Source organism: Corvus moneduloides, chromosome 1, assembly GCF_009650955.1.
Source record: "Corvus moneduloides isolate bCorMon1 chromosome 1, bCorMon1.pri, whole genome shotgun sequence".
In the NCBI taxonomy this organism is placed as follows: Eukaryota; Metazoa; Chordata; class Aves; order Passeriformes; family Corvidae; genus Corvus; species Corvus moneduloides.
Genome location: NC_045476.1, coordinates 15511256 through 15633151, shown reverse-complemented (window position 1 = coordinate 15633151; position 121896 = coordinate 15511256). Strand labels below are relative to the sequence as shown.

The window sequence follows — 121896 nt, the reverse complement described above, 5'->3', positions numbered from 1 at the left end:
CAATTAAAGAACCCATCGCCATAAAAATACTGAAATCTTGCAACAGAGATGTGACTGATGATAAAAATAATCACCAGCCTCTCTTGTCAGGGTTCAGCTCAAGGTTAAGACACCTACACTTTGTCACACAGCTGTGAGGTTGGTTTCCACAGCCCCACCGCTCTCTGAGGAGATCTGGTCAAATCCAGATCTGGGTTCCAATAAGTTGCCCACAAAAGTATCCCATGTTATTAGATGTGCCAGAGGGTAACTGAGATATTCATGTGGGTCTTTCAGACATGACAGAAAATTACAGGAGACCCAAGCTCATTTGGAATGCAGGTAGAAACTGGATGGGAGCCTCCAGGACCACGTGGAGCCCATGTCTGAGTAACTGAATTGAGGCCCACAAGTTACACAGAGAGAACGGATTCTGTTTCCAGGACCTACTGACTACATTTCTAACCCTCTATTGACTACAATAAGAGTTCATACAGTGTCTTACCTTAAAAAGACCCCTATACTGAGATACCTACCTGCATTTACATGAGCTGAACCTCAACCTTCACCTTGGCACTGAACCGTGCCATAAATCAAATCCCTCCTGATGGGAGAGAATTTTCTAAAAGTCCTTTCAAGGAGTTTCAAAGATAAACCGAGACTTTTCCTTGAGTTTCAGTGCTGCCAAATAGTTGTTTATTAAGTCTTATCAGAGGAACAGAGCCACTAGTGTGACCCAGGTACAGCATAGAGCACAGAAAGCAGGAGTGAAATCTAATTATCAAGACTTACATGGCCTTTTAAAGATAATTTAACCAATAGTTACTAAAAACGTATATTATTTTCACTTTCCTACCAATTATTCAGTAACACGGGCAGGAACTGCGGAATGCTCTATCCAATCATTCCAAACTACTTTTACTGCAGAACATGGAGTAGTAGAAGAAGGAGAAGAAGGTTTAGAGAACAACAACAATCCTCCATTTTGATATTTTTTACTCTTACCTATTTACTACAAAGAGAAGTCCAAAACCTCTAAATTTTCACCCTGTGACAATCTTACATAGCAGTCTATCACCTAATTCACACCACTGTATTTTCTAGTTCCTGTCTGATCGTTGGTAATTTTTTCCAAGGTTGGAGGTTAAAAGAGTGTTGTTCAGGGGGGTAAGAACCCTTAAAAACAGGCAGAGAAATATTCTCGGCACTCTGGGTTCCTACAACCTAAACATAGCATTTGGAGGAAAGGGGGTGGATGGAGGGAAAAAAAAGAAAGTATGAAAATGTTGAGAAATATTTAAGCCACAATAACAGCTAGAGAAGTATTACTATAGTGGTTGTTACCTTTCAACAAATGTGATATTGGTTTTATTCGACAAAAGAAACACAGAAATTTAAGTGAGGAGAACAGTATTGCTGCTGGCCTGGAATATCATATGATGCCAAACATTTTCACAGTAAAATTATTTAGAAAGAGAGTACAAAAGACAAAAATCACACTGGTTATACCATTCATAGATTTCAAAAAGACATCTTGCAAGCTATCACTGCAACACTCCAAAGTGTTCTAAAATGCCAAAAGAAAAATTGACACTAGAGTCTAACTTTCATAAATACAGTCAATATGGATGGCCACATGGTCATACACTGCGCTCTTTGAATTCTTGTGTATGTTGTTGCTAAAGACTTAGTTGAGAGAAGTGCATAAAAGAAGTGTTGTATTTCCAGAGGAATATGGTAGGAAATGTAAATACACAGCTGGAGCAATGCTTCTATAGAAACAAAAAGATTGTCCAGTGTTGACAGAGACAGATGATCTCGTAGTATCAGAAAAACACAGTTGTGTCAGAATCTGGCACTTCAGCCATTACTTCAAGACATTTAGAGGTAGGCACATTTTATTTTAGGAGATATTGCATAAAAAGTTTGTTCTGCTCAGTGTTAGTGACCACTGATGGGAAACAAAAACTGGCAGGTGTTTCTTAAAAGCAATTCTCTTACTTTTCTCAAAGACAGAATATAACCTAAAACAACTTAACTGAAATTACCTATATAACACCTTATATTTAAAACCCTCCAAAATTTAGTTGGGATGAAACCGACAGACCATCTATAAAAGTTGCTCTATGAACATTATTTACTTCCACAGACTGTTCCACAGACTGGCTTTTGGGCCTTACAGAAAATTCTATCCAGAATAATTTTCCATTAACTTCTTTTAACACATGCAGAAATATACAATTAAAAAAAAAAATTATTGTCTATTCTATTTTCCCAGAAGGAATTATGTTTAAAAGCATTATATAAATTCATGGGTTAAACCCTAATTCAGAAAAACACTCTTGTTCAGGAAAACATACATGCACATGCTTACTTTAAGTATCTTAAAAAATCTCACTGAAATCAATAGGAGTTTGGCATGCACTTAAATAGTCCTTACCACCCTACATGCTTCTGATCCACTTCTATTCAAGAAAGCAATCAAGCACAAGTTTCTGAATCAGGATCTAAAGGTATTCTGTGAAAACCATTTCTATTCCAAGCTCTACTAATAAATTAGGTTTTTTGTGATTTTGCTTTTTTTTCATTAAGAATGTGTAATGTGAATGTGCTTTGCTTCATTTTAAGCTGCAAAGGCCCATTTTATGTACTGCTTGTTAAATCAGATTCTAATGATTCTTTCCCTCATGCAAATCTTTCCTCTCATTCATGGATTGTATTTAAATTCTGCTCAGCTTGTATTCATGATGCCTTGTCAGTGATTTGCATTGCTCTGATGCGTTTGCCCTGGTTGCACCCCTCACTCACTTTGGCTTGAGAACATAGAAGCCATAAATAACTCTTTAGCTGCTAAAAACAACACACACAATTCTTGTACACTAATGAGCTCGAGGATGGCAGCAATGAAGCTCCGTGTGGGTCTCCGTGGTTTCCTGATCTGGCTATTCCTAATGGCCTGCTCTGCATCCTGGAAAACTGAGATTTTAAAACTTGTTATAGCAAAATATTGCTTCCGTAGAGTTTTGCAGAAAAGTAACTTCAGTTTAAAACCCACAATGATAAATGTGCTTTCTGCCCCACAGGTTTTGAGAGAGAAAGAGGTGCAGCTTCCTGCAGATTGGCTGCAGCTCTGGATGGCAGCGATGTACTGAACACACAGTGCCCAAAGCTGCACGGTCTGCACGGGAAATATTTCCCCTGCCTTTCCTAAGTCAGATTTAATTCTGTTCCCTCCCTACATCTGGACAGAAAGGCAAAGCAAGTAGTTTGTTTCATAAGCCAGATGGCTACATTTTCTGATTTACATTGAAAGAGACCATTTAGATTTCAACCACTGAGAAATTATGAAGGTATCATGTCTCAAACACATTTTGAATCAAGTCTGTTCACAGCATGAAAACTGTTCTTTCTAATTTCAGAAGATGTGAAAATGGGGCATTCTAATAGTAAATTTATTTTTGGAAAAAAAAATCAAGTAGAAAAAAATAATTCAATACTAGCACTTCTTTGTGAAGAATGTCACATGGTATTATCCATGACAGAAGTTTGGAGGAAAGAAAATCTAAGTAATGTATTTAAAGCATACCTGAAAGCATCTAACAAGTCACATATAAGGCAAAAGTGATGGGATGAGAGCCACTTTTTAATGTAACATATTAAAAAAGTCAGATAGTGTCCAAAAGAAATAGCCTAGCTTTCTCCTTTATAATATATTAGGCATCCACAGGAATGTGACCACATTCTTCTGACTAAATTTCTATCTTCTTGGAAAGCTGGGTTTTAAAAACGAACACCTTAGTTCTGTATTCGACTCTGCTTGTTGCAGCGATGGTGACCCCTGCCCAGAGGGTGACAGCAGTGGCCTGTGCAGGGTCAGCGCAGGGAGCGGGGGCTGGCATCGCCCCTCCCTGGCCCCGCCACGCTCCGCGGAGAGGAGAAGCTGCGGAAAGGGTGGCAAGCGGGAACTCCGCGACAGCAGGAGCTGGGGGCCGTGGAAGGGGCTGGCGCTGGAATTCCCGGTGTCCCCAGCGGAGGGCACTGCGGGATGGCGAGCGCTGAGGCCGCCGGCCCCTCCCGCATCCCGCTCCCGCCGCGCCTCCGCTGTGCCCGCACAGCCGCTCCCGCCGCAGCCCCTCCGCCTGCCGGGTTCCTTGCCCGGTGCAACTCCAGAATTGCTGTAAACCTTCTTTTCCATACCCGTCCGCCTTAGGGAATGGGAGGAATGCGTAGTTTTCCTCCAGTCTCGTGCAAGCCGATTTCGCCTCAGCCCTGCAGCATCCACGGCCCGATCTGGCTCGGGCAGCCTGACGCGGCAGATTTGGTGTGTGCCTGGCAAACTCCGGGCATGGGGCTGTGGCCTTTGGGGACTGCTGCGGGGACACTGGTGGGGACGGCACAGGTGTGAAAAAGTGCTCATAAAATGGAGCTGTACTGCGAACACAGAGCAGAGTCAGGAAATCCAGGTTCTTCCCCTAGACTTGCCTTTAGGTTTCATTAACCTGGGTATTATTACTGCAATTTCTGCCTGACAAGAAGAAATTTGACTATTAATTCACAAGTGAATGTAAGTGGTTTGAGATCACAGATAAGAGTGAAGAAGTGTTATCTCAGCCTTCAAAAAGCTTGGTTCAGCATTTGACCTTAGGTACTAGTTTCTGAGGTGATTTGACTTTCCTTAGTCACCTCAGATTATTGCTCCACATTTTAATACCAGACACTAGTTATTTCCATACCACCATAGCATTTATGATGTGTGATCCTTTCTGCTGAACCAGTGAAATTCATATACCTGATCACAGTAACGATGGGCAGTTATAAAAGCTTAAATAAACAGAGCTGTCTGAAGATTTCTAATTTTCTCTTAAGGGCTGCCTAGAACTCATCACAACCACATGCTGGGAGCCTGCCCTGTTTAATGTTTCTTCTTTGGACTGGCATCCTCAGATCTCTTTATTCTTCTTAGTCTCATCCTATTGTTTTCAGGGTGACTTTTGCTGCCCAGACTCTTTAATTCTAGGGAGATATGTGCTATCTTTTCCATACCATCCAGATATGGTATGCAGGACAAAAAGAGAGGGCACATGGCCAGGATGGGTGACGGAGAGAGATTTGCTCCTCACTCACTTCCCTGCTGGGCCAGAAGCTGCATTGACCATGGTGTGTGGGAGTGGAATTGTGTGCCTGGAGAAACACAGGCCATGTGGCTCTGGAATGGGGTGCAGGAGCAGGGCATGCTACAGGCAGGTTGGAACAGGCACTTTGGAGACTGGCTGTGATTCCACAAGCTGGTTTGACTGGTCCACACTGAGCTTTCCTCCAGCATGATCTTGACTGCAGGTGAGTTTTCACTCCAGGAGCATCTTTTGTCATTTTTCAGTGTACATTATTGCTAATTTTGCCTTACATTAGATGGCCTGTCTATCCCATGTCTTTATTGGTTAAGAAGGTTACCTTCCTATGCAGGCATGTAGTGCTTGTGACATAAGTGTGTTGAGCACAGTCACTGGGATCAAGAAGTGGTCTTGTATTGAATTTTCATATTTCAAAATAGACCTGGGATTCTCCCAAGCTCTTTCTCAGCTAATGATTCCTTTTTAAATTTGGGCATTCTGTCTTGTCTCCCAGTACTTGTCTCCCAGTTTCCTCTTGTGAAAAACTGTTACTGATTTCTTCTACAAGCCACCTTCAGGTGTCTAGAGATGTGTCCTCCTGAGGGAACCTGGAAAAAGCCCAGGCTCTGAAGCTGGGGTGAAGAATGCTGTGGGTAGTGTGTGCACGGAGGCACCCCGCCTCCAGCTTTCCCACCTGGGACAGCTTTTAGGACATTTGAAGAACTGTTTAATGGGTGAACACTCCAATACTTTAAATATTGTGTAAGAAAGGAGAAAAGACTCTTTGTGTGCCAGTCTTACCCTTCATAGCCCTCCCAGAGAGCCTGGCCACATTAATATTATTACAATATATGAGAATTTCCTAATTCCTCCCTTTCTTGAAGCACCTTCCCAACCAAAATGACTGATTATCAAAGCTTCAGGGAAGCTTCTCCTGCACAGGGAAAACTTTGGAGTACACTTCCATCTAGCTCCCAGGGACTGAGAAGCAGGGCCCAGGGAATGTGTTGTGTCCCTCCTGAGGCTCTGCAGCACACCTGCCCTGCTCTGCCTCTGTTTATGAGGCCCACCAGAAGCTAGGCCAGCTCTCTGGGAGGCTGCACGGTTTTTCAGTTATTGCAGCAGGAGAAGAAAGATCTGTAAGATTTCCTTTCTGAAGCAGGACCATGTAAAGCAAGGAGGGGTCCTGGGGGAAAAAAAAAAAAAAAAAAAAGAGCGCTCTAAATGTATCTTGCTTATTAGAGAAGAAAAAAAACCCAAACCATGGTTCTGCTAACTTGGTCACTTGCCTGAACAGAGCAGTTTGGCCTTTCTATGGGAGGCTCTCAGTTGCCATTATCCAGCTCCCCAAATGCTGTTATTGGTCACATCAGTGGCAGCAAAGCTTTCCCTTATCTCTCTGGAGCCAGTGTGTGTGGGTGCTGTCCCTGCCCGTGGATGAGCCTATGCCAGCAGGGATGCTGAGGGCAGTCCTGCTCTGGAGTAAAGGGCTTGGCCCATGAGTTTCCTTTGGCTATTGTCAGTAGCTCTCTGGCAAATTTATGGAGAAGGCAGTTTGTCATCAGATCATGAAAATTAACAAGTCATTTCCATTTCCACCTCACCAATACTTTTTGGATCTTCACAGCAAATTTAACCTTAAAGTGTGTTAAACGGCATCCTAATAATGTGAAGTTCGTTGTAGCTGTGGATATTTATTTCTTGTATATCTAAATGCCTTGGTGTTTCTAAATGTTTTTACCTATCTACAAATTTTATGCTGATTGACAAAAATCTGCACTTCTGTGTTAGCTTCTTTAGCTCCATTTTCCCAGGTTTGTGTTTCTAGTGATTTTAGTTTTGCCTCATTATCTGTTTAACCTTTGCATTATTACTCAGTCACTTCCAAAGCAGGCATCTTGTTTACCTGGCTAGGTCTGAGACTCCTTTTCTGAGTAAGTTCACCCGTAGCATCTCTTGGCTCATTCCAGATGAGGTTAAGCCATAGAGCTACTTGTTTCTTTTACTAGAAATGCTTTTATCTCAACACGAGCAACCTGTACCAGCAGCCTGCGAGAGACCTATCTAAACAAATTCTCAAAGAAGAGTTGTGACTGTACCTCCTCTGTCTTCCTTGCTAGACCCCACTGGAGGGGAAGGCACTCAGATTTTTATCTGCAGAACTGATTGTGCTACGGGGGGTTTCCCCAGCAGGAAGACCTGACAGCAGGGGAAAGTGTCACATTGATTTAAATGTTTCAACAACCTTGAAAAAAATATTTCCAGCAATATAGGAAAATAGTATGGCCTTTTCAACTTACAGTTATGCCAATATTCTGATGCTGGTCAGTTGGTGCATAAATAGGTACCATGCATAAACCCCAGTGGAATTTCCTTTGCATTTAAGAAATTAAAATTATTTTTCCCATCAAGGAGTTAGGAGCATTTTAAATTACTCCTCTTCATGCTCCTGGTAACTTTGTAGAAGTGGAGTCTATTAAGTTAGGATATCTTTGAAAGGGACACCGATAATCAAGTCAGTGCTCAATGAAACAAGGTTTTTCCCACAAATCATGACTGATATCTGTGTCATTAGTAGGGTAGCTGCCCATCTCTTATCATGATTGGCAGGTTAATAAGGGACCTGGGGCTATCTTTTCACTGCTAGCACACAACCTAACCAATTGCTTTTAAATGATTGCTAATTTGACAGAATATAAGCAGAAGATGTAAAAATATCTGGAGTAATGTCTAATGCAGTTTTTGCTCCTGGTGTTCTGAGTGCTCTCATTTTAGAAAACAGATTAGAATGTAGTTAATGGATTTTAAAATTTTTTTGGACACTCAGTTTTTAAAGAAAATCTTGTAGTTGTTCTTTGGTTCAATTAGGACCAAAAGAGAAGGGAGTTTTGTAATGCAATTGTCCTGTAAAGGAAAATGTTTTAAATTGGGGAGATTATGTGAGCAGACCACCTGTAGGGCATTCATAGCTCTTTTCTATAATGCTCCAAGCCATGCCTTGCTGCCTGCAGTCTGGCTAACAATGCAGGGAAAAGCTGTTTAAAAGGCTGTTCTCCCTTTTCCCTCTGGTGTTCACTAACTGTTACAAGTCTTCCTCTTAAAATAAAAAAAAAAAAGTCCCATGTCCCTTTAATTGAAGAACTTTAAGGCTCCATGGTGGCCAATTGGTCTGCAACAAGAGGAACCAGGCAGCAGGGAAAGAAACTTCAGACTATACATCACGTTTGGTGAAGAGAAAAGATCAAAGTTTTCCCAAACTCAAAAGAAACCAAGTTCCCTACAGATTAACCCTATTCATTTAGCTCCTCTTAAAGGAATGATGTTCTGAGCCACTGGGCAGACAGGTAAAAAGTTCAACAATTGCCAAAGCATTCTTCTGTTAATTCAACAGCCTTCTGCTCAAATAAATTAGCTTACTCCTGACAGAAGAACAATACCTTTTCTCTCGAAAAAGGACCATATTTGATATACAAAAGTTAAGATGTTAGTTTAATCTGTTAAGAAGAGATTGATCTAACAAATCTCAACTCACTGTTCCACCATAGTACATGGTCTTTGAATTTAAAACATTAACCTTTTACACTTCAGTATGCATCCCAGGAAAGGCAGGTGCTTACAGAGGTGTAGACAACAGATATGAGAGGCGGGTGTGCACATTCCTAAAATAACACCCGTTTTAAAAGGATACTTAACATGCCATGGGAGATGACTCTTTTGTAAAGGCTCAGTTTAAAGACACTGTCATCTTTCAAAAAAAGAAAGAAGTATGGTAAGGCACCTTCCAGTTTTGGCAAACACTTTTTCAGAACTTGTTGAATGACTTATTTTCTTGGGTCTACATAGCTCACTTCTTTAACAGGTAATGACTGGAGGATGAATGTAGTTCATAGTTTATGGAACTACCTAAAGATACAGCAGCTGGAATAACCAGGGCAGGAGTAGGGGAAAAGCTTGAAAAAGTCATTTATCAAAAGTCATTTTATTGACAAAATAGAATACTCATATTTGCTCTTACAGGGGTAGTCTCTAAACTTTTATACAAAAAAATTTACAGACTGTATAGCTTTGGATATATACATATTTTACACATCTGTACAAGGTAACAAATAATTATATAAATACATCCTTTAATGTAGGAAACCCGTATTTAGCTGGGGTGTATAATTAAGACATGTTTTGATTCGGTCTATATTGTAAGGCATTTGCCTGGTCATCAACATCCCAAAAACCTGCACTCCCTGGCAGACTCCCACCTCAGGATGGGGGGGAGGAAGACCCTCCCTCCCATGAGTAAAGAGCTGCTGTTAGTCCAGAGTGACTCAGAAGCTGCTGTGCCTTGCCCTCTGCAAGACATGGGTGAGCCTCTATCCTCCTCTGCCAGCAAAATAATAAGCTGGCTCCTTGAAGTACATGCTCCCTGCATATGAATGGAGGGGAAGGAGGAGGGGGCTGGAGCCTGGGGCCTCTGCCAGCTGCATTGTTCTATACAAGCTGTGGCTAATAAGGACCATTAGGGGTTCATTAATGGCACCAAACAGTGAGGGGGCATTTTAGGCAGGCCAGTGTCCCTCATTCCATAACCTTTGGCCTCTTTCCCCCTCCTCACACTTGAGACAGGGGCATCTGCTTGGGATAGGAGACAGAGCTGGCGGTGCCTGATCTCCACGTCAGGCCAGTGCTGACATCACTGTAGAGGGAGCCACCACCTCCGGCCCCAAGTCCTCCTGCTGCAGTGATTGCTGCCTGTCCACCTGCTGCTGCCCCTGTGGTCCCAGCCACAGCAGCACCTTTGCTGGCCCAGCAGCAGCGAGTGCAGAGGGCCCTCCAGGACTCGAGGGTCTTGCCAGACCAGACCCAGACACCAGAGGTGATGCCCACTACCAGGCACATGAAGTACTTGAGCATGAAGACAGCATAGTCAGGGCGGCGAGCCTGGTCAGGCTGCTGGTCACGCAGGCAGGGGCAATTGTGCGTGGCCTCCCAGCGTGGCCGGTTGTGCTGCTCGTAGAAGAGGCAGGCAACCACGCTGGCAGCTGGCACAGTGTAGAGCACAGTGAAGAGTCCCAGGCGTATCATCAGCTTCTCCAGTTTGTGGGTCTTGGTGGGGCCACCCTGCTGCTTGATGACACTGCGGATACGGAAGAGCGAGACGAAGCCAGCGAGCAGGAACATGGAGCCGATGGCCAAATAGATGAGCAGCGGTGCCAGCACGAAGCCCCGTAAGTTCTCCAGGCTCTGGTTGCCTACGTAGCAGATGCCAGCCACGGGGTCCCCATCCACAGAACTGAGTGCCAGCACAGCAATGGACTTGACACTGGGGAGCAGCCAGGCGGCCAGGTGGAAATACTGTGCGTAGCCGGCGATGGCCTCGTTGCCCCACTTCATGCCGGCGGCCAGGAACCAGGTGAGGGAGAGGATGACCCACCAGATGGAGCTGGCCATGCCGAAGAAGTAGACGAGGAGGAAGACCACGGTGCACAGCGCCGGGCCGGTGCTCTCGTACCGCACGTGCTCGGCCACCGCCAGCTCCGGCTGCAGCTCGGCCGCGCCGCCCGCCGCGCCGCGCCCCCCCGCCGCCGCCGCCCCCGCCGCCGCGCCGCCGCCGGCCCCCGCCGCCCCGGCCCCCGCGCCGCCCGCGCCCGCCCCGCCGCTGCACGCCACCTTCTCGTGCCCCGCCACCAGCCGCACCAGGTAGCCGAGGGACACGAAGAGGTAGCAGGCGGCAAGGAAGATGATGGGGCGCTCGGGGTACTTGAAGCGCTCCATGTCGATGAGGAAGGTGGAGACGGTGGCGAAGGTGGAGAGGAAGCAGAGCACGGACCAGAGCCCGATCCAGAAGGCGGTGAAGGCGCGCTCGTCGGGGCTGAAGTAGGGGTTGTGGCAGGGCAGGGCGCAGTTGGCGATCTGCCCCGTCTTGACGCGGTTGTAGAGCGGGTGCCGCTCGCTGGACACCGACACCATGGGCGCCCGGCACTGGCAGCCCGGCTCGCAGGGCTGCGGCGGCCGCGGCTTGCGCGGGGCCTCGGCCGGCGGGGCGGCGGGGGGCGCCTTGGCGGGGGTGCCGGGCTTGGAGCCGCGGAGCGGGGGCTTAGCGGGCGGCGGCGCGGCCGTAGTGAGGTCCGTGCGGTTGTAGTCCATGCAGAGCGTGTCCGGGCTGCCCTGCTCGGGGAGGCGGTCGCAGCGCATCCTGTCGGGCCAGGCGAAGCCGTACTGGCGCATGAGCGGGGCGCAGCCGGCCTTGGCCCGCTCGCAGACGCTGCGGCAGGGCGGCAGCGGCTTCTTGTAGTCCTCCAGGCAGATGGGGGTGTACATGCTGCAGAGGAAGAAGCGCAGGTCGCTGGAGCACTGGATCTCCACCAGCGGCCAGAACTGGTGCACCTCCAGCCCGGCCTCGTCCTGCGTGTCGTGGTTGAACTGGTTGGGCATGTAGGTGTAGTTGTAGCCGATGCCCTTGCAGAGGGGCACGGTGATCTCCTGGCACGACAGCTCCTTTGCCGAGGAGGAGGACGCGGCGGCGGCGGCCGAGGCGGCGGCGCAGCCAGCGCGCTGCAGCAGGGACAGGGCGGCGAGCAGCGAGGTGATTTCCAACAGGTAACTCCACTCCATGCTCGGCGGCGCGCGGGCGGTGGCCCCGGCTCCTCTCCCGTCCCGCTCAGCAGCCGCGGGGAGCGCGGCGCCACAGCACCCCCCCGCCCCGGCTACCCCCGGGGGGGCGGAGGGCGGCCCCTCCGTGCCGGTCGCAGGTGAGAGGTCTCGCAGCCCCCGCCGCACTCCGTCGTCCGCGGGCACCCGGTGAGGGGGAGCCACCGGAGGATGGGGGTCCGCTCACGGGAGGCCCCTCAGCCGCCGTCGCATCGCTCCTCGCGGGGCCGGTTTCGCAGGGGGGGGCGCCGCTCCTCTCGCCGCTGCTCCAGCGCCGGCCGGGCACGGGGCGGCGGCGGCAGAGAAGTTTCGCCGTCAGCCCCCGGGCGGCGCGGTGAAGAAGGCTGAGGCGTCCCGGGGACCAGGCGGTGCCGGGCTCCCACCGCCCCGAGCGGGCGGGCAGCGGCGGGGCCGGAGCTGGGGCGGCCGGAACGGCTCCTTCTGCCGCCCGTCCGAGCGCACGGCTCCGCGGGTGACCGCCAGCCGGCCGGTCCTCGCCCTGCGCTGGGTCCCTCTCTGGCTGCCCGGGCACCCCGGCCGCGATCGCGCCACCTGAGCCGCGGGTCGAGCGCGGCAGCGCCTCCGCCAACTTCTCGCTCTCCGGCCCCGGCAGCGGCGCTCCGGCCGCCGCGCTCTCATGAATATTTATAGCGGCCGCCGCCAGGCCCCGCCCCCGCCGCCTCGTCCGCCTATCAGCCGCACCCGGGCGGGAGGCGGGGGACGGGCCCCGGGGCTCCTTAAGGTGGAGCCGGCGCTGGACTGTGGTGGGTGTTGCTGGGTCGCAGTGGCTGCGGGGACGTGGCGGTGTTTTTTCGGTCCCTGCCCGTGCGGAGACGCGCGGTTCTGCACCGCGGTGCGCGGGCTGCGGCAGTCAGGCACCGGCCCGGGCTGCGCAGGGGACCTTTGTCCCCTTGCAAGGGCTCCTAGCCGAGTCACAGTCAACCGCAGCAGCAGTTTAAGTAGCGCTGGGGAGTCCCTCGGGAGGGGTTTTCTATCACCTCGTTGATGCCCGCGGGATTCGCCACCCGTGCCGGTGTGCGCGCTGCCCCATCCCCGCCGTCCTGCCCCTTGCACGTGTTGGTGACGGGGATGGGAGCGCGGTGAAGCCAGGGGTCCCGGCAGCACCGCAGCCGACACCCGGCCCCGCCGCCCTGGGCTGCCCGCGCCCCCGGCCCCGGCGCGGAGCTCCGAAAAACGCGCGGTGCAAACGCAGCGCTGGATGCTCTGCCCGGGGCCGCGGCGTGTGACGGGTGACACGGGCATCCCCGAGGCGCGGACAGCTGCGGGTCACGGCGCTCGCCGGGGAGCGCTCAGGCGGTGCCGTGTGTGCACGCCGGCCGGCACCCCGAGCTGCCGGTGGGACACTCGGCCCGCAGGTGGACACTCGGCTCCCAGCCGGGCAAGGACACGGGCGCAGCTCCGCGGCCAGCGCTAGGCGCGCCGGCCACTGACCCGCAGCCCAAGAGGAGCGCCGGGAGGCCGGTTCTGTCACGGCCGCGGCTGCCGAGCGCCCGCGCCAGCCCGGCGCCGCGGCGGGGACTCGCCGAGGAGCCGCCTGCAGCCGCCCAGAGCGGCGTGTCCCGCCCGGGCCGGCAGAGGAGCCATCTGCGGCTCGATGCCCGCTCGGCCGCCGCCGCCCCACGTCGCGGGACCCCCCGCCCTCCGCTCCCGGGGGCCGCGGGACGGCCCCGAGGGGAGTCCCCGCTTTTCCCCCACCCGCCGCGGGGAAGGGGCGGGCGGGTGTTTTGGCGGCCCCGCCGTAGCCAGACCACCTTAAGGGGAGCGGCGGCGGCGGCGGGCGCGGGCTGCGAGCGCGGCGGGGCCGTCCCGGGGGGTTGTCGCGCTCCCGGGACGGGGAGTTTGTTTGTTAATTGAGGCGCTGCTGCGCCTGGCGCTCGCGCGGCGCTCCCGCTGCGGCCCTAATGACTGGAACCGCGGGAACGCGGCGGGGCCCGTCTGCCGGCGGCGGGAATCGTGTGATTCGCGGGGAGTCACACCGGGAGAAGCGGGGCTGGGGGGGGGGGGGGGAGCGAGCCCGCCCCGGGGGGCGGTGCGGGGCGCCTGGAGGAAATGGAACGCGTGAGGCCAAACAAGGAACAATCCCCGGGTTGTTGGCTGAGCCAACAGGCTCTTGTCGCCGGCCCCGTCGCCGTGTGAGCGGACGCGCGGATTACCCCGTTAGGAGGAAATGGGCGATGATGGGGCGATAAACTCGCCCGCTGTGTAATCACAGTTGATTTGCAATTGACCGAGCGCCGCTCCCGACCCCGGCGCCCGCCCCAGGTCACACGGGACTGGGAAGCTCTCGGAGGCCGTGGCTCCTCCGCGTGCTCGGGCTGTGGAACCGCTCCTGTTATTGCACGCGCAGTGCTGTTTCTGATCAAAATCAGAACTTTTCCAAAAGTAGCAGGTGGTTATTTTAGCCCTAATTTAGTTAACACCATTGTGGAAAGTGTTACGAGATCGAACAATGCCCGGTGAGGAAAACGTCTGGCAGAGGACTCAGTGACTGGCAGAGGTTTAAAAAGTCTCCAGTCCTGGATGCGACGCTCCATTTTAAGAAGCGACTCTTTAGCTGGTGGCTGCTTGAAGCGCACCTTATTTAAAAATCTCTACAGAATGTAAAACTGAGTGAGTCTAGTCAGGAGAGCCGGGCGAGTCTGTAAATTACTACTCTGTCAGGATTTCTCTTGCGTATTACAAAGTACCTTTTTATGCTGAAGTTAAACTCTACACTACGGAGACAGCAGATGTGAGGTGATGGCTTCCAAAAGCAACACAGATGCTGTAAAATTTCCATTGCTATATTTCAGCGAGGAAGCTCAGGAGACATGCTGAATGCTGCAGTTTAGAATTACACTATAACTCTCCTAGAAATAAGAGAATACCAAGTTTCTCAACAGTACATTTGGCTTCATTTTTGCTGTCATTCATATGCTCTTGTTTTCTTACAGTGAGAAAAAGAGATGCAGCACAAAGATACTGTGTGTCTTGAAGCTGTTGAGTAATGACAGAATTGGTAATATGGAACTTTATGGCAATTTAGTAATGACTGCATATCCAAATTCCCTAGTAAGACCATGATAATTTTTAAAATTGTCTTTCAGGTATATAAAACAGCACAGCTGTGAGGAGGCTGCTTTCCTTTATGTGACTGAAAAGAAGCCTGGTTAGCTCAAGACTGTGGAATCAGAGCCCATTGTGTGTTCCTCATACTTGCAGACTTCCCTGAAGTCCCTAGAAGTCCTGTGATGAAGGAATCAAGGGTCAAGTCTTTAAAACGGTTTGTGTGTTTATTCCAGAAAATTCAGCAGCTGCTTTTTCTAAAAAGCTGAACTTTGCTATAGCAATGCAGAATACCTTTTTTCCCAGGGATTTCACAGCAAATGTCCAGTCATCAAATCATGCAAAAATATAAAGCTGGCAAGAATGTTGCAGATATTGTAACTTTTTACAGAGTTTTAGATTTGACTTGTCAAATCTAGTCACTTTGTGACTAGTCTTTGTCACTTCAGGTCTTTGTTGCCACAGATACTCACACCTCTTTTATTCAAACAATTAGGTTTGTCACTGGCCCCTCTAACATAAGCTTAATTTTTGTGTGCATCTGAGGCTTTGCTTTGGGGATTATATGGATCACACCAAACCAGGTAATGGTAACTACAGGGCATTTTAGGTCAAAATAAGCAAATTTGCACCTTTTTTTTTTTTAAACTGGAAATAAAAATACCACATGAAATTTTGCATTTAACATGCTATTTTGCTTATGTAAAAATAGAGATGTTTAGTTTATTAGATTGAAAAAAAATTGCTTTTTAATTCCCACTAAATGTTCTCCAGTAAATTCTAGTGTGACATTGTCTGCATTGGATAGGTCACTGAATGGTGCTTTTATAAAAATGCTTGAAAAGAAGAACTTGGTCCATGGAAATTGTTCAAATAATCTTGTTAGAATGAAGCCTTGACTGAAGGCAGTAATTTCATGGATTAAACCCAGAAGGGCTGGCTAGGCTGATCTCCTTCCTATCACAGGCCACAGAGCTTTATGCAGAGACTGTCTACGCAAATGCTGGTTAGCTGCAAGACATAGGGGATTTTGCATGGACAATACCTTGAACAACACCATGAAACTAGAAACTGTGGAACTTTTTGAGGACAGGATAAATAGGAGCAGAAAGAAAGAGTATTTTTACAGGCCATTTAGTAAACAGAGTGAGGTAGAGTTGTTGTTATCTTACTATGTTCAGCTTTCCCCTAAAATGTTCCAATTAAAAGTAGGGGAAACTGTTTATTTTTTCCAGTCTATCCTTTTCTCTCACTTGCTAAATGTGATCCAGAACTGAGCAACATGATGGACATCCAAATATGGGAAGGAACTAACAGATTTGTACTTCTGCAAGTCTGAAAAGCAGATCCAGTGCTGTGAAACCTGGAGAGAAATAGGGATATGAGAATACAGTGTGTATATCTGTCTTACAGTTTGATATTTTTCCTTTTACAAATATAAATAAATAAATGGTATTCATACATCTTCTGAGTCAGCCTGTACTTTATTGTGATTCATGAGAACTTTTTGTAAGCAAGAACAATGTTCTGCTTACATTTTTTCAGGCATGTCAGATTTGATCAGGGATGGGCACAGCACCATGATACTACTGTTGTTCAGTGAGATACGAGAGAGACTTTAGGCAACAGGAAAATAGGCTGAATACAATGTGCTGCAATAGCTATTCCTGGAGTGCAGTGAGCAGGTGACAGAGGAGGGGGAGAAACTTCTGGAAGAGTACTTTGCTGCCTCTTTGCCATAAAGGATGATGTCAAAGTGATTGATCAATGCTGTGGTCTGAGGATTGCTCCAATGGTGAAGCTGCAGGTTGTGGCCCTGTGTTGGGGTCCCCCCCCTGCCATGGAGCCCTGGGAGAGGGGCCCTGAGGGCACAGACACGGGGCTTCCCTGTCCCTGCTCAGCCTCGTTCCCATGGGTTGGTTTGTGTTCCCTGCGCGGGCAGAAGGACCCTTGGTCCCGTGACTGGAACAGTTCCTGGGCACAGCCCCGGCCATGCGGCTGGAGAAAATAAACATCTCTCTGAAACAGCTATCAAGAATCTGTCTGTCCATATATATTTCCTTTCCACGGGACTCCTGGTTTGATATATGCATGTTGCAGGATCCCCACTGCAACAGCCCTGAACGTGACTGGAGGATTTTCTGCTGGACATAGGAGCAGACCATGATTAAATTTCTTCCTGAGGCAGCTTTGAGTGCATGGGCTTCACTAGAGAAGGAGTATGAGCAGCAGAATGAGTGTAAGAAGTCAGTGGGAACAGCAGTTTAGCATGAGGGCAATATAAGATGAGCTCCTATTGAAGGGCTTTAGCCCTGTTCTCCCACACTGTGCAGTTGGTGATTGGGCTGCAAAGTATTGGCTCTCTCAACTGTATATTGCTTCATTTCTCATTAGTGAAACAAAGCAGCAGGAAGGAATGCAAGAAAATACAATTATAAAGGAAAATAAGTGTTCTTGAGGGCTTTTTCCTTAATATTATTTTTTTTCTTTTCCCACCATTATTTAGCAGGCTGCATTTATAGTCCACCTGTGCTAGACTGTAATACCTCATGGTGTGATGTTTCACACATGATAAATCATGTGAATTTTGAAGACAAATTGTGCTGAATTAAACAGTCTCTTGATCCACTGTCACTGTATTTGGAGAATAACACAAATTTCATGTAGTTAAATTGCTAACCATAATGTATGTAAGGTATGTATGAACATAGTGAATAGTGTTGTCTTCCTCTGATTACCCAGGTAACCATGAATTTACTTTTGGGCCACTGCTAGAACATTAGTATGTAAATGCACTCCTGAATCTCAAGAAGGTTATGTAGATTCAGGTTGGCAAGGAGAGGTTTGGTCTCAGGGGGTTAATGAGAGTATAAACATGCACCACCCTCTCTCAAAATAAAAGCATGTCCAGGCCTCTGGCACACCAGTGACTCCCGCAGTCATGTTTGTGATTCTCTCTTCATGCTCCATCAAAATGTAATTAATGCTCATATATGCTCAAATGGCACGTTCACCATCACTACTCCCAGCATGGCTTGGGAAGTCCATTTGGTCAGTCTTCAGTTATGGAGACCTCAGTTTTAACAACTTGGCTATAAACCCCTGCAAAGCTTCTGGTAAATATCCCCTTCTGTTGCATTGCCACCTGCCTTACCTGTCTGGGATGTGGCCATCTGGGATGGGCAGCTTCTAAATTACAACTCCCACCTGGCCTTAAGATGATATGACATGCGGGTATCTGGACTTTAACGTCCTATCTATTGGGGGAATGAAGGGAGCTCTATCTATTAACTTGACCTCCTGAACTTTGTTACTTAATCCATGTTTGGGTGATAGCAGACAGGTGAACAGCACATTTAACTCTCACCAGCTCTGAGTATTGATACTGACGGGGTGGAAGAAAGAGCCGCAACAGAGCAGGTGGGGAGTGCAGGGTTCTCTCTCATGTAGGGTAAGTCAGAGTTGGGATGGCTCAGTTGCCACACTCAAGGAGCTGTGGGACTCCTGGCAAGAAGTCCAGCCCAGCCTGTGTGCAGCTCCGTGCCAGCTGATCCAGCCTGGTGGAAAAAGGTTGATGCAGAGACAAGATTAAGCAGTGTAGTCCACTTTAAGAACTTCTGCATAAGCTACCTGGATACGTTATCTTGCATGTATGCCCTCTCACATGCTGTAAGTTAAATGAGAAACTAACGAGGTGATATGCTTATGAGTAAGAAGTGAACTGAAGAAAAAATGACACTTTTGAAAGGTATGGATAAGGCTAAAACCCAGATATGAGAAAGCAAAACTTTGTATAACTGATTATAAGAGAAATGTGTAATTAAATCCTTGAACAATATGAAGTTAGTCATAAATTCTGATGCTACTATTTGCACCTTGGAGGTCAGTAATACTGTAATTTAAGGGAATAATATTTTGCATGTGTTTGAAGTAAATGTTTTTCAAGTTTCACTGGTTCCAATCCCAACTTTTTATGGATGCCCAGTAGTAATTTTTAAAATATTGAATGATAAAAATCACACTGAAAAATTCTTACTGAAATTACTTATTGCCCAGGAGATAAAATGGAAATAACAGATGTATCTTTCATCACTCACTTTGAATATTTATTCTTTGTATTTAATTTATTCTAAACAATTTTTTTATCACTAGAGTTAGACCCTGACTAATCCTTCACTGTACCAATTTTTCTGGGACAACAGCAGTTAGTTATTCCAAATATGAGTAAGGACAGCAGGCTTGGGCTTGTACTAATTTTGATTAATAAATTTGCCTTGAGAATGACAAATTGTGTTAGCACTTTTCACTTTATAACATTAGACAGTCAAAGACTGTGCGGGGAATCAAAATCAGGCAGTGTTTGGACGCTTATAGGGAGCTCTCAGGTGCCTGGTCTCAGCAGAGTCTGCTAAAAACCTTTCTCTACTTTTATTTTAGTAAAAGAATGGTGTGACTGAAAAGCAAGGTGTTGAAAGGAATTTCACTGTAATAGCAAAATGTCCTTCCTTTAGTTTTACTCACTGAGTTCTTAAGTAAGGTTATTCCTTTGCCAGTTCCTTTGAATTTTCTTGGTTCTTAGTTGGCATAATGATGGCAGGAGTAGTCCTTTGTGTGTGTGGTGAGGAGAAAGAAAGAAGTACCCCACTGGCATGAGATTTTCTGCAGCTGTCTTTTGTAAGTTCACAACAGTGTTACAAAAGGTGCAGTCTTGATTGATTTCTTGTCTTTTATTTATTTTCTTTATACATTTATTTTGCCATTGGGGTCAGGGGGATGCAATTGTACATCAGGAAACAGCCACAAGGGGAGAGAAACACTAGAAATTTAGTTTTAACATTTTTTCTGATAGTATTAGTCGAGTGTTTCTCTGTCTTGGTCTGGTCAGGGCCTGGTTTTGGATGAAAAGCTTTCAGTTCTTTCAGGGGATTGTGGGGTTCCAGGAAAAGGGATGATAATAATCTTGTTGGGATACCTGTTACATTTTATTATATTAGTCTTATGGGATTTATTCCTTCTGGTTTACTTTACTGAAATAGAGCACCCTGAAAGGGAATAATATATATAAAATATATATATAAAAAATAAGTGGATTATCTTATTTCCTTGCCACTTTGCTAATTTTGCTATACATATTCTTGTATTACAGATTTCTTACTTTGTTTGAATCTTATCTTCATCCTTTGCTTTTGTAAGGTAGACTGGTTGGTCTTTTGTGAGGGCTCATACATTAAATTATCACATCCATTGAACTCTGTTTGTTTTTGTTTGGGTTTAGCTCCTTGGCTTTTGAACAGTCCTGCTAACAGAACCGTGATAGAAAATTTGAAACATTTTACTGCTGTTTTAAAGTTTTTCTGATTTGTGGGTGGATGGGTTCAGATGATGGGTTTGAATCTGCAGGTCAATGAGTAAGGAGGACCTTTCTTGACCCATGGAATTTTCTGCATGAATTTTTGATAAAAAATACAAAGTTTTTTTGGTTTTTTGGCCTTAATTTTCCAGGAAACACCACATACTTTGACAGAATTCAGACGACTAGAAGACTTTGTCTGAACACTAAAACTTCTCTGTTTGAAAAATGTTACCGTAGTCCTCTGACATTACAACCTGGATGCCTGCTGGCCCTGCTCTGCAAGGCTGAGGCTGCCTACCACCTTTGACACTATGCCATGATCTTTCCTCTTTGAAGGGAGTACTGGAAGTGGGGAATCCCTCAAAGTGATCTATGGTTTGAATTCTCATTTAAATGATAAGTCTAGTTGATAGAGATCTGCCACATAAAGCAGGTAAGCTAGAGATACAGTGAAATGCTACACTAGCATTTCTTAATAACACACTGTGTTTTCAATCAAAATATTTTTGTTGATAGGTTTGGCTTTTTGGTAAGAAAAGTATACTTGCAGAAGCACATATTTAGACATGCCAAAAACCCCCAAACAATCCAACCAGAAAGTGTTTAGCTGAAAGCCTCATTTCCCATCAAAAATAGATGTAGTGGAAAATTTTCAAGCAGCCCTATATTTAACCTCCTTGGACCAGAATTTGGTTCTTGGACTGAGGGAGGCTTACAGAGTTTTTTGGCTGCTTTTGTTAGGGTGTCTGTTTTTTCACTCATGACATCTGCCTGCTTTTCAAGCTATATTCAACCTTGTTATAATTCTTGCTATTGCAGCATTTCACTGTGTTCAGAATGCTAATTCCCAATGGACTCAACTTGCTGGGGTATGTGCAAACTCAGTTTCTTTCAAGGGGGGGGGGCATCAATCTTGCTTTTTTTTTTTTAAATTTTGGCTGTGTTTTAATAAGAAAATGTGAGTGCTGAGCACTGGCTGCGCATAAAACAGTATCACTACAATACAGTTCCTAGTTCTTTACCCAGAGTAGCCTTGCTTTGTCATGTTATGGATGCAAAAATATATGTAAGTTTAAGGGGTAATTGGATAAGTGTTTGAAAGAGAAGGTCCATTGGGCTAGATAAATAGATAAATCACATCAGTCTCAGGAATTCTTGAGTGGAATATAGTTGAAGGGCTAGGGAGTTATTCTAGGAAAATACTGTATTTGATTTCTTTGCTCATGCTCTCTTTTCTTGACTCTGACTTGTGGCTGCTTTTGGAAGCAGGGTACTGAGCTAAATGGACCTTTGATCTGAATTGTCATAGCCATCCTTGGATGAGAAGAAGTACACTGATGAATGAGTAATTGTGGGCTTTGGCCATCTGGAATTCAGCAAAATCTATCAGAAATAAAATTCTTCAAGAAAAGGGCAAGCCAATCACAAAATATATGAGAATAGGGATAGAGAAATTTGTCTGAATAGATTGTGATTCTGGAGTCCCAAGCTTTCTGCTGATTTTTTTTTTAAGTAGGTTTTGCATCTTCCATTTCTCCTTTGTTGCTTTTTGTAGAAGTAAGAATTTGCAACAACTATGTCTTAAATACAACTGTGAACCTTTTTGTGTGTTCTTCCAAAGTCGGTGGGTAGAACATTAGTGTGAGACTCTTGCAGAGTTCACTGGACCTTGTATTATGACAAGAAGAGAAAGCAAAGCAAGTATTAAAAATCAGGGAGGAAAATTATTAGTATGAGCTACATTAGTTTTAGTATGTTATGTTCTGTCATTGGTTCAGTGTCAGAATGCCTCTTGTAGCCAGAAGCTACTACCAACTGGCAACACGTGGCATTTCTTAAGCAAAAGTTGATTGTTATTCTTTATTGCTTGTTTTGTATCATAACAGCTTTACAGAAATATCTTTCCAGATATTCTTAACTTTGTTTTCATGGTAGTTTAATTTAGTTCATGACTGGTAAGCAATACTATGCTGTTTTAGTCTTCACAGGCATTAATGATCAAATCTGTAAATGAGCATATGCTTAGTAAGACAACAAGGTTTTTTTTCTTCTATATTTTTAATAAACTCTTCAGAATTTTTATGATTTCCTGAAAATAGATATATTTAGTTTTACTCCTGTGTACTTAAATTTACCTAGATGTTATATTGACCAGAATAGGTGGGGTCTCTTTTATTTTTTTTCCTGACGTCACAGACGCTTTTTTATTCAGATCTCTGTCAGCACAATTTTATTATAGTACATTGTTAGTACGAGAAGTTGCCTTTTATTATTTTATAGCCATTTAAAATAAGTATTTGTGAGAAAATATAATAGCCATACAACATTTGAAATAAAGAAATAGTTTGAGTATTCTTGAGAAATAGATTCATCAACACAAAGTGTGGCAGGAAGGACAACAGAGAAAGGAAAGCACAATATTGAAGCATATAAGAGTGAGCTCATATGGTACCAGCTGCTCATGTGTGGAATCTAAATACTTGCTGAAGCATAGTGCTCCACAGTCAATTAGCATTACTTCAAATAATCATTGTACAAGGAAGAAATTTTAGTACATTAGAGTTCATGAGTTGGAAAAAGTAGAAAAAAAAATGTTCGTGTTTTCCCAGAAATGCAGTAAAAATATGTAAATTCTATTAAAATTAACTTAGAAATTCTGTGACGTGAAAGAAGATATTGTAATCCTGTCTTTAAAGTGTGTCAAGAATTGCAGAATAGTGCAACCTCACTCACATCATTTGTATGCCTTAATCAGAATTTTTGTGATAATGTCAAGAGCTGAGAAGCAAATAGAGTTGCCAAATCTGTCCACTCTTGAAACTGGAAGAATTGAGGGGAGTAATTGGGTGCAAAATAAACATGTGTTCACAAGTAATTGGACTGACACTATTAAATTTCTTTCATTTCGGTACTAGGTAGTGATTACTTTAACTTCAAGAAAAAGAGAAGATTACGTCCTGTAAACTTTCTCATGCAAAATAGTCTGTCCTCCTGTCAGTGATGCTGGTTACTTTAAAATGTCAGTTTGCTTGAGAAAAGGTTTGTCAAATCAGGTTGTTAAATGGGAAAGGGGATTAGGAAACAAAAAATCTGATTTGTAGTGGCAGTTAACTTTTGGGGGTGTGGGACGGAAAATGGACAATGAATATCACCATCTTTTAAGTGTTTAGTACTATTAAAACTGTTTTCCTTATGGATAGTCCTTTATTGGTAGAAAATTTATGAAACAGACAGTGAAGGCAAATGTGATGGTAAAATACATATGAAGAATCGAATGTCGAAACTCAAGAGTTAAGGTATACATCTACGGGTTTAGTAAATTATGAGGATAAACTGAAAAAGTGTTTCTGCGCTTAAAAAGCCTAATTGTCATTGTATATATCAGTCTCTTGTCTGTACTGTGGACATGTTTGTGCTCTCTAACTGGCATTTTTGTAACAAACAGTATTTTTATAAGAGTCACTAATTTGGTTTGGCATATAAGAAAGAGTGTTGGCTTTATGGGTATTGTTAGTTTTATGCGTAGTAAATCTGAGTAATAATTTTCACTTTCAAATAAGCTGCTTCATTCTGTATGTAAAACAAAATAGCTTCAAAATGCTTGGTTTTGTAATTAACAAATGTCTAGTTGATAAAAAATATCCTCTCTAGTATGATGCATGGAGATTAGGCTAGACTCTGTTACAGAATAATGTGATTATAATGATTTCCTTAAGAGAGCACAAAAGCAGCATCTAAGTTTCAACTGACGTTTATTGACACACAGCATCCGTTGGGAGCCCCATCAAACTTTCTATTCTTTTCTGTTTACCACCTCCTGCTTTTATTTACAGTCAGCATATCTGTTAATTAGCCTCTGGTAGAGCCAGTTCTTCTAAGAAGATCTCTTGTCTTCCTGGTGATGGCCCCATGAGGTGACCATGTACACACAGTCTGTGAGTGAATTAATCTTTAACTCATTAATTTCAGTGCCTGATTCTGCAATGTTTAACTGCTGGCTTGGTTTCCTGCTCAGCAATTTGTATTTGGAGAATTGTGATCCTTGACTTCTGCTGACCTCAATGTCATGAACACATCCCAGTGAGCTATCAGCTTCTCATGGGTAACCTGACTGGGAGTCTTATTTTCCTGTAGTTTTTTGGTTTCCTATGATTGGACCAGAATGCAGATAAGACATTTATGGCTTCCTCTGTGTCACTGAGGTTATTTACCTAGTTTTCATTGCACATTTGCAGAATAAAATTACTCCTCCACTTCCTCAGCTATGTCTGTCACACAACATCTGAATGCAGCATTTTGCAAAAAAAATCCGAAGTAATGTTCAGTAAATGAAGTAATGTAATCTCCAGAGGGTACTCTGGAGGATACCACACTGTTTTACAGAGTCTCAGTTAGACCTTGTGATGATATGAAGCTGTTTATAGCCACAGCCTGAGTGCTAGAGGTGCTTGTTGTAGTGCACTTCTCTCACAGCATGGCTTATTTATTAGAAAAGAAAAACGTTGTAGCTGTATTTGAAGGAAAAATTCAGGACCAGGATTCAGAGATCTCCCGCCCAGGCCTACAGTGTGTGCTAGAAGCGCTTTGGGAGGTGTGAGCTGATCTGTGCATCTTACAGGGGTGTTAGAAATCTTGTTTCAGTGTTAATTGTTGTTTGTTTCACCTGAAACCTAAAAAAAGAATGACTGGGCCACTTATTTGCATGGTCAGCTGTAGATAATGCCTTAAGTGATGGCCAAGTTCCTCACTTCTGCCTTCTCCGTCCTCCAGCTGAGGAGCAGCCAAACTCTAAAGACTTAAGCATAGGTTACAGGTGCCCCTGAAATCCTGCCCAGAGCAAGTGCAAGTATTAAAGTAATAAAGTACATGCTGTGGTAATGTGAACATTTTTTCATAATTTAACGGGAGCTTTACTGATAAAAATTCACTGTTTCAGTTTAAAAAAAAAATTAAAAAACCCCAACAAAACAAACCCAAACCACCCAACCAACAGCATAATCCCTGGAATACATCCAGCTTTTGTACTGGAAAAGTACCTCAAAGGAGTATGATCTTCTTTCTCTCTTTAGTGGGAAAGTATTTTTGCTTATCTAAAAGGTTTTATGCTGGCAGAACTGCATTCCATTGTCTACTTTTTGTGGCTAGGCAGATCCAGGCAAAGTAACTTAGTTTTAAAGGAACTAGAAACCTAAATTCCTTTAAATCAAATGTCCAGGATGCTGTGAAAAAAAGACATAAAAATTAAAAATAGAAGGTGAGTGTTTGCTACTGATGGTTCATGGCTTTGGAGGGCTCATGGTGGTGAGGTGTTGTGACAAAAAAATCAACGAAAAAGTATCAATTAAAGTTTCCATTACCTCCTTTAATTGTAAGAAGTCAGTGCTGACTGATCTGTTAATGTTTCATGGGGAAACTTGGCACTGAGGGGCAAGGGTGGGTGATATTGCTTCAAAACATATTAACTGCTTTTACTTCGTTTGTGGTTGAAGGACAGAGAAATAAGAGATGCTGGAAATGTTTTCTAAAATTAGGTGACCCTTCGTTGGTGTTTTATAGGTACTGTTTAAGCCGTCTTTGCTAAGGAGAAGCTCCTTTACTATTAATATGCTGTCATCTTTCAAATCTCATCAAGGCAGCACCAGGATTTTTTTGCGCAGATTTCCTTTGACGTACAGCCTCAATAAATATGGAAATTACAACTTAAATCTCATATTTTTTCTTGCAAAGCAGTGCAGTGCCCAAATTAATTGAATTTCAACTTTATTTTTTCTTAATGTTGAAAGACATATATGCAAATTTTATTAACAATATGCGTGGTTAAATTTAGCTGTAAATTCCAGTCAGGGATTTTTGCTTTGTTTATTGTCCAAGTCAATATGTCTGTGGAGAAAACCACCCGCTATGCAGGAATACATAGTCAGCTACTTGGAAAAGTAGAAAGTTGAATTATGAGAGTTTATTCTGGAAAAAGGTAAAGTAAGCACTGGTTTTTGGGTTGGGGTTTTTTTATTATGACTTCAGCTAACAGAAATTCAACATACACGGATTGTTTTGACACTAACTTTATCAGACAAACCACTTGATTTTTCTTTAACCTGGTCTTCTGTGTAACAGAGGTTCTGAAAGAAAGTAGAGGTCATGAATAAATGATGCATTTCTTAAACTTGCAAGGTAGATCATGACATAAATGAAATAAAATCCAAGTGTAAAGAGAAAAAAGGAGCATAAACACATGTATTGCTGACAATATCTTCATTAAAATATACTTTATCCTATGAAGATATTAGTGTCAGATGCAAATTTCCTTTGTTGCTCTCTCTGAAGTTATTCTGATTTTTTGTGTGGTAACAGTGAAGTACCTTTATACAAGGTTTTTGAGTGGAAGGGTAAATTATTTCTGGGGGGTACGGGTTATAAATGATATCCAAACATATTCTTGTGTTTATAACAGAAAACCTTCCAAGACTGTAGTTGCTGGTGTGGTTCCCACATGTTTAGTTTTTGTAAGTCATTTGCAGGGAATACATTTTATCTAGCTATGTAAAAAAACTCCACTGCTTTCAAAGCCGGTGTTTCTCCTGTCTATGTAGAGTTTATGTAATACTATAATAATCTGTATTTCTCCTTGTAATTCAATGCATATTTCTCCTTTCTAAGTCTGTTCAAATGTAATATGAATAATGTTTTTATGATAATTCTACTATGGATGATAGTAATTAGCTTTAAGCCAATAAAAATTTAAAAAATTATGTTATGGATACTGTTTGGGGTGCATGACTTGCATCAGGTATGTAGGCATGTTCTTTTTTTCATTGCATCTGTGTAAGACTGATCCATAGCTTGATCTTACAGGTTCTACAGTAATACAGATGGTACATGATAACTGTGCGGAGAAAGGCTGGCAGCTTTACAGAGGCAATTTCTGAACCTGTACATAAGTTCAGAATATGCAATTGCCTGTAACATCCCTTCCCCCATACTCTGCATTTCCACCAAACAACTGCTTTTTACTGAGTCTCATTAAATGGTCCTATGTGTAGGACATTAAATGTATTTATGGTAGACTGAGAGTTTTGTTCTGAGTCACTGGTGCATCTGGTTCCCTAATACAGTGAGACAGGCCCATGAGAGGCATGGACGCTGATGTTTTATGGGAGCAGTCCTGAACCCCAATTGTCAGAGATGTGAAGGTACCTAATTTCATGTAGAACTGAGTGGAACTTTATGTTCCTAAGTAGGATTCAAGAGCCTAAATACCTTAGAACTCTCCATGTATAAAGCCTAGCTGCAATATAGCTTCTTAATTCCCCACATATCCCTGCATTCTTCCATACATGCTTCTCTCATTGCCTATTTACTGTTAATTGGCAGTTTAGATGCTTAATTATGCTTCTGTTTTGGGAGATGTTTCTTCCTAGTCTTATCCTGTATTTCTTTGGACTGTCTGTTCCTTTTCAGCTATTTCCACTCTTACACGTTCTATTTGTAATAAAGGCACTTAATTTCCAGTGACTGGCTTCCCTCTTACAATGGCACATGTGAAATATAAGACTGCTGGTATTTATAAAACACCTTGTAAATATGCTCATTAGGGCTCAAAATTGACAGGGATTTCACTATTTTGTCCAGTCTATTTTTTTATCAATGTATGACCAATATTCAAGTTGCATATTAGCCAAATTCTACTTTGTTTGACTGACAGAAAGTGCAGGGCTAGGGGTATGTGTCACAGATAGTTAAAGGATGCAGAACCTTATGCTAGTCTAATGCTTCTGTTACAGCAACTACTCTCTGCTCTGCTGTTTGCTGTTCTGAAACCAGCAATAGTAAACCAGGGCATAAAGCAACATACCACTTTTTTCCCATGCTAAGCTTTATCTTAGTTTTAGGAGTAGGGTGCAGTTTGAGGTTTGAGTAATGATTTTAATGCTTAGATATCACAGATTGCTTTTTGTTTCCAAAATACATTTTCTTCCTTTCTAGTCAATAAAGGAACATTAATTAATTAATTAACTAAAGAAATTAATGTGATTGACTGTACTGTTTCTTGTGGCTCAGAGATTCGGTCTGTTTGGCTAATTGCTGACCATGAGTGTTGCATCTATTAAGTAGTTAGAAACACTTTGTTTTATTCATGCTGACTTTTATCACAGAACATCTTAATTTGTACTGAGGAACACCCCAGGCAGACCGTGGCCCTTGCCATCCCAGAACTGTAGATGGAGAGAATATGGTAAATTATATTAGGGACAGCTGCAAGGTTGGTGATCCTTGAGGGACCCTCTGTAACATTGCCTGTGGAACATGTCTTCTTCCAGTCTTTTCTTCAGCTCTGGGGTTTTTGCCTAATGCCATGTGGTAGATTTTTGCATTTAATTGTCTTGTCTTTAAAGCTATCTAGCTGCTTTCAAACCAGTATTGTTAACTTTCTACCTAACTAAGCTGATTAAAATGAAAGATGTTTGTACTTGGTCAGCTTCTTCCATGATCTGGGATGCATCTGGGAATTCAATCTATAGAATCTCTTCTTAGAATTATCTAAATATTTCTGAGTGCGAAATATAACCAACTGAAAAGTCCAGAGATTAGTAGATTTAAAATGATTTTTAGACTAATCTAAAAATCACAGCAATTTTTTACATAGAACTGTTGGTGCCTCCCATTCACTGGATATTTTTGTGTCATTCATGTAGTGTAAATAGACAGTTTTTACATGGGAATGCAGAATATAAATGGTTGGCTACTGATATATTTTCTCCTACTCTCTATGTGTTAATACAGTACCATACTAGTACTGTATTAATCAGTGCTCATGAGAGATTATGCTGGTGGAAAACATGATCTTGAGATTTGACCTTCTTGGAAGCAAGGACTTTTCCAGGTCATGAAAGGCCAAATATTCAGCTCATGACTAGTGTAGAACTCTTTTTGTGTCATAACAGAAATACTGACACCTGGTTTGCACTTGAAAGTGTTATCAAGGAGGCCTGTCAGGGAGGGATATGAATTTTTGCTGACATAGCTGTGCAAGCAAAGACCCCCGTGCAGAAGCTGCGTAAGGAGTTCTTTTACCTGTACATTTTACTTCTCTTGAGGGATAGGTGTAAGTTGCTTGAGAAGAAGAGTCTTGTTAGTGTAATTTCTATATTAACCTTTCTAGTGTAAATCAGCTGTAAGCCTCATCCTGCAGGGACTCATATGCCAGTTTATCACTGCACACAGAGATGATACATCATAGCTTATGCTTACATTGCTTCCGAGGATGACCTCCAGAGCAACTCTAAGAAAAGTGTCACTGTCTCCTGTTCATCCTCTGACTACAGGCTTGTCTTACAGCTGCAAGTTGCATGAATAGCTCCTGACAATGCAGGAATTTTTATTTTTGGCACCTGTCCTGTTGGTGGTTCTAGTCTTGAAGATACTTTTGGGACCACACTTAGGAGACACTATAGACAAAACCATTGCTTAACTGAACTACTTTCAGGAAGAAAGGGGGATGGATGTAGATATAACAATGAAAAGGAGGGAAGCAAACTCCCTAGTAGTGAAGCTTATGATGTGCAACATGCAAACTAAAGGATGAGAAGTATAAAAGTGGAATTTTCCTTGGGTGAACCAGTTCCAGGATAAATAAGCACATGGGAACACTTGGTGGATCAGGATTGTTTGCTGGTGCTACATGAACTACCATAAATAACAAGTAGTTCTAAAGAAATTGGTAGTGGAACAATGTTGGTCCATGTGACAGAACAAGAGAGTAGAAATCGTTTGAGTGAGCTCAGGTTATGACTCGAAACCTTCCCTTGTCTCTTCTGATGCTCTTCCTGCATGCCTCTAACTATCTTTCATTTGGAAGTTCTACCTTACTTGGAATTGATGCCCTAAAGAGTGGGCTCATAATGTTTGTTGCAGGAAGGGCTCCCACTTCTCTTACAGAGAGAGAGACACTCTAACTAGAAATTACAGCTAGCCTCCAGTGTGTGAATTGTTTGTATTGGTTAAGTTACTTATAACATCTGAAATGAAGGCTGGACCAGAATCCAGAATACATTATTTGCACTAGTAGAAATAATTTCACATCACACTCTGCAGGAATTCAGACTTGTTCTATTTTTGGCCTTGAAACGGGAATAGCTTGAACTAGCTAGGTGATGTTTTATTCGAGACAAAAGTTTCTTTTTTCCTCAAAGGTTTTTTCCAGACACGTGGAAAGCCCATTTCAGATAATACTGCCAGAGCCAGAGCTGCATATGTAAGCTCCGTGGCCGTGCACTGAGGTTGATTAATCAGCCAAGGTTAATTGAAATTGGTGTTTTCATGTGAAGTCCTAGAGACTTTGGAAATGCATGAATCTGTAGGCCTGCAGTCTCCCTGACAGATGAATCTAGTCTTGAGGACTGCAAATTCGATCCCTGCTGTTACCAGTCCAGCCACAGGGGCCGTTTAACAAAAGATCCCCGAGTTAATGATTGCTGTTCTATGACAGGGATATTGGACTTATTATACACTGAACACAAAGGTCTCTGATCCATATTTGTGCCTTGTTTCCTGCTTGGGATTCAGCACCACATGGTGGAAACTGTCTGCTTCATGCAGGAAAGCGTTCTGCTGTGATATCAGTGAGCGATAATATCAGAAGAACATCCACTTTCCACGAATTTAAACTATTACCGCAGTTAGGTGCAATTATTGAGAATCCCTGTAGAGTCATACAAAAAATGTTGTCTCTGTCCAAAGATGTTGATTCTGGAATGCAGCAGTGCTAGTCTGACATGCTTAGTTTGGGGTCTCAGTGGCTGCTATAAATTGTACCCTGGAAAATGGTTACTAGGACTATAAAGTATAGTGCTGCATTTCAAGCTCTATTTTAAGTATCAGTGGCTTTGTCAAACTGTACACGTAATTTGAATTGAATTTATATGGTGAAAATATGTTGAAGAGGAACCAGTGGAATAAGATGACTTCATAACAAAGAATATTGACTTTGCATATTAACTTCATTAACTTAATGCTGTCTCGTGTGTATTGGAAAATTGTTCAAGTGAGAATAATAGCTTTTGAACTACTTACAGGCTAATAGGTAGTGATTGTAGTCACTAAGACTTTGAATAGCTGTGGCTGTTGATTACACAGATTAAATGTGAGTCCAGTTTTCAATATGGGTGATTTAAAAAAACCTAATTTTCTGTCCTTCATTTTGACTTTCATGGCTAAAGACATTGACTTCTAATGCATATTAAATTCCGAGAGTGGGAAATTAAATTCTTCTTCTTCCATCTCATAGTAGAGACATGACTGCAGAAGCTTGCCATATGCTTATTTTAAATTGTTCAAGATTAAAGCTATCAAATATAAGGTTGCATTAGTGGTAATTCCCATACAGTGGGACATGCTCTGTTTAAACAGCTGATTGGTTACAGATGTTTGTAGTGTTCATAGAACTAATTTTTTATGCACTCCTTCCTTATGCTTTTTTCTCTTCATATCTGAACTGTGTGCTCGTCTCTTTGCATCCGCTGTGATTTCTCGGTGAATGCTGGTTCCCAAGTTCTTTCTCTATTCTCTCCTTTTTTTTTTTTCTCCAGGGCCTAATTATGAAACAGCTTCAAATAAATACAATTTTTTAACAAAAAACATTCTGCTTCCTGTGAACAATGGGCTGAATTTTTCTCTTTATTCTTGGGGAGTTCTTATTCAGTTGGAGTGCTTTGCAGTTGGCCAGGCCTGAGATTTCTGGGAGCTGTAATTGTGTCTCATTAATTCTTACAGTAATGTAGGGTAACTATAAGGAGCATGCAATTAGTGGTCTGGTCAATGAATAGAGCAGTTAATCAGCAGACAAAGGATGGGGCTCAGGACCTATTAGGCTGAAAGGAAGTGTTACTATTGTCACAGGCAGTAGGAATGCATGCAGACATGCCTTAAAGTTGAACTGTTTAAGGGAACTGTGTATGTCTTTTTGATAAACCAGTTTTCCTACCTATTCCACTACTTGAGAGAGATTCATTTAAGCTTGCCCGCTAGAAGTCAGAGACCATAGCAGAGGTTTTCAACAGGCTGAATGGGCTGCTTAGAGTATTCTCTCACCTTAACAGAGGCAGCCCCAGGGTTTACCAAAAATAAAAGTGGCTGAAGAGATGTAAGGTATCCTTAGCTGTTCCTCCTCCTCAGAAAAATGGTCGGTGAATGTAAAGTTTAAATCAGCCATTGTGTAGATTGTCAGTCAGTCATACTCAGCATGTTTGTCTTCATAATGAACCTTGTTTGTTCTGAATGGCTGTGCTGTTTGTTCTGAATGGCTGTGCTTTCAGTGTATGTAAATGTATGCAAATACTCATAACAGTTTAAAAATGGTGGCTCTTATGGTAACAAATAACCTCTCCTAATTTTATGAAGACCTGACTTTTACTATATTTTATATCTAGGGTTTAAAATGCAAAAATGACTCTAACTTCAGACAGTGCTTCAGGGTTTTTTGTTAGCTTCAGATCAGAACTTCCAGTTGTTTCTGCCTTTGAAAGAATATGAACCTCATGAATCCTGTGAAATGTTATGACATATGATGATTATTAAGAAAAAAGCTTTATCAATAAAACACTGCCCTTGAGTAACTCTTATTTCTAGTAGGCAATGCTTCAAATAAAAAGTAATTTCTTCTCTTGAGTTAAGCAGACACTTGGCATAAAAAAGCAGTAATTAAAATAACTTTTTTGGGGAAAAAAAGAGAATTGAACTTTAATAATTAACTTATATTCAGAGCCTAGTGTTTTTCTCAAAACCGAAAGTCATTTTTAACTGTCTTCTTTGTATTAACAGGTCTGTGGCTTTATCTCTTCTCATGGTATTCACATCAGCAGCAAGTAACATTAAAAGAATAAAGTCTCTCAGGCTTTATATTAAGGATTCAATTATTCTGTATAATTAGCCCTGATTTGTTAAATATTTGAAACATTTTCTACTCTTAGGTATGGAACAGTGTACCGGAGTGATCAAAACCACAAATAACTTGTACCTTTACTCAGAAAATTCTTTTTTATCAAATAATAAGAAAGATTAAGCCTAAGTCTCTCTCTTTTTCTGTTTGGATTTTACTCCTACAAGAAATATCACTTTTGTCCGCAATCTCTCGTGCATTTCTATTCCCTTGAAATACAAAGAGGCAATGGATTCTGGTATAAATTAGGTAGATTTAATGAAATTTATGAGTTGTAACTTGTGCCTTGAATATAAAATGCTTGAGTGAGGCATAAGGTATTTTGCTGATGCCATTATTGTCACCTATCTTTTTTTTCCATTCTTCTTTGCCTGTTTTTGAAACACTTAGGAGCTGTGGAGTCTTGGGAATAACAGTTTCTATATGCCATACATAGCAAATCTTTCCAAGGTCATATTTTTTTCTTTTTTTAACAATGTCTTCTTTTAAAGAAGCAGGGAAGATCTACCCTGCAAAATGAGAAAATGGTATTACTTCCACACTCAGAAGCTGGCTGTTACCTCATATATATGCTAGTTTCCCATTTAATTAGAACATAGTTTCTCATCTGGTGTCAGAGAGCACCAAAATGTTGCTGCTTAGTGTCACTAGTAAACATTATAGGTTTAGTTATAGGAAATTACCTCCCCTCTGCTTACCCCAGTAAAGTTTTTCCTGTTGAAACACAGATTCAGTCATGAGGGACTATTGATCTGGAAGGGATCTTAAACCAATGTCACTGAAATATTATTTGGAGAGGTAGCTGATTAATTATGGTCTTCCATAAGACCACAAAGTTATGACTGGAATGGGCATGATGATAGAAATTATAAGCACTCCTTGATATGTAAAGACTGATGAAAGTCTTCGGCCTTTTTGTAAATTAACAGAATATCCATCTCTGTACCTCTCTTTACATAGACACATGTATATTATTACTTAGCAATAAGAACTAGTGTTACTCTGATGGACAGTGTAGGGTAAGGTAAATTAAACAACTCTGTTGCTGTCTTGAGAACTTCTCTTTCTTAATATAGTGTGAATCTTATCTGGTGTACCTGGCTTGTTCAAGTTTCCAATCTGCAAGAGTCCCAGAACAGAAAAAGTTTATGGCTGTTAACTAAATATATACCAATGTAATTTAAAGTGTATTATCTTTAAAGAAATCCTTCTGCATGTGTATTGTTTCTTCTGGTGCAAGGTGATATTGATTATTATAACATAAATACATGGATTTTGTTCTCTAATTTAAGCTACTTGTCTATGTTTCTTCATCTGTTATCAGAACAGAGAGAATATATTTCTTTCTGGCCAGATGCCCCACCTGTTTTAAACTTTGTTCATGAGTATTTTTGTTAAGTGTCAGGTCTGACCTTGTTGAAGCTGTTGCTTAAGCTGATACTGTCACCAAATCACCTTCCCATTATGAAAGAAATACTGGTTTTAAAAGATGGCTGAAGTGAAATGAGGGGATTGCCTCCATAATGAAAAACATTCTGTTATAACTATTTCACATATTATCTACCTATCCTGGAGAATCATCTTAGAGATCAGGCTGTGGTGCACACAAGTAATTTTCTCAGTCAGTTGAGCAATAAATGTGTAGAGTGTACAATACTGCTGAGAGAAATATACCACTGAAGTCACCTCTTTTTTACCTGAGATTTGGAAGAGTAAGCTATTTAAGTCCAAAACTGTGGCTCTAAGAGTGCCTCCTTAACTGCAATCTAACCCTGGTGACATATAAATTCCATGTGCAACTTTACTGTTCCAGGGTGCCTGCCATGCTGGTTGCAGCCAAGGTCCAAACCAGCTCTGTTTCAGCAGAGCTTGTTGCCCTGCTCTGTCAGCTTGACTAGAATCCTGGAAGCAGATGTTATGGGATCAGAATTACCTGGGACAGCTGATCTGGTAAATGTTCCCAGAGCACACAGTATCCTTGGACAGCTTCATTTCTCATAAAATGCAGTGGCAGCAGCTGTTGCTGCGAGAAAGATGGAGCAGCTTCCTTTCATAACATTATAGTGGCTAGATAGTCATCCAAGAAATGTCTGAGTGGGCTTGTATCCATGCTGTGTATTGCCTTGCAGGCTACCCCAGCTCCTAGAGTAGAGGCTAGCCTGAGCTAGCAGAAGAAAATAGTTTTAGTCCTTTAATGTCTTTACATATGACATGATTTGTCAGGAATTTGAACCAGAATCAATTCAGTGACCCAGAAGAGAATATGGAGTATTGGTGTGCAGCAGGCTCTGTGCAATTTGTCACAGCAAATAAGCTGCTCTATAGGCTACTTGCTGCAAGTCCTGTATAACATTTTCTACATACAGTTTCTTTAGCAAACATGACTGAAAGAGCACGAATTAAAATGACCAGGAGCAAGAACAGGTAGTCTTTCTGATGGCTGTGCTGAAAGAAAATTTCTTGTGACTGTTGTTCCTTATTTCACTGTAGTCTACAGTAAAGTAGGAGGTAAAACTCTTCCTGACTAGGAATTGTTGCAGCTGTATTTGAACTGTGATGATTTGGACCATCTATGTACAACTTAGAAATTATGGTTGACATTGTGACATTGTCACTGTATTACAAAATTTCTCTGCATATCTGGTTTAGTTCCCAAATGATTGATGGCAGGATAATGAACACTGCACTTTGTGAATAAGTTTTGACTTGTATATCAGAAGGACTGGTGGCTCTGGGGAGACTTGTTTTCTTGCAAAGACCTAGAAAATGCAATGCAGAAAATGTCCACATTTGCAATAGCATGATGCCAGGTATTAATCTACAGACAGAGATCAAATTAAACATGTAACTGAAAGACCAGAGGAGAGCAGGGGAAGTGGTTTGGCTCCAAAGGTGCCCTATATCCTTAAGACAAATCCTAAAATCAATGAGAAGAATTTTGGACAGTATGAACTTCTCCCAGGGGTGAAGTCCATAGTGATCAGAATTTGACCAGAGCTGACACGCCTCGGTTTGAGTCTCCTCAATGTCAGCTGCTGTGCCTGCATCAAGTTCAAGTATCATGTGAGCCCTGAGTTGCACATAACTTTCCTCCTATCCACATTTATGTCTTACTATCACAAAGGAGGAACAGTCGTACAGGATCAGACTAAACATCTGTCTAGCTGGGTATCCTGTTTCTGACAGCAGCCTGGGGTAGCGAATAAGAAAATGTCAAGCACGTAAGGATCCCTTCTTGGTGTACTATCCTACCTTCTACTGAATCATGGTTTTGGGACTTCCTGAGATAGAGATAATGCTAACATTTTTCATCCCTCCTCACAGTTCCATTAGTCATGCAAGCCTTAGAGACTTACTTTCTCTTTTTTTTAAACAAATCTTATGTCTTTTAAGAACTTTTTTTTTTTTAATGTGGTATCTTACACAAGTACTCTTTCATACACTGAACTGTAAAGCTCATACATCTTTTTCCCTGTTTAAATTCCTCTTTGGATTTCTCCTCTTCCTTGACATCTACCAGAATAAGTTTGTTGCTAATTTATTTCTATTTACTCTGTTAGTTAGCCGCTCATTAATGTGAGGGGAAGGGTGTGGGAGATCCCTAGGGAAGCTGCTGGCTGTACAGGCTCCAGCAGGATGGCTCCATTTTAGCCGCTGTGCTGGAGAACAGCGAGGAGTTAAGGTGCTCGGTCCAAGACAAAATTTCTGAAAACTAACTGTTCCAGGAGCCTTCAATTCACATTTCTCTGCAAGACAAACTTGTTGTGCAACCCAGGTCCCAGCATGACAGGAAGCAAGCCAATTGCCACTGACACAGGTTTTGAATGATGTGGATAATCAAATGGTAAAATAATTTATTTGGCTTCTGGTATCCAGCAAGTTGTGACTGGTTCTTTTCTAAATCAAACCTTGTCTGAAAAGGATAAATGGGGCTACACTGCACATTGCCTTCCCTCCCCCTTCTTTGCAGCAGGAAGTAAAAGCGTCTGTGGAAGAACTTCGGTGTGAGCAAACACAATATTGAGCCAGGAAATGTTTATGCAAGAGCATGTGAAAACCTGAAGGAAAATGTAGATCTAAAAAAATCCCATACCCAACAACTACTTCCCTCTCCTCATCAAATGTAAAGGAATTTAAAATTTCATGCTATTTTAGTGCACATGGCTTTTAATTAAAGAAGAAAACTCCTAGTAGTACTATAATTCTGAGTTAGATCAGTTCTTTTCCACTTCAGTATTTACTTCTCTTGGAAAACTCGATGCACCAGTGTAGGTGTCAGGAGGAGTGGATCCATGTCCTGTGTAGCTGTAAGTGTATAAGTCTCTGGGCTCCTACATTTGAAAAAATAGCCCTTACTACCAAACTCTTACAACTGTAACAATTCTGACTACGGAGATTCCTATCTAGATGTAAATGAATAAGAAGGGAGGAGGTAGTCTCTAAAAACTTCATACATGGGAAAAAAGTAAGAAATATTACTGAGTCATTCTTTGTCACATATTTGCCAAAGCCAGCTATGACAAAGAGTTTATACTTTTTTCTATTGCTACTTTTGCATGCTGATAGGTTTAAGTGGAGTGATTAAGCCTCTGGAACACAAGATGCAGTTTATGTGTCAGCTAATCCAGTGCTGACCCCAACTTTCTAGTCTCTGTGGGAAGGTTCTCTTCTGCTTCAGCAGCTTGTCAGCTACTTTGAATGCACTTAATCCTACTCATATTTTGGGGTATAGGCCAGGCCAAAAATATGTTCTCATAACTCAGGCCAGGCAAATTAGAAAGGTTTTGCCTGCTAGGCAAACTCATTATTTTATTGCTCAAATGTGTCACTGTAAAAGCAATGTATTTTTTCTCCTCTGTGTCATAGCAAAAATAGTCTAGAATCACCTGCTTTTCCATTGTCCCCTTCATGTCCTGTTCTCAATAATTTTGATTCTATGCAGCTCTCTTTATGCATCTGTTTTTCAGATTATTCTTCCTCCTCCATCAACTGGCCCCCAGATTTAGAATCCTCCTTTGTTGCCACATGGCATCCCTATTGCCAATCATCTCTCAGGGTCAGTCAAATGTTACTATTCTTGTTGTTGACAAACAGCTAAAAGAATCTGGTGAGTGACCTGCTATAATAAACTAAAAAAGATCTTTCTATCATGAGTAAGTTATGTCCTGTTTTTTGCATTCTGTTCCAAAAGTCTTGCTTTTTGACGTCAATTTTCAATGGATTGATAGTAGGTTAATTTTATGTTTTCTGGATCTGTACTACTTTTGGGTACAGGTGGTTGGAGGGCACTTTTTAGAGGCCTAGCAGCAATGCTGATCTCTTCTTTTTTTGAGGTTTTCAGTCATACAGAGTGATATAGTGATTTAAAAAAGTGTGCTCAAAATTTCAGGGATGTGAATTTTTGCTTATACCAAGGAACCCTTCCCTTCCCTGGGAATAAGCTGGGATTTGAAGGTGAGAACTTTTTATATGTAAAAAAGTTATTTTTATTATCCTCATGGATTGGACTAATACGTATCAATAAAGCAGACTCTATGCTGTTGGTGGGAACTGAGCTTTAGGCATAATTTTATGAGTTACTATTTTTGGGAAATAAAACCATGCACATTCTATCTTCAACATAAATGTCTGTGACTTTAAAAAACCCAAACTACAGCACTCAGATGTAGTATAGCTGTCCTCCTTTTCATCCACTTGTTGTCCTTTCGATTTATTTGAATGGAGGTAGATACTGAGCTTGAGAACACAAAGACAGGCATATATACCAGAACCTCAGTCAGGGTTATAGGCTAAAATTAAAATAAAAATTATAAGTACATACAGCTGTAGTTATGTGAGAGTCTGCACGTTTTCTTTGCTGGTTTGTCATTAAAGTTGTTTGTTTTTTGTTTTTTTTTTAATTATGAGAAGGGTAGTATTGGTCTCCAAATGTTGAATCTTTCACTGCATTTCTGGTTTGGAAAACTTGCACTGTGCTTCCTCCTCATACTCCTACTACTGCTGCTGCTACTACTTCTGTTAGTAATTATAATTGAGTGGTGTTTAAGACATGCTAACTACAACAAGAATACAGGAAAGAGATGTCTCTTGTTTTGGGGAATTTACCTTCTGACACCAAGAAATACAGATGAAAACTCTGTATTCAGTAGTACAGAGCATGGAAGCTGAGCATATTATTAGCAATATTGTTACTGAGGTTTTTGAAGACTTCAAGTGAAAGGAGATGATGAAGGTAGACTTGAAGAATAATAAAGTTGCCCTCTAGTTATTTCTGGTGATTTCCTGCCTCAGAGAGAGAACATTGCTGTAAGCACCAACATGGTTACTTAGGTGAATTAGGGGCTTGTCTAGACCTCTTGATACACAAAACATACAAGGGCCTGAGGAATGGGCTACATATGCAAGTAAAATATGAAGTATCTTATGTTTTAAGTAGTAGAGCAGGCTGTATGACAAGTGATACCCTGATTACAGTGAAGAAAGGGCATTGGTCCAGTGGATGGACTGTCTTGTTCTCTAAGGCCAGGCAGCTCTTGGGCACTACCTTTCTGTGCTGATGGTCTGGAGAAGTGGGGCTGGGTCTTACAGACATCCAGAGTCTGAATCCACTCCTCCACTCCTGCTTTATCTTCATAAGGTGGAGTGGCTGTTGAAATATGACTTTGTATGTGTGTTAATCATCACCTGGTTCATTATGAAACAATTTCTATCGCTTCAGTAGCCCTGCCTGAGGTACTCTCTCCCATCCCTGACATGTTGCCAAGACCATGCCATTTGTATCCGTACATGGATCAGCTGTTGTTTTGTACAATGTCATATTGTAGTGGCTCCTAAAGTTGTGGTTGCAAATCCACATTCTGGAGTTGTAGGATGATGCTTATGTGCCCATTTATGGATCCTGCTGATACTCTGATTTCTTAAGGTTTTGATATTATATTGTACCAAACACAGAAACTGAGGAGGCTTTGATTACCTATAAGCAGAATGAATGGTGGGCACAACTCACCAGAGCAACTTTTAATTAAAGTGGAGGCAGGCTGTTGGCAAGGTGTCATACAGGAATGGCTGAAACTTACCTGACAGGTTCTAAGCAAAATGTAAGAGATTTAAATAAATTTTTTTGAATAGTGAATTTATCTTATGCGCTGAGTATTCACTGCAGGCTCTCCATTCATTCCTCTGCCAGATTTATTGTGCTGCAACTCTTTCACTCACCATATTTCCTACCTTTCAAGTCAAGACTTTCATCCTGCTTGCCTCCTCTTCCTCACCCTTCTGCATGAAACTTCCCCTGCCCCTGACATGCATTACAAGTCTAGGTGGCAAGTGTCCTATACGTTGAATTAGAATGGTGATAATTCAAGGTTGAGTAATTCAGCCCCTTTGCTGTCCTTTTCATAGTTATATTATTTCAGTTATGAATTTTAAATAATATTTATTCCCTGAAATTATATCAATGTTTTACTGACATGTAGTTTACCATTGGGTTTATTTGTTGTATTTTTAAAACCTAATGCCTGCTATCTTATCCGTTATTTTAGAGATGTGTAAAAGGCTCTGAAAGCAGCTACACAGTGGAATTTAGCAGTGTATGATACATTTTATTAGGATTAAGAGCTTGTAAATTAATATAGAAGTTTTGAGAGCTTCAGAATATACCTGCCTGAAAAAATAGCAGTAGTGACTTGATGTGATATTTGTATGTTTGCTTTTAGTTTGCAGAATGTCTCTGAGAGACAAGATTCCTGCTAGCCAATTTATTTTTCAGATAACAGGGACTGTCAAGAAGTACATTCAGAAGGAAAACACAGTAATTAATTTGTCACTGAAACCTGAGGGGTCCTCTTCCTCATATAGGTGATAATGAAGGTTTTGCATGTAATTAGCAGGAATAATTAGCACATTTCTGGTAACAAATAGACTGAGTGGGTCTCTGCAAATAAATTAATTGTTGTGCTAACACAGGCAATTGTCTCTTTATTGCCTGACAATGCCCCTTGTTTGCACTAAAGCCTATTTCCGACCTTAGCAGCTTTTCACAAATAGGAAAGAGAATCTATAAAATTGTACCTCATCCATCTGCTTTTAAGAAACTTCAGGACCACCAAGGGACTTGTTTGTTGAGACTTGTTAAAACAATTTGTAATCGTGAATGTGTGTTTCACTATATTAACAAATGGATTGTTCAAATCAACTTAGTGGGTAAGCCAGACAACCTACACTAATTAATCGAATGCTACTCTGGGCATCCAGGAAAAGAAATGTCTCTGAAAAATAATATAGCAGTAAATTCACAGCAAAAATGAACAAATCCCAGAATTCCACACATAATCACACAGCCAAGCAGACCTGGTTTTATGTGGTAGAGGTTCCTCATAATGCAAAATCACACTGTGATATGTGCACCCTTTGCTTCACTGCTGTAAAAAGCAAAGGTGTCACAGGTCTGCTAAAACATATCCTCTGAGCAGCCTTAGTTTAGACAAGGCTTACTCTGTCTATATTCTGTCTTCATTTGCTCTTTTCAGACGATCTAAAAAGCTGCAATTGAGCTAGGCTTTCTACTTCAGGTGTTTTGTTTTATCCTTCTTTCTTCACCTGCCCTGCCCCTACCCCCGTGTTTCCTCTGCTTAGGCACAACTGTCATCTCAGCAATAAGCTTACGTTAGCTTCTGGGTCTTCATAAAGATCGAAACTGTTGGTTATGGTGAAGTCTGAAGATAGATTTCATCTCTTCCATGTGCCTGTGGCGGGGATAGGAGGGGAAAGGGAGAAAATTTAGTTTGGAGATGGGGTGCTGCACGTATAGTATTGGGTAAAATAATAAATTTTTTTTAGGGGATGTATTTGTGCTTTTCTTTTTTGCTAGAGTAGTAATTCTCCAGTCTTCTCTGGAATGGAAACAATGACAATATAACTGATAGGTGTCTCTTTTTCCTTGAGGGTAGGATTACTGTGCTTTGCCAAAATAACAATTCATTATTTCACTTCCAAATAAGTATTTATATTGATGTGTGTTTTTATTTTTATATTTTCATTTTTTCCTTGCTTTTCTCTGGTAGCCATGGCACTGTGCAGTGCAGTTAAATCTTGGAATAGAATACCATCAATTATTGGAATTAGTGTATCAAACTGCAGCAGAAACCAGTCCTGCATTTTTCAGTGAGAAGTGTTGTTTAATAGCAATGATTTCCTAAAAATATAAAAAACCTGGCAATCTTCAGTTTCCTAAACTGTTGTTTTCTGCCATTATACATCAGTGGAAATTTAACCATTGGATCTACACTTCCCCTTTTCCTGCCTTGTTAGAGAAATGCTGCTCATTGTAGCTATTCCATGTTCTTGTTATAGTTGACTAATAATGGGTACAAGAATATGGAAACCACCATCAGCAAAAACCTCACAGCCAAACAGTGCTTTTGCAAGTGCCTGTACTGTTGTGAAATTTAAGACTTGTCCAAACATGTGGCTGGTTGCCTTAAATCCCTTTTCACCAGTGTGTTGCATGTCAGCCAGACAACTTCTGTTGTGCATGACATCAAGTGTTGAGATGTTGGCTCTGCTAAGTGAAACTGTATAAAGATAACAGCTACTAAAAATACATAAAAACTTGCATCTATCAGGTCTTCCCAGGGATATCCTGCAAAAATTAGTTGGACTTCCTCTACTGTTTGCTTTTGTGACCACCACTGGTCATCATGCAAGGGCAACTTCTGTGTAGAAATGATCCTGTGGAGAGGGATGTAAGCCTTGGATACTGTGCAATCAAGCCTCCTACTTTTTGCATGAATTTTCTCAGTCCTGAACTGAGATTTGAACTTTATTGTCCACATAGGAGAAGACTTATTAACAATGTTATTATTAATTGACAGTTTATATGAACCAGAGAGACAAATGACTGATGAAAGCTGGCTCAGCCAGTATAGAGTGGAGAAGAGGGATTCTGAATGGGATGACTCAATATTCAGGGTAGGAATTGTTTGGAAAATGTGGCTTCCATGAGATATGAAGGAGTCTACCTTTCAGCCTTGTAACCTCTTTCTGTCTGGTGGACCTTTAGGATGCCACTGTTTTGTTGCTTTATCTAGAGTGAATTTTCTATCCCATTTTTCTTACCTGTACATTTCCAAGTGCACAGCCAGCACTTTCACTTGTGTGGTTCTTGGTGCTCACTGCTCTTTGCCTCTCTTTACCTACTCTCAAAAAACCCCAGCTGACTAAGATGGTGGCCCTGTATGAATTAAGTAATAGAAAGCTTGAAGGAAAACCAGTTTTATGTTAGCAGCAGAGGCAGAAAAGCATTCGAATTTTTCTGATTTGGTGTTCCATCAGTGTCCTCATTGTTGAGCCAGCATGGGGCCTTATGACGTAATTTGGCTGAGTCGTAACACAGTCTTTTCAAAGAAGAGCAATATTTTATGATACTTTAAAAATTTGGACCCTTTTTTGTTACTGCAAAATTCTGTTTCTCTTGTACTATGATGATTGTCAACAGCTAGAATAGGGAATTTAAACCAAAGAATTATTCATATCACATGGAGATAGCAACAGAAGCCCCAGTACAGCCTGGCAGAATAGTTGACACAGTCTGTGGTCCACTCTGTGCTCGCTGTGCTCTCCTAAGGCCCCTCAGCTTTACTGGATGTCAATGTATAACCTGCCCCAAGCGCCTGCAGCCGCTCCTTGCTGCACTCCTAGGGCAGCTCTGTCTGTGTGTGGGGTGCACAATAAACCCCAAGGTGGGGTGAGTAAGCCCAGCTGTGTGATTCAGCGATGAGTTGAGATGTATCCAGGTCCATGGGGGTCTTCCTGTGGGGTGTAAGGTCACATGTTGGCAGCACACTTGGTTCCAGACAGCTCAAGGCCTTGGTGTGTGCTCAGCCACAGGGCTGGGCATCACAAGACAATGTGTTAAGTGACTGTATAATTTGTACTGGTGACAAATGTTGACAGAAGAAAGATAAAATCTAGGATTAATATTGTTCTCATTAAAATGTTTCCTTTCGTGCTAATTCTGCCTGCTGAGATATGCTCTTCATATTTGAGCTGCTGCTGTACACAGAATTTGGTAGGATGAACCAAGTGTAATTCCTCAGCTTTTATTTAAAAAGAAAACACATGCTTTATTTAAAGTCAAGATTTTTACTTCTGTTTTATAGATTCTTGTATGTGATGACAGCCTTGTGGTGATGAAATAAATGTCTTGTCCCTTTACATTATGTTCTGTTTGTAACAATGAGCTAAATTAATGTTCTTTATATTTCACTTTATGAAGCCACTTGCAAAACTGTTATCCAATACAAATTAAAGTGTCGGTTGCTGATCCTGCATCTCAGTGCTTTATCTATATTTTCCCAAAACTGAAATAAATCAGGGTGTGATAGATCTTAGCAAATTTCTGCACTGACTTTATAACAGTTGAATAACACCTGAACTTCTGTGAATCACACATAACGTGGTGGTACATGATATTGCAGACACAAGAATCTGTAGTGTTTGCCCCAGTCATGTTCTAGAAAGTTTTCTAATACAGTCCAAAATCCATATAGAAGGAGACAACTTAAGCAAACATCTACTTTAACTTTCCATGCTCCTTTTCTTTGAAGGCTCAACAGTACTGATAACTTTCAAAGGAATAACTTTCTGGAATTTGCTTTTAGCCATTGCTGGTAGCCTAAATTTACATAGTAGGATTAACTGAGGACATTTACAAGAGCTGGAAAAGGTTTTCTTTGGCTGTTGTTTAGATTTTTTATTTTTCTCTTGATTTAGTTTTAATCTAATCTCTTCTGGGCACTAAGCACAGCTGAAAAGTGAGTGACTTTTTATCTAAATTGAAGTGATAGCAATTGATCAGGTTTTCATCATCTGTCTTTGCTGTCATTGGCACTTCCTCTGTGATCTGCAGTTGACTGAGAGAAATGAAAACTTAATTGAATTCTTTAGTTCTCTAGCTGTTTATTTATGGATAGGTATGTTGAAGCATGGTGATGTAGGACAGAGTTCTTGCTATTAATATAAAGGTTTTATTGATTTCATTAAAAGCAGGGACATATTTGACTTTCACAAAAAAGCAGGATGATATTTAGCTTTGTATCACGAGTTGGGAGTTGGTCATGGTGACTGATGATAAAACAGTGCACTGGTCACCCTGGTGAGGTTTCAGGTAATGCTTATCTCCAACATTTTCATTTTGTTACTGACTAAGGGACTGAGAAGATTTTTAAAAAAATGCATTTTGCAAAAATATGCTGGTACCACTACCTTTGTGGAATTTGAGAAATACCTGGTGGAGTCTTCAAAAAATATCCCAACATTTTGTTTTTCCTTCTGCTTTAGTTTCCCTCATAAAAAATGACACTGATTTGGATATTTTAGTTTACAGATTTTGCACTGTTAGAACAGCAGCATTACTGTGCATTGTCAAGAAGCAAAGCAAAATTCAGCCTTATCAAAGGAAAATCAACCTCATAAATGTTTTTGAGTAATAAAAAACACAGATTTACCAGAAATGCTTCATTTTTGTTAGATGCCAGAAGTATTATCTTAAACTTGGAAAAGCAGATATTTTAATTGTGTTATACCACATGGTCACTACAAGATGTTTCAGAGATATTAGTCCAGGTAGATATATTGTCAGTACCAACTCTTGTAGTCACTGTGCATTGATTCCACCAACACATGGGGCATTCTAGTCCAAGTTAAATATTAATAGAGTTTCCTGCTTGCAAACTCTCTGCTGCTTTTTAGCTTAGCAAATAAGCTCCTTGCCCAAGGATTTGATCAAATGAGGGAGGAAAAAACCCAAATCACCAAAAGAATACCTTAAACTTTGTTTGATTTTCTTTAGAATGGAACAGGGCATAATTATAACCTTTTTTCATTTAGTAATTATATTTCCAAATGTCATGACATTGAAACAAATTCAGGGCTTTGAGGGTTATATATGATATTTATTGTGACAAATGTCTTTGAATTCTTCTTTCTAATTCACCATATATTTGCAGAGCTGATCTAAGTGTTAGAGCAAACATTGACAGCTCATGTTATTAGGAAGCACAGAAGAAAGATCTAAGAATTAGCAAAGACTGTTGTGTACCATGAAGGTAAAGCCTTTCATTTTATTTTTTCTTTTCCCATGTGCTGGCTTGTCTCCTGTATTGAAGGGCAAAAAAAAAAATGTTGGCTCAGACAAACAGCCTTTTTTTGTTTGGACCTTTACCCATTGCTCCATCTTAATGATGCTCACTGATGTTCACCAACAAAACACCTTGCAACATTTATTCACTCACAGTCTTCACATTGCAAATAGCAGTTGAGCCTTTGTTGGGCATTTTTACTACTCCAGAGGAGTAAAAATAGTTTCTAGGAGCATTGGAATTAACACATTCCTAATACTACTCCAATGTTTTCATCAGTCTAGTAAACAACTCTTATTAAAATTATGGGTACTACTGGAATGGATTTCTTCCTAGGAAGACAGGTTCTTGGGGCAGCAGCTTCTTCTACCCCCTGAGAGTGTTACTAATTCAAATCACTCATGAGTTGTACCTTGTCATTTAATCTGAATGAGTGCAGCTGTGCCCCTGCAGCCCATGGAGGTCTGTGGTGGAGCAGAGATCCACCTGTAGCCCACGAGACCCAACAGCAGAGCAAGGGAGGCTGTGACCCCATGGGAAGGCCACGCTGGAACAGACTCCTGGGGACCCATGGAAAGAGAGGAGCTCATGCTGAAGGAGGTTTGCTGTCAGTACTTTTTTGGGGAGGACAGTTTCCCGTGGGAGTGACTCCACATGAGAACAGGAGAAGATGAAGAGTAGTCTCCCCCTGAGGAGGAAGAAGCAGCAGAGGCAGCATGTGATGGACTGACCACAGACCTGTAAAGATGAGCTTGGAAGAAAGGGAGCAGTGGGGGGAAGTTGTTTTAAGATTTAGTTTTATTTCTCATTATCCTATTCTGATTTGATTGCTAAAAAGTTACTTTTTTCCCTTGAGTCATTTTGCCCATGACAGGAGTTGGTGAGTGGTCTCTCCCTGTCCTTATCCTGACCCACGAGCCTTTTGTTATATTTTCTTTCCCCTGTCCAGCTGATAAGACCAATGATAGAGCAGATTTGGTGGGCATCCAGCCAGGGCCAACCCACCACAAACAGATACCAAAACAGATGTGATAATGTCTGTGAGCATTCAAAGGGATACCTGTGGATTATTCCACATCAATTATTCCTACTGCTTAACAAGAAAACAACAATAATGACAAAGCTTCAACTTCATCAGGAGAGAGAAGAACCTTATTTTAAGAATAATCAAATTTGTCCTGTCTAATTTTAAATTCATTGTCAAGTTGAGGGTTCAGCCACTGACTCTGATTTTTATATGGATGATCAGTGAAGGGAGGACTTGAGTAGAAAAGAGTTAAGACTGGCCTGCTTTCATAAATAAAGTGGAAGAACACAGCCACTTCACAGGAAAAATCTTCCATGTGTTCAAAATATTAAGCAACCAACCTAAGGTAGCCTAGATTTTTCATGGCTTTTTAGAAACAGTTTGAGTTACAGCAAAAATGGATCACAAACTTAGATTTTATTTTTCTGACTCCTCAAAATAAAGGATATTTGCCAAGTTTCAAACTCTATAAGAGAGTAAACTCAGTCATCATAGGAGTAATTATGCAATAGAAAAGGCTGCCAGGGGCTGTTCTGTAACCACTATCACTGGAATATGCAAGACTCAGCCAGATACTTATCTGTCAGGGATGCTGTAGGATTAGTGAAATTATGCTGCAGGAAGCTTGGATTTAGGTAGTCCTTGAAATCCTATGGACAGAAGCCTTTCCTAACCCAAATGATTCTAGGAACACATTTTAAGAGCTGCTATGTAGTGGGATTAGCATTAAAAAGAAAATGTACATATTTTTCAAAATATTCAGAGTATTTTTATCCTTTATTCTCTCTTGCAAAAGAGGTTCATTTCTGCCAACATGAATATATCTTGCATATATCTGATATTAAAAGTAAAAAAGAGCAGAATAATTATACATGTGTACAGAGTTTAACAGTGGTTAACCTTTCATAGTGAGCATAGACTGTTTTCATGTAGCAGCAACTCTCCATAACCATTTTTCCTTGAGAAGAATAGGTGACCTGGAAGCCTTTTTGCACCAAATCAGAACAGTGCACCCTCACATGAAGGATGGCCTGGCATTTACTGAGAAACAAAATTTTCACGAAAACTTCTGTCCGTGAAACAGATCCTTTAGGTAGGAAGTTCCATCCTGAATAGTACTCCACGTGTCCCAAGGATTTTTCCTGTCACAGCCATGGTTAGCATTTTTATGGGTCAGGTTGTTGCTTCTGGGCAATGGATGTGTGAGTGCTTTATTGAGAACATTGGCTTCCTTGGGGTGGTGAATGACATTAACCCAGCAGAGAACCTGATCCAAGGAGCATTTAGTTTCTGGGGCAGTGAGACAAACTTCCCAACCTAATAAATTTGTGAAATTTTGAGTCTTAAAAACATTCTAGAATCATGGAATAATTTAGGTTAGAAGGGACCTTTGGCATTCATCTAGTACAACGTCCTGCTGAAAGCAGGGTGAATGTCCCAGTTAGACCTTGTAGTGAAGAATGAAAGAACACCAGAGTAGTTCATAACCGATATTGCAGAAGAAATGTATGACCAATCCAAGATCCCCAGTGAGTCCTAAAAAGGCAAAATGGTTTCTGTGGGTGCTGAAGTGATGGATGTGCCACAAATGTACTGAACACTGCTCATGTTATCCATTTTTATTGTGCTCAGATATAGTAATAACACTTAATTTTTCCACTCCTTCCTGGAAATTCATTCCTTTGTTCACAATGCTCTTTTCCTTACCTTTCCAATTTTTTTAAATCAGTTTTTGTCTGACTTTCTTTGTTCATAATATATTGATAGATAATCTGTAACAATACTTCCAATTTTGCCTTTTTTTCAGAGGTCCTGTGTAGATTTCAGAAGTGTCAAGGAACCTCCTCCCATACCACATGTTCTTTCTCATTCTTGAATGAGCCTGTCCATATTGAGCCTGTGGAGTGGGCTGTCAAGTAGAAGTTGAATTATATGTGGAGCAACTGCTCTTTCTGTTGAAGGGAGAATATTCCATGAAGGATATATTAACTTGGAGATTGTCTCAAGTAATTAGAGTTATTAATTTATACTTTTTTCCTGCTCTGAATTAATCTAGACTTTTATGGGGTTGATATGACCACAGTTTATTTCACATAACTTTGTAAATTTTGCCAAGGCATACCAGATGAGTGTAGGTAACTCCTAATGATAGATGAGCACCTGCAGAGGGCGAGTCAGGAGACCAAGGCCGATAGTTTGTGATACAGGACTTCTCTGTTACAGACCATCTCTAAGTCACCCTGACCTAGCAAACCATCTTGACTGAGGGCTTGACTATACATTGAGCTAGTCAAGAACAGCCATTCCAGAATTCTTGCTGAATAATTGTGTGTGCCTATAGATTTGTTCCAGTGACATGTCCCTCTACTCTTGGTTATTCCTAGTTGTTTGTAATAGACACTGAAGTTTCATATGCTCTTTTCATCCCAGTTGAAGCATAAACAGGCCCTAAGGAAGTTAACATTAATCTTTTCCTGAAGTGACATTGCTTGCTAGTAGGTGTTTTAGGAAAAATGCTGTAACTTGTGTTCGTCACAGCTAATTCCAGCACTAGACTGAGGTATTACTGATAAGAACATTCTCTTTACTCCTCCCTCTGCAATTAGACACCTGTGGATCAGTATTACACAGAAAACCAGCCAGGATATCTAATGTATGTCTGTGTCTCTCTGTGATAGCAGAACGCTCCTGAGATGAGAGGCTACTGGGGATGAATCAGGACCAGGGTCACAAAGACCTCTACCTGCCCAGAAGGTGGTATTCAGATTTATGTTCTGATTGATACATTTTTGTAGCCTCTAGGACAGCAAGACATTTCCCAGGTCTCCTGTAAAAATATTACTGTGTAGTTTGAATATCACTAAAGCAGTGATTTTTGCCCTGCTTTCAATTTCATTGTAGGGGGAACTCCAAAATTCCATGAATTTTCAGCTCCACCTAAACTTTTATGCTGGTATCTCGAATGGGACAAGGGAGTGTATGTAAGGAGAATGAAGGTGCATGTGAAAGAAAGTTCTTACAGATAAAGAAATGCAGAACCTAAGACAGACAGACAAGAAAAAACCAAAAGAGCTGATTCATGAGAGTAAAGAAGCAAAAGACAAAGGCAGTGCCCTGAAGTTGGTTGCAATTTTACACAGATATGCTGAATAGTGAGTTGTGGTGTCTCAGTAAACTCATGAAACTTCTATTCCTACTGTAGGTGTGATGGAAGTTGAGGCAATGATGTCTTGATTCCATATCTGAATCTGACAGAATTTACAAGCTGAAAACTTAATTCAAACTCAATGGTCTAACTTGGTGTGAAGAATGGGGGACTATCACCTGGGGACAGCATGGTGTAAGGCAGCAGTGAACTGCGTCTTCTGAGGAAATCTGCTGTCTTTTTTTATAAAATGCTTTATTTTCTCTGTGAGTATATACTTCAAAGTGATAGCTTTCAAAGACAACCCCTCTCCAAGCTCCCCATCTCCCCAGTACAAAGGGACATGGCTTTCAGCAGCAGAACCAGTACAGTTAAAGGCCCCAGTGTGTTCAATGACCGGCTGTGTATTTTCATCTTTGAGAGTCAAGGAGTGAGCATCTTCATTACAAAAACTATGAAACTCATCTAAATTATCTATTGACCTTCTGTAACCAATCCAGAAGGTGATAGCCATTCATTTCTGCACACAAGGGGAGGAGGTGGGTGTGAACCAGAAGCATGTCACAAAAGTGAACTTTCCTAGAGTATTTTTATATATATATATGTGTGTGTATATATATATATAAATACCTTTTCCTATATTTATTTATAGGAACAATTTGTTAAGTAATTTCATACAGGCCCATTTGCAGCTGATGCATCTGTCTGTGATTAATTTACAGAAAGCAAATTATTAAATTACTCAAGTAAATTCATCAGGGTAAATTTACCCACCCCCATCTGCACTTGCTCCAGTTTTCTCTCAGCTGGAAAACTTTCCTGTTGCATCAAACTGCATCGCTTACCCATGTGACAGTTCCTTTATTTATATAGAACCAACAATGTCACACACTTCTGCTAAAATCCTGGCTGTTGAAATTAGTGGTGAAACTCTAGATTTCTGTGAGGATTTCTCTCTTACAAAAGAGCTTTTCAGAGAAAAGCAAAATACCTTTAAACTTCTGCTTTGTGTTAGATGAAGTAAAAACTGTGATCATACCTATTTAGGCCACATTCTCCTTTACCATGTTTTCCTCTTATTTGACCTGTATTTAATTAAGGACTTACCATTTCTGCTTGCATCATTCTACATGTGGAATTTAAAATTCCCATATCACCTTGAGTTTATATTTTTATCAAAATATAAATATTTCATCTAATTTTAACCATTTCCTAATCTCTGATGCTGATGACAATAGACAGGTTTAATCTTCTAATTCTTTCCCTAAATTGTTAATCAAAATATGAAGAATAGCTATCTGATATAAATCCCATGCAAAACAATTCTTGCCATATTATGATGAATAGATACTTTAAATTCTCATTTTTTTCTTTCTGTCTATAAACCTATTACTTAATCTTATGATTTTCTCTATCCAGTCTCAAAATTTTCCTTAGAGCAGCTTATATTTAATACTGTATGCATTAATCCATCACGTGAAAAAGTGTCAAAGGCTTTCTGAGAGTCTAGATTGCTGCTGCTATAGTTCTTCATGTCAATGGCTATTTCCCCTAGAACCTTGAGGTTAATAAGATGTTTAGATATAATTTGGTTGATAAATCCAGTCTTATCTGGTTTTATATATCTTTATGCAATTAATAAATCTTTTATATCTTAACACTTCTGATACTGGCTTTTTAAAACCCGTTTTAAATGTCCTGAGGCCAAGTTAATGCCACTGGAATTGAAGAGTTCACCTATTTGAGATCACAGATCATAGAATATCCTGAGTTGGAGAGAATGCAGGAGGATTTTTGAAGTCCAACTCCTGGCCCTGCACAGGACCAAATCTCTGTGTGTTCTGGAGGACGCTGTTTTAGCCACTGTTTAGCCTCAGAGCACAGGTACATAACAGATTCTATGAACCAGTATGCTTGGTAACATGTTATCTTGGACCAAAGTTGGATTAAATACAGTTTGATTTTCTGTTTAAATCTTTTTATTTTTAGCTATAAGGTTTTTTTAGCCTGATATGTTCTTACAGGGTTTATTAATGTGTATTATAACATATATGAAAATCTAGAAGACCTATGTAAAGAAAAGTAAGGAAAAATGCCAATAGAAAACAGTAACAATTGCTTAGAGCTGGAGAGCAAGTGAAATCACAGAGGCCTTAGCAGCTGAGAAAAGGAGTGCTAGAAATAGTAAATGCAGATGATAGAATTGTAGCCAAAAGTAAGGGTAACTGTTACTGCTGTGTTTGTATGGATGCTTTTCCTTTCTCAAAAATTTTAGATGCATGGGTACTTTTTTTTCTTTTTCTTTCTTTTTCTTTTTTTTTTTTTTTTTTTTTTTGGTAACTTTTCTATAATCCAGCCATTCAACAGCCTCAGGAGTCACGACATCTGTCTTGGAGATGTACTCATGTTTTGATGAACCTTAAAGCGTCATGGGTTTTGACATAATGTTGAAATGAAATCTTTGATGCTTGACAGCTGTTAGCTGCATGGAATTCTCTTTTTTTAAAAATCCCTTTTAGTGTGATGTTTATTACACTTTATAGGAATGCACATAATTTTGAAGAACAGTTTTAATTCCCTTTATACGGAAAGCTTTCTGTAAAAGTGATGAATTCGTAGGAGTTAGTGTCCTTTTGGTGAAGAATGCTGGCAATTTTAACGGCTGTAAATGTGTGTGTAAAAGCAGAGAATTGGATAAAAGGCTGTGTGAAGTTTTGTACATGGTAGCAGAGAGATGCCATCAGATGTAATGCTGGAACTGACAATATCCTCTTGGCATCCCTGACCAGGGCTCACTGTTGACTAGAGAGAAGCTGCAGTTGGGAGGCTGTCAGCTTCATAGAAACAAAAGATGTCCCACAGAAGCAGTTGCAAATGTGTTACAGTGCTGCTAATGTAGGCTGTAAAGCCAGATGGGATGGCTCATGCAGCTCATGCAGGGCAGGAACACTCCCATTTCTGCAGAATTCCTGTGACCATGGGGGCCTGAGGGGAGGGGAACGGTCCTGTAGCATAGGAGTAGGCAACTCCTGTTGGCAGGAACAGCTGCCTTCTCCAATCTGCAGAATGATCACCGATCCAGTTATGACTGATAGTTCACACTGATGCTATGACAGCCCTCAGGGCAATTTCCGTGCAGCATTTTATTTTGTGTTTATTAAAGGTGGCATCTTCCCAGCTGCTCTTCACCAGCAACAATCACTTTTCATTCATTCTAAATGGAAAAAATGGTGACCTCTGTCTATATGCAGTGATGGTAGAAACAACAAGAAGCCAATGCCCAAGACTGTGGAAAAGCCAAAATTGAACTAAAACCAATGGGAAAATAAGTTCAGAGGGAATGCTTGCCAGTTCAGCTGCTTTGCAGGTGTCCATGTTTGAGGGACATCAGTGAACAAAAAAGGTAAATGAATAAAGAGAAGTAAACATGGAAACAGAGATTGTGACGGTATTCACAGAGCTTAGGTCTACAGTACTTAATGGAAGGGCAGATGTAGACTTCAAGATAACTATATTCGCCTTTGGTATTGATTTTTTTCCCCTTTCTGTTCAATAAAACAGGACTTCTTATACATTCTTTCCTTTCCCAGTAGAAGCAAGAGAGCAAGGCCACAATCACTGTCAAACTCTCCGACAAATAGGAACAAACTTTCTTTAATTTAATCAAGGCTCAGTATCTGTGGAAGGTCTTTAAATGTGCCCAGGCCTCATCACTACTTTTGGGATCACTCCTGTGAGCTGCTGAAAACTTTGGCCCTGAGCCAGCAGCACAACAGATTTTGTGAGGGCTTTTAAGTGTGCAAATAACCCTGTGGCTTCTGTGGGACAGTTTACATGTTTAAATTAAATGCGCTGAAGTGCTTTACTGCTGCAGAGCCAGAATGCCTGACACTGTGTAGGCTCGAGTCCTTGGAAATCTAATCAATACATTTCAGTGCCAAAATGGGGACAAATTTCTTTTGAAAGTCTGTCTGCTGCGTTAGGTGTCTAAATGTTGAATGCTGAATTTTCCTGAAAATCTAGCCTTTAAATATCAATAGTGGTAATTTTTACTGATAACCAGTTTAGCAATAACATGGGGCCGGTATTTTTAATCCGGTCCTACATGCCATTACACTTCCAAAGGTGAAGGACCTAATATGAACTAAATAATATATGGGCTACTGTAGTTGGTTATTTATTTTGTAGTTTAGATACACAAATATAGGTCTGTTCCAAACAATGTAAATATCATGTTTAATTAAATTTAAACACCACACATTTCTGAAAATGTAGTTGCCTGCCTTTGATTTTTAAAATTAGTTTTTCTAGTATGTCTCAAAATCAATATGCAGTCAGTGTGATACAGATTATGTCATGCTTGTGTTCATGCACACAGACATTGGATCTGGTGCTAAACCAGCATTAGTCTTTGCTCTACTTGTGTTTAGGAAACACTGTTTAGGAAAACTGCTATTTTATGGATGTGGCTAAGGCTGTTATTATCTATGCAAGGTTTATTGATTTTGTTATACTTATGAATTTCCATAATTAAGACTGCTAATTTCATAATTACAGCTTCAAATGAGAACAATTTTTGCCAGATCTTAGTTTGATTGTTGTTTACGAAAAGGGGAGTTTTTTGGTGGGGGTGATATGTTAGTTATGTCAGGACTTCTATTGGTCTAGCATAATTCCTTCCTACTTTTAGCAAAGCTGTGGCAGTAAAAGTTTCAGTTGTAGGAAAGTCTTCTGATTTGTTTAGTTTTTTTGAGAGTCTACGTACTACCTTGCAAAATTGCCACCCATTAGGGACTTTCTTGGAAGCAGAATATGAAACTGCATTTTACTTGACTATCCTTATTATATACTTAAAATATAAGCAAGACGGAATAACTCTAAGGCTCTTCTATACAAAAAATAAGGAAATCTTAATATTATGCAGAAAATTGTGATTATAAGCAAACAGTTTAGGCAATTCTCGTTTTTTTCCTATGTAAAAAGTATTACCTCATAATATGAAAGATTTTTATAAGCCTTATTAATCAGCCACCTATGATTTGTGGATTGTGACACTCACAGAGGTTGACTTAGTGGCATAGGAATTTCTCTAATGTACCAGAAGCAGTTAGGGCTTGCATTTTTGCCACTAAGAAGTACTGTCTTTGGTATTTTCTAGAAAGTTTTCATCTATTACTGATAGTCAAAAGTCAAAAAAAGGAGAAGTGAGGTCTGGATAAATCCTCAACATGGCAGAGAATGTATTTCGAGATGTTATTACTTGTCAGGCTGAAGAGATCAGGACACATTCAAAGTTTGTGCCCTGTGGAAGGAAAAAAAACCCTTATACTGTAGTAATATTTAAATTCAGAAAAGGAAAACATGTAAAAAAGAGAAAGCTTTTTGAAAAAGAGCAGCCAACAGGGCAAAATGATTAAAGACCCTACATTAGAGGCTCACAGTAGCAGTGTACCACCTAATAAATTAAAAATGTAAAAAACCTTATTCCCAAACCCAGTTTGGCCAGCACTACAGCAAGATACTACTGGGAAGTGCAAATGACAGTAGCAGGATGAGACAAATTGTATCCCAGGATTCATGATGCTATTGCCAGAGTTCTAGAAGAACTTAAATATGCAATTTTAAAATTATTAGCTGCAGTGTGGAATTTATGTTCTAATCAGCCTGAGGCTGACAAATGAGTATGATATCTTTAAACACTTCCTATCTTCTTATATATTTTCCTGAAAAAAATAATGGAAAAAATGGTAATTAAAAGCTTACTTGGTGATTCAGTCTAGCAAACCATACATATCTCAAACACTACAGACATATACCGTTGATTCTCTATTTAAGTAGTGACCACATAAATTTAATTTAAAGGGTCTGAAGCCCTGCAGTACTGCTGAATAAACATAATATGTTTGCTATATGAGTGCCAGTGTTAACTTAATTCCACTTCAGGATATCAAGAATCACAGACACCTTCTTCCCAATTAATTGCTATGTTTAATTTGTTTGCTCAAGTCATGCGATGCTTTGGACCAAAAGGTCTCAAACCGTTCATTCACCTGAGCAAGCCAAGAAATGCAGAAGAGGTCCAAATGTTGAATATCCATTATAAAGAACAGCTATTTTTTGGTGATTTTTGATAATAATTTGCTGACATGAAAATTGACTATTATGTAGTTCTTTTGAAATGCTCCTGTACTCTGAATTCTTTAGTTTGCATGAAGACAGTATCTAATGGCAGCAGGCTGCTTATTTTGGACAATGTAAAATCACCTTCTATAAGCATCTTAAATGAAAAGCTGGCTGAATAATCGTGAGATTAATTACAATTCTGAATAATTTTCTACTGTGCCTGCCACTTGGTAGCTAGCAGCCACAGCAGACATAGTGTTCATTGTGATTGGTTTTGTGATGCACACATGTGTGTCCTCTGGTTACTAGCAAAGTAAACTTTCAAGGTGGGAACTTGTCATCTTTTGGAAGTAATTTTAGTGGGTAAACTCTGATAAGTCCACCTCGTCTGAATGGTATTATAAAATCTCAGGGTACTGGAACCGTTGAAATTGAACCTGTCTAATATTAAAGACTTCTGTTTAGTAAAGTAGTGAAGTTCTGTAAAGCAAACAGGTGCTAGCTCTTTTTCCTTTCTGCTTCCATCTGACTAGGTCAAAACTTTTCATGTATATGAGCTGTCTGATTTTTTCTTCCTAAAGAGAAAAATCTCTAACTTCATAAAACCAGTGTAACTTTAAGTTTCACTGTCCCCGAGGTTCTTCAATATCAGTTATCTAATCCTTGGTTGGGAGATTCACCATCTTTAAATTAAACTTTAAATTAAGCAAAACATAGTTGCTCCAGATGACTGGAGTCTTGGGAAGATACATCATGAAACTAGAAGTTTTGCAACTTACTTTTCCTTGCTGACTGTATTTCTTTGCTATTCTTTGATATCTACTTTCAAGATTTCTGCTGTAGCTGGAGTAAACAGTAGATAGGATGTAAAAGATAGCTATCAGCTCCAGAGAGAAGCCATAATGGCACAGATAATCCCCTCGGTAAGCAATGATTTCTGGAGATGATAATTTGGGTGACGTTTTTGTGTGTGGTGTGTGTATTTGCCCAACAGAACTGAGAATTTACAGAAGGTGTATGCAATTTGCTTACAGGTGCTGAGTGTTTTTCCTTTCTGTTCTTTTGGAAGAATGCACTAAAACCTTCCTTTTTCCTAAATTTGATACAACAAACATGTTCATACTAATTTCTGTCAATTTGAATGCCCAAAGAATTCTTTAAAAATGTCTCATTCACTTTAGCCCTGAAGTTTTCTCTGGAATTCATGAAGAGCACTGACTATCTGCATTGCCCTGCCACTTGTAAAATTTTAGCTCACAGTCATGTCTTCAATTCAGCAACCTAGAATGATGCAGCATAACTTTGAGACACAGCAGCATTAAATTAGAGATGCAAACTGCAGACTGTAATATTAAAAATGTGTTCTCCTACTGTGGCCTAATTTTCCTTTTTCTTTTTATGCTGATAATGTATCTGAACCCACACTGTGAGCAGTGTGTAATAAGTTTCTAGGCTTTTGGCATCTGCTATGGACAAACTGTGGATTCTTTTCAGCTTCAAACAGCAAGTGAAATGAGAAGATTGATGGAATTCGTGTCTAGATGTGTGACATGGAAATGTGCCTAAACAAATGTAAGTTTGCAGCAGGAGCATCTAAATTGTGTTGAGGCTATAAAACCAGATCTTGCTTAACACATGAATTAATTAACTGCAAAGCATTTATTTCTCCCATTGTTACACAAAATAAAGGGCTGAGGATTTGAGTCCTGTAATTCAGCATATAAAACTGCTTTCAGAACCTCTGACTTAGGAAGCCCTGAAACTGCAGGATGCTGGAAGTGTAACTAGGGGAAGGATCATGATGTACTTGCCTTGTTTCTATACTTTTCCTTAGGCATCTGCTACTGTCAGAGCCAGGATATCCAACCAGATGGACCTTTGGTCTGACCCGGCATGGCCACCCTTATGTAAGAGTACGTGTGATCTGGGTATTTTTGATCCCCAGCCCCTTCCAGGGCTGGATCACCCCTGAGGAAGAATGAAACTGTGATTGGAGTTCATTTTAAAACAGTTATTCAGGTTTAGAGTAATTTCAAGGAATGTTGTGGTGTCCAAAAATATGAAAGTCTATTGGATATACAGTCCTACTCAGAAGAAGTAAATAGTATACATTGACATATTCTAAAAGGATTTGAAGTAAAAAGGAAATTGTAGCCTTCTGATTAAGCAATGTGAGATACCTTGATGAATGTTGTACTTCACTCTGTACACCCTTCTGGTGTAGCCTGATATTGTGTGTGCCTCACTCTTACAGGAATAATCTGGAAATAAGCATATTTTCTCATTCTCCTTGCCTGTTTTTGCTTTTTGTTTTTCTGGTTTTCTTTTTATTTGTTTGTTTGTTTTTAATAGTACATTCTTTGTAGCAATATCCCCTGGCATTTGTGGTTGAAGCACCAGACACAAGTAGTCCCAGGTTTACTTGGGGTGTTTAGGTGTTGCTGTATTGCACACATGCCCATGCTTTCAGCTGAGGTGGTAGAAGCCACTTTTTCTGAGGGGATACACAGTCTACTTTCGATGCACCTTCTCTTTCCAGATCATAGACATTTATGCAAGGCTGTAAAGTGTAAGTTAGAGTTCTGCTAGCAGTGGAATAAATAATTCATTCTTTTGTTTAAGTGATACACTCTCTTTCCTGAATCTCTGCTGTCAGGAAAGCAGGCCTGGCCCTGTGTTATTGTCTCTTGGTGAGGTACAAGAAAAAAGGCTTGATTTTGACATTGTCAAGTTGCCTTCCTCAGGCCCACGGTTGGGGAAAACTGCCCTGGAAGGGGGAAAGTGAATTCAGATGTGATCCCAATTGCTACTTGAACTGTGGCTATTCACATTGCAGCAAGCAAAAAGTGGGGAAAAGGGGTGAATTCCATTGTATTTGCTGAGCCTGTTGCTAATCTGTTTCCAGTCTCTGGTTTTAGACTGCACAGTGTTTGGACAGAAGTGAGATGTGTTGGGCAGCTGATGTCAAATAAAGGAACTCTTCACTGTGAGCACATATTTTTATTGGTATTGACCTTTCAGATGTTTAAAACAATGTTGCAACAGTGTGCAGATGACTGAGCTGTCCTTTTGATTAGTGCTGAGAAATACCTGCTAGAATTAAAAATACAAAGAACAGTATGGAATGGTTTATCTGCTGTGGGAAGAGCTTCTTGTCCTGTGCAGATCCTTAGGTCTGCTGGACTGACTGAATTGGATGCAGTTCTCCTTCAAATGATCTTTGGAAAGCATGATCTGAAGGTGGCTAGTGAAAAGGGAGTTAAATCTATTCTGCAGTATGTAGACCAGAAAGGGAGAGAATGCTGCAAAGGAAGTAGGAAGTCTGAGAAAGTCTTGGTTTAATTTCTATAAATGTTTGTTCTAAAGATACAGCAAGTACCAATATGAAAAAGCTATTAGATTAATCCCATTTCTCCCCCTTTTCTGGAATTTTGCTGATTACAACTCCTTCTATAACATTTGGTGTGGGGTGGTTTTTTTTTTTTGTTGTTGTTTTTGTTTGTTTGTTTTTGTTTGTTTGTTTTTTCCTTTGAGTACTATTATTCTGTGCAGTTGCATGAGCCTGTATTTAAAACTGATGCAAAGGGTAAAAGAAATTCCTGCATTCTCAGGAGCACATGGACAGTCACAGTTTCTGGTGAAATAGAGTTTTTAATGGAGTTAGAATCACAGTGACATATTGTAAAAAGCTTCTCTTTATCACACCCCTAAGATTTAAGTAGGAAGTGGTCCAGACTTCTTCAAATTCTTGTGAATAGTGAGGAATATATACATTAGTGTGTCGGATGACATATCTATGTTGTACATGCCAGATTAAAGCAAATGGAGTTTGAATGTAGATTTTAGCTGAGATGACCTTCTGGAAAAGTTCACTGTCTTTCTGACAATTTCAAAGCTCTGTTTTATTGATCAGATACTTGAGAGTGAGAGGTTGAACTAATTCGACCTGAATTAGTTTTATCTGAATGTTCTAAGAGTATACTCTTTGCTTACAGTAAATGAGAGACACAAATTTACTCAGTTGTCTGAACTTTTCCCTTCTGGTGTTCATTTCATATGCTTATACTTTAAGTCAATATGATTTAGAAAATTATGAAATATAGTAAATATTTATTTATTTATTTATTTTAACATGACTTTAGACTTCGGGCAAAACATGAGTCAGATATTGTAGTTTTTAGTGATCATGGAGGGGTTGCTATGGTAATGATTTGCCTGGATGCCAGTTAAAGGTGGCCTTTTCTATGGAATTTGGGTAAACTGACTGTCCAACGTATAGGAAAATAGGCTATTTTATTATGCTTATTCCAGAATGTTTTCCTATATAGGGATTCTGTTATAGAGTAAAATTTGTTAGTTTATTAGCAAAATTAATATTTTACAATGCAGTGTTCTTGTGTTATTCCAGTGGAGTGTGTCTGCATGGAAAGGAACAGTGGAAGGGGAATACAAAATCTATTGGTATGGATCTTCATGCAGCCAAGATGCTAAGGTTAAAGGGTTTAGTTCATTCCTGTTTTGCCTGTATATTGACATTTCCTATATGTGTGCCAAAACGATGCGGTGTCAGTGACAGAGCCAAATGTCCTTTAGGATGTGGCTCCTCAGTGCCAGTAGATGGAATTATACTGTTGGGAAAAGTTTTGTTTGTTTGTCTTTTTAATAAAAATATATAATAAAAATAAGGAATCTATCTAAATGTTTAGAAATTCAGTCCTGAGCTTTGGTCATTATTTTATGTTTCTGAGATTTTCTAAAATTGAAGCCTATATCTATCTTGAACATTTTTATATTCATCCAAGGCCATGAGAATTAGGTCCCTTAAATATGTATTATATTGCTGGTTGAAAATGGCATTTTTCTACTGTTCGGGGTAAAATGTGAAGGCTTCTCTTTTTGTTCTAACTTGGAGAAAAGCTTGAAGTTTTTCATGGCATGGAAATTCTGAGAAATTGAATTTTTAAAATTCTGAATTACTGTAACCTGGTATTTAGATGGTTGTGCTTTGTTAGTATTGACACATGCTACATACCATTTTGTGATAAAGGTATAGAACAAGTGAAGTAGTGAAGTAGAAATATAATGGAAATAAAAAAGAAATACAGCAGCAATTGTTTATTAGAAACTATCACATCTAAGTTTTCACCAAAATTCATGAAAACTTTGAATTTTGCTAAAATTCCTTTTTCCAGAGAATAGCATTGATCAAATTTTATTTCATCTAAAATCTTTCTGCATCAATATGGTAGATATTTCAAACAAAAAGGGAAGAGGTTTCTTGCTATTAGGTGCCCTAGTCTGAAAACTGCCCCCATTAATATCAATGAGGATTAAAGGTGAAACAATACATAGCCATTCATTAGTCATCAGAATCTGATGGTCCATCTGGCTTGAAGATCAAGTATTTGCTTTAAAAAGGAACAACAACAAACTGTATCAATTCTGGGTGTAATGGGTTTGAATAAAAAGTTTAAAGTCCAAATTGTCTATATAGTTGTGCAAATACATAGGTGAATTTTTGTATGCGGTATCTACAATCTCTAGGGCATGTCTTTGCAGTGGGACTGTGGGATGGAGGTGATGAATTCTTGTTCACTCAATCCTGAGGAAACATCTGTGGACATGAAAGAGCTCGCTCCACCAGATACAGGCTTTTGAATCTTGGTGTTCCAATGGGTTACCTCTTCTATTTTCCCGAGGCTTGGTATCTGAAACAGATATCAGACTGATATTTGTGGTTAGAAGAAGAAAAAAAAGACTTTGGTGGGATTTACTTGTGATATTTTAAAAACAGTGAGAAGGATTGGTATGAGTAGTAATAAATCTAGATGAGGCTGTGGAGGAAGAGATCAAGACTGTGAAGGGAAAAGGAAGAAAGGAAACTTCAGAGATTAGATAAGCAGCTGTAATTTTCATGGCATACATGATCCAAACCTCAGAAGACATTGCGGTTCATATATCATTGGATTTTGACCTGTGCGGGAAATTCTTTTTACCAGAAATGCTGCAATGAATTGGCAAACCCCATATACATTTTCTTTGAAACCTTTTGTCTTTATGCCAATGTAAGCAAGAGAAATGCTTTTACCACAAGCCTTTAGATTTCTTATAACCCATGGTTGTTTTTTTTCCTTGCTCTTTTTTTTTTTTTCCTTTTTTTTTTTTTAGAGCAGGTTTAAGGGGTTTTCCTTGTAATTAGGGTAAGGGGGGGAAATATCCTACTGGCCTATTACTTTCTGCACATTTTTAGGTCTCTCACATTCAATAGAGCCCATCAATGGGTAGCACTGAACATTAAAATGCACAAAGTTGAATTAGACTGTTCAGTCCCCAACTGGCCCCATAGGCAGACACCTTGAAAGAACTGTAATTTAGAATACAAATAGAAAATAATATGTATTTTAGGCTGGAAGCATACAGGCATTTAAAGTATGAATCATAATAATAAATGGACGAGTATCAAAAGCAGTTGTGGAGTGAAGCCAAGAAATTATCAGTTTTTCAGAACACCACTTACAAGAGGCATTTTTGATTTTCCTTTGGTTGCAAATCCATAGATATATGCAGGCAGCATACTGAATCATGACAGAAAGATCTTTGGTGTATGAGGTGATGGGGTTTGTTTCTTCAAGTTTTTCCTTTGCTGCTGTTTAATCTGGAATTGGTCCCTATTCCCGTTAATTTTAATTGTATGCTATGAATTTAGAGGTTTTATGTTGGTATACTTGGCATGCTTCCATTTTATCCTTCCTTGCCATGCTGGAAATGGGCTCTGGATCAGACACTGTGAAGGACATGCATTTGCAATGATGCTTTTGAAAGCAGGCCTATCCCCAGAAGCACACATCTGCTTGTTGATGCTGCTTCACAGCTCAGAGTGCTTGTCATAGGTGCAATCTTCAGTGTCTAATAATAGTGGGTAAACCAATGCAGTGAGAAACTTTCTCTCTCTCTCTCACTTTTCTTTCGTAGTTGTTTTCAGGCTGTTTGTGATACCCAAGGGATTGAAAACGAATTCTGGAACATTATCCAACACCAGGAGAATTCGGATATCACAGACCAAAGATGGCTTTTTCTTTCTCTTTGTTTGAGACCTCTCTGGTCAGTTGAAATGTTGCCTTCTTTCTGTGTTGACTAACATGATTTTTCTTCATAAATCAAATACAACACATCTGGAGACCCCTCCTGCCAGATGCGCTGCCGTGTGTTGTACTTACAGAGGATCAATGATGAGTTGCTTCACTTTAGAGGACAATTCTTCAGTCACAAGTTCTGGAGTTTGTTTGGTCCCAGCTGCACAGAGAAATACCCTCCTTTTTTGGAACACAGGGGTGGTGTTTTCCATAATGGTTCTATAGATGCACAGCTGTTCAGAATTATATACTCCTGTCTGTGCATTTTGTTACTCTGGGACTGTAATGATACAGTATGACCTTTTCCATTTTGGGTTTTAACATAATGGCATCAATTACACCGTCTTTAATGTGAAGGGTCTTCCCAAATGTTTGTGGAGACTGATTTTCAGTGGCATGGTAGGCAAAGAAGATACTCTAATAGAGGGGAGGAGGATTCAGGTGTGAAAATGCATGCAATGTCTCTTATGCCATGCACTGGCCTCTCATGCATATTCTGGTAAATAATTGCTAACTTTTGGAAATAAGTCAATTAAATGGTTTTCTCCCACCTTTAAATGGTTTTCTCCCACCTTGGTATACCACATGTGCATGATCTGATACTATTAATGCACATCCTCCTGAATCCCACTGCACTTTTCTGCCTGGACAGTAGACCTCAGTGAGACAGGAAATCTATCTGCCCACTCCTGCCAGGTGACCACGTGAAAGTGAATCAAAATTTGGCTTGTCCTGAGAATTTTACTAGTAATCCTATAGAGCACATTTGAAGAAAACCAAAGTTCTTTGCTTGAGTAAAATTTGTTTTGCTGATGAATTCCATGGTGCTTTAAGTGGAAACCCTCTTTGGTAACTGAACAAAGCCATCAGGTATGTTATCTGATTTGACAGTCTGGTGTTTGATTAATCAAACTGTTAATTTGATTTTAAATGACTGATGCTCTTTTAGTACATCTGACTTAAGTGCCTGTTTATAATTACGGTACTGAATCAAAGGCTCTTCCCAACCATTGTACAGATTAGTTTGAAAAGATGTGTTTTGATTTTAGTAGTTGTAAAAAAAATAGCATTGGTGTTTACTTTAAAGCACAAATATGTTCAAAGAAACACATAGTTAAAGTGATAAAGCAGTGCCCTCACACTTTTTATTTGAAAAAGGAATGCAAGGGTGCAATTTTTAATAAGTTATATAAACAGCACACTTTATCTTCTAAAGAGATAACCAGTTTGGGGGCATTCATAGCAGTTTGATTGGTGGGCACTTAGCTTTGTGTAATGAACATACCTCATGCAAAAGTTTTGTAAAACTGCTGGAGGCTGGGGATTTAATCTTGTGTGCAGCCACTTGCATCTTGTATTCTGCTGGGAATAAATTCCTGTGGAACTTGAAAACTGAGTAATGGCATATAATAATTCAGTGTGCTGTGGTATATTTTCAAGTGAATTGCAGTGAATGTTCAGATATTAGGATAGCTGCATGTTTGTGGAGGTCATGGGTAAGGTCCTAATCCTACAAGCAGACAAGCACATGCTTCCTTGAAATAATCTTTGTAATCCCATTTGGCCTGATAGTTACATGAATTCTATGAACCCTTAAATGCAAATCAAACCTATCAGTTTCTGCAGAGTTTGCATATGATTGTATCTATAACTGCAGGACAGTGTCTGCACTTGGAAAAAAAGCCACAAATTTCTGCAAAAACACTTTTTTGAAATAGTTTAAATTATAGCTAATCACTGACATGATAAATTCAATCTCTACTAAATGTATAAAATACCTTGAGAGTATCATTGTGTAGCAAATAAAAAATGTCTGGAGGCATTATTTCTGCCTATTTTTAAACTCTGCATGTCTCAGATAATACATTATCATCTCTAGTTTTCCTTACAAGCTACCTGAATATCTCAGGGGTATGTACTGCAACACTGTAATTATATATCAGATAATCTGATCACAGTGACACTATTTTTTCCAAGTGTGTCTTTGGGCATTGTAGCTAAGTGGGTGTTTAAAAAAAATATTCTAAATATAAAGAAAGTTTTCCATGCCTCCTTTTTTTTTGTTTCCCAACTCCATATAGTTTCAAGAGGCTTGATTTTCAGAGGAAAGATACTCAGCACTTTCTGGAAATTAATACCCACATAGGCAATTCAGGCACTCTAAAAGCCAAAATGATTAGTCATTCTTGAAAATCTTGGTTGAAGGACGCTAGATAATGCAATCGCTATTTCTGCAGGCTTTACTTTTTCCTGTTTCTTTTTTCTCACATCACAATTTCATGAATTCTTCAGTCACTGCAGCCTTTCCAGAGTACACAGACATGATTTTTGGCTGTAAAACCAAGCTAAAACACCTTCTTGATTCTTCCATTTTGTTTTTCATATATCATGTAGAACTGTATGAAAGGGTAAGAAACCATTGTTTTTTCCTTAACAAGGCATTGTTTTGGAAAAAAAAAAATTAGTCTCTAAAGGAAAGAAGCACTGGGAAATATAATTTTGTCTCTTTTCCATCCCCATCCGAACCCTAGAAATCTGAATGTCACTAGTCTGGATTTTTTTAAACCTGGTTTATAGAAAAAATACTGAACTTGGCTGTGTTAATGGAGCTTGTGTCCCTTGACTGAGGTAAAATGTACCCTGAGATGAAGTTGTATAAACACGTGGATCTGATTTTTAATTTTTTTTTTTAAATTTCATGACTCTATGGTCTTCCTGTGTCAAATTCACAAGCAGGTTACTTAGAGAGCAGAGTACCTTTGTGAGAGCTGTGTATCCTCAGGATTCCAGGGGGCACAGACTCCTGGGTCGTGCATGTAGACAGTTACTCTGGGCTCTGTTTTACTTTTTCCATCTGTGTTCAAAACCACTGCAGGTTTGCAGTGGGGAGCCACGTCATTGTTCTTTTTATTCAGCTTTAGACTGTTGAAGATCCTTCCTGGGGACTGGAATGGCTTAGAAATGGGGTGAATTTGAAGTTCAAGCGAGATAGCTAGAAATGTCTACTGGGAATACTGAATACAGTCTAAGGTAGTGGCAGTGGTTATGACTTTGTGAAACCATAACACCAGTGAGAATCGAATTTTCCATAGGTTTTCAGAAGCCTGCAGGGCCAAGTGAAAGACAGAAGCATCTGTCCTATGTATTTCTTGGGTTTATGAGTAAAAAAAAAATGTTTCTTTTTCCTTCAGAACGAAAGAAAAAAGGATTTTTTTTTACTGTAAGAACCCTAGGGATGGGGCCAGAATTAATTTCAACTAATTGTAATACCCAGCTGAGATTAGGAGCCCTGTTCTATAGAGCATGAGAAGAGGCAATTTTAGAGTAGCAACACTGAATTATCCTTTAAAGATGTCTCTCAGCATTGACTTATTTAGGCAACCTTTGTTGATGTGCCTCTTAATTAGGCACCCCAGAGAAATTCCTGCAGTTAGTGGTATGAATTTGGATCTCAGTGAAATAAAACTTCCTCAAATTTATCTCCTGTACATAGCAAAAAATGATATAAAAGAACATACAAGCATTTAATTTTTGCAGAAAAGTGTATTTTTAATTTGGAGAGTTGATCACTAAAACTTACTTTGGTTAAATGCCTTGCCTTGCTTGGCAAAGGAGATGAGCCAAAACAGATTTTTTTTTTTGCCAGATGATTTTCATTTGCACTACCTTTATTACTTTTGAGCACATTTTTACAGCCTGAAGTTCAAAATTTCCATGTGGGTATCACAGTTGATGAGTATATAATATTTGATAATTCGCTGCAGAAATCTTGTTTAATTTGGATGACTCTCTTACAGAGAAATAGAAGTAATGGTACCATTTACCTGCAATGGCAACTGAAAAGTTCTGAAAAAAAGAGTAATATTTAGTAGGCAATAATGCCTGTGAATAAACATTCTTTAATAACAAGTTATGAATGGACTCTTTTCAGAAATCCAAAATTTGACATTATGTTTCGGACATACTTTAATCACTCTCATTCTTCTTCTATCTAACTTAAAATTTAAATAGTTTAGAGCTTAATTATATTTTTTCTTTTAATTTTCATGTTTTGTATGGATCTCTTACTGGAACTGCACTAGAGCAAAACCCAGATTGTTTTCAAATCAGATGAAATGCAGCAGCATGGCAGAAGAGTTCAGCACAGAGGATTTAATATTCTTTAAAAAATGTTATTACCATTCATTTAAAGAAGTCTGGGCAAGTTATCCAGAATTATTCTTGGAGCCGGAAATAGGCATTTTCTCGCAGATAGTGCTATTCACTCTCTTCTCTAATAGTGACCTCCCAAAGAAATTCTTCCATGAAGAAGACATTTCTGTGGGGAAAAGGAGGAATGTGAACTTGTATATCCTGATAAGTAGCTGCTGCTAAATTATTAACTGAATATCTCAGCCTCACTTCTGGCAGTTCCAGCTCTTGTTCTCCTTCAGAGCAGCTTTGTCCTTAAGTGTAATAATTGTTAACTGTAGCAGGAAGACTGAAAATGAAGGGAACAGAAGCTTATATTTTAAAAAAAAACCTTGCTGCAAATCTCTCGTTTTAAGCAGTCCTGACTTAGTTATAAACAAATGAATGTACTTTATTCAGATGTGGATAGGTTTGTGTGCTGTGGGTTTGTTTTTTTTTTGTGATGGGGGAAACAGATTTTTATATATGTAATTAGGTTATTGATCCTGTACTGCCTATGGATTGAAGTCAAAAGCTATTAACTTCAAGTATTCACAGCTTTAAATGCACCAAGGCAGAGTATTTACAAGGGAAAAAGAACCTGTATGGATGCACTGTTGTGTGCAGAGAGACATTATGGGTGCTAGGCTACACTATTTGAAATTCTATGGATATACCTAGCATTTAATGCTGAAGTTGAAGGGGTGTCTGCTCCTGTTGCACAGGTTCCTAAGCACTTTCACCCACACAACAGTTTTGGCTGGGAACTCGTACTGGTTTTAGTGCTGTGCATTGTTAGCTTGGATTTGCCAAAGTACTGATGTTCAGCTCTGGGTTGGTTACTGCAAATAAGGTCAGCTCAGCTGAAAGAGGATTTGCAGTAGCTTGGAAGAGGAAGGAGTTTGCTGAACCCCAGAGGTCTAGGAGGATATGTACAGGAAGCACAGGAAGCTAATGACAAGGGACTTCAGAGGGACTATTTTTAATGTTTTTGTTTGCACATTTGGTCACTATATTAAAGATCTTTGGCCTCAAGAAGCTGACACAGAGGCAACACTGCCTAGCTGCTCTCAAAAGTGACTACAAAACCTTTTTTCCTAATCAGACCCAACTGTCTGCTCCTTGGTGGCTCCTCCAGAGCAGGATGGTCATACAGGCCATCTGCAGTACTTGCTCCCATCTGCTTGCACTTCACTTTGCTTTCTGTGCTGTTGATGGTTTTTGTTAATGCTGCTTTGGCATGAACATACTAACCCTGCTTGAGAAATCCTCTCTCCATTTTGCAGCTATCTGGTACAGAGTCCTTGCTGCTGCCTCTGCTGGGTACAGCTCCTAGGCTATTCTCCAGGAGGGCAACTATAGGAGAGTGAATGTTCAGGTATTTCAGCTGGTTTTAACTGAGCTAATTTTAACTGGTTTAATCCAGTTTAGAGGTCTGCACAGGTTAATGTTGTCCCCTTCCAAATTAACTTGCAGAGTTTTGTGCTCTGGAGCTGAACTGTTCTTGGTGCTGGTACTAGGTTTTGAAAGCTGCTTTGTTGATTTTCAGACTGCAAGTAGGTTACACATATGTTTGTGATCCTCCTCTGTCCCTGCTTTATGTTTTTAAATCCTACCTGGGGAGCCTGGAAATAACCTTGCCTAACTTCTAACCTCTAGAGGCATCTAATTTTTCCCATATAGAGCAAGTCCCTGAGCCTTTGAATCTCTAGATTCTTCTCTTGTGCTCATGTGTCTAATAGTTAATCATTGCAATGTTCTGCATTTGGGCAAAAATCCTTGTTCTTTTTTTAATTAATTTTTTTAATGAAGACTTCGGCAGGTGTCTCGGTGATTCTTGGAACATTTGGGGAGTAAAGAAACAAGAAGGTGAGTAGTAAGAGAAATACTTCATTTAGTCTGCAGGCACCCCGAGCAAACTATATTCCTAATTTTCAAGTTAGAAAGAAGAAAATATGTATGAAATTAGTGGTGAGTACCTGTCGCTCTACATTTCAGACCAAGGCTTGTTTATATTATATTTATATATATATATAAATATATATATATAAATATATATATATATTTTATATAAATATAAATATATATATAATATTTATATATTATATAAAACTATAATTTTCCTTATCTACTACCTAAGTTGGAATTGGATCCTTGAGGAAATTTTTATGAATGGCATCTATAATGTAATATTTTAAAGCCTTTTCAACATCTGATAGAAGTTTCAAAACTTTGACAATGTGGGAGGGAGAATATTCTATTGAACACAGCTATGCTGAAGATGTTTTCTTAATAGATTTGTGGATGAATATAAAAGGCTATTAGAATTGTCTGGCCTCATGTTACCAAGATGAACAAATTTTACTCAGTAATGTTTTTAGGAAGCCTACTACTTCTCTTTGAACAGTGGTGTATAGTACAGGATGTATCATAAATATTTATGCACAAGTATAAGTACATGCATCCTAAACTCAATGAATGAAAATTTGATTGCGGTCAAATTGAAGATGTGAATTTCCAGAGGGATTACAATGTCTAAAGGGTAACCTTAGCTAGAAAAGATTAATATAATTAAAAGAGACTATTTCATATTCATTGATAATACTTCTACTTCAGAAACAGAGTTGGCATGTCTTCATCTATATTGTTTATTAAAACCTCTCCTTTTTGCTTTGATTCTCTCATGCTGTGCTTAGAATTTCTATTTGCTGAGGACTTAAACATTCACATTTGCTTCCTGAGTCTTTTCTTAAGCTTGTGTCAGACAAAACGAAAGAAAAACAAAGATTGTCTGGAAATTCTAAAGTAATTTAGTTTTATAAATCCTTTCAGGAGATCCTGTGTTTACTAAGTGAACTACATAGGGTTAATTTACTAAAGTGTTCTGAAGGACTTGCCCAAATGAGAAAAGAAACATTAGCTAGATTTGATGTTCTTTGCCAGGAACAAAAGTAAAACAAATCAGTGGCAGGATGAGTGGATCCGGTTAAATAATAATGTCTCTCCAGCAGGAAGTCTGTCTGTCAACTGAAAGGTGAGACAGCAACATAATAACAATGCCCCGTGGATCAACTCTGAGAGTAAAAAAAAAAACATCCCACAACAAAACCCACCCCCAAAAACCCGCCAATGAAAATACAAGATGACAGAATTCACAACAGCATTTTTTTAGTCTTTAAGCTCAAGTGTCTGGAAACACATTTCTTCTCTAGGGTTATTCACATGCAGATTCCTCCTTGTGGTGGAATGCCCCAGGGTAATGAGAGCAGAATTTGGCCCTTTCTGTTTGCTCACTGAGGCCAAGTGCTGCTTTCTCAGTGAAATACCTGCCTTAGAGCTGTACAGCTGTGATATGCAAGAGTAGCTTTGGCATTTCCTTTTTTTTTGGTATAGGAGGTGAGTCCTGTGAAAGCCGAAGACTTTGTGTGGAAATGAAGCACACAGGGGTAGGTGACATGCATGAGTCTTGGCTGGAGAACTCAGGATGTGGGGATGCTTTTGTGACAGCAAATGTAGAAATAAGGCTTATCAGAATTAATATCAAGTTAAAACATCCACAAAAGCTTTTCAGTCTGGTGCTCTGTTATTTGTATTTCAGTTCTGGATGAGTGCAATGCTCCTAGGACACACGAAAATTCCCTGGAACCAACAGTTTTACGTGTTCATTGTCTCTGAGAGAAAATCTAGTTATTTAACGTGTTATTTAGATATGGATTTAACAGCTGACAGAAGTTTGAAAACTTTGGTCTCTGCTTCTAGGACTCTCAGCATACCATTTTCCAAAATCAGTGTATTTTTTTTTTTAGCATATGAAGCCTTCTCACACTGGCATCGAGAAATCCCAAATTGCCGTTTGTGTGCTTAAAACATCTGCAGGAAACAAAGTAGTTGGGTTGCTTTGCAGTGATCAGATCTCATTTCCATTTGGTAATTGCTGTGAAAGGTTTACCTGCTGCAGTGTAGTTTATTTTGTCTGGAAACGCCTCTGTCTCTGTGGCTGCTAAGCAACAGCCCAGATATTTACTGTCAAATAAATAAAACAAAAGCCTCATCTGCCACTTGGAGGCCCAACGTCATTGTTACTGAGCCACTCAGCTGGGTCATCATATTTGAGAGTCAGCCCTAAACTTAGTTTTTGACCACACAGTAATTTAACTGTAGGAATCCCTTCAGTTTTCACATTAAGTAGCGAGATTGTAACTATATGGAAGTATTCTAATGGCTCATATATTATTTATTTTAAATTATTATGTTTTTCCCCCATCAAAGGGGGAAAGGAAAACATACCTCATAAGACAGTCTAATTTTCAATAGCAAAGTTACCTTTATGGTTACCCTGGAACAATGAGAGATTTCTTTAATAAGTTCCTACTATGATTAGAGCTGAGCTCTTCCCTTCTATTACCTCCCTTGCTTGACCCAAAACAATAACCAAAATATATTTCTTTAAATCAGTCTGGAGAAAAAAGAGGAATATAACAGAAAACCCAATTCCCAGAAGGAGCAGTCAGGCAGAAATGTTACTGACGAAAGGAAATTACCATTGAGGAAAGTAGGTAATCAATAGTAATCAAGTTGGTAGCTTTAAAATACAGAAGTTTCCCTCAAGACTTGTATTATGTTCCTCTGCAGTGGGTCAGAGGTCAAGACAGACTAATTGCAGTTGAGGTAAGCTTTTCAGAAAGATCCAGGGGACATAAAAAATACAGGTTTTTTAGCTGGATCTTGTCCCCTTCTTCAAGACTGTGGTTTCTAACTGTACCCTCTGTCACTATGATCACCAGCAAGTGGGTCACTCCTTCCTGTTTCAGCAGGTCTGTGGTTTGGTCATTTTGGGAACTGAAGATTACATCTGCCAGATGCCTGTACACATACAGTCCTACACAGGGAGAGGCCTGAAAAGCACAGAGAACTGGTTTTGGGAATAACTTCAATACTGTTGCTAAAGCCTGTTGCCAAAAGTAGGTACCTAAATATCTCTAGATTCCATGTACTGTGCACCTCATTGTAGGTTTACGCAAATATTTCAATGTAAACTAGATAAATGAATTTTGGTCTTTTTACCAAGTGTGCATTGGAAATGGGTTCTCCTGGAATGGTGAAAGAAATATTCAAGGAAGCCATGGCACCAAAATACCAAAGTGTTCCAGTATTGCCTTTTGCTGTTACAGGTTTCAGTATTTGTGTAGGAAATAATAAATGAGGCTTGAAAAATAAAATCCACTAAACTGACTTCATGGATTTTTGAAGCAGTTAGTTCCCATACAAAGTCCTGCTGTGTATGGGTTTGGAATATTAATTTTACAGGCTAATCCATCTGGCCATCTGCTCATCTGAAATTCAAACAAGGCTATGTATTGCAAGTCAGTATCATATAACAACCAATAGCTATAAATGATCAGCAGAATATGTCATTCTGTCTTGCTCCTCCATCAGTGAATGACTACGACATGTCATTTAATACTTCAGCTACTGATTATTCCTGATGGGGAGGAAAGGTGAGAAAGCAAATGATTGAGCAGGTAGTGATATTTGGCATGCATCTTATGGATCCACTTTTTTGTCGCTCTCTCCCATGGTCCAATTATTATGGGTTGTGCCAAAGGCTAGAGGAAAGACTGTGTTTAGATCTTTAGATTGGAAGTAGCGTGACAAATAATTTCCTCTGAGAATTACTTTCCTGTGGAAAGAATTGGTCTTGACTGGATAGTCAAGACCAATGTTTCAAGCTCTTGATTAGCCTCTGGAAACCATGAATATATGCAGGGTTTTTTGAAACCTAGTAAAAGTTTGATTTGATGTGATTCCAACCACCAAACTGAGGATTTCTGTGCAGAATTGAGAAATACATATTGAGCTTTTTAATTTGTACCTGGCTTTATTAAACATTCACTTAGTAGTTCATACTCTCAGACTCAACATCTTTAAATCATGAATATTTGCCTCATAATTTTAAAATTCTAACTCAGGTATAATAGAACTGGTATTTGTCATTGTCTTCTGTTTTAAACTTTGAATGTAAATTGTAATTATTTTGTTTGAGAAAGGATGCCTTTGCAAACCATGTGATTTGAGTAGCTGCTAAGGTCTTTGTCACATCAGTGGTATGCTTGACATGTTTAAGATTTTCAGATATTATGATTATACTCTTCTAATTCTGTAACTTTTTGATGTGATTATGGCTTTGGTTATGCAATAAATATGAAACTCTGAGCAATAGTTAGTTATCCATTCTTTATGTTCTTACGGTGCAGTAACATAACAAGAAGAAAAAAAGAAACAAAATGTGAGGTAGGATACAGCTCTGAGGTTTTCCATAATGATTTAGTGGCTGACCACATTTTGTGCCTTTGGAACACTTCACCTGTGTGAGATACTTAAGAGCAAAAACTTTATTTTTAAAAGAATAATCTTGTCTTTCCACTGTTGTGTTACATGAAGTTCTCTAGTGTCTGAGTTTCCATTTCCCATTCTGCAAAATGCATACAGTCAGGGATCATTGAATTCTTAGAAAAAAACCTGAATCAAACCCCAAATTTTCCCAGAACCTAAATGAAATTTGCTTTTGGAGTAATACCATTAATTTTCCTAGTCTGCATGAGGAGTGGTAGCAGGAACTGAATCATAATGTTTGGAAAGGACTTTAAAGTATTTAGAAAACTATAAAATATTATTAAGTGTGTAATTAATTGCTCAAACTCACAGTCTTCCTAATGGGTTTACTTTGTTGTTGTAGTAAAAGGAGAGGTTAGATTGCTCTAGGAAATACATTCTTTTCGTAAATTTTGAAACCACAGCAATTTGGGTAACACCTTTTAGCCTACATTATAGTTATGAGTTGGTGCACTACAAGGATTCCATGTAAAACCACTTCATACCATCAAGGGTAACATCTTTAAGTAGGTGAATAATAAACATGAGAAATGAAAGAGACTCAAAAGAAATAAAAAAGGAGGAAGATGAGTGTACGTGAGGGAGATGATGTTTTTGTTTTCTCTGCTTTTAGTTAATACTGAGAGAAAAGAAAAAGACTAATTTTTTTCTCTATCTGATATTGAGGAGGAGTCAGAGAAAGAAACTCTTTTGCTAAGAGCTCTGAATTAGTTTTGTTTGGCACCATTCAGGTGCTGTAGACCAGGATAACAAAGGAAGCTTTCAGTTTGCCTTGTTGAGGTTCACTGAAAGGAAAGAGTGGGACTTAAGGAAGAGTTTAGGTAGAGCCTAGAGAGACAATGAAGTAATTTAAATATTTCTGTTTGCTTTTCACTGGAACACAGCACAGAGTTTGTAAAACACAGTCAAAAATATTGTGCATTTCCCAAGCAAGTCTGTCTTTGCTGTTTCCTACCTTGCCATTACCTAAGAGGAAGAAGCAAATTGTGATACATTTAAAACCAATACCAAAATGCTAAATACAAATAGGGTTTTAATTCTGATGAATAAAGAATGATAAAGGGAGGAAATATTATTAATACAGATTTTAAAGAAATCCCTCATAACATTTAACCTTTTCTAAAACTGATTGCACAAATAAGTGAATTGAAAATCTCTGACTGTAGATATTAGTAAGAAACTTGCTAGTCTGATAAACTGACTGTACGGAATACACACTGTTTCCTTTCAAAATATACCTGGTTTGTCTTCTTCTTCTATGATTATTTTTATTGAGGCTTTTCTACATTTAAATGTGACCAGAATAATTTTAGAATTGTGTATTAAATACTTTCTGGGAGTGTTAAAGTCCTGGTTTAAGTTTGGGACACGTGAATGATTAGTATGTTATTTGCAAAGCGTTGATAGTGTGTACATCCTCATGTCTGCATCCCAAAGAAAAATGTAAGAACTCCATTTGTTACTGACTTATTTTCCATTTTTCTGTTGTTGCTCTGTCTAATGCCTATTCTGACAATTCAGAATGTTGAACAAACAAAGTAAATAAGCACTATGGAAACCATAAACCATAAAATATTCATATGCTTAGAAAAAAATACATGTTTAAGTTTCTTTTGGTCTCTTCAGGATGACTTTTGTCTCACTGTTTCAGTTTCAATAAAAGAGACAGCATCCGCTAAACAGATAAAATATCCATTTATGTTTGAGGATATCGAGCCAAGTTTTGCTATCAGCTGTACTACTGTAAGTGCCGTAACTTCATTGGAGTTACTGTGGTATTATCTTGACAGAAGTAGACAGCAATTAAGGAGGAGTATAGTTGCTGTATATTCTAAGAAATCTTGAATAGTGATATCTAACCACAGGCCAGATTTCTCCCTTCATTTCCAATAGGAAAATAAAGTCAGACTCAGGTTCTAGATGAATCCAGTGGATGTTCATGTATTCCTCTGTGATGCAGTGCAGAGCCATACTAGGGTACTTTGATCAAGCTTTAATTTAGTGGTTAGGGCACTTTCTTTGAAAATAGGGGATGAACACCTTTTATCTCAGGAGAATATATTACCCAAATCTCCCAGGATCTGATTATATACTTTAGTTGCTCTACTGTCATTTAAAACAAGGGCACTGACACTTTTTCCATCAATGCTGAAAGTGTGCAGTATTTCTTCTCACCAGAGAGAAACAGATAATCTACCTCACTGCCCATGAGGTGGAGAGTCTCACCATTCATGAGCAGCGGCCATTTGTCTGGGATTACAAAGAAATAGAGTTGAGAGGTGTGAAATATTTCTATATGACTGAACTTGTGTTATTCAACTCTCCGTTACCAAAAAGGCAGAAAAAAACCCCTAAAACAGAAATGTTACCATCAAAATAGTTATGTTCATTTATTGGGTTGCAGGTTCAGAACTAGTAGAATACACTTACACAACCACTAGACACATGGCACAGAACATCAGTGAGTTTGGCTGCCAAAAACTGTGTTTTTATCAAGGTGATTTACGCAGTAATTCTGTACCTGTATGCAGGTATTATAAGCAGTAAGGAAACAAACACTCCCAATAATAAGAAAAAGAATAGGGAAAACGCACTGTAGAAAGTGAGATTCCTTGGCCATAGACTGTTGGGGTAACAAGTGTTGGTGTAAGGAAAGAGTTAAACAGAAAGCAACAGCAGCAGTGCCAACAGCAGCAGCAGCATCCCTGGACAGTGTGTACCTGAGACAGAACTGAATGAACGAGTGCTGACATCAACACAGAACAGCACACCATCTCCTCTATTCCATGAAGAAACTTGGAAAAGTACACACTTCGCACTCTGCTAGCTGTGGCTTTGAAGAGAACAATAGAAGATGTCAAGAGGGCTGATTTATTGTGGAACTGTGATTAAGCCTGTGTGTTGTAACCAAAAAAAAGCTCTTAGGAGTAGAATTATATATATATATCTCTATATCTATCTATCTATCTATATATATATACACTGATGCTTCTGAATAAAACCTTAGATTTTCTTGCTGGTGGGTCTCGTCCCTTCATGTATCACAATAGACCTTGCTGTATTTCAACTGGAGAATACAGGGAATCTGTACCTGCAATGTAGGTATTGAGACAGGAGGATTTACATCAGAGGAGCATGAGCTGCTGAAAGGTCAGCACATGTTCTACAAAAGAGTTTACAATTTAAAATGTAAACGGTCCTAGAATTTTATGTTTTCAGATAACCAAAATCAGCTGGTAAAATGTCAAAGCTGCTGACCAGAAAAAGCCCAAAGTAAGTCAGGGGACATGTGGAGAAAAAGGAGGAGAGGTCAGCAACGCGGCAGCTCCTGGGCAGACAGGAAAGCTGCTTTTGTAGTGATGAGTTGGTTTGAATGTGACAAGAGAAATCCTTCTCCCCTGCTCACTGCATGTTAGGAAAGAAAGAGAGTATTTTAAAATCTGAAAAGGATACCTTTAGCCAGGCAGAAGTATCCCTCTGGGAAAAAAAAAAAAAAAGAAAAAAGAAAGAGAAGATTTCTTTAAATATAACAAAAGTCATTAGATTGTTATTTCTGTTCAAAGTTGTTATTTCTCAGGTAATCTTCATTGTTTTTATAGGATGCTGGAACATGTTTTTCAAGTGCTATGCTGTTTCTTACAAAGTTTAAGAAATCCAGTTAGAGAACAAAAGTTGTATTGTCTGGCTGGTAGAACCGGTCACGTGGCTGGAAAAGTTAATTCTAAATGTTAAGTCCACAAATGAATGAAGAACAGCTCATGTGCATTCACTTGTATTTGTTTTGTGTATGAGCAGTGAAGGCTAAATTACTATGAAGGGTTAATAAAAATTATGTCTTGCAAACAGCCTAAATGTAAAAATTGAGCCAGTTTCTTGCGACTGGAATTTAACTAGATTTGAGTGTAAGAAACAGATGTTCTCTATTTATATATATATATTGAAATGCATTAGTTTTTACAAAAGAAAAAGAGGTAGATTTTGTTATTGTTCACATGCAGTCAGGAAATCCTGAGTAAAGACTGATGACTGATTGTCTCCACTATCTTGCATCTTATCTAGAGGCCTTCCCTGTGCAAAACTAGTGTAAAATGCTGCCATACTGACATAAACATAAATGATAGTGTTAGACAGAGAGGAATGCCCAACAGAGTAGTGATTTGTATTAGCAATGGTAGGCCTTGGGTCAAACCAAGTCTTATTTTTAAAACTATGACTTGCAATCCAAGTTGCTTAATTACTTGTGAGCCCTCTATTAAATCTCCTGTAGTTGTAATGAGATAACTAAATACCAACACTATCTTCACTAAATCCAATGTTGCTCACTAAATCCCATAGCCTGTCTCACAGATCTAAAAGAAAATGATGATGTCAGAACATGGGATTTCATTCATTTGACTGTCATCTTCTATTCTACCAAGTTACCAAAACTGAATAAGAGTGAAAAAATTTGTAGATGAGAACTCAGCAGAAAAGGGCAATGCTCTGCAGTGAGAATGAATCCAGACAACCAACTTTAACTCTAGAGTTCCTCATTGCTATTGAGATGTGTCAATAGGCTGTCATTACTCATGCCCCTATTAAAAAAGAATCAATTTTACTGCTGGAAACAAGAATCCCTCCAGGAGGAAGCTTCACAAACTTTTTCAGATATTTCTTATCTGAGGTGTTTGGGCAGAAGATTGTTCACATTTGTATTTAAACAGAAAAAATACTGATGCATTACTTTCTGCTGATTTGGTACCACAGCAGTATCTGCTGCAGAGTTGTTTGCAAATTCGTCATCCATCTGTTGGATGTTTTTTTTTTTCCTAAGGAAGCAGAAATCACTGTGCTTTTTGTTCCAGAATATGATAAATACAAGTTTGTGGATTCTTATATTACCATAAACCTTGTTTCTTCTTTAAGGTCTGTAGCAACTGTATGAAGGAAGTCTGTGATGGGATGTACAGCAGGAAGTTTCTTGGCTGGAAGTTGAGCTCTGACAGTGGTCACACAGCCGTGTTTAAAATTATGAACATGTTAAGAGGTTGCCAGGTTGGCCTCACCATAATTGAGAGATGTCTCCACTGATGTGTATTCTATGTGTGCATGTGGAGAGAGTAAATTTCACTTTGAGTGAATAAGACTCTGGGATTATTTTCCTCAACAGTTTTGTGTACTCACAAGAGTGTGCCACCTCCTTTAGCTAATATTTGCAGTAACTTTATATGCTAAAACAAGGCTATGCAGTAGATGCTGGTAGCTTAATCATGTGGCTTCAAAATTACTCTTTGACCTTTCTTAGCCTAATCAGGAAATTGATTTCAGGAGCTATTCCTTAACCCAGGATATGTGGTTAAAGTTAAACATTGCTAATAGGAAGTCTAGTAACAGGAAACGTGTGAATGCTAATCCATACAAACATAAACAAACCTTTGGCTTACATACAGTTTTATTGGAATTTTCCTCTTGACTCCCTTTCCTTCAATAAACCAGAAAAAAATTACAAGCAGCTTGTTAAAGTCTTTGAAAAAATCGAGGTTTTTTTGTGGCTATAGGTTTATTAAATTTCTGCCAAAGGAGACTTTCAAACTTGGGTAGAATTTTGTGAAGAATCATCTCAGGACAGTGACATGCAATTAATCTTCACTGTTCTGATCAATGAAGTTTATTACTAGAAGAACACAAATTTTTACTCAAACTACAAAGTGGGGCTATTCCTGTTTGTGTAACAGAATTGGGTGATTTAGAGAAAAAGGGCTTACAAAAAAATCTACTTCCATAAAGTATTTTGAAATCTTTTTATAAGCAAAATTGTCAGAAAGTCACTGAAATGAATATATTTTCAGGACAGAAAAGAAACTTTGAGAATTTGAAGCAATTTTATTGTTCTTATTGAATTCCTGCTACATTTCATTAGGAAAGTAGGCTGGTGTGACTTGCAGCTAAACATGAGCCAGTTAATCACTGTACATGGAAGTACAGGCCTTACCTTGGAAACCTGTGACTTTTCTCTTCACACTAAATCAACAAAACCTTCATATATCTTCATATTGAGCTCCACTGAGTTCAGTGGGATATTGTGGATGTCTATTGATACAGATCAGCTTTCAGGGTTAGGGCCAAAGTAATTTTTCTGGGAGGAGTTTCGTTGAAGTCAAAGAGGATCTTAGGGGAGCAGAAAATCCAGTCTGAAAAATTCTTTCTCAAAACAGAAAAGAAAATGATAGCTGTAAAACAGTAGCTTACAATCTCTGTAGTTCCTCTTTTGACCTGTCCAAGATGAGTAAATCAGTGATATTCATAAAATAAACCCAGGCAAATAATTTACTATGCATATTAAAGCAGAGGATATGTGTGGCATTAGAATAGTGTCATAATGATATATGTTCACCTATTTACAAAATTGGCTAACTCATGAGGCATACAATTCGTGTCTTTACTTTGCAGATAATTTTTTTTCCTAAGGGAACATTTTCAAAAGAATTCTTAAGATGTACTATTATGTTAACTTCAATAAAAATGTTATTGCATGTAAAATGAATATCTGATGGTTGTCTAAAATGTGTTTAATGATTAATAGCTGTGAAGTAAACAGTAAAAGAATCATATCACTCCAGCCTTGTTAAATAAATTTGGGATTAATTCAATTTGCCTTAATACAGTGTCTCCTCTAGAGATCATAAAAGCTTCTCTTTGGGGCACTGTTAATTTTGATGGTCCTTTGAGTATTTGGCTGTCTTTCCACTTTTGGAGCCCCATTTGCAGACTGATGTATTGTAGTCATTCGCTCCACTGTAGTCCAAAAGCTCTTTGCTTACCATACCCAGGCAAACTTGTAAAATTGATTTTGATCACAGCCCTATTAAACACATGTTTTGCAAAGTGGAAGTGATGAGTGAGGAATATGCAGCCTGCAAGAGCCCTCCTACTTAAATGTAATAATGTTAAAAACTGAAGAAAAAGTTGCTATATAGAGGCATGACAATATTTATACAAGCAACTCTTAGGGCCTGATCCTCTCATTAGTCTGGTGCTGTTGGAATCATTCTTGAATTCAATAAACTTAAATATAACTCAAGATTTGATCATGAGTTAATGGAATTTAATGAAAAGCTATAAAGAAGAGGTGGAGTAAGCCTCAGAGTGGTATTAAGCAACTTTCTTTTTGTTTGTTTGTTAGCAAAAATCAAAGATTTCCCTTTTTTATGTATATGTTACCATTTGGCAAGGGGTTTAATCAATTCCCTGGAATAATATTTTTATAGAAAATTTCAATCTGGCAACAAATTTAATATTTTAAAATATTTGAACCTTGTGACACTAGTCTTTTTCCATAGGAAAAAGCTCCTTGTTTTTCTCATAAATTTACCTTTTTCCCCTTGTTCAAATATTGCTTTTTGTTTTCTCTTAAAAAATTGCTGGTACTTATGAGAAAGAATCTGTCTTTATGATGCTTGTTTTGATAGAAGAGAAATTGCTGTCAACATGTCGGTGTGAGGCACAATCCTTTTTTACTTCAGTGCTTTAACTATGTCATTCTAATGAGGAATGTAATTTGCCTAATAAAAAGGTTATCTGTAAACTCCAGCTGTCCCTTGTGCTGTTGGAGTCAACACAGAACTTAGCAGGTGTACCTGGTGAGCCTGGGAATCCCTTGCCCCAAGAAGGAAAGGTCTGGTAACTCACCTGAAGAGGCTTTGTAGTTGTAGATGCTGGAAAAAATGATGGGGAAGCAGTCCCAAGTTTTACACTTCAGGCACAAGATTATCTTCTCATACATCAAAGGGTGGTGCTGCCATCCGCAGGGATCTGGATAGGCTGGAGAAATGACCTGACTTGACTGCTGATAAGAACTTTACAGAGGTGGACAAGGAGCAGTGACAGGCCCTGCACCTGCAGGCAAACAACCCCATGCACCAGCATAGGCTGGGGGCTAACTAGCTGGAAAGAAACTTTACAGAAAACAACCCGGTGTCCTAATGGATGCTAAGTTATCATGAGCTATGGGTGTGCCCTTGCAGCAAAGGCTAAATGTATCCTGGGCTGTATTAGGAGAAGTGTTTTCAGCTGGTCAAGGGAGGAGATCCTTCCAACTTCTGAAGTACTGACAAGGTCACTCTAGATTGCTGTGTCCAGTTACGGCCTCCCAAGCCATAACTTGTTGATTTAGCATGAAGAGACACATGGACATACCAGAGAGAGTCCACTGAAGGTTAATAAGGGACTTGAGCATCTCTCCTGTGAGAAAAGGCTGAATGGAGCTGGAACTGTTTAGTCTAGGGAATAAAAGGTTCAAAGAGGCTCTTATCCATATTACTAAATATATAAAGGAAAGGTGCAAAGAGGGTGCCAGCCTCTTTTCAGTGGTGCCCAATAACAAGACAAGAAGCAATGGGCTCCTGAAGCAGGAGTTTCCTTTTGAACATGAGGAAACACTTTTTCACTTTGCAGGTGGCTGAGCACTGGCACAGGATGCTCAGAGAACATGTGGAGTCTCCCTCCCCGAAGATATTAAAAAACTATCTAGTCATGGGCCTGGGCAACTCTCTATAGGTGACTCTGCTTGAGCAGTGGGGTTAGACTGGATGACCTCAAGATGTTCCTTCCAACCTCAACCATTCTGTGGTTCTGAATGAGTGCTTGTATTTGTTTTCCAGACTTTCATGGGCAGTGAATCCAGTGACAGACCGAATGAAGGCTGTATCAGTAGACTATGTTGTTTGAGCAGCCATTATTGATCATGTGAAATAAAATGGTTGCCCAAGTCTTGAGTAGAAATGGAAACCTTACAAAGAAGAATATGCCATGTGGGGCTGCTAGTTTTAGTCTGGCTAAGGATGTTATTACTTCAGATTTGTGTAGTGGAATGAGTTTACCTCACGCCTAATGGACAGGTATCCTAAAACTGTAAATTTACATTTCATTTAGTTCTAAATGATGCTCTTTCTGGTGTTCTCAGACTTAGATCTGGTACTAGAAAATTCAGCATTCTGTAAACTTGTCCTCCATCTTTAAAGAACATTGTAAGAAACACAATGATTGCTTATATTATATTTTGTGTATAGGATGCCAACATCTAGAGACAGCGGTCAAGAAAATCCTTTTATAGAAAAAAACAATCAATAATCTAGTTTAATTGTTAGATTCATCAAAGTTTTTTATACATTGTAAATCACAAAACTGAAGCCTTGACTTCTACAAAGACAGACCAACATTTGTCACATGTATACCGTTTATGTTACTATACTGCATGCCTAAGTAAGCAATGGGCCCTGCATGGATTTTTTCAAATCAGAAGTGTCCCATATCCACAGTCTGTGGCTCAGCCCTCTTTCTATTCTGTATGGACACCTGCTTCTTCAATTGTAGGGCTATTTCACACTTGCAGCGGTGTGAAATTAGAATTAAAGGCAGTTAAGGTCCATTAATTTCAAACTGTTGTTATGATCATACTGGCTACACAATACATATTTGAAGTAGTTTGATTAAATGTGTATACAAAGGATGTGATGAGTTGTTGCAGGTTTACAGTTTTGGACATGCTGAAGGAAAAGTAGCATTTTGTTGTGTTGCAGTAAGGGTAAAAAGCATTATAAATAGATATTTCTTATCATAGCATTATGGTGACAGCCAGCAGTAAATGTGTGTGAAATCCCTCTTAACAAAATCAATGCAACCCAAAGAACTGTCTTTTGGTTTTGGGTACAGAAAATTCTGTTCAGCATTATCATCACAATGCAAATGAGCTTGGAGCTCCTTGACCACACCAGTATGGTGGGAGAGACCTATCAAAACCCAGGGATATCTTAGGATATCTCTGAAATGGATGGTGGCTCCACACTATTATCCCTTCCCCGTTATCAACCACCTCCTCATGGCTGAGGGTCTACAGCACGTGTTTTGGACAGCTGTTTAAACTACACAGAACCCCCAAAGTTTCACTTGTAAAATAAAGTAAAAAGATTTTGAAGTCAGAAATCGGGAGCAGAAGCTAAAATTCCCTGCTGCTTTTCATTCTGCCTTAGTCTCTGAAATTTCTCTTTAAAGCAAGTAGCTTAAATTTTAGGGCAACCCAAAATATTTTGCCACAACTCCCTTGATTTCCAAGCCCTTGTGGTTGAACTCAGAGTCTCTGTGTTTAGCTTGTACATTTTTTTGTGGTTTAATGTTTCCTTCTCTTCCTGATATATTTGAGCATCTCTGTGCTGAGCTGTCTCATCTGAAAGAGGCTGACAGCATATGAAGGCAGAGAATTACCCTTTGATGAGAAAATGCAAATCCTAAACAAAACATTTGCAGAACCACTAATCACCATTTCCATACAATTGAGCAATGGTATGGTATTTACTGTAGAATGACTCAAAGGTAAGGAAGGCTCCTTATAAGAAATCCAACAAATAACTTCATATACACCCCCTCCACTTCTCTTTGCAGAAAAAGGAATTGCACTCATTGCAATCAGTGTCAGGACTCCCTCAGTGTTTGGTGGAACTGAGGTTTGATCTCTTTGGTCTAAGAAATGACTTGTGAGTAGTTTGAGTTGCATAGTATAGCAGGAAACTGTGTTGGCAAATATTGTCAAAAGGAGTTTCTAAATTTGGAAGGTGTGGTGCTCTGGATCTGGTATTCAGAGATGCTAGGTAACCCCAGCTGTCGTTACTTTTCATGGTTGTGAATTCAGCACTTTGAAATGAGGGAACTGGCAATGCAAAAGTAACCAAAATCTTGGAGAGTTTGGAAAGTATTGGTCTTATTTTAAATTTTACTTCTTTGACTTTACTGTTACAATTATGGCTACTTCATTAATTAATTTTCACAATTTCACAATACCATTTGATAAAGAAAAGACATATATCTGTGAGCTTGGGCTTTTTTGGTATTTTTACATGCTTTTCTTATTTAGTTCAACTTATACTTTAAAATAATTTAATTTAGCAGAAGCTGTTTTAATTCTGATTGAACCTTAATTTAAAGCTGTGGATATTGTAATTACATTTAATTATAATGAGCATGGGTTTAAAAAACCCTATTTAGTCAGGTTTGGGTTTAAAAAACCACATCAGTTTATGGTGGGTCTAAAGGCTGATATTCTACTGTGTTAGATCCTGTTTATTTCTGCTAGTAGTTCTTGGTTAGGAAAATGAATTCAAGATTCAGATGTGCCATTTTTTTTGTACCTAGTAGAACCTGTAACATCCAGATATTCAAGAGTGAATGCCTTAGGCACACTTCCATTTCTGATTTGGATTCTCAAAGGTTGAAGAAAATATTTAAGCAAAATATCATTTTACTTCTCTGCATTACAAAAAAAACAGATGAGGAAGCTAATATGGAAAAAGCCAAAGGTCCTCTTTACTGGTGGAAAACAAAGTAGCTTCATCATAGGGTATATGTGGAGTGCTAGGAGAAGAATAATTTAGGTGTACTGAGTCTAGTAGCCTGCAGTGTCTTGTCTCCATTGTCAGCAGAAGATTGCATTGTGTTCAAAATTTCTAAGCCAATAATTATGTTCTATTTATCAAGTCAGACAGAGATTGAGTCATTTGACTTAACAAAATTTAAGTTGTGATTGATCTCATTGTAGTGTAGAGCAGCAAAAATAGGTCAGACAAATCACCTTTAAATGCTTGTTTTTCTTCATTAACTCAATAAAACCCCAAAACACACAGATTAACTAGTTCAGATATAGACATCTATACTCCAGGGGATTAAATAAGATGAAATCTACCCAAACCACTCACAGTTTGGTCCCAGCTAGATAAAATAGGCTGTAGTATGTTTGGTCTGGTTTAGTCTTGGTCTTTACAGGTCATGTAGCTGAGACACTGGTCTGAACTGAAAAGCTAATTGCCATCCTTAAAAGCTTAAGATTTTGGGGTATATTTCTGCTAAGTGCATACCTGCAGGTGAGCAGTGTTTTTGTAGTTGGGCTCACATGTTGGCATAGACCTACCTAAGGCACTTAGTTCAGTAGGAAGAAACACTCCCTCCCTCCAGATTTTGTTTCCCTTCTGACCACCACTAGCCAGTGGGTCAGCTTTCTCAAAGACTTTGCAGCCAGCAGAAGCAGAAAGTGTCTGTTGGAGACTATGACCAAGGACAGAAACACTTGGGATATTGAGGTGTCTCCAAGATAAAACATCCCAAGAGAAGGGTGTTTGATCTGGGAAGCTTTGGGTTTACTTTTACACTGTAGGAAAGTAACTCAGGAAAGGTTAATGTCATACTGGAGGGGTGGCAAAAGGGGGACCCACTAATTGTCACTTCTGTTAGAGAAATGCTGCATCTGTTGCCATGTCAATCATATAAGGAGATCTTTCTGTAGGTCAAGTGGCTCTACATTATTAATGTGCATGCATCTGGAAAAAGCCAAATTCTGAGAACATCAGTAAAGTTCAGGTGTACACATTTTATGAGGAACAGAAAAGGTGTGAGAGTCTCTGAGTGTGCTGAAGATAATTTTCTTAGGCCTTGTGTTTTGCTGGTTCATTCCTCTTGATTTTGAATACCCTTTTTATTTTTTCCCTTGAATTTCAGACCAATTCTTTAACTTAAATTTGTTATCTTGCACTGTCTCAGGAAAAACAGCTGAAACTGCTCCTATAGTTTTCTATCTTAGTCCTCTTTATAATTTCCTTTTCAGAGTTTAACTCAGGATTTGCCAATAATTAACCATGCGTTCAATTTTTTTGAACAAACACCTTTATGTAGTCTCTTTTTGCAGTTTCCTAAGCTTGCTAATATTGCCTTGATTATGTATTATATAAGGAATTGAATTTCTTGGAATTAAGGTGATTCTTGATTTCATCAGTACTAAATCTCCATCAAGTTAGATTTCTTTTTAAACTCAATCTGACTAACACTTGTCTTTAACAAGAGATTAAAATATATACAGTCCCTGAGGTTATGAATGTGCTTTTAATTTGCTTCAAAAGTTTGCTTGGCCCTTCAGTGGACTTTCAAGTATGTCCATCTACTTGCTTACTTCTACTTGCCAAACCGGCAAACTTCAGGTTTTCAGTGAGCAACTGCTTCCAAGGATCTGGCTCAGGAGATGGATTTTGCTTCTTAGCATTGCTATAGTTAACCTTTAGCCATTTCTTATGTCTTCTGTAGCTTTTTACCAAAAATAAGCAGTTGGATCCCCCTGTGGTTCTCCTCCAGTGTCTGCTGCTCTTCTGTATTTCTTCTTGACTCCACAGCTCGGACCCATGTAGCCTTCCTGCCATCAAACACTCTGCTGTTTCAGTAGAGCATCTTTTAGTTCTCCGGTTCTTCCTGTTTATCTTCGGATCTGTAGGTGGGGGAGAGGAATTATGAAATTATTTATATTAGCATTTATAAATCTTATCTCTCTCCTACTTTAATTTGGGATATAACTGAGGCAGACAACATGTTTTAAAAGGGGATGAAGTTAAAAGCAAGGTTCCATGACCTAACTGGGTTATGCATATTTTGGTATTGACTAAGGGGAAGTAATAGTTTTCTAAGAGTTGTAATTCTTTCAGTGATGGAAAGAGTCATTTTATGACAAATGCTATTATACTTCAAAGGTAGAGAGAAGAGGTGAAAGTGAAGCCACTGTTTGTGCTAAAAATTGAAAGTCGCCCTATCAGTGCTCTTTACTTTCAGAGTAAAACTGAAACATCTGAAATATCTAGTTCAAATGTTTGCCATCAACTAGCAGGCATTTGTTTCTAAAGATGATAGAAGCAGTTTTCATTCTTTCTGCCTTCTCAGTGATTGATCTGTTTCTTTCTGGTTTTCTTTCAGAGAACTTAATTGCATGATGTTTTTTCAAAAACAAGCACATCAAATGTCACAACATTAGCATAATCATAAAAATGTCAAGCATTCAGTGCATTTGCAGTATGCCAGAGATTACTATTTTTTCATGCGATTAATGTGAGTCTCTGGATCATGCCTTTGAATAGGCATCTCTTAAAAAGGTGACTAGTGGTAGCAACAGATTATTCTCATTAGGGAAAAGAATAGTTTTTCCCTAAAGTAGAATAAAAGTGGTCCTTAAAAGCAATAGATCCTAAAGGAATAGACAGAGGTAAAAGGTCAGCTAAGGAAACGAAAGGATACTGATAGAATCATAGAATCATAGAGCATTTTGGGTGGCAAGGGATGTTAAAGAATATCTAGTTCCACCCTCCCTGCATGGGCAGGGACATATTCCTCTACCGCAAGTTGCTCAAAGCCCCATCCAACCTGCCCTCATCCTGTGGTTGTGTTCTGTGCAGATTTTTGCTGTGTCTGGCTTGCCGTGTTGATCTCCACCTGCAGGAACCTGGAAACCTGGTTCACAGATTTCAGTGCCTGTCATAATCTGGATACCACCATTTGTGTCATGGGTAGTACTGCTTTTAAATATAGGTAGTTGACCAATGCTGTTTATTTAAGATGATTAGATAAGTTAAAAAGCATCTGGTACATACTAATAAATGTACTTTTTAAATTGCATCTAAACTTGCACAGACTTTGTTGTACTGCTTGTACTAATTGCAATAGCATAATTTTTTGGTTAGTAATTTAATGGAAGGATTTGGGACTGTGAATCTCAATCATAAGGATGGAAATGTGAGAAATGGGAGTTTCAGATACACTTTGTAAAGCAACTATTATAATTTTCTGTGCAGAGTCCCTTCATGTTTCTTGGCTGTTACAGAGGGAAATAACCACAAAATACAATTAGTTACTTTAAAATTTGGACATAGAAACCCAATTTATTGTCAGTGCAGTAATTTGCTTCCCAACATCCTCTTCTGGATTGTGTCCAGAGCTCTTCACTTTATTTGTGAAAGCTGCCTTCATTAAGCTCTTGACTGTACTTGGTGAGACTGTTATCTTAAAAGAGTTCTTGGCATTGTTTTTTCCATGCATGGAAAGCCATAGACACAGTCTGCAGTGTTCTGGTATGATCACAGGAGAGGAAAGCAAGCATGCTGTGAGCAGGGGGTCTCCTCCTCCTTACAGCCTCTGAAACTCCTAATAGGTTTTTCTGAGGAGTACCTTGTGGTGTCACAGGACATCTCTGTCTTACTGTCTTTGTTCACATGGGCAGATGTCTGCCTTTTGCACATTGCACCTGTGAAAAATACAGTGGAATATGAATAGGTCACACTGTTGGCAAAATGTGCCAAACTGGTAACTTTCTCCCTCTAAATATGTTTATGGAGAGCAAAGCCCTTGTAAACCCCTCCATTTATGCTGAGGACAGAGTCATTACAGGTAGCTTCTCCTAATGTCTTCTCCCTTTGAGCAATAAAAATTAGGTCTCCCTGCTTGGTTCACTCTTCTGCTCTATGATACATCTGAAATCGTGCTCAGCTGGTGCTGGTGTGGTGGCACCAGGTCATGCTCCCTGGATATGGGCTGCAACAAATGGGTCACTTCAGCAGAAGCTGCCAAAGGGCCCTCAGGGGATAAATACCACTGGGTAAGAACTGCCAGTGAATGGCTGGGTCTGCATCCTCTGACTGCTCTTCCGACCTGTTCTGTTCTGAGAGAGTATTTTTATGCTGCTTTCTTCTTTTTTTTTCCCCCCCTACAGTTACCTTTCTGAACCTCACGGCATGTTTGATGTTCATTGACAGACGTCATGTGAAGCTGCATATCCCTCTCCAGGAGCAGAAAGGAGGCAACAGTGGCTTCAGTCTGCAAACTGACTGTGAGTGAAGGGCAGGGATGTGCCCACGCCCACATGGATCTCCTCCAAGAGGACATTTTGCTCATTCCTTCTCCTTCATGTCTCCTTACATTCTTCCCTGGCCTAGGAAATTTGACTTTGTCTCCTGCAGTGTTTGAACACCTGTATCCTTTCTAGTCTGCTGGGTATCACTTCATATTCCCTGAACTGATGATGGGATTCTACCAGATATGTCAGAGGACATGGATTTGGCCGTGGTAAGCACTGATAATAAAAGAGTTGCAAGTCACATTTTGTAATGCATCTGCTGGACATCCAGGCCACAAGGATGGATTCAAATATACATGTGAATATTTCAGAAAACTTTCCACATAACTGTACTATAGAAATAACATCCTTCAAAATCCTGAGTACTGAAATGTTTGCAATTGCCTGTGTAATGTACTTTTCTGGTCATTAAATTCTGCTCTGTGCTAGTTTTCAACATGTAAGAACAGGTCCTGCCTTTACCTTGGGGATGTGATGAGCTAGCAGCAGAGAAGCAGTTCTTGCTTGCAGAGCAGTAAGACCAGTGGAAATAATCAGGATTTTTGTATTGAAAAGCAGAAAATAATGTATATTTATGTAAAAAACATGGGCAGCTTTCTAAATTATTTTCAGATGTCTTTTTAAATCCATCTGTAAAGATGAAAACAATGTCAGAATTTTCCAAAGTCTCTTTTTAAGATTAGTTTTGAAGACAGTTTCCAGGTAATGTACATTTGTCATTCAGCAACTCGTGATGCTGTGCAAGGTTCCTATCCTGCTTCTGCTCAAGGCAATTTAAGATTTGACGTTGATGTCAGGGAGACAGTAGCAAAATATTTCAGGTGTACACTCAGACCTCAGGATCCATCCCTGTCAGATGGAGATGAGTATAGCTTGGGAGCATGGAGGGATTTTAGGACAACAGTCTCTGCACTGCCAGGAGCATTTTCTGGCCTGACGTGGAGATGCCTCACGGGAATTGCTGCCTCTGATGTCAGTAGAAGGGGCGTTAGGGTGTACAGTGTGTAACAAGGGGACAGCCACAGCTCCTCGGCTGTGCAGGTTGAGGCAGGGCAGCTCACAAGTCACTCTTATTTTTTCCCTCTAGTGAATGAGCATTACAAAGCGAGTGTGTCTTGTTGCACTGCCAGCACAATAGTCACATTCTCCACCTGAATTTGTAGATTTGCACACGAACATCCCCAATCTGCTCCCTGATCCATTATCCAAAATGTTTTCACATTAAGTCTGCAGCTGATTCATACTGCCTTCTTCCCCCTAGGAGACCACTAGATTTCATTCCTTAGCTAACACTGTCTACCTTCAAAAAGCACACAAGTCTTTGCATTATGGCCTCATATAAAGCTGGTAACTTTCGCATGTCAGGAATTAAATGGAAATGTATAAACAAAATGGGAAGCATGGTAAGGTGTCAAGGAAAGGGAAACAAAAGAGTGTGATCCAGGACATTACATCTCTTTTTGGGTGACTTGACTGAGATACAGATTGAAGGGACAGATCTTTTTACTCCTCAGAACCAAAAGAGGAGAAATTGCTTTGCTGGAGGCCACTTCTTCCTGACTGCCTTCATATACAGGTGATTTGTTTCAGTGCACAGGGGCATATCCTGCAGTGTTAAAATCAATGGGAATGTTGCTGCTGAAAATAAGAAAAGCATTTTATCTCTGTTTCTGATAACTGATGTCACAAGATCTTGGAGGGGGTTTTATTGCTCTTAAAAACAGTCACGACTTGTGTTTTATTTCTGGTGCCTAATGCCTCCATTGTAAGTGGCATTTCACTATGCTGTTACCCAGGATGCTGTCCCTTGAATTCAGCGAGAAGGTTACACACTGGAAAGGCATATGAAACCAGCTCTTAGAGAGAAACAAGTAATGAAGACATCTGGATAGAGGAAGACACATCAAAACCCACAATTTAACAAAGTGGGTGTCTGAGAACAAGAAGCAGGAACTGGGGAGGTGAGGTTTAAGGTAAACTTGTAGCACAGAACAGTCATGGTTACACTGGATCCTCAACTTGTTACACTCTCAACTACTCTTTCCTCCCTGGAGTCTTTCCAGGGCAGATGGCGCAGCTGAGGCTGCATGGCCTGAGGCAGAGTGTTGGAGCAGCAGCGTGCTGTTAGCGGGCTTAGCAAAAATTGTCTTTTTTTTTCTTTCTCAGTCCATGTAGTGTAAGCTGAGGCCTAACTCTGGACTTACTGTCTTCCTGTGGTTGAATCCATAGAGAACTGGACTGTAATAATGGCAGCAGATTGTATATTTTCTTGCTTTGGATGGTTTGACAGCGGGTCAGTGATAGCAGTGGTTGTCAGAGCAATAAGGATTATATGTCCGTTTTATTTCCCTTTTCCCACTTACTCTGCTCCCCAAGCAGAATTATGTTTTTTTAAACAGTTGGGGTTTCTTGTGCAAGTTAACTTCCTAGAGCCTGTGCAAACCTGGGTTCTGGTTGTTCCAGTGGAGCACTGTCAAGTCTATGCACAGCCACAGTTTTCTAGTTTCTTTTCGAATATCTGATTCCAAGCAGGCTGAATCTGTATCTCCGGGAGGTTGGTATTCCCCCGGTAATACTTCTGTGCACCCTCATCTAATAGATCACTCTGAAGACCAACAGCAACAGCTCTCCTTCAGTAGGTGGTGGCTGCAAATTCCTGAAGTGAGGAAGACTGTTCTGAAATTTTTATCCAAAACCTGGATTTTTCTCTGTATTTGATTTTTTTTTTCATAGTTCTGTTACATTTATATGTTGCTCTGAAACCTTCAGATCTTCTCTTAAAGTTGTTTTCAATTTAGGTCTTCAGTAGAGGGGCTAATTTTAGATACGCAGTTATGCTTTTTTTTTTTCTCATAAGAACCTACTAAATAGAACACACTTTTCTACAGGATAGTGTTCTGGTTTGGAGTCTACGTTTTTTTCTTCTTTAGGAGTGTTAAAATGATGTCACTTAATTTGAACAGTAGCAAACCTCAGCCCCAAACAGAGAAATATGCAGTCTTTCTCAAGACATGTTGAGACATCCCCCTGCAGCTGTAATGGGTTATCAGCACAACATCTCCACCCTTTTACCAGATGCAACCTCTTAGAGGCAACTTTGTCTTCAGACTTCATTTGTATATCATCTGATCTCAACTAGTGTCAAAAGACCCAGGAGCTCTGCCTGTTTGCTGGGAGCATTGATCCACTCACCACAGCTATGTACAAGATGGGAAGCCTTCCTTCCCTTGTATTCTCTTTCTCTCTTAAAAAAAAAAAAAAAGCTGTCAGTATTTCAGAAAGTGTGAGCAGCAGATCTTTGTGTACTTTAATCCATAAATAAACATTTCTTCTTTTGAACTTCATTAAAATTGGATGTGCTTGTAAAACACTTCAGCATCCCTATCATTTAGACATATATGGTGATGAATATTGCAATTAAGTTTTGTCTGTAGGAATAATTGTTGTCTAGAAATACTCAATTTATGCCAAAACAATAAATAAGAATTGGACTACAAGATATACTCTTATAAAAGTAATTTTAGAACAAGATATTAAGCTCTGCTCCTACTGTTTTAACAGGCTGGGCCAAATGCGTCTTTGTTTTTATGACCAAGCTTGAAAGGGAAGTTGTGGAGCCGTGATTTTGGTTTGACTTCTGCACAACTGTATCTGACTTTCTTCTGGTAAGACTTGTTGATGTATCACATTCAAATCTCCAGCTTTGCCTTCTCTGTGTTTGACCTGAAGAAAGGAATTCCTGCTTTAAAATGCTCATCAATCAGTGCTGTGTAGTTAAGCTGATAACAAAGCTAAGGTTAAGCCAGTGTTAATTTACCCAACTGTTACATTACTGACAATATTTGTCAGCAAATGATTTTAATTAGACCAGCATAATGAGATAAGTAGGCTAAAACAAAGCAAATGACTAAAACTAAAGAGGGATTCTGCTGACAAACAAATCCTTATGAGAGTAAGAATGATTTTTTTTTTGCCACCAATGTCTGAGTAGCACGTGGGAATGGAGAGACAGCACTAATCACATGAGAAATCACTTAAAAATGATGCCGGTGTGCTGGAATGCTGAGCTGGTGTCAGGAAGGCTTACAGAGTTTGAGCAAGTGCTGTGTAAACTTCCTGTGCAGCCTTGCATGTCGGTGACGCTCTCCCCCTGCATTGGTGGGGCTCGTCTCATTTGTGTGCCTGCCTTATGTGCCTTGCATGGAACAGGACAGGGAAGGCTTGGGGAAGGTTAAAGTGAAGAGGGAGCAGGCACTTGTGCTGCCAGGAGATACAGTGGAAGGACATGTGGAATAGGACCTACAGAAGTTTGTGGCTGTAATTAAGAACAGGTAGGGAAAAAACTGGGAAGAGTAGGCAGGGGAAAACATAGTATTTGTTTTAAGAAAGAAGTAAGAATGGAGAAACGTTGTTTGGTGTTTGAACATAGAAATGTTTGGGGTGCATAACTTGCTGCTCTATTTGTCTCTTTCTCTCTGTGCATAGCTTCTCTGTTCTGATTTCTGGTGGAGTATTCTGGCCCCTGTGTTATTTCCCCCTGCCTGCCCATGGTCTTCCTGAGACCTGCTGGCAGAGGGAGGTTTGCACAGCCTGAAGTGTTGACTCTGAGAAGTGTGAAGGAAACAGAACCGTGCTGGATAACGTGACTCACCTTGGAGAAGTTGGTGTTTTCCGGCGGAGGAAAAGTGTAAAGTTTCAGCTTTGCTAGTCCAGATGTTTTATTGGATATTGCTGCAGTAAGAGATACCCTGGTCTGCATGTCTTGCTCAGTCCTGAACAGGAGAATAACAAGTTACAGACTAACATAAATGTTTAATGATTTATGATTAAAAAGATATATTAGATGGTGACCAAAATATTAGGTTAATTGACTATGGAGTCCTAAGTTCCCCAAAAAGTAGCATTCCAGCCAAATATGGCTGAAATATCAGCTGTCATATGATGAATATTTTAAAGATATACCTAGGGGTTCATTCGCTTCAGTAATGAGGACAGTTACCTCTAGGGAAAGGAAGCTATATTATGCTTGCCACTTAACCAGGGGCTGGTTTGACAGGTATCAGCTCAGAATATATGTGTATATATAGGGAATCACAGCAGCCTGTCTCAAGCTTACTGAGCAGGAAATGTTGTGCTGTACAATACTTTGGGTTTCTATCTATGGATTTGTGGATGGCACTGAGTGGGATTCAGACTATTTTTATTTCTGAGTCTGATTGTTGAGGTGGAATCCATCACCTACTAAATATTAAATCAGCAGGTTTTTAAAAGAGCAACACTGTCTCTGCTGACTTGAATATTCTTATGTGGCTCAGAGGAAAAGAGAAACAAAGACGAGAAAACTATCGTCTTTGGCATTCTTCTTAATATTAATGATTTCTCTAAAGTTTTCAGACTGTTGAAGGCAGAAAGTGAGATAGTAGAACTTTCACATGGGTAAGAAATGACCCAGGTGAAAAAAAAGCATACATTATAAAAACCACGGTGAAACTTCTGGAGCGGAAATATTTGTTGGAAGAGATGGAAAAAATGCATCAACAGATTATTTTTAAACAAGTTTTGTTTAATTGTTTCCAAAAAAACATTGGGCTGGGAATTACTAGGAATGTGTCAGTTCAAAATTACTTGAACAATTTCATGCAGATGCAATTTATGTTAGATTTTACTCTGAGTGTGGTTTCCAAAACCTAGTGTTTGCAAGTGCTGAAGTTTTGAGATAACTACCCAACTTACATGATATTGTTCATCTTACCAGGCTGACTGGAACTGTAGATAGTTCCTTCATGTTTTTCTTTTTAAAGTTGCACTTCATAGACAATATCCAAAGACACCAATGCCTGAGGTTTCTGAATGAGTAGTTCTAATATACCCATGGTTGCCTATATGAACACTCATCATGCACCACTGCACAAATAAAAGCCCATCTCTGTCACTCTTAAAGGATGCTTTGAGCCCTTTAAGGATTCTTTAGGATTTTAAATATTACTTTTCTGATAATGAGCAGGTAGGTGAAATAACAAAGGCATGACAAAGGATGGCACATTTTTTTTGGTTTTACATTTTGTAAAATAGTCACATTTCAGTTCCAGATATCAAAATGAATAATTTCTACACCAGTCTTCTAAAGTCAGTGAAGAGTCCTAAAAAGTTTCTGGTTGGTGACTGCTAAGATGGAAGCTTACTTCTTATGTTACATTTTTATAGCCTCAGATGACACATCAAAATGTCCTGGATGCCCTGATATTTAAACAGTACATCCCATGCCATCATATGGTGGGAGAATTCCAGTCTTTTGCTTAATTTCAAATAATTCTTGTTTAGCGAGATGAATTATCTAGGTTTCAGAATACAAGTGATTTATTCTGATGCTCTTTGTTAGATAAACTGACCATTCAATGCAAAAAAGGGACAAAATGAAAGTACTCATTACTCATCAACTGATGCTTTTGCAGATTTCACATGCATTTTTTAAGATCATGTTACACATTAATCAGTTTGTCTTAGTCACAGAGTTGTTGCCATAAATGCTCTGTATGTACGTGGATATCTGGGATGCTTTGTAGGAGCGGGGAGGTAAGGAAAAAAGGAAAGTTCTAACATGGAAGTCGGGAGGGAATAAGTGAGATTAGGAGTTAGGAGGGACTCTGAGCTATACAGCTCCCATTCTATACATCTGAATCTTTAAAGATTGTAGGGTTTCCTTTCCCTGTGTAACTTGATGTGCCCTGGGAGTTTTGATCAAATTGTGGTGTTATTTAAAACCCAACAGTTATTATTTTCCATCTTGAGATAAGGGTTGAATAATCTTACATTGTACAGGGACCAGAAACTTTGTCATCCTATCAGTTCACTCATTACCTACAGTGGTTTTAATAGTGTGTGAAAAAGAGAATTTTTGAATAAAACCGTGCTTTCTGTTTTGAAGAAAAGTTGTGTTTCTGGATTTTGTTTTAGATGTGATGTCCTGTTACGTAAAATCACAATATAAAGACTTCATCAAGACTTGGAAGGTTTGGGAAAAATAAATGGGTTTGTTTGGGTTTTTTTTTGTTTTTGCTTTCAATACTATATGGACTTACATTTTTCAGATTGTGAACCAAAACAGATGAATATTTCCAACATCATGTAGCTCAGAATTTTTTTCCCACAGTGATAGCAGTGAATTATGAGAAAGATTTTGGAGTGATAGTCAAATATCTGCACAAAGGAAGCAATCTCATCCCTGAAAACTGTAAAAATTTTGCAGAGTGGTGCTTCATTTTAAACAAAGTCTAAATCCACTGGAGTTGGAAGTTAGTGCTAACACTCAAAATCCTAGCTCAAAGAACTTGCCCTTAACTTCTTTCTTCCTCCCTAATTCCTATTCCAGATTTCTTAGCCCTTTGTCATGTCTTAGATTTGGTTTGATATAAAGCGGTAAGGGAGTCAATTTACTTGGCATAGAGCAGTAAGGCTCAAGTTCTACAACTTCCACAAGGCCTGAAGGTCATCTGCTGTCTCCAGGCATGGTTCAGAAGTGTCACAGCTGCCTGCAGTGGCCAAGGCAGAAATGTGGAACTTATCCCATGAGGCTGGTCCCGGCCCTGCTGTTGGTTATGCCATTCCAGCAGCTCCTGTGTGTGCACTTCGTGTGGGCAGACCTCAGCAGCGAGTGCTTTGAACTTATGGTGCAATGGGTAAGAATGGGTGACCATTAATTAATTACCCAATCTCTAGGACAAAGCGAGCCAGTGGCTAGAATGAGCTGCTGCAAGTCATGATGCAGATTTCTTCAAACAATGGGCGATTTGGTGAAGTGAGCTGTTGATGTAGCAATCTGCTCTTTAGTAAGCTGTGGAGGTTAAAAGAAAGGTGCATGGACATAAACTCATATGTTTTTTCCCCCCAAAGGCCTCAGCATAAACCTGTCACTGCCAGGGTCTTTTTTAGGAATGATATGACTGTCATGTTCTCTGCCTGAGATTTGTAGAAGTTTTTTAATTGCTATGTGTACCTACCCCCCATTTTGCTCTTAACTCTCTGCTCATTTTTCTTTCCAAGTCACTGTTATAACTAGTGATTTTTGCCAGAAGCAGCTAAAATGACAGAAATCTATAAAAGGGGTTCATGGTTGGAAGTAGAGCACTACATGCTGAGTGTTGCCTGCCAGCGTTTTACTTGGATTTTAAGTGAGGGGGAAGGAAGGTAAGAGTTCTCTTCTTCGTTTTTTAATTAATGCGACACCGTTTTCATTCTGAAGTGTCACACACTGAAAATCAAAGGAGCCTTGTATAAATAAAAAGAAAAAAAAAGGTTCTCCCGATTAGTAATGGAAAACATTTTCAAGCAAGATCTACAGAATTACAAGAGGGCTGGCAATTCCTCAAGGTGAAAGTCTCTCAAAATCATAACATAAATTATTGATTTGTCCAAGTCTCTTCTCCATAGGAGACTTACAATCTCATTTTCATAGTTGTTTTAAGAAGGGAAGAGAAAGAGATTCTTATCTAGGTCAGAATGAAAGCATCTTCTTTTTACAAAACAATAATAAATCCCTATTTTAGCTAAAGCGAATAGCTGTGCTATGAAATTATGTGTTCATATCAGAAAAAGCTCCATTTAAGAAAATATATTTACAGCTGTGCAAGTGTAATCAGAACCACACTATATGACATCTCAGATACAAGGATGGATTGTTGTGAATAGTAAGCCAGCTATGTAAGGAAGATGTCTGGGCTTTTTTGAATTTGGCTGATAAGAACTGTCTTCATGAAAAGAGAACTTCCCAAATAAAGAGCAAAGGGTGGAAAGTATGAAGACTCTGGCAAATTAGAAGGGAGCAAGATATGAATCAGTCCCTTTTTTTTGCTGCCACCTTAGTTCAAATACAGCAGTATGGGTCTAGTGAATAAAGACCAGGAAAATCAAATGAAAGGCTAGGTAAGGTAATATGGCATGTGAGTGAAGGTGAGCATTTCTTGAAGAGCTGTGACTGGGAGCAGCTCTCCAGGTCTATGAAGAAGGGATTTGACTGCTGAGGAACCAAATAAATTGAAACCCAAGAAGAAAGTAGTCATCTATTAATCATCCCAGGCAGGAGAAGGGGGTACTATAACACACAGCAGGAGACACAAGGTGATGAGCAGAAATGCACTGAGCAAGCAGGAGGGGTGTTTTGGCAATGTTGTCTCGCCTGTGGTGAGAAGCAACAGACTTCAGATGTTTCAATCTCCTTATACACATGAGATTGAAATAAGCACGATGGAAAGGGTTAAAATTTATTATTAAGAACAAGAAAGGACTAGTGGAGAAAAATACTCCAAGGATTAGAGTTGTATGTCAAAGGAAAAGAAGTCTTCAAATGACAGACAGTTTGAAGCAAGTGATCTTAACTGTTTGCTGATCGGGGTCTTAAAAGTGAAAAACATGACATAGAATTTAGTGCTCATGTACTTTGGTAGACACAAAACCCACAGAGTATAGTTTCTAAAGACTATTTTTAATAAAGAAAACTACATTATGTTATCCTGGACTTAGTGTGAGGAATGTGTTAAAAACACCATAATAGAAAAGTGAATCCTGCTTTGGGTTTAGTCTGATCATTTGGTCCCTGCTCTTGGTACTCTCTTGCTGTTCAAGAATTCCTCCCCAGATGGTCACTTTTCTGGCAGAGTAACTCAAATCAGTTATAGGTGCAACAGGCAGAATTAGTAAATATTTTTGTCTGCCACAAACAGCTATCAAGGGAACAAAGGTATTGCAGAGGGCAGTATTAGATTGTCTCATACAACTGTTGTCAGGCATCTGAAATAGTCTCAATTTTTATGACAGCCTTTGAAGAAGAATAATGACCCCTAAATATGGATATTTGAATAGAAGTTTGCAGATCTGTCTTTAATACTTGGCTTTTCCCCAGATTTCTGTTTTCAAGACTGGCACTGTCTGGTCAAGCTATTGTGGATATGTTTGTAGCATGCAATGCAGTCTGAGGCTGAAAATGGAATTCTGGAGTGTAAGGCAAGGATAACTGTATGGGGACACTTTCTTCCATGCTATGTTGTAATAAGAAGCAGGTAGTTGCTACAGGTGATAAGAACTAAGTGAATACTCACTTAAAAATTGCAGATTAAATGTTAAGATGAAATCTGTGTCAAACAACAGTTCAGAAACCAGCTGGACCTGTGTGGGCAGTAAGTCCAAATATTTCCCTTTTGGACTTGCTGTTTTTCACAGTTCTTCAATAGTTACTGTCTTCCATGGCGTTGAATATACATTGAAGTTACCCTAGAAAGATTTTGCCAGCATACGGCTATTTCTGAGTGACCTTTCCATCAGACACGTGCAGATTTAATTTTTATTCAAGAGCTGCAAGTGCCCCTTTCAGTGCAATCATGTTCTTCACATCCAGCTGTGCTGTAATTCCATCACAACTCATGCAACTGCTGTTTGGGCTGCAGGTGAAGCTTCACCAGGATTGTTGTTGGGGATTTAAAATAATGTTCATATTGTGCTTCAGAATTGTCTCAAAAGAACATACAGCTTGCAAGTGACTAAGAAAAATAGCCTGTGTCAGTAAAATAAACAGATTTCCTTCAGGTATACAGGAAATGAGTTCAACTGATGAGGAAGGAGGAACTGTTTTTAGCAGATCATTTTTTCTGACCATGACTAGACATTGTCTTTTCCCAAACACTGTCTTTTTCCTTTGTGGAAGAAAATTGTTCTTCTTCATGGTTGGAAGGTTTCGTACATACCAGGTGGCAGTTTTGCCACAGGACTGGCAATTGTCATATAAAAAGTAGTTCAAACTAGGAATCCCCTGGGCTGGTGGGTTTGTTTAGTGTGGAGTTCTTTCCTTTTCTTCTCATTCTAAGGGTACCCCTAGGGCTCTTGCCTGGCTTGATTCTGGTCTTGCTTGTGTTGGTGTAAATCAGGAGTAACTCTGCTCCTGTCAGTGCTGTTCAGGTAAATGAGATCAGGCTCCAGCATGTGGCATTCAATCACTCTATTCTGTTAAAAGAGCTAAAATGGGTGTTCATCTAGTTATGATTTGCATTGATCCTCTGTTCTTTAGTTTTGCTATACATTGTTTCATCAGATGTCCTTCCATTTTCTCCTCCTACTAACTATTTCTTACTTAAACTAAAGCCGCTTTCGTTTAAGTTCTGTAAAGCTTTTTACAAACTTCAGTTACCTAAGTTTCATAACATTCCTGTAATGTCAGTTAATCAGCAGGGTTGTACAACTGCTGCATCCCATCAAATGTAGCTCCGAGACCAAAAGAAAAAAAACCAAACCCAAACAAACCAAACAAAAGGCATGTTAAGACAAGATTAAGTATGCAGTATTAATTTAAAATGCCTTCAGAAGTCAGGGCAAGATGTGCTATCTAGTTTACAGGAAACTTTTGAGAGAAAAGAAAAGCAAAAAACCAAGCAAATATGTTTCCTTCATATAGAACATACAGAAGAAATTTCAGACAGAAAGCAGACTTTGTGGACAGATTGGAGTGATATTCAAAACTCATTCTGTTTCGTTACAGTCCATATTTGGCATTTCTTCCTTTTACAATTCTCCCTAAGGGGTTTTCTAAGATATTTAGGAATCTATCAGGAAATCACAAGGCTTAGCTTGCTAATTAGTGTTGTGAAGCTGTGTTTAAAACATACAGCAATTCAGTTGCAAAGTGTATAACATCTCCAAAAATCCTCTTTTCTCCTCTCCCACCTTTCCTCCTGCTGAGCAGTGACTCACAGTGTGCTATACACTCTGGGCACAATTTATGGGCTGCTGTGAGGGGCTTATTATTTATGAAAATACCTGTGCCTTCCATAAGACATTTCTCCCTTTTGGGCAGAGGCTTTGCTTGTAGCATGGAAGTCCCTAGGTATGAGTGCAGGTAAATTTGTCCAGGGATTCTGGCCCAACACAGAGATCATGACATGACCACGAGTCAGTGCCCAAATGCATTGTAATGAAAGTTTTTCAGTTTCAGAAATCGAGCTTTTGGGCAAGTAGGTCTTGATGAAATCTATTTTATTTTTCTGATGGGAAACAGACGCAGTTTGCTGTTAAGTAAATTTTATGTTGCAAAAGTTAAAAGGGAAACATTTCCAGAAATCTCTCATTGCAAGTCAATATATACTATTAATATGTTCCCTACTGCAGTAACAAGGAGACCTTGGGACCAAGCTCTTACTGACTGATTCTCGTGGGCTCAGCTGGTGGTCCTTGGGCCTTATTAAATTCTCCTTGTCTTGTTTTTGCACACTTATTCCCTTGAGCTACAGCTTAACTGTGTAAATTCTCTCATAACTTGTCTATTAATAAAATTTGTTTAGCGTTAAGGTTCAGGGTTGGCTCATCCCTATGATAAAGTCTTTTCAGCTTTCAGTACAGTCAGTTATGTTGCACTTAGCTTGATTTGCTTTGCTTAAGGCTTTCTGAACAATTGGTTTGCTTGGTGCTGTTGCTAACCCCAGTTCTAGCCGTGTGATGACCTTTCTCCAGCCCTGATTATTTATGCGTATCCTGCAGTTCACTGGGGAAGTGTGTGTTGGCTTCCAAACAAAGATTGCTGTCTATTATATATACCTAAAAATACAACTGTGAACATGTGTAGGAGCTGGGAGCAGGATTTTTTTTCCTGGAGTTTATTAACATACTATTGTATTTATTTCAAAACCTACAAGATGGATGTTTTCAGAGGTTTAATGTTCAAAAATTGCTCTAATTATTACAACAGACAGACTGATAGGTGCAAAGTAGAACCCGTTACATTCATGGGCTTTATAAAGAAGTTCAAACTATTGCATTTATATATTGCTATCTTCACTGGAAACTTGGGGTTGCAAGAGGAAATTCCTAAGCTTTTGTTGCCACCTACAAATCCTGTAGAGTGGTAGGCAAAAATGAATACAGTCATGGGTTTTGAAAATGGCCAGCTACCCAGAAACAAGTAGGATGAAGTGTCCTAAACTTATGTGTTCATTAAAAAGAAAAAAAAAAAAAAAAAGGCCAAGCAAAAAAATCTGTTTGACTACTAACTATACCTCTCTGCTCCTTCTCTCCATCTTTCATTTGTTTAGCCAGATTTCCTAAGATGAGGCTTAGGTCTTCATCCTCTGTGTATGTGTGTGTGATTGCAAGATGACCTCACTCATGGAGTGAGCAAAACCAGAAGAGAAAATTTCTGAATGTCTCTATCATGCAGAAAGCTTCATCTGCAACTCATGCCTACTCTAACACTCAATAGCAGTCACAATTGTCATGCTCTAAAACACCAGGCTGCATTAATCTGGGCTCTCAGAGATTTTATTAACTTTTGCTAATAAAAAGACAATTCCACAAATTTGGTGTTGAGTAATAAGCTATAGTTTATTTCTTTTTCTTTAAAAAAACGTAATTGTAAAAGCCAGTAACTTTTGACTGTGTGTTGATTAGGGGAGCATACAATATGGGGAAGTGAGAAAGCCCTCCTGTGCCTGTGTGAGTCCTGCTGCAGATTGCAGAAGGGAGAGTTTTCTTCATTCTGCTGCAGGACAGCATGCCCCATGGCTATTTGGTACTGCTGCGCACCGGAGCAGGGGCTGCCAGGGGTCAGGCTCAAAGGAAGGATGGCTTGGAAATACAAATATATCTCATTACTTTTACTCCCTCATGGATTCTTGCCTGGTCCTGTGAATTGCTGCATTTTGCACTTACCTAACCTTGGATATTCAGTGCTGTTAAGATGTTTCCGTTACCATAAGCTATAAATTTTGTTCACCACACCCATTCCCATGAGCATCCAAGCACCTGGTCTGACACACCATCCAAACCGACAAAGCAAAATAATGCAGAAAGTGGTAGCAGGAATTATGGGGATGAGAGATACATGTGAAACCCATAAAAATGGCAGGTGGGTGTTCTCCCAGGCTGGCTGTGGAAAGAAGAGAGTGGGTGAAGTAGCAGCAGAGTGGAAAACCAACTGAAATTAGAGTATAATGCCAGTTGCACAGGAAGGATGGAGAGAGGTGAGGGGGAGTTCAGAGAGCAGTCAGGCAATGTGAAGGAAAGAACAACTTCCAGCTGTAGAAAATTGCAGGGAGGAGACCAAAAGGAAGCAATTCTCACAGACAGTAAACATTTCTGCCATTATAGTAACTCAAATTAATAAATATTTATCTTATTAAGCTGTCCAAAGGACTTGGACCTCACTGGACTGATCTCTGAGTAAATATGAAAACTGTCTCATTGGGGCTTCCTAGAGAGATCCAGTGAGTTTATTGAACAAAACTTGTGACAACAGGTCAGGATAAAAGAATTCAGGTCTCCTGGGCAAACCGCTGTGCTGGCTCTGTTCACCCCTGTACATAGCAGAATCTTCTGTGCTCTACAGAAACTCCAAAAATGTTTGATGCTCTTCAGGTACTGCAGCAGAGTGGATGTATAGAAGGGCTCTGGCTCAGCTGATCGTCTGAAAGTGTTGCTGCATCCTGCTGCAGCTGCACTCAGTCTCCTGAAGGCAGCTCTCTCTTGTGCTTTCATTTGGCATGCCAGAGGAACCACAGACCATCTCCAACCTTTGGAGATGGTGGTAACCATAAGATGAGTTGGGGTCAAAGAGATAGGTTGGAATAAGCCTCCAAAGGTTACACTGTCCAACCCAAAGTTAAAATAACTTCAGATTTAAACCGGGTTAGTCAGGACCTTGTCCAGTCATGTTTCCAAAATCTCCCAAGACTCCACCATATCCCTGGACAACCTCATTCAGTGCTTAATCACTCTCAGTCTACATTTTTATCCTATTATGTCCAATTAGATCTTGTCTTGCTGCAACTTGTTGTGGCTGTTGCCTCTTGCTGAGCACCCCAGAGAAGAGTTTGGCTCCACCCTCATGCAAACTCCTTTTTCTATAGCAGGGGCTTTAATTAAATTCCCTTACACTCCTCCAGGCTGAGCAAACACGTTCCACCAGCTTCTCCTTGGATTTAATCTGCTCCAGCCCCCAGCTAAATGACCATTCTCTGGACTCTTTCCAGTTTGAAAATGTATGTCATATATCGGTGAGCCCCAAGCTGGACCTAGATGCAGCTCCACAAGAGCTGAGTAGGAGCAATATTGCCCTTGTCTTTCTGGGTGTGCTCTCTGTGAAGGCAGCATTTTATTCTGCACCCCTTCCCAGGCTCCTCTTGCAGAGCTATTAGCCAGGCAGTCCGTGCCCTGTTTTTACTGCCACAAGGGACATTTCCATCTTTATCTTTGCTGAACCTAATGTGTTTCCTCTCTGTCCAGCCCTCTAGATTTTTGAAGCCCCTCTGCATGGCAATGCAGCCCCTCAGCATAGAAACTTTTCCCCATAGCTTGACATCAGCCATCAGCCTTTTTATTTGTTCTATCCTGCTCACTGATGAAGACATTTAATAATGTCATCCTCCATATTGGCTCCTTGGGTACACCACCACTAATTAGCCCTTAGATTTTGAACTGTTGACTACTCCTCTGTGAGTGTAGACAAATTTTCATCTACTGTGTTGTTTGTCACCCATTTGCCAGTGTGTCATACTAATCATTTGGGGAAGCCCTATAACCAGCCAGAAGAAATGAGGGATGAAACTGAAAATACTTTAGCCAAAGTTTTCGATTAGTGGAAAAAATCCTGGAGAGTTGATTATGGATCAGAATAACAGTATCCCACAAAAATTTTTCTATTAGCTTATAATATTAATCATCATCCTCATCACAATCATCACTGTCATCTTAGAATTTAAAAATTGCTTTAAAAAAAATGTCTATCATTAGTGCTTAAATGGATAAGAACCTTTTCCATTTGTATATTTATGTCTTTCAATTGATAGAATGCTTCAAAATACCTAGAGGTCAATATACATTTAACAACAAATTTTCTAGACTTTATCATAGGCAGTAACTTCCTTTTTGTCTGTATTTTTTTCTAAATGGAGGAAAATTAGCTTTTATTGCTTTTGCCATTCACCCACTGAAATCTCAAGCAACCAAAAATCTGTTGCCTTTCTGCAGCCCCTGGTGTGCATTGGGCATCTAACAGTTCATACTCTGAAAATCTACAAAATTAATTTAATTTAAAATTCAGCACAGTGTCTTCCCTTTTGGCAGAAGGAGCAGTTGAATGCAGTGATCAGTGTGTAATTTAGTTCCTTTCTACCTGTGCAAAATGAATGTTTCATAACCACAATAGAGGCTGAGGACTTGGGAGAGCCCTTGCTCCAGAGCAGCACAGGAGAAGGAAATACATCCTGGTTCTGTCCACTGTGAAATATACCTCAGACTTCCATTTCCAGCATTTGTCTCTCCTGTGCACATGGAAATAAATGAGATAAGACTGATACTTATTTATGGAGATGTAATGCCCTCTGTTTGTGTAGCTGCAAGAATGCTGAGTTTATCAAAACCAAAAGATGTACTAGATCGTCTTAAAAAAAAATTCGAATTGATATTCTTGGTTGAGTCTTTTCTTTTTATACATAAATAAGATAAATGCATGAGTTTCAGCAGACACATAACAGAAATTTTGAGCAAAAAAGTTGTGCAAGGGCTCAAGGAAAATAAACTTATATGAGCAGCTAAAGGTTTGAGGAATGGGCTGCTGGGATGCAGTGCACAAATGGTTCTCAGTAACTGGGTTATGAATAGATGTTTTTTACCACTGCTGACATGATCTTATGGTCTTAAATAGCTTGTCTAATCTGAAGGTTTTCACTCCCTTCACAGAAAATGTTGGAGAAAGAAGACTACATGTGGTAGGACTTTCAGTTAGCACCAAGTAAAGTAGACCCATAAATTTTATCTTGAACAAAGCTCTGTTCTCAAGTATACTTCACAGGCTGCAAATGATCTCATCTTTTTATTGTTCATTAACTCAAATATGTGAAATCATTCTCTATATCTGGTCTCTCACCTCTCACCACACACCCCCTTCCCTTTCTCCCTCCCTCCCACCCCGAATTCCTGTGTAAATAGTGCAAGTTCATCCATCACCAGGTAATCAGAAAACTGTCATGACCTACTGGCTGCAAAATTTGAGAGTACTTATAATTTCATTTGTAATACAGAAAGACTTATCTGAGAAACTGCTGGACAGAGAAATAGAAAGAGATGTTTGTATTACACAGAATAATTAGTTCTTGTTTTTTACAAGATTTTACATTAATTTTTTCTTAATCATGTGAACTGTTTCTTTTCTGTGCTGTTGTTCATATTTGGCCTGCTCTCAAGTGCAGCCGATAAATGAGGGCTATTGCTGTAAATGAAATCTAGAAAACATATACAAATACATTCAGAAAGAAAAAATAATCTTGATACTATTACTCTCATGAAAATTAACACAAGTGGGCCTTTAGTCATAGAGATTTCAAATATGAGGGATTTATTTAATCTAGTTTTCAAGGCAAGTTTTGATAGCTTTAAATAATAAACATTTTGTTTAAGAAAAATCTCAAGAAAGCCCTCTGTCCATTTGAATGTATATTAACATTCCTGTGCTTGAGACCTCCCTGAACTGTCTTATTCGGTGACTTTTATGCTGTTGACTTTGCCTTTTTTGCTGGTAATGTCAAGCTTACTTGTCCAATCTAAGCTGTGTGACTGAAGCGCTCAGCATTATCCATTGTTTGAACAAGGTCTTGTTGTGTGCTCTGGTTGATTGATTGCTTATTCTCAAAAAACAAAGACTTGCACTCAAGGTCTTTGAAACATATCTCGCCCAACTAGTCAACTTACATTCACAGAAGGCCCACTGTCCTTCTCCTATATTCATTTATGGAAATAGATAACTTTTTTTTCCTCAGACTCATTATCTTAGAAAGGAAGAGAGAGCAGACAGGAGGAAATGTTATTTTTCTAGACCTACTTATCTTTCTGTTTAAGATATAGTGGTTTTCTGGGTTCATCTTTAATCTGAAGTCACAGCACAAGATATTTTTAATGAGCTCCATTTATTCTGAAATGGGATAAAGTGAAATCCTAGTAATGCTAGAAGAGGAACAACACTGAAACCCATTGTTTCCCTGTGAAAGAGAGGGAACCCAGAGTTATGCTGTGAAAAACTGTAAAGGGTGATGCTCAGCTCAGAGCTTCGTTTGGGAAGAGTATCAGTTGTCAATATAAACCCTTTGCAGGTGATTTAGCCAATAGTTCTTTGCATAGTTTTCCTCCTTCACTGACACAATTGATTAACATAAGCAGTTTTAAAAAATATACTAATACTGCACTGTCACAATGACAGTTCAGTCTGCCCTGCCATCTTTAAAAAACTCCTATGGAATCAAATGTTTTTCCAGACTTACCATTCTTTATCTTTAATATGAGAAAGCAAATTGCTAAGTAATATTTTCTTTGTCTACTTCATTGGAAGGATGCAATCTGGAGGTGCAGATCTGCTTTCATTTTACTGTGTGGGGGAAAGAGAAACCTCCTGCAGGCTGCTGACATTTTGCAGTGGTAATGACTCCACTGTGCTGTGCAGACACAAAATAACACAACTGTCTGTCTTCTGTGTTCACCATTCCCTTCTACCTACTCCTATGCAAGGCAAAGTCTCATATAAAGGTGAGATCAGCAAAGTTCCTCCATATAAAATTAATGATGTAGCTATAAAGGCGAACTTTTTATAGCATATAGTATGTATGCAGCTGACAAGTTGCATGGGAATTCTACAGTAAGAGTCAGCCATATTAAAGAAAAAAGTGGGAATCCTAATGTATTTGAATAAGGTTCTCCACCCTGCCCCTCTTAGTCTCTTTATTGGAATTGGATTGGGTTAGTGATGGAGGAAAAATATTTTATAGACCTTTTTTTTTTCTCTTCTCTCTGGCCATAAGAATTGTATTATTATTTATATAAATTTCACCTGTATTGCTATGTACATAAAAATATATGTGAAAGATGTAAAAGTTCCCTCATATTCTGCATTCCTTTGCTGCATAGTAGAAGTTTATTCTTATGCTTACATTGGTTAAATCATTCATTCATTTGAAATATGACATTATATATATAAACAGCACTTTTTCATTTTTTTTTGTTCTGTATACCATTAATATTTGGAGGAAAATATGTATCTTGAAAAGTTAATTGAAACAGCAGATCAGAGTCTTCTACTTGCAATGGCAGATCACATGTAGAGGCAGTGAGATGAGATCAATTCAAAACAGGTGTTAACACGAGGGAAGAGTCAAACTCCATTTTTCTTGTATGAAAAGAGTGACTAATGCATGAGAGGCTAATTTAGTAGGAACATTTAGTCATGGCTTCCTGTAAATGTGCCTCTCTGTGAAACACGTAATTACACACCAGTAGCTCTAGGTAACTGTGTGCTGGAAAACAAGGCACTAATAGGAACAGAACCCCAACTTTGTAATTCTACGAAGTGAAGAGCAATTTGTATGTAATCTGTCATTTTACACACACACACACACACACACACACACAAACACACACACACACACACACACTCTGTTAAACCTTAATTTGATTGGAAAAAAGGGGTTCTGGCTGATTAGTGTGGCTCCATTCCTACTGCCTGTAAATCTGGAGACAGCAGTTACTGCTCCATCCCTGTCAAGGGAGTTCTTTTCACATGGGTCTGTCTGTCTCTCTGCACTCTTATGCCCTGCCCATTACCAGGGGATTTTCACCTCGGTAATTCTCCTCTTCCAGTAAATAGGCAATTCCATTGCTGTGACTGGTACCTCAGGTTCTTTCTACCCCCTTTTGTGCAGCTTATTTATCATTATTTGAACAATGCACACTATCCCCCTATGACCCTCATTCAATCTGTTTTTTTCCCTGTCAGAGACTGCTCTTTTTGAATAATCATTTTGATGGAATAATCACTTTGTCTCTAGAGACAGACCCTGATAAACTCATTTCAATTTAGACTGTGCATCATATGGTTCCTTATACCACCCAGCATCCTGCCTTCCACAGCCGCATTAACCAACATAAGTAACACCTGCTGCATCTGAATTAAATTTTTTCCAAAAAAAGGTGAAGCAATAATGTGTCTTGAATTCTTTTTTGTTTTGAAGTACATGAGCATCCCTACACATGTACACATATATTGCTAACTGTTTGGAAAACAAGGGTTTCAGGAGGTAGTCAGGCTTGTGAGAGTTTTATCTTGTAGTCTTTTGTAACCTTCAAAATTTTCTCTTGTGGTGGAAGTCCCAATGTGCCACGTAAATGGTAGTTTTGGCCACAATCTTTACCTAGAGGTTTTAATCCATCTTCTAGATATCTTACCTCGACCACAACATTTCATTTTTTAGCTGTATTCAGTATTCTGTGGGATGCTTGTAGAATCTGGCAAACAAATCTGAGATAATGCAGCGTTTCTTGTTAAACATTTCAAGATGTAGTGCAAATTTTTTAGATTCTGTGAACATTTCTGATGCTGCAGGACAACACTGGTATTTGAACTTGAGGACAGCTTGCAGCTGATCAGGACTAAGTACTCTTCCTATGTTGAAGATGATGTTAAATGACACTGATGAACTCATGACCTACTAATTCAGCACTAGTATATAATTCTGTACTAATTAATCCTAATTCAATAGTATAAGTCCTCTGTCCTAAGGAGAACGCACTAGGGCTAAAAATGCTTCTGATTGCTTTGTTTCTTTTTGTCACCAGAAACTTCACTGGCATCAGTTTCATCTGCCTGTCTTCGGGTGGAAGTTATTGGGAGTGGGAGAACTCAGGTAAGCAGGTAACCAGGAAATACGAGTTGATTTGTATCATATTTTAGGAGGTATAGATGAAAGTGATTAAGAACCAACTTTCATACCAAATTCCTCCTAGTTATATGATTTCAGATGAAAGCAGTGAAGTTAATTAAGAGAGGTATGAATGTGCAGGATTTTTAACTTTAAGGGTTAAAGAATCTGAACAGGTGTGAAAGATTAGATGTAGCTGAGAACAGTAAGCTGGTGGAAGAAAATCCCTTGAGCAAAGACTGAATGTAATAAACATCAGTATAAGAAAAGAGAAGAAATCACCTTGCCCAGGAGAAAAGTTTTAGAATAAATGGTTGTTTTTGTTTTTTTTTCCCCACTAGAATCTGTTTTTTTCATAATTAGCAGTTCTTTTGTGATTATCTGAGGAGGGTGTTTGTGCTTTATGATTAACTGAGTACCTGTATATCATATGACTAACTGAAGTGTCCTCAGCTCTTTCTAGTGTCACAAAAGGTTAAGAACCAGTCTTTTTGATGTACAGTAAATGCTAATTGGCATCATATTCTACTGGAAAAGCTCATCCTCAGTCAAAACAGAAAACTGCATTTTTGTAATCAGCAGTTGTGGCTGTCCTTACTTGGCAAGTCATAGCCTTGTCCAGGCAACCTTCTCTCTGTCATGTAAGTTAATTGTTGGGGAGTTTTTGGGGGGGTAGTGGTGGTGGTTTTTTTGTTTGTTTGTTTTGGTTTTTTTTTTTTTTTGCGCTCAGGAGATATTAAAACAGGGTGCAGAATAAAAGGGGATATGAATTCAGATGAATAATTAACGTGAGAAAAAACTCTATCTTTCTAAATTGAAGAGGAGAGCACTTCATATGTAATCATGAACTTTCTGTTCTGCTCTGTTTCTGTTCTGTGCATGTTTCATTTCTGTAGATTTGATGGGAAAAGAGCAATGAGATGTGAAAAACGCAATATTTTTCTTAAATTGGTAATACTTTTTTTACACTGACAAGGTTTTTCAAATCTCAATTGAATGGTCTTCTTTGACCTTGCAAAGCCCTTGATATGTGCACACACAAGTAACTTCAGCAACTGGTGCCAGAGTGACCAGGCCCAGCCCAGGTGTAAGTGAGTACACAGTTTTGCAAGTAAGCACATAGAATTACAATCATATCTCTCCAACTTAATTGCCTCATAGAAAATAAACATTCCCAGTTACATGATCTCCCCTATTGCCAGGACAATACAAATCACAAAGATCTGTGATAAGACCCTGCTTTTAATGAAAGAAGATTGTATTTCTCCTCAAATCCCTCTAAGTCTTTGACTTGATTGAGAGAAGCAGCTAAATTAAATTGAGTTTGAGAAGTATGAAGATTAAAAAGTCTCCTAAGACCTCTGTTAGGATCAGGGTTTTAAAAGCTTTGAGGATAAGATGAGGAAATCTTAACCCAGGCAGTCAGTGTGGGCTGGAGCTGCTCAGTCTTGCTCGTACTGTGAGAGATGCTGAGCACCCACTAATGCTCTGCACTTGAGGGCTGCTGAGGCTGAGCGTCCCCCCAGAGTTTCACTTGGGGAAGCCAAACCTGGGCACTGCATCAAGGCTGTGTGCTCCTGCCCTTCTGAAGGGATGTTGTTCTTACTGCATTTCATTATTAATGTCAGCAGTACTCTGAACAAGCACGTGTTGTTACCCCAGACAGGTAAGGCATGGGAAAGGTTAATGAAGTGGTACAATGAAGAAAATTGTGATCCATGCCAAGGTATTGTGAAAGAATACTTGACTATTTCAACTACACCAAGGTGCCAGCACTTACTGTAGGTTTGTACACTTCATACTGGTTGCCATTTGTGAACTTTCAAAACTGGTTAGACACCTTTTTCAGCTCTATGAAAAACAAGATTGCTCTAAAAATCTAAAGGCTTAAAATAATATATGTTTTTTGGGATGACTATTTGCTTTTAGGGAGTAGTGAGGGGAGAGTACCCTGTTCCCAGTGCGGAGCTGGCCGTGTCTTGGATTCAGCTGTGAGGGCAGCCAGTGAACACATCCCAGGACTGCGGTTCCTGCTCCACAGCACAGGGAGGACCTTGCCCTTCTCATGTCCATCCACCTGCTGTGTGGCTTCCTGACTGCTTCTGCTTTAAGCTGACCATCCAGATGGGTGAAAAGGCCTACCAGGATTTCCAGTACTTTTGCTTTGGCAGTCAGTGAGATGAGAAGACTTTTAGCTTCACTTTTGCCTGTTACTGAGCAGCTCCAGAGAGAAGCAACCTGGTCTACTGAAAGGCGTTCCTGCCTACAGCAAGGGGTTGGGACTGGATGATCTTTATGGTCCCTTCCAACCTAAACCATTCTATGATTCTGTGGAGGAAAACAGTGAATGTGATCTGTTTTCTGTGGGAATGGGTCTGTCATAGTGTGTGGAGGAGACTGAGGGGTGGGGAACTTCCATGCAAAGAGTCTGTCCTCATTTAGCACACAAAAGAGAAGCCCTATGAAAAATTCAGAGCAAAAGAAGCAAAATTACCTGCTTTTGGCCTGCATAGCTTTTCATAGGGTGCTACAGTTACTGAAAGTTTTTATCAGATCCCTGGAAAGCAGAATGTAGCAGAAATTACCTTTCTAAATCCACATTTATTGATTGGTATTATTATGGGCTATGACTCTGGCCTTTGAGAGAACATCCACCTGTTAATAATGTGATTCAAATAAGGGCATTGATGTAGAATTCTGAAGTGATTTTAAAGTAGAGGGCCTGAGTTTCAAACATAGAAGTAAGTAACTGCTGTTCTTGCTAAAATGAATATCGAAGTGTGCTGTCTGGCAGGTATTACCTTGCTTTGAGAGTTATTTTCAAAGATCAGTTTCTGGTCATAATCTAGATATCATAGATTAATTTGCATCTTCACAATCACTGAATACACATATCCATGTACAGGTATATTCAAGCCTAACTTCCAAACTTGGCATAATTTAAAAAATAAATTATGAAGTCAACCATATTTAGGATATGGAATTCAAGTAAAGAAACGACCTTGCCTGCTGGAGATGTTACAGCCAGCTCCTCCTTACAAATATTATGTGTATATAACTATATAATCAGACTCCTGTTTCAAGTGTGTTTTCTAGTGATTCCTTCGTGCCTTTTTGTTTGCTACTTGGAAATGCTGTGAACCTTTTTATGGGGCAACATGGCTTTCCCTGCGGGTGCCTGAGAGATATGCAATGTTTCTTGCTGCTGTAATTCTGTGGCTGTCAGCAGGCAGCTGGCCAGAGAACCTTTATTTAGCAAATGTGAACAACTGGAGAATTTTGTTTGCAAGATTGACGCGACATGCCCCAATTTACTGAGAGCAATAACAATGTTTCTCCCCCACTGAATAGATCTAGCCTGAAGCTCCCTGACATTAATAAATGACTGGATCAACCCCTTTCCCCTCCCTATATTCTTCTAGCTACAAGTGTGAGGTATAGACACATAAGTAATACTAGCTGTAATTTGATATAGAAGTTGGAGAAGAGCAGGGGAGAAGAAAAACTCTTCTGGTAGCTTTTGTAAAAGCTAGTAGTTAAAATGTGGTGAAAGATTACTCATTAGCTGGATATTACTATATTGTTTTGTAGTTTCTTGAGGGAAAGAATTAGCAATCCAGCTGTTAATTCGTATTCAAGGTGTTTGTCAGGTAAGACTGGAATGAAATATTTAATCTGAAAACAAGGTTGAGTGAAAATTTTCAGTAGGAGAATGGAAATTGGGAGTAAAATTCACTGGAAAGATCTTCTTTCCAAAATGGCTGTAGTCAATTTTGGTTCAGTAAATTGACTAATGAATTTGTGACAATCTTGGAGCAGAAATAGGATTCTAGGTGGTGCAGATTCTACCTAAGCTCAGACTGTCAGCAATTTTAGGAAGTCTTTATCCTAATTGGTTTAGGACATTTCTCCCTCTTCCACTTCAGCTGTTTGGGGTTAAATACCTGTTCTGGGAAAAGAGCAACTGCATTTCTGTAGACCTTATTTATAATGACTTCAGCATTTGCTATTCATTTGGAAATTACCAGTTTCTCGCTAGTTTACTTGCTGATGGATCTTACTTTCCTTCTTTGTTCATTCTGATCTGCCATGGTTACATGCACAATCTCTTTCTCTGCAAGGCAGATGTGTTGTGGATGCTAGCAAGGGCTGGCAGAGGAATTTTCCTGTGAAACTTTTCTTTCTCATAAGAAAGTAGTTAGAGAAATCCAGCTTCTCACAGCTTCTCTGTGAAAGCTTTCGTTCTCATGCGAACTGGATGGACAGCAGTTTGAGAGAATGTAAACCATTTCTACACCTGCAGGTTGTTGTGGGAACAGTGGAATTGTTTTCAGTCTTGTGAGAATAATATTTGGAAATGGGTGTCTTACTGCTCAACCTATCACCTTGAGAGGTGGTGGGTGAATAGGCCAATCATGTAATTTCTTTATTGCAAACCACACTATAAAAGATGAGCTTCTCATTAAAGGGAGCGGAGCCCTTGCTTCGGCCATGCCATCTGACCTGGATTTACATCATGATTTTTGTCGTTCTCTGGGGATAACAGCGACAATGTGTACCTATCAGATGTGAGATTTTTCTGGCTTTTTGATTTAGAGGGGACTTATGAAAGTTTCATGTCTATTTTGTGTACATTTTCCTTAGACAGTTCTTCTGGTGTTCAAGTTAATAAAAGGAATTGAGTTTAAACAAAAGGCTTAAATTTGATTTGACTAAACATGTGAAATGACTGACTTAGCAGGTAGACATTGAACTAGAAGTCTCTGTAGGTCTCCCTTTGTCTTGAAATATTTAAGTATTTATAATATGTTTGGACAAATATCAGATGCCTTTGTGGATCACAGAGAAGCCTGGTAGCAGGTGATAGACATGTTTCACTACAAGATTTTGGGGCTATGATTTGAACCCAATGTTTCTGGGCTTTGGACTACTTGAAGACCTGTGTTGTTTTAATAAAGCCTGTATCTTTATTCTAGAGAGAATCATAGACTATCCTGACTTGGAAGGGACCCATGAGGGTTATCATGTACAAGTCCTGACTCCACACAAGGCAAACTAAAAGTAAGACTATGTAAGAGCATTGTCCAAACGCCTCTTGAATCCCCACAGGCTTGGATCCATGGCCACAAGCTGGGGAGCTTGTCCCAGAGATGAGTATTGGTTGCCTCACTATTTCAGTATCCAGTAGAGCTATTTTGACAGTTTATGGCTTAGAATGTCCTACGTTAGGTAATTACAAACTGGTGAACAGAATTAGTCACTTCTGAAGCTTTTGCCGAGCCACGAAACTATTTCAATTCCAGCTATAGGAATGATAATACAGATTTCAAGGGTCCCAGTCACTGCCTTGAGCAAGATTATTCATGTTAATTCTTAATTGTTTGTATATATATGCATTACAAAAATGGATTATCATTTGAGATTTTTCATTTGTGATATTCATATACAGATTCTTGAAATTTTCTATTTAGTAGACCTGATGGGGAGGAAGAGGTAAAGCTTTAAAAGCTTGGTTTTCTTAACTTTACTATAAATAATTCATCTGTTTATGCTGTAGGTTCTAAACTGCAGATATTTTGGTTGCATTTTTAAGCTGCATCCAGTGTGAAAGGAAACAAACTCAATTTCTATGTTGGTTTTTGTTCTGTGATACTTTTGCTTCAAATGGTGCCCTCATGATTTACAAATATAAACGTTCTATTTCCCTTGTGAGTGAATATGTCACATCCTGGTTATATATGTTCAACAACAGGCTTGCTAACATTTTCACTTCATATGAAGAGGGTTAATTATGAACTAGACTACAGATCTCAAATACATCAGCAAGCTAAGTAGCTGGTGACTGCTGCAATCAGTTAACTGCAAGGAAATGAAACAGGACTTATTTACATTTAGAGTGATGCCTGAGTTCTTAATCACCTCAAAGCATTTAAAAATTAACTTTACTACCAACAGCTCAAGAGGCATAATGAACCCCAGGAGGGAGTTTTCTTCTCTTTCATTTTCATTGAAGCCATCTATTCATTTACATCAGACTACTCGCACTCCAGTCTGTTTTCCTACTAAAACCTCAAAAAGTTTCCTTATTTCATTTTCTTAAATAACTTGTGGTTCATTTAGTATGCTTCATCATAAATTAGTATTAAACTGTGCAAGAACTCTTGGCAACTACTGATGAACATGCAGCCTCAAATCCTTTAAGGACAAATAGAAGCAAACAGCTTAGTATTTCTGTGTTTTGTTGTAGATGTAACTATGTATTTAAAAGGCAACAAAATACTTTAATTATCGTCTTCATGCTCTCCCGAGCTTTTGCACCTGCACAAGGACATTTTATGATTTCATACACTGACAGAGCCATGCTCCAGAGAGGGAGCTACGCTGTAATCAAATGAGCAGCCAGCAGCCTGAGCAGTAATGACATTTGACAATTGGCAATTTAGAAGATGGAAGCAAAGATATTGAAACTAGTACGAATTCTCCAAGCTTCCCCACATAACTTTGTTTTATCTTGACTATTATTTGCCCTGAATCTCCTAATAGGAGCAATCCTTTCATAATAAACTCAGCCAACCCATTATTTCTGTACACTTTTTTTCCATTGCTACAAACATGAAGCACTAACACTCCCAAAAGTGGCCTATTCCCTTGGGAAAGGTCTCAGTTATGAGGGAAAAAATATCTTTTCTTTGGAAGTTTTCCTTTAAGGTTTGAACTATTTTCCTGGGCTATTTACAGTTGAAGTGAAGGTGATATTTTGAGGGACAACAGTAATGAAGACTACAGCAATCCAGCAAAAGTTAATAGATGTAAAACTTAAGAAGCAGCTTTTTCTTAATTGTGATTTAATGCAGAAATTGAACTAAGGTGTTTATATATCTATTAAGATAAGTAGAAATGCTATCAGGGCAGATTATTATTATTTTTTTCTTAGCATAAGAGACAAAATAATAATACCATGGCAGTACTACAGTAGATACCTAGTTACAGTAGATATGGATGTGTTTATTCAGTATAGTTCTTTTAACATTTGTCTTGTATCTGCTCTTTCAATGAAATTTTAGTCATAAATCTAATAAACTTATAAATGATTTGTTGTAACAGCTTTTGTTACTTGATTTTTTAATAACACAATTACATATGCAACTAAAAATCTCAGGTCTCTAATTACTTGGGCTTCTTATGGGACAGTGTCATCAAACTGAAGAAGTGTTATGGGGTTTAGCTGTTGTGTGTGAGACATCTGAGCCCTCCTGGCTGCCAGAGCCACCCTGCCCTGGCTGCTTCCCTCTTCCTCTCTCTGGCCACATTACCTCTGCGCCCCTGACCAGCTGCAGCTGCTTGGTAAATTGGACGGAGGAGTTGATCCTTTAGAGAAATAGGTGGTGTTAGCACTTGTGCAGCCTGGGGTGGTGTGGAGGTGGAAATAAATTCCAAGGAGGGGAAAAAAAAATGTCATGGTTTAGTCCAAGCTGGCAACAAAGTACGATGCAGATGTTCAATTTTCACCCCATGGCCCCATTGGCATGAGGAGGAGAATCAGAAAAAAAGATAAAACCTGTGGGTTATGATGAATAGTTTAATAACTGAAATAAAATGTAATAACAGCAACAACAATAATGAAAAGGAAGACAACAAAAATAGAGAAATAAAACTCAGGAGAGACACGTGATGCACAGTGCAACTTCTTACCACCCACTGACTAGAGCCCAGACTGTCCCGGAAGAGCAATCAGCCCGTCCCAGCCAACTCCTCTCAATTTATGTACTGCAAGATGTTCTGTGGTATAGACTATACCTTTGGCCAGTTCAGATCAGCTGTCCTGGCCATGCTCCCTCCTGGCTTCCTGTTCCCTCCCTCACTGGCAGGGCAAGGGAAACTGAAAGGTCCTTGATTTAAAGTAAGCACTACGAGCAACAACTAAACCACTGCTTTGTTGTCAACATTCTTCTCATACTAAAACCAAACCCAAAGGACTAGGAAGAAAATTAACTCTATCCCAGCTGGAAACAGGACAAGAAGCAGGGTCTAATTTTTTTTAGATAACCATGTCATCTCAGTACTGTCAATCTGCAGCCTCAGAAGAGAAAAAATAATGGGCTCGTTGCATTTAAGGGGAGATAAATGGTTTCATTTGAGTAAACTAGGCATTGATGCTACAGTTGTAAGGAACAATTGTCTATGAAACAACTACAGTTCAGTCTTGCAAATCCTTTTTCAGTCACAAGGGTGACCGTTCTGCTAACAAAATGTCCTTATCTTTTTACTGAGGTGATAAATATTATGATTGGGAGACGGATTTTGCTGTATGCTGTCCTGGGGAAAGATGTGACTGCTGATCGCCATCACCTTGGGGGAGGCTGGTACGATATCTGATCACCTACTGGTAAAGCTTGAGAGATTCTTTCCTTCCTTAGCCTAAAGCTGTGTAGCTGATATTGCTGTGTCTCTGCAGGGGAATTGAATATGACACATGGCATGGCTGGGGACAAGTATGGCTCCAGCAATCTGTTTTGGAAGAGTCAGAAGGTTTTTTATAACACTTTTAAACAGAAGAGTGCTGTCATGTATTTATTCAACACTTCAAATCTGCAAAATGATTCTCATATAACTTTCTCATGACGAATCTCGCTGCCTCTTGACGTTCTCTTTCAAAACTAACAGCTTTTTCCTCTCTCAGTGCCAAATTGTCCTGACCTCTAGGGTTTTCTGTAAATACCTTACTTAGGCTACAAAGAGCCAGAATATGAAATTAAAATAAATTTAAAAATTGCTTAACATTTTCTTTCTTATTTGTTTTCCTATCCTGTTTCTAAGCTACCTCCTTTAAATTTCTTTTCCTTTTTAGTAGTTCCTTTGTTATGAGCCCTGTCCAATTTAGAAAAGTCTAAAAAATATGCTGTTTTCTTATCCTACAGTTTCAACCTGTTTTGATATAGATGGCTATGCAGCAAATCTGTCAGGTCTGAAAGACTGAGCAGAACCCCATCCTGTATTTACCAATATTATGAGTAGCCCACTTTCCTCTCTCCCTGTAGCAAGTGCCACTCACCATTAGTTGCTGGATAAAAGCTCTGAGGAGAGTTTCACTCTTTGGTATTTTCCAACTGTTTCATAACTAAGTGTATTTATTTCGTCTCTAGAAACCATAGTTGTCTCTGGAGTTTACCTCTATTTTCTTCTATAAAACCAGCTATAGTTTCATCTTGATTTATATTTGTTGAGTGGGAGATTCAGATCTGTCTGTCAGTTCAGTCAAACTCTTTCAAGACATCTACCATGTGAAAGGCTTTGATGGAGAAGAGTACATTTAAAAATGTTTTTTCACTATCATTTCATAGAGATGAATTTTCCTGGCTGGTATTACTTGTAGCCAGTGGTGCCTGGATCCCTCTTGATTTAGTTTTAAATGACTCCTGATATAAAGGTCTTTAGGACTCTTATACAAAAAGTATACTACTATTTCCTTGTCCTTTATTTCAACCAAAGGCTTGTAATGTACTTTTATTGTTTTGATTTTTTGTGACATTGATTTTGAAGGATTTATAATAATAGAAATAAAAATAAATATACAATATAAATAATATATAATTACAAAACAATATTTTATATAACATATAAAGAAAATATTATACTCATTCAGAACATGAAAAACTTATACCATAAATGTTTCTTCATACACATGTCCTTTCATGTGGCATATAGATATTTGACTCTATCTAACAATGGAGATGGTCTGTATGACTATATTTGATGTGATATATGGTATTAAGTCACTGGTAGTTATAAACTTTATGCAATACTTTTTAACTTTCTTAAGTCTGTTTTCTTAATCTGTCTTCATGGTTTCAGAATGTGGGACAGAATTTAAGGTTGATTTTTACCTGGAAGAATGAATATCTCCATTGCCTAAGACAAAAGCAGCTAAAATTAATCTGTGAGGGTTTTGCAGGAATTTGGGATGCCAAAATACTGCAAGCATTCATAAATAGGGAAATTTCACTCAGTCATTTCCTCCTAGCCTCTGACTTTCCTAAAAGTGATTTTATGTGGAGCATGTTTAGATACTATGGTTTTGTAGGAAATTAATGTCAGGTAACAAATTGCTAGGAATGAATTATCAATGTGCTAACAGAATTGTTTAGATCCAGGTACTCCTCAGGCACTGCCAGCATAAACAGAGCTGAAACACTAATTCCTGAGTGTTGCCTGCTATTGCAGATTTAGTGTCCTGCTTTACATAGTTCGCACGGAAGGAGCTAGAAAAAGACAGTCTGGCAGCTGACTCCTTTGGGAATCCCTGCTAAAATGAAATGTATATTTCATTAGGCCATCCCAGGGAACAAAATTTTAAGTAAACATACATTTTAAGTGAGTAAGCATTTGTCTACTGGGAAGCTGTGCATGGAGCTTTATTTTTAGATATGTATACTCTTCTTTCAGATTGGGGAATTACACACATAATCCACAAATAGAGAACATGCTAGTTAATTCTTAATATCTCTCTAAACACAGCCTTGCAAGCTAAATTAGTAAACGCTATAGCAAGGATTTTCTCTGCATAAGGCTCAATTTCGCTGCAGTCAATTCAAAGCTCTTCCGTCATAAGAGTGTTCCATTGATATATAAAATTTGCAATGGGTCTGGTTCAGTACTCCCAGAGAACACATTTTAACTGGAATTGCCTGCAGTGACTTGAAGGTAACAGGATATTTAGAACAGTCTTGAATATTTTCATGCATTTGTCTGACACTTTTTCTGTAGCCATAATTCAAATTGTGTACGTTGGTTTATCAGAGACTGGCCACAGCAGATTTTTAGTCTATCATGACTTTAAACATCTGTGGGGTACATATCCATACCTGAGATAGTTATTCAGGCTCTCCTTATTTCTGGTGAGAGAAATAGATACTTTTGTAGTGTATTCAGATAGTTTTAGATCTCTGCTTAGGATGAGACCTCTAGTCCCTGGACTGTGGACTAAAGGCACAGAGACAGGGATGGCTGCCTCAGATCTGCAAGCCTGTCCCTAGCTTGAAGTCACAGAAACTACCAATGCTGACTAGCAAGACTGTTTTTGTGTGAAATCCTGTAGTTACATCTTTAATATTAATAATTTTTTAGAATTCAGTTTTTTTTAATATGTTTATTTGGAAAAATTGGACCTGCATGATAAAGAAAGAAAATTTGATGAATTATTCAGTGCTTTTCTCTTTCTTCACTTCTGTAGTTCAACAGAGCTATAAATAAAGGCATTTATGTATGTAGGTATGTATGTATATATG

The 121896-nt window shown here is 39.4% G+C and overlaps 1 protein-coding gene and 1 long non-coding RNA gene across 6 annotated transcripts; one reads left to right on the top strand and one right to left on the bottom strand.

Annotated features, from left to right (window-relative positions):
* Window positions 1-9050: 9050 nt before the first annotated feature.
* On the bottom strand, window positions 9051-12338 carry FZD8 (frizzled class receptor 8). Its single transcript, XM_032099797.1, has one exon. The coding sequence runs from the start codon at window positions 11694-11696 to the stop codon at window positions 9693-9695; it is 2004 nt and encodes a 667-aa protein (XP_031955688.1). The 5' UTR covers window positions 11697-12338; the 3' UTR covers window positions 9051-9692.
* Window positions 12339-13458: 1120 nt separating this feature from the next.
* On the top strand, window positions 13459-96242 carry LOC116439781. Of its 5 annotated transcripts, none has more exons than XR_004238279.1 (7): window positions 13459-14751; window positions 14840-15015; window positions 89757-89873; window positions 90004-90109; window positions 91697-91861; window positions 93462-93565; window positions 94386-96242. It is a non-coding gene; the product is annotated as an uncharacterized LOC116439781 (long non-coding RNA). The 5 variants fall into 5 exon arrangements; XR_004238275.1 differs by having other exon boundaries at window positions 89980-90109; window positions 91697-91873; XR_004238274.1 differs by having other exon boundaries at window positions 13460-14751; window positions 89980-90109; window positions 91697-91825.
* The last annotated feature ends 25654 nt before the right edge of the window (window positions 96243-121896 follow it).

Coding starts and splice junctions, on each gene's coding strand:
- FZD8 (XM_032099797.1), bottom strand. CDS start 11,696: ATGGAGTGGAGTTACCTGTTGGAAATCACCTCGCTGCTCGCCGCCCTG.